Genomic DNA, 121,896 nt, shown 5'->3' with positions numbered 1-121,896 from the left:
GGGACAGCCTGGGGGTGACGGGAAGGGTCAGTGGCTGGGGACAGCCTGGGTGTGACAGGAGGAAACAGCAAGCAGTGGCAGCCTGGGGGTGACAGGAGGGGACAGCAGGCCGTGGCAGCATAGAGGGTGACAGGAGGGGACAGCAGGCTGTGACAGCATGGGGGGTGACAGGAGAGGACAGCAGGCAGTGGCAGCCTGGGGAGTGACAGGAGGGGACAGCAGGCAGTGGCAGCCTGGAGGGTGACAGGAGGGGACAGCTGGCAGTGGCAGCATGGAGGGTGACAGGAGGGGACAGCAGGCTGTGACAGCCTGGGTGGTGACAGGAGAGGACAGCAGGCAGTGGCAGCCTGGAGGGTGACAGGAGGGGACAGCAGGCCATGACAGCCTGCGTGGTGACAGGAGGGGACAGCAGGCAGTGGCAGCATGGAGGATGACAGGAGGGGACAGCAGGCAGTGACAGCCTGAGGGGTGACAGGAGGGGACAGCAAGCCGTGACAGCCTGGGGGGTGTCAGGGCACGGGGCGGTGATGTGCCCAGGGCTGTTGGGAGAGCCACCACAGGCACAGGGGCTGACAGGTGACACTGGGTGGTGAAGGCCCCAGGGGGTGACAGCAGGGACACCGCAGCCCTGGGGGGTGACAGGGCACGGGGTGGTGACAGGCTGGGGGACAGCAGGGACACCGGCGGCCCAGGCGGGGCTGATGAAGGCCCCTCCCCCAGGGGCGCTGAGTGGCCCCCTGAGCCCCTCTGTCACAATGCGGAGCCGCCTGGGTTGCCATAGCGAGCAGCTTGGCCTGGCAGCGCTGGTGCGAGGAGGGAGCGGAGGCCGAGCCAGGGCCTGTCCCCATCGTCCTCCCACCGGGGCTGCGAGGAGGAGCCGGCGGGCTCAGCCCGCGCTGCTGGCCCCAGCCCCTCGGTGGGCCCTGACCTGCTGTGGGGGCCGCAAGGCCAGCTGCTGCGTGAGGTGCCATCGCGGAGCGGGCACCGCCTGGCCCCGGCCATGTCGTGTGTCCACTACAAGTTCTCCTCCAGGCTGAACTCCGATGTGGTCACCTTTCACGGCCCCCACATCTCCCTGCGCGACCTCAGGCGCCAGATCATGGGCCGCGAGAGGCTGAAGGCGACCCACTGCGACCTGCAGGTCACCAACGCCCAGACCATGGAAGGTGCGTGGGGGCGGCGGGCGCGGGGACCGGGGACCGGCCGGCTGGCGATGGCGCAGGCGGCCAGTGAGGCGGTTGGGCCACGGCCGGCAGCGGTGACTTGTGCTGGGGCCTCAGAGCTGCTCTTCCGTGGTTGTGCGCTGGCAGCTGCCGTCAGGGCTGTGTGCGCAGCCAGGCACAGCAGCGTCCGGGGTCCGTGTGCGACACCGCGCGTGGAAGAGGTTTGGTTTCTGGGAACCCTTCTAGCTAAAACGATAAGGGAATGTGGGACAATGCCTTGTCATCACAGACCTGCCAGATTTCTTTGAAAGCCGGCAGAGAAGGCTGAACGTGATAGAAAAGGAGTGGGTGGCTAATTTAAAGGGGAAAAAAAAGTGGGTTTGGTGACTGAAATTTGTCTGAGTTGAAACATGGAATAAGTCCCCCACCCCATCAGAACACTGCGCTCAGGAATTGTTCGTGAACGATTTGTTGTGAATCGTGGAATAGAACCATGGTACACCCCAGACTTGCGAACCCTTATTCCAGGCATGTGTCCTTGTTGGGATTTTCAGGCACCAGGGTTTAAACTGCATAACACGTTTGCAGAACAGGTTTGCAGGTTTGGAGATCCCATGTGTTATGCAAAAACTACCAATCAAGGAAACACATTGCAATATGCAGTTTTGCTTACCCACAAAACAAAATGAATTTTGTGTGAGAAGGAAAAAAAACATGCTACAACCCATCAACACACTCCACCGTTCAATATCCAGCCCCTCAGGGTCCTTTCTGAGCATGTTCAGATGGGAAGATGTACTTTGCGCTAACTACTTCCTCAAAATTATTTACATATGCATAAGGCACTTGCACATGTCACTTTGTTCCTGGGGGCCTTTCTTGGGGTCTTTAGAGATCGTTGGTGGTCAACAACCTGGTGAACTTCAGCTGAACTTTCCTGGGGCACCTGTACTCTACGTGTGGTTATAGAACTTCATTTATTCTCTGTGCTGTATGGTCTTGAAGGCAACGCACCGTTACCCCACTACCCTCATCTATTGGTATAGCCCAGGTGCCTCAGAAAGCTGCCACCCCTTACTGAGCTTATTCAATAGGTCGAGTTAATCACTGCTTTAGCTGCAGCCTCTCCGAGTGATTCTTCATAACTTAATCCTGTCAGCGAGGAGAAGCGTCCAGCTCTGCCACTGAAGGCAGCAGCCTCGAGTCACCAGGCTGCTCCCTACAGGAAGCAATCCCGACTGCCTGGATCTCGCCGCTGAGAGGCTGTATTTAAAAATGAAGTGTTTTCTAGCAAGGGAAACAAGGCTGGAGCACTCATACTCTGGCTGGTGACTCTCCCAGGCAGCTGCATATTCCCATCCCTCAGCAGGACAGGTGTAGCCAGAGCCCTGTCAGAGTCAGCAGAAAAACACGCTGGCCCTATTCCTGCAGGACCTACAGACGCCGGGGCGGCTCCAGGGGGCTCTGTGAGTCGGGGTGCCTGGGGCACCTGCCGGCACCTCTTTCCCTCCTTGGCTCTCAGCTCACTCCCAGGGCTGCCCCGGCCAGGCCTGACTCCAGCTGCCCCGGGGCCTGGCACAGCAGGGGGCTGGAACCTCCCCACAGAACCCCCAGGCAGCCAGCAGGCAGCAGGCAGCAGACACCCCTGTGCCAGCCCAAGGGGCATCCCTCGCCCCACGGCCAGCCACAGATCCCCTCAGCCGGGCCACAGCCCCAGCACAGGCTGTGCCTGCCCAGCCCAACACGGCTGCCAGCAGGGTGAGGGTGGGAAATGGCAGCTCCCAGCATGCCCCGGGAACAACCTAGCCATGGGGCAGCCCCGGGCCTACAGCTCCCAGCATGCTCTGGGAACAACCGGGCCATGGGGCGGCCCCAGGCCTACAGCTCCCAGCATGCTCTGGGAACAACCTGGCCATGGGGTGGCCCTGGGCCTACAGCTCCCAGCATGCCCCGGGAACAACCTGGCCATGGGGCAGCCCCGGGCCTACAGCTCCCAGCATGCCCCGGGAACAACCAGGCCATGGGGTGGCCCTGGGCCTACAGCTCCCAGCATGCCCCGGGAACAACCTGGCCATGGGGCGGCCCTGGGCCTACAGCTCCCAGCATGCCCTGGGAACAACCTGGACATGGGGCAGCCCTGGGCCTACAGCTCCCAGCATGCCCCAGGACCAACCTGGCCATGGGGCGGCCCCAGGCCTACAGCTCCCAGCATGCCCTGGGAACAACTTGGCCATGGGGCAGCCCCGGGCCTACAGCTCCCAGCATGCCCCGGGACCAACCTGGCCATGGGGCAGCCCCGGGCCTACAGCTCCCAGCATGCCCCGGGGCACGCCTTCTCCCAGCAGGCCATGGGACATCGCTGCCCTGCAGTTGGGCCCTGGGGGGTCACCAGCCCCCAGCCCGGGCCCTGTAGGCCCCATGGCCCCTTCCCAGGGCTGCCCAAGCACAGGCCCTGGCCCCGGAGCCCCTGTGGGACAGGGACGAGGGGAAGGGAGGCACCAAGCGGCAGGGAGAGGTGGGTCAAGGCGGAGGGGTGGCCGGAGAGGGACAGGAGGCGGCCAGAGGGGCAGGGGGAGCAGGAGGGGCTGGACAGGGATGGAGAAAGGACAGGGACTGGGCAGAGGGGTGGAGCGGGACAGAGATAGAGGGGCAGGGGGTGCCGCAGAGAATGCAGGATCAGCAGCAGGAGAGAGGGCTAGGGAGTGGAGCGGAGGGGCGGGAAGGGGGACAGAGGCACAGACCAGCACAGGCAGGGCGAGGGGACAGGATGAGCAGGCTGTGGCCTTGGCAGTGGGCGGCAAAGCTGCTTCTGTCGGTCTTTCCTTTCCCCCTGTGCCCTTATCCCCTCCCCACCCTTCCCCTCGGTGAGGCTGTGTCTGTGGTGTGCCTGCTCTGGTGAAAGGAGCTCCTGCACCAGCCTGAGGGCAAAAGAAGAGGGGCAAGGAGCAAGCTGTCCCAGTCCTTAGTTTGCAGGTTTAATGTATCGGCCCTGTTCAGAAAACACAGCGTGTCTGTGTGTCAGTGGTGCCGGCAGATTTTTATTCTTTATAGCAATTTTTTTAAATACCGGGCTTCGTGCAGAAGGTTCACATGGTGCTGTGCTTGTAGTAAACGCAATTGCTTTTATGCATGCTGCATTCTGGAGGTGGCAAGTGCCAGGTTAGAGATGAAGATGGAAATGAAAGCAAGTGACGCACACGCATGGTGATCCTGCCACAAGCATGCTGTGTATTGACCTGGGAGAACGCTGCAGGGACTCTCAGAAGTCAAGGTTTTCAGTGCTGTTTCTGTGTTTGATACCCAAGGGATGGTTTCCCTCTGCATGCGTTTCTGGGCAGGCATGTGCATGGACCATAGGTGTGTCTCTATGGTGCGGTAAGTGGGACTGCTGGTAGCTTTTCATTTCATTCCAACTCAAAAGTAAAGAAAGATTGTACCTGCAAAAGAATTCAAACGGCCGTCTTTGTTTCCCAGAGCGAGCATACAAGCATGGGGGAGCGGTTTACAGGTTCAGAACTTCAGCCAGCTCTGGATGGTAAACCCTCAGGAGAGGAAAGAGAAGCCCCACTTTTTTAACTACAGCTCTGCTTCCCTTAATGTGTCTTCTTGTTAGATTGTGTCGGTAATCAGATTAAAAGCACATGATTAAACTGTGCTTCTTTATGAAGATATTTGAGGGTAATTTACTGTCTTCAATCCTCTTACGAGTGGGGCACTCTGTTGCCCTGTGGGCAGTACAGTGTCGTGACTGGTAATTTTCCTTTTCTTGCCTAGTGTACGGATGCATTTATGAAGGCAAGTGTTGGGTCTTATTGGCGCCGCACAAGAAACCAACGTGTGAAACCCAGACATTCACTGTTAGAAACAGGAAGAAGCTGTGGGCCCTTGCTTCAGATTCTGCAAAAGATGTACCAAGGCTGAGGAAATTGGCAAAAAGGGAAGAAATGCCGTAGCATAACTTTGGGATGGCAGGTGAGGTTTCCATCAGTCTTCCTCAAACGTAGCAGCCTCATTTGGTTTGCGGATGTGGTGTTGAACTCAAACTGCGAGACTAGTTTCCTTTATTGCGGGTGGTACTGTAGCACACGTACCTTTCATGTCCCAAGTGAAGTTGCCAAGGCTCTAGTTAAACTTCTGCAGAACCACCTCAAATTTTCCATAGTGCGTGATTTCCTTCAACAGTCAAGTCCAGGTCTGTGGCATACAATAACCCCTACCCCATTTGGGATCTGGATGTGGTTGATTTTTAATTCAGACTTATCTGCTGTTAGAGATGTTCGGGTTTTGGTCCAAATAGGGAAATGCTGATTGTTTCATTCTTTTGCTTTTTCATAGTGTTGTTCCATGTTTAGTCATTTGTTCCTTACAAAAATAATGTATGGGTGACTATGGAGCTGGAGGTGTTTACGTTCTTGTGGCTGAATGTAGCAGTGGAGCTATCTTGCTGTATTTAAATCAAGAGGAGCATAATGTAACTTCACTTAAAATCTGGTCTTGGTAGGCAGATCCTACCCTGATAAGCATTTAAAACAAAACAAAAAAAAAAAATCAAAAAAAATCAAATCTGTGACAAGGTATAGGTGGAGCACCTGAACGGGTGCAAGGCAGCAATTCTCTTGCTGATATCCACACATTGCAGAACTGTTGCCATCATGACCTTGAAATAGTGAGCCGTTAATGTTAACTACTAGCAGCTTGTGAACCTAACACCTAAAGGTAGAAAATAATTTCCCACTGCCACCTTTTTTTAATTTTCTTTTATGTTTTAAAGTTTCTGATTTGATACTTTCTGATGTATTTGAAACCTGTGTCATATCCTACGAAGTTTGTGACAAGTGTGTGGCAGATGGGACTTTTCTGCTTGGAGAGGTAGTGAGATGGAGAGTGGAGAATGGTTTTATGGCACAAGTGTAGAAGTATAAAAAGAGATTAAGAGGCTTGTGTACCTTGCTGCCAGTTCAGTGGCATGAGAATTCCTGTAATGACAAATTCCTTCTGGCTCTGAAGGAATGAACGTGCCAGCCTGCTGAGTTTCCAACCAGAGCAACACTAGCAACGGATGTTGTTCCCAAATGGTGAGGTGGTTGTAAGCTTCATCAGTAGTAGAAGCTGTGGAGAAAGTCACGAATCATCTGCCGTTCTGCAAGTCAAGTGCTTGGCTCTTTTGTCACTAGTGTTGATTTAAGGGTGCATTGCTTATAAATAGCACTTGACCTTTGTAATTCTTCATACTGCTAAGTTCTGGGTGCCATCAGAGAACCACTGTGCTGTGAAGGCCCTGTAAACATACGGCGATGTTTGTGTTTATCCATTTTGCCTTCCCTTAGATGATGTTATTTTGTCATTTGAAACCTTAGTGGCAGGATTTGGGGCTTTATCCTGATCAGGCATCTAAGGGCCAGCTCTCGGCTGCAGCTGCAGCATAGGTATTCAGGTGGTTTGAGCACCAAATGAAACTTCCACTTGGCTGTCATTTTGGCTTTTCCCTTCCTCTTAATTTTCATATTTTAATTAAGAGTTTTAAGTATTTGGCTTCCTTACAGAAAAAAACCCCAGTGCTATCCTTGTCCTGTTATGATAAGGCCCTAATCTGGAGGGCAGAAAGCTGAGACCACCAGGAAGATGTTGAGAGGAAGGGGAAGAATGTTAGAGCCATGAGTTGGGTGTTCTGAGATCTGAGGAGATGGAAAAGGTGCCTCCCAGGTAGCTAAAGGGAAGTACAGGAGAGCAGCTGGGAGCCAGAAGTGTGGTGTGGGCATATGGAAGTGCTACGCTGTGGTGTGTTAGGCAAATTATTTTTAGGAACCTTCACGTTTGTTGTCATTTCCCAGGCTCCTGAGGTGCAGGAATGCTGGAGGCAAGAAGCTGCCAGCATCAACTACGTGGAGAATGAACACTTCTATCTCCATTTCACTTTCCTCACTTCTGTGTTGCGGTGGCAGGGCAGTACAGACCCTGACCCGGACCCGGACCCTGACCCTGACCCTGCGAGTACGCAGGCAGCTTGTGTGGCCAGTGCCGGTGTGGTTCTGGCACAGAGGATCAAGCTCTTCATGCTTCAGAGCTGTCAGGCTGACACTCTTCAGCACTCAATGAAGCTCTAAATTACAGCTAAAGGAAGACAGAAGTTTTGCTTCAGAGCCTGATAATGTCGTTCTGATCCATCCTTTTGCTTGTTCAGTGGCTACAGAAGGGAACCACTGCCTTGGTAGGAGCATCCATTGAGTTCTTCATGTGTGATATTAGAGGATCATTGTGTCTGTTTATGCATGAGACCATTACAGTAGGTGTTTTGAAGATGTTCACGTGTGGTACATAAAACCTTTGCCAGTAAAACAGTAAATCCACGCAGTGGGGTCTAAAGCACACAGATCCAGTGCGATCCTCCAAAGAGCTTTGAAAGTGTCTCCCCAAGGGTACAGACCTGGCTGTTGGTGATTCTGTTGAACTGCCTTTTATAGCGGGTTGCTTGGAGAAGTTGCTATGTCTGAAGTCATCTTCTGGGGGCCGAATGCTGCAAATGGTAGAATGTTTAAGGAAGCAAATGAATAACCTTCAGACTTGATTTTACTCTTTTAACAGATTGTACACAAATGGGAGGCCTGAGCAGGCTGCATTTAGCAGGGGAACATGACCTGACTGCACAGGAGGCAAGGAACTCTCTTCTCTCGCTGACCATGAGCCCTCAGTTTCAAGGCAGATGTGAAGAGGAATATTTGACCCGTGGGAAATGCAACTTCAGATACGTAACCCAGGTGGGACTGCCATGTGAGCCCTGTGATAGGAGCCGTGTATCCCAACCATGAACGTAGAGGTTGGGCCCAGTTTTTAGCTTGGTTCAGTATGAACTCTGCTGACTGATTCTGTGATCAAGAGCAGGCAAGTCTGCCCCCTGAGAGGATGTTGTCGTGGGTGGAAGGGTTGAAGTGCAGTGACTGAATCAACAAACAGGTGGTTTGAAAAGTCTTTTGGGCGAGGATCTGGTACGCTGGTGTAATGCCTTTTCCCTTTACAAAGGTGTCCAGTAAACACAAGTGTTCCTGCATGTGTCCAGTAGCGCAGAGACCTCTGTACTTTCTTTGGACTGATTGTTGTGTAAGATCTGGGGGTTTGGGGACAGTTCTGAAAATTGTTCAAAAGGTGTCTTGAATGTTGGGTGAAATGGGTCATCACTTCCATAAACCTCTAGCCTGTAAAGAAGAGCCATGGATGTAAGGAGATTTTCTTTTTTTCTCTTTTTATTGTTACTGGGAGGAAAAGCAGTGATTAACTATTGGCCTGTGATACCCCCAGGTGCAGACTGTGCAGTGCATTTGAGGTGGATCACTCCTGTACTGCCAGGACTGAGCCCAGACTCCTCAATGCTTTGCACACTGGCACTGGAAGTCCTTGTGCAGCTGTGGGTACTGGCTTTCTGTGCTGCAGTGTGAAAAACACAAAACACTGGGGTTAAGGTTTGCAGAGAAGTGGGAAAAAGTTGATTATTTTGTGCTAGGAAGGGAATGTCCTGTAGTTTTCAAACTTTGCACCTCTCCACTTGGCATTTAAAACTGCTTTTAACTCTGCTGCTATGTTTCAACGAGAGGGAAGGTGTCTGGTTGTCACAGATGATGCGTCCCATCAAGAAGGATCTTTCCCTTCTGAGTTGAGCTTTCTTTGCTTGACGTGGAAAGTGCCTTAAGCTGAACGATTTCAGATGGCAGTGAAGGAATTACATCGACATGGGGATTTAGAGACAAATCCAAACGTATGTCGTCTTACATTTCAGTATATGATTTTTTAAAATCAGGATTTGCTGGGTTTTGAGCAGCAGACCCATTTTGCATGTGCCTACATAAACCCCATTTTTATGGATAGACGCATGCAGTATGTTTCGTGATGTGATACTTAATTACATATAAGCTGTTCTATGCTGTGCTTTTCTGGGATTGTCGTAGTCCTTTGAAACGCAGCCCTGCGCATCAAAGGGGCAAGCTGTGTCATCTGCTTTCCCCCACAACACAGAGCAATGTAACTGTCATAAATACAGGCTGAGCAAAACTAGTTGAGAGATTTGTGGGCTACTGTTAGCATCACAGTGGGCCAGGAATTAGCCCATGCTTACTAATAAGTTCCTGTATTTTAATTGTCCTATGCCACCTGAGAGGCAGGACAGTGTCAGGACACTTTCCCAGGGAATAAACCTGGACATGTTTGCTTCTCTCCGAGGGTCCCCTATGTACAAAGCATCCTTCAGCACAATCTGGGTGCTTGGTGTTCTCAAAAGGACCCAAAGGGATGAAGTTCACTCCTCCTGCCTGTGTGACAGCAGGAATTATGTCTGCAGCTGTGCTTCTGCGCACTTCGAAACTGCCTCCGTTTCTTTGCTTAGCCAACCAGAGAAAAAAGCCAAAAAACCCTAAGCTGAGTTGGCAACAGTGTCTTGCTGTCCTCTCTGAAGGAAGTAATTTACCATCATCTCGCAGCTTGTCAAACGTGCACCAAGTGTGAAGAAGAACATGACGTGCACTGTCCTAAGCTCTCAGCAGGTCAGGTTTTGCTGTCCTCTGGAAACTGTCTAGCTCCTCAGTTTTTCTCCACAAAGGACACATTGTTTGGAGTAGTGATGAGGTGGCCCCCCAGATGCCCCAGCTTTATTTCTAAGTCCTATTGAAGTATTTTGCCTCCTGAAGAGACTGTGTTCCTCATGAGGAACGGTTACTTCGAAATAAAGTGACCCCCTTTCCGTCTAAAGGGATGGAGCTTGAGACTGTGGAGGTGGAGGTGCTTGGTGAGGGAGGCAGTCAGGCAGGGCCAGTCTGGGGTGCGCAGCTGCGCAGGGCAGTGATGGCACCCGTGTGCCTGGCGAATGCTTCTCTCGCAGTGTCGCAGGGAGAAGGTGTGAGGGTGCTGGGAGAGAGCCGGCGCCCCTGGGAATGACAGCAGCTAAAGGTGAGGGCTGGCTGCGTGGGCAGCAAAGGGTGAGCCAGCCATTCCCTTTGCAAATGCAGTGGAGAGGGAGGGAGCCCCTCCCTCAGCGCAGCAACGTCTGCTGGGGCAGGGCCGGAGGCACCGGCGCCCAGGGCAGGGCTGGCAGGGGGTCTGAGAGAGCCACTCCGCCACCGCCTTGCTTACTGACGCTGTGGGGAAATCGCTTTGGGGGCAGCGATTAAAAAGTGCGTGCAAAGTTTTTAGGTCCAGTTGGAACACTGAGAAGGGGTTCGGGGCCTTTCTCAGAGCGCCGCACGTTGCATAGTCATGTGTCATACACAGGTTTGGTGGCTGGTTTCTCGCTTCTAATGCAAACGCGTACGCATCCTCAGTAGCACTGCTGAAGTGTTTTACGGACTACGCATGCTCCCCAAGTGGGATTTTGGCCTCTTTGGGGCAGAACTATTTCAGTTAGAGGTCCCCATCTCCCACTGCCACCATTATCTTTGTCCTATTTTTAACTCATTTTCTGTTGATGTCAGTGGATCCCAAGACCTGATCAGCTTGTGTTCTCTTGCAGCCAGAACTTTCCTCATTGGAAGTCTTCTTCCTGCGCAACTTAGATAATGGTGCTCTTTCCACTACCTGCTCTTTGTTTCTCACCCCTGCCAAGGCTGCCTCCCTTGATGAGAAGTCCCTTCATTTGTAAATACTTTAGAGAGTGGGTCAGCTCTGTGGAGGTGTCACCTCGACAGAGGGGAAGGTGGAGCGTCAGATCTCTGCATGTGGCAGGGGCTGCATTAACCCTCATCTCCCACTGCGTGAATGACCGCAGGCAGAGGCACTGTGCAAGGAACATCAAGCCTTTAATGAATTAAGAAAGACAGATCTGGTAGAGGGCTGGGGCTGCAGTGGGTGGGTGCAGGTCACACGTCAGAGGGATCTGTGCTCCACACCTTCTCTATCAATATATCAACGGTGACTGGAGCAGCGTGGAGCACCTTGTCTCCCAGTGTTCCTCAGGGTTCTGGCTTGCTTGCTGGGCACGTAGTCGCTATTGGATGGCCTCTGCTTGCTGCTGCCCCCCTGCTCCCCACTACAGCCCACTGCCGTGGCATCCCTGTGTGGCTTCCTCTCCCAGAGGGTTTTGGAGCTTTTTGCCACCGGGCACACCACCATCTTCTTCCTCTTCTTGGGTGGCATGCTGCCCCATGGGGACATCTCTGGCATCCCGAGGGTGTCAGCCAATGTGGGGCGCTTGGCCTGTTTACCAGCAGCCTTGCCTGATCTGGGCACCACCCGGCAGGAGAAGATGCCCGGTGGTGGTGGCAAGCGGGTCAAAATGACCGGGGGCTGCCTCCGCAGCACCTCCTCCACCAGCTGGGCCATGCGGGGTGGATGATGCTGGGGTGCAGTCGGGGGGCTGGCCAGGGGACTATTCAGCAGGATCTGCTGAGGACCCTCTGGGAGACCCTTGTGGGCACCCTCTGAGCATCCCTTCAAGGGGCTCTCCTCTGAAGTGTCCATAGGACCCTCCTGAGAGGGCTCCATGGGGCTCTCTGGCAGCCGGGTGGGGAAGACCACTGCCAGCCCACCCTGCTTGCCTTTGGCGTCCAGCAAGGGGGATGTTGCCACCCTCTGCCAGGAGGGGTTGGTGTCCTCCTGCATTGCGGCCACCACTTGGTCCTTGGGACAGTTGCCCTCCATCATGCACTCTAAGAGGTCAGGGATCCTGTTGAGGGTGGTGGTCAAGACAGGGACATCAGGGACACCACGGTCGGTGTCCTCGCTGCCCCCCAGCCCTGCCACCAGCGATTGCTCCTTGGAGCAGCCACCCTTTGCCATGTACTCTGAGAACTCCGGGAACTTGTTGAGGAGGGTGGTCAAGCAGGAGCCGCTGAGAACTTCAGGGAGCTCCAGGATGCTGTCGAGCCAGGCGAGCGGGTCACTGCTGTCCACGGTGGACGAATGCTTATCCTGAAACTGCAGATTGTCCTCTGCCAGCTCAGGGAAGGCCTCGTTGAAGGCATCTGGCCCCAGCTCGGGCAGGTCCAGGAGATTCTCTGGGCTTGGCGGGGTGGTCACCACTTCTGAAAAAGCAAATGAAGCCAAGCCACCCCCAGGGTGATGCAAGCCTTCCTTGGTGCAGGTCACCCCCTATGGGCTCTGCCACCCTGCAGACCTCACCTTGGTGCTTGATCCTGCTTCTGCCAGAGACCATATCCAGGGCAGGCTGGCAGGGGGGTGGCAGCAGGGACGCCATCCTCACTGGCCACCACGTCATTGTTAAAGGCCTCCAACAGCTTCTGGGCACTGCCAGGATGGGTGCGGAGCACAGGGGAGACCTGCACGCAGTGCTGAGCCGCAGGGTGTTGGGGTGGCAGGGGCCCAGCATGGGCAGGGACGTTCAGCACAGTGCAGCCCGTAGGGTGGAGGGGCTGCCCCTGGCCCACGTCCCATGGGCCCAGCCCCACTGGCTGGTGGGGCACAAGTGTCCCCATCACCACTTGCTGTCCCTGGCCATAGGCAGGGGGACAAGGGGCAGGCAGCAGGGGCAGCTGCACACCGCTGGGGAGCTGCAGCACATGTGGCAGCTGCACGACCTGCCCTGAGTCCCCCAGGGGCCCCTGCACACCCTGCCAGGTTGCCAGGGCGGGCTGGTGGGTGACAATGTGGAGCTGGGAAGGCCGAACGGTGATCAGCAGCCCCGGGACAGAGGGCAGCACACCAGCAGTGACCGGTGGCGGCATGGTCAGGGTGGTGAAGCTCATGCCGGGCACCTCTGGTCCTGTCGGCAGCTGGAGGGGGAACCTCTCTGTGGGCAGAAGCGAAGGGGGGTGATGGGGTGAGATGCTGGCCGGCACAGCTGGTTGGGGGTTACCCGAAGGGCAGGAGCACCATGAGGAGCGTGCTGCTCTATGCCGCAGCAGTTGGCCAGTGTGGCGTTTGTTGGGGCAAACAGTGTTCTGGGGTTCCATCTCCATGGCGATCATTATGCCAGCACCTGCGTCAGCCAGCGTTGTGACAGTTTGACTTTTAATGACAGAACAACTTCCCAACTCAATGGTTTCCCATCCTGCTGATGCTTTCCTGCCCTCAGTGCTGATTTCCCACCCCCACCATAGTTTCCCATCACAACTGTTTTTTGGTTTGGGAGTTGAGTTTCATGTCAAAGGGGAGTTTTCACCTAAATTTCTGTTGATGTCAGTGGATCCCAAGACCTGGTCAGCTTGTATTCTCTTGCAGCCAGAATTTCCCTCATTTGAAGGCTTCTTTCTGCCTTCTTTCAGCCAGGGCAGGGCTGGGAGGGAGTTTGAGAGAGCCACTCCTCTACTGCCTTGCTTAGGGACCCTGTGGGGAAATTGCTTTGGGGTGGGGGCAATTTGAGAAAAGTGGGACCTCAGAGAAGCATAGTATTACAGGAAACTTTTTAGGGTAAGAGACAGCTATCGCTTTCAGGATGGCTGGCATTCACCATCCTAAATGTGTGCTGCCACGGCTCCCTAAGCAGCGCAGCCTGCAACCTCAGCACGTGCTGACAGGAGTAACGGGGGCTGGAGTGGAGTGGAGAGCCCGCAGCCAGGCTCTGTTATGCTCCTGCAGGAAGGGGAACTTGACAGTACCACAGAGCTGATGAGATGTCCACTGCCATGATTTTCCCTTTTATAACAAATTCTACCAGGGACGAGCAATGACGGAAAAGGCAGGAATATGGTTACGCCAGTACTTCACAGTCCCTTGAACTTGTTGTAGTTCCAGCGTACTGGATGGGTTGTGCCCAGATTCTTTCTTTTCCAGTGTGTCTGGTGGAAGAGAGGCAGCTCCTGCAACCCACCAGACTCCTTGGAATTTAACTTCTCATGCTGGCCCTTGGCACTTTGACTCTGGGACTTCCAGTCCCAACTTGATTAGTGTTGCCCAAATAGTTTTCATTGCATCTGTAATGCTTTCTGGCCCTTCTGCCCCGCTGAGGATGCCATCGATGTATCGATACACTGTGAGGCCAGGTGGAATGGTGATCTGTGCTAAGGCTGGGGCCAGAGCATTGTGAGCGATAGTGGGGCAGTGTTTGTATCCTTGCGGAAAACTGTTTGAAAACATACTGAGTCCCGCTCCAGGCAAAGGCAAACCGGGCTTTTTCTTGTGCGTGGAGCAGAATCACGAGGAATACATCTCTAACATGTAAAGCATCTAAAGCTAACCTAACATCTATGCTAACCCTAATGTCCCACAAAAATCACTGCGTTACTGACAATGAAAGGAGAGGAAACAGCACTGTGAGAACGAAAATATCCCACTAAGTCAATTTTTTTGTCTACCTATACAGCAGAAGTGTTCTTTCGTGTTAAAGTCAGAGTATGTTCTGATTTGCACTGCCCCACTAAATAGTTTTATGCTGGAAAGGTTTACTAAGAAATAATTGTTAGTGTTCTTCCTGGTTATGCACCCACATCTTATAATGAAAAAATTAGATGATAACGTCTTTGCTGTGCTACACTGTTCTATAACTGAGAGTTAGGTTGTGTTTCATTTTAAGCATTCTCAAAAAAATACGGATAGTTACAGCTTTTACTAACAGCACTGCGGCAAATGTGAATTCACAGGTGGGCTTTTAAGCCTCACCTCAGCATGTTTGGTGTAGGAACAAACATTACAAGTACTCTAGTATTTTTGCCAATGCTTTCCTGCACAAATTGTATTAAAAGCATAGATTCTTCTGGTCTTCCATGCAGAAAGTATGGTGAGAATAAATCTGATATTAAAATGACTTCTTCAGATGTCAGAGGTTTATTTAGAAATGTCCACTACCTGTATTTTTTCTTATATACTTGCAGCGGGTCGTAACAACCTGCAGAGAAGATATGCAAAGTATGTCATCCCTATTATTTCCATTCCTGGGTTATGATAGAATTTGGCACAGAATATTAGATCAGTTGCAAAAAGTAGTGCTGGGCCACGCATATTCAGATTGATCCATGATCCCAGGTAGCTGTATGGGATTTGGTAATTTTCTTTAGTAAGTAAAGGAAAACTGCATGTATTATAGAAATGAGAATTTGGTGAGACAAAGGGCAGGTCCAGTTCCTTTTCGACTACTACACAGAGATATTCTAACACATCAAATGAAAAGAATTTCTAAAGAACTAGACCTTTCTGAGCTGGAGAAGAGGTAGATGAAATAGAAAAGATAGAACTAAAATCTGCAGCAAAATATTGCCTCTAAAGGAAGATGTGTTGGGGTTTTTTCTTTCACGGAAACAAATGAACAATTACTCTGCGATTCTCCAGACTGGAAATTTGCAAAAAGCTGTGTAGTGTGGTTTTCAGTAGTATAAAAAGCAAAAGCTCTTCAGGGTTTCAAGTACACCTTTGCAACAGCTGTGAAAAAAATGCAAGCATGCAGATTGTTCCATTGTATGAAAACACCTTCATTTACTACTTATTTTTCATACAGGGAATAAACTAGCAGTGACGACTGTTGGAAAGTTTTAGGTGAATAAAAAAATCCTCCAAACCAGGAAAAATACTGTGCTATCAGGTAGCTGCAGCTTTGCTGTGTGAGCTTAATATTCACGTAGAGACTTTTTCTAAATGTGTCACTTAAGGCAGGGATGGCTTCTAATTCTAAAAAGTCATATGCCTAGAGCAGTCGCTCATGTGCCACATACAGGATTTTTATGCTAACACTATTAAAAAATTTCCCTAGAAAATTTTCCACCTCCTTCGAGTAAATACAACCGATGTCCCTAACTGTCTCAGTTTCCTATTCCACCATAGGTTGCTGTATTTCAAAGACAAAGTTAACCAACGGCTGGTTACTAACCGAGGGCTCAAACCAATTTTTGCAGCAGTCAGGTAGAGAGTGGCCATTTGGTCTGGACCCACTGAAGTGCCAATGTAAATACAAACAAAATAAGGTCTATCAAACTTTAGATTCTCTAGCAAAACAACGGAAAGGATATGAAGAACTACGTCTTGTCTACTGTCTGTTTCCCATATGTGTTGTGATCGGCTCCCTGGAAAACAAGAGGCTGGACTGGTCCTGGCTGTGCCCATGAGCTTGCCAGCTGAGTGCTAGGTGGTAGCAAGGAGAGCGCTAGAGAAAAGCACAGACCCATTGACCCAGCACCACCGTTCTCGTGTTCTTCATGCATGTGAGGCCTGTTAGCCATTGTACTTGTATTTATTCTAACACGGGACATCAGTCAACAGTCACAACACCGGTGGATTACCAGCATTTCCGTCATATGCTTCACATATAGTGTTAAAGGAGAAATTTACACAGACGTGGGTACCACTAGGTTTGCTTTAATCGCCCCTCAGAGCTGGGCCACCGCCCCAGCGAGTGGCAGAGAGCAAAGGGATACAGCACAGCTTATACACACTTATCAAATCATTAGTCAACGTCCAAAGTTTTTAGAAGTTTCCTTTGGTCTTGTCCATTCTGCAAATCCATCACCTGACCCTGTCCCTGTTGATTCATCTATTTGCTTCCAGTCTCTGCCTCGGTTCCAAGCTCCTCCTCGGATCATGATCTTCTTTCTGCCTGCTTTAACTCACACACTCCTTCAAGCACACTTAGTCTTTGAACAGCAATTCCTATTCACATATACTGATTTTTTTTTCTTGAAACACCTGCATTTCTGCGAGCACGTGTGTGCACAAGGTGATCATCTGTTGTTTCTCTGTTCTCCCAGTGATTAACTGGACTGGGTGTTAAACCAGCCTTGGATTAGGGCTATACTGGGGACGAGGCCTGGTTCTGCCACTTAGCTGCTTTAGCACTTTAAATTTCTGAATTCAAAACACATTTTCTTTAACAAGCAATACCAGAACAATGGAGAACAATTAACAATGGTTTGGTCACTGCCGTGACAAAATAATGGCAATTATTATTTCTGGTGTAGGTTGCTGTATGTCGTATTTATGAAACTAGGATTTGCCGGAAGAAAAATGTTCTATTTCACACCCACAGATGAGCTCCCTGAGATGAGCATCCACGTTTTAACAAGCCTTTACATCAAAGGCTGTAAACGAGTGTCAGTCTGCACAACCAGCTGGGAATCTTGTGTTGTTCCAGGCACATATTTTTGTCCCATTCAATACCTTGTCTGTGTGATTTGCCTTTAGTCTGTCCTGTGCTTTCCTGCTAAAGATTTATAGGCTTCAGTCTTCTGATACTGCTCCAGCTCCTGCATCTAATGCTCCTTATCTCTGTCTGCTCCATCAAGGTGTCGCTGAAACAAAGAAGTCCAAGAGTACCAGGGAGTTGCCTCCCCTTCAGGAGGAAGGGAAGAAAAACAACTTGCCAGATGAAGTGCTGATCCATTTCACCTATGCAAACAGGAAAGGAGCGAAGAAACAATGAGAATGTACGTGAGATGCAAAGACGCAGGATTTCTGGATAATATTGCTGTATTCTGGTGTGTCGTGTCCGTGTCTCCCCACCCTCCCGCCTTTCCCTTTTTTTTTTTTAAATTCAAATCACTATTCTGTTAACTCTTTTATTTTTAGATCAAGCTTTAACGTTCAGACCTGTCACAGCAGGGTTCCAATACGCCCTTGGTTTTTTGCCCCACAGAAAAAAAATGCACTACCATTCTACAACCACACACTTTTCCCATCTGAGAGGCGAACAAAACATCATGGCTATTGGAAAAGAGTAGCATAAAGATAAAAGAGCCTAGGTGATATCAATTTAAGCTATCTACGTTTAGGTTAAAAGAAAACTTCAGGCTAGGAAGAAAAAAAATATTTCACACTTGCATAATAGAACGAGCTTAACTGGAGAACTCTTTAGGGGGACCAATGAACTGAAAACCATTTAAGGAGTGGTCACAACACTTGCTAAACGGCTCTTTTCCAGAAAAAAAAAAGTTGCTGAGCAAGTTTTTCATCCAATGAGTTTAAAATTCAATGGAAATAAGTATTCAATCTGAGTGAACATTAGTCACTGGGCATGCCTTTTTATTTTCATTACGTCATCACAAGAATACATGCAATAGTTATAAATTTCGTGCATTTGCAAACCTGTTTTGATGCTGCTGAGGACACAGTTAACGTTCTAGATTGGGGTGCAAATTTAGTGATGCTGGGTTTGCGTTTCTGTTGGACACTGTATTCTTCCAGAAGACATTAATTCTTCTCTTCTGTCTCCAGCAATGTGCTGCTGACAGAGTACAGTAACCGACTCAAAAACAGCAGAAGTGTTTCCTCAGCTTGTGTCTTGGATGGATTGTTTTGAATCAGTAAGGAGGAGTTCTACTCTACTACCTGTAAGTAGATGTCCTAGGTTTTCTAGCACAGATCTATACAGTTCTTTAAATATTTCTTTATATATATATATATATGTTTCTTATAAAACTTAAACAAGAAGAATGATTTTTAGGGTGTTTGCTGTATAACTATAGTAATGGTCTTTTTCTAGGGGAGACTCGCTATTCGGTCAGCTCAACCAGTCCTTATTTCAGTCAATTCCAGCCAGCTCAGCGGTCCTTATGCTCACCAAACACAACAAGCAGTAGCAGGACTGCAAGGCTGGAACAGGGGAAGCGCGAGGCTTTCCCTTCAACTGTTGTATCGGACAACTAGTTTGCTAGTTGCTGCAGCTCGGACACTTTTCCCCTGGGTTGCGGGACACTCACCCACACACAGTAGTATACTATTGTTATCGATTTGTTAATAAGTTAAGATTGATTGACTTTATTTGATTGATTATTTGATTTTATAGAATTATTTTATAGAATAGAAATATAGAAGGATAAAAATATATTTTGAGGAAACTTATAATTGCTCAGTAAAAGCTGCTATGAGACCCTCTGTACATCCTGTACCAAGGCCAGAAGAATGGGCTGGAATTATTGTTGAAACTTAGGTAATAATTTAGGGTTTGAAAGGTTTCTTTGTATCTGACCAGTCTTCTGTATGTAGAAAGTGTATTGAGATGTCAGAATATGAGATTAATGGAAATTGGGAGGAGTCGACTGGAACAGCTTGTGGTTACCTGCCAAGAAACCGTGAACTTTAGTGGCAGGTAATTCCAGCAGGGGGAGATCGCGACCACCGACTCACATACCACCTACCCAAATCGTACCCCAGACCCATTTCTAGACCTTTCTAAGCTCTACTGCGCAGAATCGGATATAGGAGGAGAGTATGTTAATGATTTACTGGAAATATTATGATTATGTATGAATACTTAATATGTATGAATAAGTTCTATATATGGTGTCTGATTTTGAGACCTGGCGTGCATTGATCGTGAGAGGACTCGCTCACGCACCCGACCGTCAATAAAGAAGTGTCTGCTTATCTACATCACATTGGTGTCGATAAGTTCTTCATTCCGAGATTTCGGTAACAGTTTTGGCGACCCAGATGGGACCTCGCTGAAGGAGACCGGAGGAGTCGGGGACCTGATCGGTTCCAGCCGGCACCGAGGATTTCTCGGGGATACCCATCGATCCCCGATCCGTAAGGCTCTTCGCGACGTTCCCTGGATTTTTGGTAAGACACTTCTTTTTTTTAATTGTAGTAAGTGGGTTGGAGTCCCACTAAAATAAGTAATTAAGTGCACTAGAGGAAGTGGGTAGGAGTCCCACTATAATAAGTGTATGGTAAGGAGTGGGTTGGAGACCCACCAGTGGGTTTGAGTCTCACTGAGTAAGTCTGCCTGTCAGACGCGGTGAAAGCTGCGCAGGGTTGGACTAAAGGATCCTTGTGGAAGAGGAAGCCTAGGCGCCTGCCCGTAAGACATAAGTGAAAGCTATTGCAGGGTTGGACAAAAGTGGAAACAAGAGAAACTACATGCTATAGTGTTCTCTAAGGTAGTGCCTCTAACAAGAAGTTAGAAGAAGTTTTGGGGGTTTTTTGTTGTTTTTGTGAGTTTGTGTATTAAGAAGAAAATTAAGAGGTATAATATTGTGTTATATGTTTGTTTAAAGTAACTGTGGGAAAGTGTGAGTGTGGTTGTAAGGGTGAGATGTGTAATTGAGAATGAAAGCGAGTGTGGAGTGTGGATCCGCGGATCGGAGTGACAGAGTTGAATAATTGTGTATTGTATTGTGAGTGATTACACAATGGCAACTAAGTTAACTAGGTTGTTTAAAAGTAAAAGCATGGGTAATCTTGCTGTAAATGACAAAATCCCGAAAAATTTTTTGTTGGGATGTTTATTGGCACATTGGGGAAATTTATATGATGATCTGCAAAAGAGCCAGATGATTGAGTATTGTAATAATTTGAGTATTGTAATAATTGGTGGCCTTTGTGTATATTGGATGATCAGGAAGAGTGGCCCACGAATGGGACACTGAATTATAACACTATTCTGCAGTTAATGCTGTATTGTAAAAGAGAAGGGAAATGGAATAAAATGCCAAATGTGGATTTGTTCTTTTCCTTAAGACAAAGAAAGGATTGGCAGGATGAATGTAAGCTAACTATTAGAGATAATTTGGTAATGGCTATAACTTCTGATAATAAGAAAGTGGAAAAAAGTGTTCTTCAAATTGTGAGATTGGGAGTGGATACAGGAGCAACATTTTTTTTATTAAATACCGGTAAAGGAAAAATTGGAACAAAAACAGGCCATTCCTGCAACCCCTGGATTTGAAATTTGGAAATAAGATAATTACACATGAATTTTTGTGTGTACCAGAATGTCTGATACCCTTCTTAGGAAGAGACTTGTTATCCAAATTAAATGCACAACTTGTTTTTGACGAAGGAGAACTTTTCTTGAAAATACCTGAGTCAAAAACGGGAGAAATCTTGATGATACAAGAAAGAGTAAAGGATCAAGAAATTCCACCGGAGGTGGATTTGGCAGTGATCCCTACTGTATGGGAAACAAATATTCCTGGTAAATCGAAACTAGCAGAACCGGTTAAAATAGATTTGAAGGAAGGCGCAGGAACAGTGAGAATTAAACAATATCCAATCAAACCGGAAGTGAGACAGGAATTGAAGAAATTGAGTGATAAATTTTTGGAGTATAACATTTTGGAAGAATGTGAATCTGAGTATAAGACTCCTGTTTTACCAGCCAGAAAACCTTTGGGTGAATATAGACTGGTACAAGACTTGAGAGCAGTAAATCAAATAGTTAAGGACATTTATCCTGTAGTAGCAAACCCTTATACACTGTTAACAGCATTGAGGGAGACTTATCAGTGGTTTACAGTGCTTGATTTAAAAGCTGCTTTCTTTTGTATACCTTTGGAAAAGGGAAGCAGAAAACTGTTTGCTTTTGAATGGGAAAATCCTCAAACTGGGCGAAAGATGCAGTTGACATGGACTAGATTACCCCAAGGATTTAAAAACAGTCCAACTATTTTTGGAAATCAGTTAGCAAAGGAACTTGAAATCTGGAAACAGGAAATATCCATGACCTGGACATTTACTTTTACAATATGTGGATGACATATTGATTGCTACAGAAGAAAGACTTACCTGTATACAGGTGACTATCGACCTCCTGAATTTCCTGGGACTAAATGGATACAAAGTGTCCAGGAAGAAAGCCCAGACAGCCTGCCAGACTGTGATATATCTGGGCTTTGAGATTTCAAAAGGACAACGACAATTAGGAAAAGATCGCAAAGAAGCTATCTGTGGTATACCTGAGCCGAGAAATATTCATGAACTCAGAGCATTTTTGGGAATGACTGGGTGGTGTCGCCTTTGGATCATGAACTATGGGCTAATAGCTAAACCGCTGTACGAGGCCCAAAAGAACCCTCCCTTTGCATGGGGCCCACAACAACAAAAGGCTTTTGTAGAGTTGAAACGTGGCTTAATGTCTGCACCTGCCTTGGGACTGCCGGATCCAACCAAAGATTTCCAGTTGTTTGTTCATGAAAGGCAACACCTTGCACCGGGCGTGTTAACCCAGAGGATAGGAAGCTGGAAACGACCAGTCGGATATTTCTCTAAACAACTGGACACAGTGAGTAGAGGGTGGCCAAACTGCCTTCGAGCAGTGGCAGCAACAGTGATGCTCATACAAGAAGCTCGGAAATGGACTTTGGGAAGAACAATAACAGTCTGTGTCCCACACATGGTGATAACTGTCTTAGAACAGAAGGGGGGACACTGGCTGTCTCCCAGCCAAATGATGAAGTACCAGGTAGTACTGACTGAACAGGATGATGTGATTCTAAAGACAACTAACCTGGTAAATCCTGCAGTGTTTTTAAGTTCCATACAGGAAGAAGGACGACTGGAACATGATTGCTTGGCTGCCATCGAGTATGTTTATTCCAGTCCTGAGGATCTGAAGGATGTACCACTGGAGCAACCAGACTGGGAATTGTATAGTGATGGAAGCAGCTTCATGGAACAAGGAGTCCGATACGCCGGATATGCGGTAACAACAGAGACTACAGTTATAGAAGCAGGAGCATTGGCGAGTACCACATCAGCCCAAAAGGCGGAACTCATCGCTTTAATTCGAGCCTTAGAGATAAGCAAAGACAGGAAAGTAAATATCTGGACTGATTCAAAATATGCCTTTGGGGTAGTGCATGTCCATGGAGCTTTGTGGAAAGAGAGGGGGTTATTGTCCTCTCAAGGATCAAACATTAAGCATCAATCAGAAATTTTATGATTATTGCAAGCAGTTCAAAAGCCAGATCAAGTAGCAATCATGCACTGTAAGGCACACCAGATTTGGAATACAAAAATAATAGCTGGGAATAATTTAGCTGATAGAACAGCAAAAATGGTAGCAAAGAAACAAGCATTGCAAATGGCAATAATTCCTTCTAAAACAGTAACCCTTCCTAGGGAAAACCCGAGATATTCAGAGGAAGATGACAAACTGAGTCCGTTATTAAATGCTAAGAAAAACTTAGCGGGATGGTGGGTAACTCCTAATGGACAGGTAGTAATTCCACCTCTTGTGATGAGAGAGATAATTCAAACGAGACATCAGGAATGTCACTGGGGAGCAGAAGCCTTAGTAACATCTTTACGAAAACAAGTAATATCAGTTAAGATGTTGGGAATAGCTAAAATGGTAACTGCAAAGTGTGAGGTATGTTTGAAAAATAATCCAGTGATTAAGAAAAAGGTTCAAAAGGGTAGACTGAAATCTGGTACAGAACCTGGAGATGATTGGCAAGTAGATTTTTCAGAGTTACCTATAGACAGAATGGGTACCGGTACATCCTGGTAGGGGTTGATACTTTTACAGGATGGCCAGAAGCCCTTCCCTGTCGCACCACACAAGCAAAAAGAGGTTGTGAAGTGGTTATTACAAGAAATAATTCCGAGATTTGGAGTTCCTATTGGAATTTCCTCTGACAGAGGTCCACACTTTGTTGCTGAAGTAGTCCAAAGTGTTAGCAAAGTATTGGGTATTAATTGGGATTTGCATGCGTCTTGGAGAACGCAATTTAGTGGAAAAGTGGAGAGGATGAATCAAACTTTGAAACGACAAATAAGTAAAATTTGTCAAGAAACCAGTCTAAAGTGGCCTCAGGCACTTCCATTGGCATTATTATGAATCAGGGTACAGCCAAAGAGTGGAACCTCAGTCAGTCCTTATGAATTATTATATGGAAAACCATATGAGTCTCCAGAACCAAATCTAAACATACATGTAAAAGGAAAGCAGGATGTATATAACTATTTGCTTTCTCTAAGGAGAACTTTGGCTGCGATTTGGAGTGTAGTAATTTGGAATAGACCTTTACCCCTGGAAAATTCAGTGCATGATTTCCAACCAGGAGACTATGTCTATGTGAAGACCTGGGCCTCCGAACCTTTGCAGGAGCGCTGGAAAGCACCTTTCCAGATACTGTTAACCACTTTTACAGCTATCAAGATAGCAGAATCAGGTGCTTGGAGACATTATACTCGAGTGAAGAAAGCACCTACTCCACGGAAGATTGTCAATCGTGACCCAGAGACTTTAAAATTGACACTGAAACATGTCTAATTTTTATATTGGATTTTATTTTGGTCGGTAGTGTTGGTGGGATCATGGGCCGGCTTGGTGGACAGGAACAAAAGACAAATAGAAACAGAACAAGTGATTGACATTCCCAAACAAATGGCTGAGGAAAATTTGATGGTAGGATTGATTAAAGAATTTGCCAATTTACAAAATGTCACGCAGATCACTGCTTGTTTGCCAATACCGAGGGCAGTAAGTGAATCTATTCCATGGGGAATTTTAACTATGAATCTGACTAATCTGGAACATAAAAATGAAACCACCTACTGTGAACAAAGGCCAGTGACTCAATGGTATGAACAAGTAAAGGTTATTAGAAAACAGTGGAAGTCACCAGGTAAGGAAACAGACTGTAAAAAAAAAAAACAACCAAACTATTGAATTATGATTTTATAACAGGATCCTGACCTAGTGCCATAGCTTGAGTTCTTCTTCCTGGGGGTCCAAATCTCCACTTAGGATGGTGTTCTTATGATGAACAACTTAAAACCAATGTGAGCAGAAGTATCATGGAATGGAAGTGTAACAAAACTGGCCAAGGTACCCAATTAGTAGCACAATGGGACTCTATATGGTCTATGTCCATATTTTCCCATTTTCAGTATATGGCAAGAACTTCTTGGTGTTTTACCTGGGATGGAAAAGTTTTTTCAGTATTACCCTGGGTCAATGATAGGTCAACTTCATCGGGAGAGAAGGAAAATAAAATAGTGCCATGGTGGAAATGTGAAAAAGTGTATGATTGCAGTAATGCAGACTTAGTAATCCAAAGAATTCCTCTGTAGGCTACTGTTTTAACATATGGTTGTTTTTGTCGAGTTCTTAAGAACACTCTCAATTTAACCAGCACTTTTATAGTTAGAAAAGGAACTTTGTTTAGTTGTAGTAAAACTACTATTTGAAGTCCAGGACATTTAGTTCGGGCATTAAGAGATGGAACCTGGACCACTCATCTACCATTAGATGGTAAAGTGAAACAAATTACTTTAGGCGTGCCAACATTGTGTCCGATTTGGAAGAAATCACCATTTAGAGGATCCCTAGAGAATATAGAACTGAAACGAACAAAGAGATCTGAGACAAATGATGATACTTGGAATGAACCATCTACAGGAGTGAAAATTGGCTGGGCAATTGAATCACTTTTAAATCCTATAGCATCATATAGAAACAGAGTATGGCTTTATAAGTTAACTGGTCAAGTGGAAAAATTAGCAAACGTTACCAAAAAGGGGTTTAAGGAATTGAACATACAATTACAGGCGACCTCTAGAATGACTTTACAAAATAGAATGGCACCAGATATGCTCCTACTTAAAGAACATGGAGTATGTGGATATCTCAAAGATAAACTGGAGCACTGTTGTATCCACATTCCAAATGCCACTCAGGATGTGGAACATGATCTAGACCTATTAGGAAAAACTGAAAAAGAAACTGAAACAATTCAAAAGGATATGTCAGAAGATTGGCTTGGAAAAATTTTTAACAAATTAGGATGGAACTTGAGTGTTGACGGCGAGGGAAGTCAAGCGGGCAAACTCAATGTGAGTGATAGAGCAATCTTCGATTTATTACGGCGCGATTATGTCTTATATACAGTTCCAGTTAATTATGCCTACAAGTCATCTGCTGATTGGCTAAGCTCTAAAGGGTTACATTTTCATACGTCCTCCTACTTGCGGTTTCTGCGGTTAGCTAGCTACATATTTTTTTTCTCTCTTGTCTACGCGAATTCCTCAAAGTTATTTACAACATTAGGCACAAGGTCAGTTTTTCTCAGCTTCCTTATCAGCATGCCTCAGCATAGCTGCAAGGCCTGCTTCAGCTAACTTACGCTAACTTTGTTTCACAAAGATCTTTAAGGGAGTCATGGCCGTGATCACACAGCCATTCTGCAACACTTGAGCTCTTGGATACAATCCATAATCAAAACTTTGTTTTTGTTACCGGTTGTCTTTTTGATGATCATGCTAGTATATGCATGTTTGAAGAAGCAGTTTACCAATAGAACTGCAATCAATCGTATGATCATGAGAGAAGTACCAACCAGTCCACCAAGGTATAGCCCACCACCAAAATATGTTGAAACAAATGATATGTAAATAATGTGAAAGTATTGAAATAATGATTTTCAACACTTTCAAAGGGGGGAAATGTTATAGATTTGCTAATAAGTTAAGATTGATTGACTTTATTTGATTGATTATTTGATTTTATAGAATTATTTTATAGCATAGAAATATAGAAGGATAAAAATATATTTTGAGGAAACTTATAATTGCTCAGTAAAAGCTGCTATGAGACCCTCTGTACATCCTGTACCAAGGCCAGAAGAATGGGCTGGAATTATTGTTGAAACTTAGGTAATAATTTAGGGTTTGAAAGGTTTCTTTGTATCTGACCAGTCTTCTGTATGTAGAAAGTGTATTGAGATGTCAGAATATGAGATTAATGGAAATTGGGAGGAGTCGACTGGAACAGCTTGTGGTTACCTGCCAAGAAACCGTGAACTTTAGTAGCAGGGAATTCCGGCAGGGGGAGATCGCAACCACCGACTCACACACCACCTACCCAAATCGTACCCCAGACCCATTTCTAGACCTTTCTAACCTTTACTGCGCAGAATCGGGTACGAGAGGAGAGTATGTTAATGATTTACTGGAAATATTATGATTATGTATGAATACTTAATATGTATGAATAAGTTCTATATATGGTGTCTGATTTTGAGACCTGGCGTGCATTGATCGTGAGAAGACTCACTCACGCACCCGACCGTCAATAAAGAAGTGTCTGCTTATCTACATCACATTGGTGTCGATAAGTTCTTCATTCCGAGATTTCGGTAACACTATGACTCCACCACTTGCTTCGAGAACAACTTCGCAGTCGTTAGCTAGCCAAAACCAGGCTTACGCAGCATTTTGGCTGCGGACAAGTGCAAAAGGCCGCGGTTCCGCATCTCGCCCCAGAAAGCGGGCAGCACAGCTCTTGTGGTGCGCTGCACATGGCTACCAGGGCAAAGTGAGAAGCACCACCAGGAGAAGAAGCACCAGCCGCCCGTTCAGAGCCGCGGCGGGCGGGGGCTGGGCTGCCGTTCCGCGCCGGGCCGGGGCTCGGTGCCGCCGCGGGCTCCCCTCAGCCTGCCGGCCCCGGGGCTCTGCGGGGGCCGCCCGCGGGGTGCGGGCTGTGCCCACAGCGGCTGCCTGGGGGGGCTCGGTCCCGAGGCGAAGCTGCTGGCCGAGAGCAGCTGCCGCTCGGTGTCACAGCCCCCCGGCCCGCCGCTGACCCCGCCCTGCAAGGCGCTGCACTTGCTTACAGACGCCCTGCCGAGAGCAACCGAGCTGCCCCTGCGAGCGGCTGGCACGGCGGAAAGCAAATCCTCGCCGGAGGGTACCCGCTGCCGGGGGGCGGGGGGCGGGCGGCGGGTGGGGGGGAGGGAGGGAGGCAGGTGAAGGAAAGACCCCGCTCCCTTGTCCCACCTCTCAGCCCTGCCGCGTGCTCTGCACCCCTTCACTCCGGTAACGGCTCACTTTCCCGTCGCAGGGAGGGGCTATGAACACAAGAGCTCGTGATGGCTTAGTGGTGCAAGGGGAAACCTAGTGGGGGCTTCTCCTAAGCCACATATTTACACCGCTCGTTTTTCCCTACTCAGAAAGTGCAGTCTTGCAAAGTCTCTTCTCTTTTGTAAAAAAATAATTTAAAGGTGCTGTTACTAACAGCTGCTTCCAAATGCAAACAGAGCAAATGCACCCGTTTCCCACAGCGAAACAGAGCGCATCATACGCAAAGGACTGAAATGCTTTTGCATACGGAGGCAATGAGTGTGAATGCCGGGCTGCGAGTGGGCAAAGGGCAGAGCGCAGGGAACCCCGCAGCCGCAGCGAGCGCTCCCGGGGCCCGGTGGTGTAAACTGGGCTGAGACCCGGCCCAGTGCTCGCCCGGCCGGTGCTCAGCACAGGGCTGGTGGGGACCTGCTGCCACCTCCTGACCAAAGGTGGGTACTGCACCCGCCCGGGACCTAGACCCCTGGGACCAGGACCCCCTGCGGCTCGAGACCGGGACTGGGACCCACGTGACTCGGACCGGGACCCCGCGACTCGGGACCGCGACCGGGACCCCCGCGGCTCGGGATCGGGAACTGGGACCCCCGCGGCTCGGACCGGGTCTGGGGCCAAGACCCCGGGACCGGACCCCTGCGCCTCGGACCAGGAACCGGGACCGGGACCCCCGCGGCTGGGGACCGAGACTGGGACCCGGACCCCCGGGACTGGGACCCCCGCGGCTCGGACCGGGACCGGGACCGGGACCGGGACCGGGATTCTCGCAGCTCAGGACTGGGACTTGGACCACTGGGACCCGTGACCCCCGCGGCTCGGGACCGGGACCCCGGCGGCTCGGGACCGAACCGGGACCCCGGGGACCGGGACCCCCGCGGCTCGGGAGCGGGACCCGCACCCCCGGGACTGGGACCCCCGGCTCGGACGAGACCGGGACTGGGACCGGGATTCTCGCAGCTCAGGACTGGGACTTGGACCACTGGGACCCATGACCCCCGCGGCTCGGGAGTGAACCGGGTCCCGGACCCCCGTGGCTCGGGACCGGGACCCCGGGGACACGGACCCTAGCGGTTCGAGACCGGGACCGGCACCCCCGGGACCTTGACCCCCGCGGCTAGAGACCCACCGGGACCCTCGGGACCGGGACCCCCGCAGCTCAGACCGGGACCAGGTCTGTGACCTCCGGGGCCGGGACCCCCGCAGCTCGGGACCGGGACCGGGATCCCTGGGCCGGGACCCCCGCGGCTTGGATCAGGGACCGAGACTGGGACCCCCGCGGCTCGAACGGGGACCAGGACTGGGACGGCCGGAACAGGGACCCCCCGCGGCTTGGATCAGGGACCAGGACTGGGACCCCCTGCGGCTCAGGACCCTCTGCGTCTCGCAGCGAGACCAAGACCTGGAGCCCTGGGACCGTGACCCCTGCGGCTGACGGCTCGAACCGGGACCGAAACCCCCGTGGCCGGGACCCCTGCGGCTTGTGACCTGGACCGGGACCCCCGGAACCGTGACCCATGCGGCTCGGGACCGGGTCCGGGACCGGCACCCCCACGGCTCAGGCTGGTTCCGAAACCAGGACCACCGGGACCCCCGCGGCTCGGATCGGGACGGGGACCGGGACAGCCGGGTCTGGCGCCCCCCGCGGCTCGGGACCTGGACCGAGATGTCTGGGCCCGGGACCCCCGCGGCTCGGACCGGGACAGGGACCGGGACAGCCGGGACAGGCGCCCCCGTAGCTCAGGCCGGGCCTGAAACCAGGACCGCCGGGACCGGGATGACCGGGACCAGGACCCCCGCGGCTTGGGACAGGGACTGGGACCCCCGCGGCTGGGGACCGGGACAGGGACCGGGATCGCCGGGACCGGCGCCCCCACGGCTCGGGACCGTGACCGGGACGAGGCTCTGAGGTCGGGACCAGGACCGGGACCCCCGCAGCTCGGGACTGGAACTGGGACCGGGACACCCATGGCTCGGGATTTGGACGACCGGGACCGGGACCCCTGCGGCTCGGACCAGGACCGCAACCCCCAGGACCGGGACCCCTGCGGCTCGGGACCGGGAGCGGGACAAGGACCCCCGGGCTCGGACCGGGACTCACCGGACTAGGGCTCGAGACCTAGACTGGGACCGGGAACCCCGGGATGGTGACCCTTGCGGCTCGGACCAGGCCGGGACCCGGAACCACGGGGCTCGGACCGGGCCGGGAACCACGGGGCTCGGACCGGGACCGGGACCCCCGCGGCTTTGATAAATGAATTGTAAAGGCAAACCAGCTTGTTTTGTCATGACTTGTGGAAATGCATCCGTATCCTGTGCTGACGTGCTGTTTTGTTTTGCTGCAAACCACACAAGTCTGCATCTAGAGAGGACAACGTATTAGTCATCACCAGTGTCCTTACACAGCCTCTTTACAGCCTCACTGCCTGGACTGCAGGCGTGCTCTTGCCTTTTCCAGGCATCCAAGTGATGGGTTTTGCCTCAATATTGCCTCCACAATATTTTATTTTTCCTCAGTATTTTCAGATGACTCCTAATACAGTTTCACATATGAAGCACTTTACTCACTTGCGTAGATCATTCGAAACAAAAAAACCCCACCCACCCACCATGAATAGTGTATCTACGTATTTTGCCACAATGCAGGTATGGTTTTCAATTATAATTTCCAATTCAGTACCAGGGTTAGTTTAAATAATTTAATTCTTCTTCTAAATGCTTTACCAAAACACGTAACAAATTCTCCCTCTATGAATGCTCTGCCAGCGCATGCTATAAGCTTGGCAACTTGATCGCTTGCTCAAAGTGATGATATATTGAGCTGCTTTTGCTTCACAAAAGTATTTTGCTGAGTTGTCAACCCATGTTTCGGTCTTAATATTTTAACTTTTCTCACTTGTCCGACCAAAGAATCATATTTATCTTTATGTTGAGTTTCGTAGTGTTGACGCAAATTGTATTCCTTGAACGCAGACACTGAATTCTGGCATATCAGACAAACAGCTCGCTCTTTGTACTCCCTGAAAAAATAATCAGAAGTCCACTTGTCTTGGAACACCCCGCACTCGGAGTCCATTTTTCTTTTTTTTTGACATGATGGTGCGCGCGCTTCCCACTGGTGCTGGCTTGCTCGTCCTGCCCGGGAGCTGGAGGGAGGGAGAGACGGGGGAGCCGCCCCCCTCCTCAGCCCGGCCGCGAAGTCCAGACAGGGTGGCCAGAAGGGACTGAAGGGACTTTGCCGCGCCGGGGCTCTGGCGACTTGCCCGAGTTGGCTGGGCCTCGCAGTGCAGAGGCTGCCGGCTGAGCTTGCCCGGCAGAGGAGATGCCTGCGCCTCTTGCCCGCCGCGCACCGCAGAGGAGGAGGAGGAGGAGGAGGGGGGAGGAGGAGGAGGAGGAGGGGGGGGAAAGGAAAAAGCTCCTTTCTTGAAACTGGAATGGCAGAAGGTGCCATCGTGTTTTAACATATGTGGACAAAATTATTCTTTAGAGAGCCTCAGTTTACTTTTAATGACTCAAGAACCCAAAGCCAGAGTATGCGGTGCATTTGTAGTTTATCAGTTGAGTTTTTACTCCCAGATTCGTTTGGAGCACAAGGCTAAAGTGCATCTGATACCATCAGTACATGCCATTTAGCCCACAGCAATCATCCAGAAAGCATCAAGTAGCCTCTCTTATTTTCTGGCTGTAAAAGTGCTCATCCACAACGCAAAGCCAAACAGCTTAGCCTGAAACAAGAAAAAGCCGAGAGAGGGTTTACACAGCTGTCACCTAAAGGTTCCCAGCTGAGAGGCACGTCTACAGGTGCTTTCGTTTCTCAAGTCTCAACTAAACTCCTGGCTCACTCTGGCGTGATCTGAAGAGCCCGAGACTGAGCGCTCAGCCATGGTGCTGGAGCAACGCCCGCTGGTTTCCCGCTGCTGCCCCGACAGCCACTGCAGCATGAACAAGGCAAGGTGATGCTGAGCGTCTGTGAGGAGCTCTCTCGCTAACATAGTCCCAAGGTCTTCTCAAGGTGGCTGTGCAGACAGAGAGTAATAACGAGGAGCGGCTGGCATACAGTGCCCGTCTGCCTCTGCAGTCAGCTGAATAGTTAATTGCATCCTTGGCGTTGTTTTACACAATTCACTGTTGTGCCTGGAGGCTCCTGCATCTCTGCTGTACATCTCCACTGAGGACCCAGAGATGGAGACCTGAACTTCTGCTTTGCCTAACAGCTAAATTACACTTTGTATAGAAAACTGATCACGTGGTACCTTTGGTGGCAAGTTGTATAGATCTGTGACCCAATGAATTCAGAGTTGCTCTCCCAAAGCTCTGAAGTCTACCAGCCTTACGGTTACAGAGTCCCTACAGGGATGCACACACTCCAGCTGGGTTCTGCGCTCTCTCCTGAACTATGAGCAAGGAGGAGGAGGAACTGAGCGTAGGGCTTCTCATCTCTTCCCCTTTCATGCAGCACAAGGCACTCCAGAAGCAGCCACGGCCTCATCGAGCCTCCTGGCCAAAAGACTTCGATCTTGAGGGCAAAGGCTGAAGAGTGCATGAAAGTGAGAGAGACACAGGGGCAAGCACTTGTCCCACCTTGCAACATCACTTGTTGGCATCTTCTCATCTGATCCCAGGCTGCAAAGGGTCGCAGCTCCACTTGTGAATTACTGGGTACCCTTACAGCGGTATTATCAAGTAAGGAACAACGTTAGAGTAGCAAAAAGACACGGCTCTGCCCTCGGCTGGGGAGGCACACTGGGACAGCCTCCAGCGCCAGACCATTTTTAGCAAAAGCAATCACAAATACAGTTAACTTCTTAGCTGACTTGTCTACAAAGAGGGAAAGGCTCCATACGATAAGCAGCACCCATTATTACTCTGCTGCAGAATTTAGTTCTTCCAGAAGTAATACACTCTGTTTTGCCAGCATCTAACAGCAAACCATATAACACGAAGATGCAGAGTTAAGGTACCTGTAAATGCACTGGTTTTGTTTCCCGGCTTTTGTGCTTCCCAGGGCTGTCCTTTGTTGTGCAGCTCTGATATTTTCCAATTTTTTTATATTTGGATATAGTAATTGCTAACACAGAGTCTAAGGCTAGCAATCATAACATCTATTTACAACACGCACACTGGCTGTGTGCACCTATTCCACCAGCCTCCCGTTTGCTTCAAACATGTCAGTCTCCCTGAGGACACGTTCAATGAGAAACCACCCCCCACCCTGCAAAGCCCTGCTTTACTTGCTGCCGAGCCTCCTGCATCCCCCTGGGCAGATTACTTTTGGAAGGCTGACCAGGGAATATTTACCAGCTATGGAATCAACAAAGTTCAGCCACATGCCAACATTTCATGCTGTTACCTAAACGGTGTCAGAACTCTCAGAACTCCATCAAAACAGAACTGGTTTGCACTTTGGTATTAAAAGTTATGTCCAGGCCTGAACACCTCGTTGAGGGCTGGGCCACACAGCAGGCTCCTCTGGGCAAAGATTTCTTTTCTAAGCAGCCATTACGCAAGTACCAATCTGTGAAAAAAATCCGAAACTCAAAGAGAGAGAACCTTGATTTGACATAGTGCTCTTGCTGCATGTTCCGTAGAAGGGAGGTCACCCACATCTTTAGATCTAATGGAAAGCAGGAAAGAAGCACCAAGTGCAAGGTTCTGCATGTGGGCTGGGGCAACACCAGGCTGGGCAGAGAACGGATGGAGAGCAGCCCTGAGGAGAAGGACTGTGGGGTGTTGGTGGATGAGAAGCTCAACTTGGCCCAGCAACGTGTGCTTGCAGCCCGGGAAGCCCAGGGCCGGGGCGGGTGGAAACTGGGCTGTAAATCCTGGGCCAGAGTTATTTCCTGCAGCTTAAGAAAACTGCGTGGGTCTGGTGATGTCTGGTCGCTGTTTTTAAACCCACCCCACCCCCCCCCCCCCGTCGGTATTTCTAATAACAAAGGGTTAAAAGCCAGCAGGCAGTCCCCGCGGTGGCGCGCAGGCAGCAGGCAGGCAGGTGCCAGCGGAGCCCAGAGCCCCCAGCAGCATCAAGGGCAGCACCCACCGCCGCAGGCAGCGCGGCCGAGCAGAGCGGAGTGTCCGCAGCAGCGCAAGCCCCGCGCACCGCCCCCCTCGCTGCCGCAGCCGCCCCGCAGGAACTGGGACGGGGTGCAAAGGAAGAGCGGCCGCCGGCCTGGGAACTGCTCCGCCGGGCAGCGGCTGTCAGCGAGAACCGCTGGAACAGGAAGCAGCTGTTTCTTCCAGCTGTGACACACTCACCCCTGGTCATCGAGAACACGGAGAGAACACCGATGCGACACCCGTTGCCGTGCCAAAGCTCCATTTCTTGCAACATCGCTACACGTCTGACAAGGGAAGCCAGCTGGCAGCTGCTGCACATCTGTCACCGCCAGAAAGCACCCCCGCTTCCAAGGGGCGTCCACCAGCAGACGGAGATCTAGGAAGAAAAGGGAACGCTGAGTACACAGCAGGGCTCGGGTATGTTTCCCTCGGCAGCGTACAGAGCAACCGCATTTCTGTCGGGCACTACAAAATACGCTTCCAACGGCAGACTAGAACCTGATCACCTGAGGCCGACCCTGCCTGGGCAGGGGTACAACAGGGCACACACGGGAAACCACATCCCACCCTGCTCCCGGTAACAAGACTATCGGTAAAAACATCTTTATTACAGAAGGTGCTACTTATTTAAAATACCTTATTACAAAACATCTTATTACAAAAGTTATTTTTAAAAAAGTAGTATCTTGTTACAAACCATCTTATTACAGAAGTTACTACTGGTTAAGAAAGATCTTATTACAGAAGCTGTAAGGAAAGGTTTCGCCTCAGTTCATCTTACTGCCCGGTGCTCCCTTAGCACATCCCGGCCACAGCTGGGAGCTACACAAGCCGAGGCGGTCCTGACAGCTTCTCTGCTCCCTTCTCGTGCGTTTTGCTCAGGGCTGGCTCGTATGAACACGCATGAAGCCATTACATGGATGGTTTAGGTGCTCTTCCACATGGATCTCCTGAACACAAGTAGAGGATGTGCCCCCTTTATCCTTCAAACAGTATTTTAACATGAACACAAATGTATAGCTAGTAAAAACTTAAGATCTGCTATCAACATAAGTACAATCTTCCTCTAAAAGTTTAAAAAATATTTTCAAGACATAATTAGAACAGAGTACTAGAATAATAAATAACTTATCATTACAGATACCATTAGCATCAAAAGGAAATTATTAAACCAGAAGAATTCCCCAGGAACGTAAAAGATCAGCAGCTGTGACATACATACACTTGCTGGTGAAACAGAGAGCTGGTTCAGGAAGGAAGAAGGTTTCCTGGTTAATCACTTAGAAAATTAGCTCATCTTTCCTTTAGCTGCTCTCCTGAAATCTCAGACCCATTCAGACCCAGAATCTTGCGACTTTCCAATGCTTTTGTTTCATACACGATCCCCAGTAAAGGGCCACGGTACGACTGCAAGCAAAGACAGCGAGAGCACCAACCACCACCTATGCCGAGCATACTGTAGCTCCCAACAACGTTAAATAGATAAATAAATAAGTGAAACAGATTCCTAACAGAGCACTAAAACCCATCTGCTTCCCAGTAAGGATGTCTCAAGAAAGTGTTTAAGGGTTCCTGTAAAGTTCAGACTTTCCAAATCTAAAGAATACAAACAGCTAAGGAATTACTTCATATTAATTACTCTGACCACTCGGTGCTTTATAACTTGACAGGTAGAAAATGTAATGAAAGAGGCCTACTGAACAATACCCTACCAAGTTAAAAAGAAAGCAAAAAATAGAGTGGTGTGGGGCTGGTTTTTTTGCTGGTTTTTTGTTGTTTTGTTTGGGGCTTTTTTGTGTGTGGTCTTTGGTGTTTTGTTGGGGTTTGTTTTTTTTTTTTTTTTTAAACACAGCTGAAATGATCCAAAGTGGCTGTTGTGGGCAAAGCTCCACGGCTGCTGGAGTCTGACAGGGGAATCCAGCTGGCAGCTGCTGCACATTTGTCACCCACTTCTCACTCTCTTATTTCATCCTCCAGAAAGCACCCCCGCTTCCGAGGTACATCCACCGGTAGACGGAGATCTAGGAAGAAAAGGGAACACTGAGTACGTATCAGTGCTTGGATATGTTTCCCTTGGCAGCATACAGAGCAATTGCATTTCTATCAGGTACTATAAAATATGCTTTCAATGTCAGACTATAACCTGATCACCTGAGGCCTACTGTTTAAAGAAACAGGAATTCTTCCAATTTTTCAAAAATTTAAATATAAAACCCCAAAGCAGATTATAAGAAAAGTGCTCCCATTCTTCAGTATGTATTATTTAGAAATGCCTTTGCCACCATGGATACCAAAAGCCAAACATTAATTACTACAAGCCCCTGGCAGTATCTACAGAAAGGCCTGACCTGCTTGTGCCATATCCCTTTGTTTACCCAGAAAAGGCACAACTGCCTCAAAGCACACCACAGCCAGCGCCAGGATCCCAGAAAAAAACTCGTGGCGTCACAGAGAGGACAGACAAGAGGCTCCTTTTTTGACAGTTACCTCGATCCACAGCAACACAGAGATACTTCCCACGTATGGCCAGATCTTGCAGGTCAAGAAAGTGAACAAGTACCCCCGATAAAGTCACAACAGCGCTACCACTGCAAACATCACCCACAAGAAATTTAACCTCTAAACAAACACATTCACATCTTCCAGCCTCTGTTCGTTCTCTGTACTACAAAGTTCCTGCCCAATAGGCACCACTTTTGCACTTTCTGACACCTGCCTCCTGCCAAAGCAGACTCTGTTGGGAACACATCTTGAAAACGCATAGGGATGGAGAAATGAGGGGGCTTGTAACAATGCACCTCTAAATTATGGCAAGTTAAGACACAGGGTATGACACCCACTCATCCCAAAGAGCAGACTGCCAGGACAGGCAATTTGAAATGCCTTCAATGAATATATAATGACGTCAAGGTAATGGCAACTGAGCTGGAGCAAGCAGCTGCCGCTCGGACTCCCGAGAGCAACTTCGCTTTGGGCTTCACACAGATGTTCAAGAGCTCAGGGCCAGGCCTGTCCCCACATTAACTCTTAACACCTTTGTAGGAAGAGATCTCACTGTGACCGGATAGGAAAACTAAATGAACATTAACAGTATTTTTGGCTGGAAGGTGCAGGAAACAGTTCAAGGGAACAGATGACAGCATGGGAGACCTTGCCTGAATGAAGATTTGCCCTTAGCAATTGCACCTAGAAATCTATTTACCTTGGAGGGAATGAGAGAGAACACACAGTGACACAACTGCAGCGGCATGGGAGTGGGTGGTAAATGTCTAGGGCACCTTGCAGCATAAAAAAGAAAAAAAGTCAGAGAAAGTCATCAGATTATTTGCAGGACTAGACGACTCACAGAAAATATATGGTCAGCCATCGAGAAAGAAAGATTTTTTGCTTGATGTCTCAGCATCAGCTTAAATGCTTCAATCCACAAGTAACAAATGCCCCCTGCTCCATTCTGAGATGCCTATTTCCAGAAAGACGGGCTGCAAACAAAAATTCCTCCCATCAGAATCTGGTCCTTCTCCCGTGCTCTTTTAGAAGAGGAAGCACAAGCCACAGATATTAGGTCCAGTACAGCTGTGCTCACTAGCTGAGTGTGCCTGTGGAGCACAATGCAGAGGAGATGGGGAAGGAGACTCAAAGTATTTACAGAGTTCCTCTCAATCCTTTGTGAAGTCCAAAAGGACTCCTGTTGCAAGTGTGTATGCTGCCAACAAAAGCGGACAGATTTATTTCAAAACTCCCATTTTAACAGACAAGCTCAGCTAGAAAGTAGTGGGAAAAGCAGATGCATCATCAGCACCTTCAAATCTATGTCCTAAGAGTGAGCTTGGGGCTGAAAAAAAGCAGTCCCTGAAAGGTGAACTATTCCTTGCACCTCCGTGTGATAAACACGGCAGGAGCTAGAGCACCATACCCATCGCCTCTCAAGAAAAAGAGTGGGAAGGGAACAGATGACACAGCCCGTAATCATTTGCAATGATGTATCTTAGCGCCGAGTTAAGTTCTGCACCCTTTGTAGCAGACTCTGGCTCCCGGGAGGACTCAGAAGTAGTTGAAGAGGAGGGTTCTTCACCCGCTGTGTAGTTAATCTGCATTAATGACATTAACTTACAAAAACCACAGTGGATGCTAAATGTTTGCACAGCTTCAAAAAGGGACTCTAAAAATCAACTGAAGGTTACTGAGGCCTTTTCTGCTTAATGGTACAGAAATGCCAAAGACACCGTTGGAGACAGGACGATGAACTAGAGACACCTTTCATCTAGATTCTGCTGGGCAGAATGTTCTTAAAACTGGTAAACTAGAATTTAGCTGAGAAGGCTGGTTAAATACATTGGTTTTCCATTTGAAGGAAGCAGATAACCCATCTCAGTGATTTATGGTGCTGCAGAGATGGGCTGGCAGCTACGGAGGGAAACCCTGGGGACGGTGTTTTAGGGAAAGGACGCTTGTCTTTTCTTGCTACAGAACAGCTGTGAAATGCAAAGAAGTCCAGTCCACTCTTTGGAGGGAAGCAATGCCTTCTCCACAAAGGCGGGTTTGATTCTTGGTGCGTTTTTACAGATTAACAGCTCGGGTTGGGCTCAGAGCTGCTCCCAGTCACTGAAATGTACCACATTATATTGGCTCTCGCTGTGTGGTATCTAGAACTTGGTGTCACCACGTAACAAAGAAAAGTGATGTTAAAGAAAAGTGACATTAACATAGAAAAAAACAGCCTACTGAAATAGATGGAAGAAGAGCCTTTTTCACAGCAGGGTGCATGTATCAAACTGCAGGCTCAGAAAACTTGCAAAGGAGTGCCCAAAGGAAAACAGGAAAACAGAGAGGACTCCAACACACTCAGAGGGCAAGTTGCCAAGAAACACCTGGAAATCATCGTGATGCATTTTAGCACAGAGAGATTAAAAAAGAAGTTGTTTCCAGAGTCTCACAGAGGACAGGAGGTGCTGACAGACAAAGGTGTAGTCAGAGCAGCACAAGTCAGCTTGCACTTGAGCCTGCCTGCTTCAGGCTTACAGCTGACATGCAGCCGACAGGCTATGCCAGCTTGGAGGCTTCTATCATGCACCCAACTGACTTTGGGCTAGCTTGAGCCTGATCACGTTTGGCTCAGGTGTGCTATCTATCTCTACCCTTAACACGCACACCAAGCCCCAAAGGTACAACAGTGGAATTGCAGACCTGGATGACCGTCACATTTCCCAGAGAGTAGACTATGCCAATCGTTGCTAATTAGCATTAGCATAACAGTGTTTCATCCCTGTGGAACAATCCCATGGGAATGCTTTCCAACATGTTCCTGTACATAACTTTACAACTGGCACGTTAAGCAAATGTTTTGCTTCAGATATGAAAGCTGAGAAGTTTGCTAGTTATCTGTGATACCAGGAAGTAATTGAACAAGAACTCTCGATTATGTGTTTTAAACAAAAGCTTGTCTTTTTTCAAGGTGGCATCCCACCTTTTTTCTCAGCTTCCTGACAGAAAGACTTTATTCCTTACTTAAATGTTTGAAACTGATGGGCATTATGAGCTGAACTATTAACTAGCATCATGATCTGGAATCTAGAAACCACCCTTTGAAGTGAGCAACAGCTCTTCAAACCCCACCATCGGCTCTTTGATGAACAGCTGTGAGGGAAACAGCTTCTTAGAGACTTGCAGGCTGAACCAAATTCCCCTCTAGAATGGATCCCAAGTACTTTTTGTGTCCTCTTACGTCTCTCTAATTCTGTGGACATTTAGGTTTTCCCTTCAGTTACTAGATTTGTGAAGTTTTTAGCCTCAGATACTCTGTGGCTTGTTTTTCTCATGTGCTTCAGGACACTACCAGACTGGTACAATGTGTTCAGTGATCTGAGACAAAGAGTTCAGACTTCTACACTAGCTTCATCAGTTTGGTGGGTTTTGCCCCTGGAACTTCCATAGTTACCTCATTACTCAGTGTTTCCTTCACAGCACTGTCGCCCTCCAGCGAACACGTCTATGGACTTAAATCTCAATATTGTGACATCCAGGTTTCTGGCACAACTCCCAGAACTTCAAGTTTTATTTACTTACATAATTTACACCCTTTCCCACATCAGAGTAATTAGCATACGTGTCTCTATTGAAGTGTGTTGATAAGTACACTAAGAGGTTGTACAAGTTTAGTATTTTAACTGAAGGAACAATGAGGTATCTACATGGCAGACAACAATTCTTCTACTCTCCCCTTTCTGTAATAGTTAGTTTTAGAGTAGCTGTCACCGTAATCTCTGAGAAAACGTAGAATCTTTCTTACCGAGAGAGTTGCCTGTGTCTGAACTGCGTCTTTTCCGGGAGAAAGATTTTACAGATGAATCTGTCTGTTCTACAGATTCGTTCACAGGCTCAGCTCCTGAAGTGAATTGTCTCTCTTCTGTCTCCGATGTCCTGGATTCACTTTTAACACTAGTATTCTCCTTAAAAAAACACAACACAACACCAAAAGAAATAAAACCAAAGATCACTCAATGTTATCTTATAATAAAACTAATATAAAACCAATAAAACAAAATAAAAGCTATTCTTCTCCACTCCAAAAGGGCATCTAACAGGTGGTGAACACTGCCTAGACAGTTGACATAGTAAGTGTTTTTAACTCAGAATTAAGGTTGCTAAATTGAAACAACCTCTTACAAAACATCATATTAAGCAAAATATGAGATCAGAAAACTAGAATACACAAAGTTAGGGTACATGTCCCCACAGTCTGAACTTTTCCCTCAGTTATTAAAATAGCTAGAAGAAATAAGCTAGAAGAAATATAGGTGCACTCATTCTTACCAGCACGTGTAATAATAACGACAGATCTAGCTCAACTTGACAGAGCTGTGTGATGCAGAACCACACGTGAACCACACATTTCTGGTTGGGAATCTCACCCCACCCCATCCAGTCGTTAAGACATTAAGTTACAACGTGTTGCTTGCTTTTTAGAGCCCTCTGCTGCTGCTCTACATGTATTTTGCAGGCAACCATTTGGCAAACTGGTACATTTCCATGAACATGTGGCAAAAACCTGTAGCTTAAAAAAAAAAAAAAAAAAAGACCCGGACAACCAAGTTCTGTTTCATTTTCACTGAGGCAGTACAGGCCCAAAGTTAAGCACCTGGAATCTACCTTTAGACAGAAAAATTTTCACAGTATCACCTGTTCTAGAATAGTCATCTCTTCTGCAAATATCTTATGCATCAATAACCTAAAGATGAATGACTGCTCAGAGCCTGCAATGTTTCCTTCTATTAAGGGGAAAAAAAGCTTTTGAAAACCATTATGTGTGAGTTTACAGAAGACAAGAGGTCACACCTGGTAATAAGATAGTCTTTCCAAAAATCATGCTCACCACCTTGAGTCTGTCATTACTCAATGTTGAGTATATAACAGGCTATGTGTATACGTATCAATAGAAACACACATACACTGCTTGACAAAGTTGTATAATAACATTCAAAAAGGCCTGTGCAAATACAGTAATGGAGTACTCCAGGGAGAACTAGTTCCCTCCCACACACCTCCTGCACTTGCTGGATACCCATTTGACTCGGTTTTTCCTCTTTGAAATGTGCTGTCTGGATGTATTGCTTTAGTACTGTTAACAAGGCCACGTGAAAAACACGTGGCTAGCAGTGCCTTTTGTCTGATGTCTGAACCACAACTCCTTCCCAGGCACAAAAACAAAGAAGGCAGGCAGGCTGTAGGTCACTACCTTCACCAGCTAGAATCCAAGTCTCACGAGTGATGATGACTTCTCTATTCCTGGTGACATTTCCATAATAGCAAGTTCTAGAAAAATCAGTGAGCAGCCTTCATCAAGTAGTGAGAGAAGGGAAGATTTCTCAGGTAAGCATTCTAAACCGGATATTCCACCGGACAACTGCTCTAGAAACAATTCTGCAAACTTCATTATTTAAAAAGAGACTAATGAAAAGCAATACCAGGCAGGGGATGTAGATACCAAATTGCAGTGTTTGATAAAGAAAAAACAAGTAACATGCATATTGGGATAACCATTATCAAGAAACTGTTACTAGCACACGTGGTGAAAGTAGTCTAGACACTCTAACTAGCAGTTCTGCAAAGGACCTGGGGATGCTGCAGTGCCCAGTAAGGCTAACGACACCTTGGGCTACACCGGGATGAGCGTGGCCAGCAAACTGAGGAAATTTCATTCCCCCTCACTGGTGAACCTGTACTTCCAATGCTGTGTCCAATTTTAACCCTTACAGCTGCGTGTGTGGAAACTGAAGAGCAGTCATACTGCACAGCACCCCTTTCAGATTTCTTTTTATCACTGTGTTTATAGAATCTTACACACCAACTCTTCAGTAATCTAATGTAATAGGTAATAATACCATTTTCATCCTAACAGCATCAGCCTAGCCCACACAAGTCTGGTTCCCAAGCTATCCCTTTTTTTTATTGTTCAGTCTTTTAAGCGAACATGTTTCTGACCATGGATTCACCGCACCTGTGGACAGACCCTCCACTCAGGTCTAATACTTCTGCAACTTCAGAGTCCAAAACATTGTTTGGCAGAGAATCAAGCAAAGCTACCAAAGCTGACAGACGTGAAAGTTTTGCCTTTTCACTTCAGTTACTGAAAAACGCCAAAACTGCTGCATCTCACTACTTACACGACTTACGAGACACTGACTGGACTATACCTATACCCAGCTGGAACCATGATGGGAAGCTGAGGTACTAAAATTAGCAACTCGCATGAACAGGGTTTGCTGGATTCACCTTCCCCAAAGAAAGCAAGTGTTTCAGCCTTCACATAGGTATGCTGCCAAGGAGACTGAACGAAATCAGAGGCAAATTCCTCTTGATCAAGCATTACAGAAATGTTCTATTTCCACTTTAAGAAGAAAATAAAACATTTCTTAGGAGTAGGAGTGGAATAAGAGGTGCCCATTGAAGGCCAAAGCCTCTAAAAGTCTAGGACAGAAATTCACTGAGGCTGAGAGGACAACGCTGGATCTGACCTGTTGAATGTACTAACTCTTTTCATGTAAAGAGCTGCTCTTTAATTTGCTGTCTTTTAGGAAATCGGGAAAACAGAATAAAGCAGGTTTCTACTAAACTGTTACTTCTACAAGGAAGACAGTTCAAGGCTCAGTGCTGGTCACAAGAGTAATTAAATGCTGGGAAATACTGTGAACGAAACAGAAAACAAAACAGTACCAGCTTGGTCAAAAGGTCCCGTATGCTAAAACCGACAGTTTCAAGGGCTGACTTCAGTCCACAGAGCAGAAACCCAAGATGAAGTACACAGTATCATCGCAAGTCTTCCGGCTGAAAGTAGCTGGAATGTGTAAGCAGGAATGCCCTGCTCTGTTTGCGCTCCTTGTTCTTGCTCTTCCCTACACATCAGGTTACAGTTGTTGTTTTGAGACTTGACGCTGGGCAAGACAAACCTTTGATCTGACCCAGCAGAGCTGTTCTGATGCTCTTGTATGAACAGTGGAGGAATTTGCTCCCCCTCTGCTTGTGTAGAGAGGAATAGAGCGGTCTTCTGTGCACGCCCACTATTCTGTCATAAGCTTGCTCTAAAACACATGGTACCAACAGCCACTGAAAGCCTGAGTGCTTCCAGATTCCGGGATGAGGAAGAAAACTGTGCTGGAGCCTGATGTGAGGAGTACAGGCACCGAAGCCTCCTCTGGAGAGTTCTGCACCTGCCATGACCCCAGGCTCTGGACAAGTAGGGTGTTAAAGTTAACCTTCCCTCTCCCAACTTTGGGAGGAGGAGACTAGTTGAAGAGTAGTTCTAACAGAAAGAGGGAATCTGTCAAACAAAACGCTGAACAGTCCCTGAATTGCTTTTCAATTGCTCAAAAAATGAGGCCAGTTATTTAACCCGTTACAGTCCAGGACCAACATCAGGATTCTCACAAATATACAAAACCTCCCTCCCAAACAACTACGTGGTTCGTGTGCTTAATTCCCCCAGTTCTTGACAAGGAAGTTCGGGTCACGGACTCCAAAGGCCTTCAACAAGGGACAACCTATCATTCTAAAAATGCAGTTCCAAAATTCTAAAACTGACAACATTTAAAGTGCGGTCAACACTTAATATAATGAGTGGGCACCAATTAAGGAGTGCTGCCAACTCTATGCACTAGCACAGGGATGTGCTCTTCCCTACACGGTACTGAGCAGAACGGTCTAGTCTAGGCTTGAGCTATGCAGAGGCTTGATCAGGATACACACCCCTTTCTAGAAAGATACCCAAGAGGAAGATACTAATCTTTATAACGCTGAAAGCAACAACGGGAGGTTTGCGCCAGCTGATGATTTCCGATCTAGAAACTTCAGTGAAGGCGTCAAGCTACCGACAGAACAATAAGACAGTAGCTTCAATGCACACACAAAAATGAGATTGAGTGCCTACATGCAAGGTAGGTCTCATGCAGCAGAAACAGAAGCAGTCAATCTCCTGAGCTTACCTTGTTTTCAAAACAAAACAAAACAAAAAGCAGAGCACGCATTTGCTGCCTTAACAGAGTAACATCTAGAATGCCCCTCACCCCTCATGAGACTTACAATTTTACATACCGGGAAGACCAGGTACAGGTAGACCGAAGTACAATTACAACTTGTTGTACACCACAAAGTATAAACCAATGAAGATGCTTTATACCAGTCAAATGTCAATAAACTATACTTTCCACAGAAAACAGAACTTACAACTATTTATCAGAAACAATCTAACCGTTTATCTAAATTTAAGCAAAAATCTGCCTCCAGCAGCAATTCTCAAAATACTCTTCTTTGTTGGAGATTAAAGATGGTATGTTACAACCTAAAAAAGCATCCACTTCATCACCACGAATACACCTGCACTACGCATGTTTCCCATGCAAATGAGCACCCTAACTTGGCCAACAGGCTGACGCATGTCATGCTCATTAACATGGGAAACATGGGATACTTTTTCATTCCGTCTTCTTTTTTATATCTTGTTTTACCAAGCAAACCCTTCACTGTACATTAAAAGCTTAATTAAAGAAGCCTTCAGTTCTTAAGCAGGCAAGAATATTGAAAAGCTACCGGTCCAGACCCTAGCATTACTATCAAATATAGTTAGCTCAAGAAAGATGTTGGTTTACCTCCCCTTACCCCTTACCTGCTCTGGACTGAACAATTCTTCCTGAAAAAACATGAGGGAGAACTCAGCTGGGCGGTGATCTGGTTCTTTGCTCCGTTTTTCATCTGCTTCCTGTGTGGTCAGAAGTTCTTGTAGTATTTTAGCAGCAGCAGCAGTTTCTATAGACAGAGTGGGATCGGCAGCACAAAGAATGTCAGAAGGCTGTAATGGAGACAAATTCAGTGCTCCATCTGCTTCCACCAGAAATTATGTGTCTGAAGTTACAGAGTGAGACATTCCAGCTGGCTTTCCTCAGTTGAAGGTGGTGCGTAACTATTAACAGGCGGTGCCTGATTTCCATTAAACTCCAGGATCGAATACTGGCTCTCTACAGGTGCCACTCCCACCTTTTCAGCTTTGCATGATGAATGCACCTCAGCGGCAACCTGAAACGTGGCTTCAAGACTGACTTCTGCCTTCTTGTTTTCTTCAGATATATTACATAGCCAGTCAGACGGCATCAGTTCAGCTTCATAAGATGACTGCATTGGAGGATTCTGGAAAAAACAAAATACAGTGAACTTGTGTATCAAAAAATTACCATGACAGGATGTGTATTGATTCTGTTTATCCATTTATCCAAAAGCTTGAAAGATTGTCCGTTATTCTCAGTTTAATAGCAAGTTTAACCAGAAGAAAAAAGAAAAAAGCTACTGCTTTGTCTTGGTTTTCATTAACCACCTTACTCTTGGCACGCTTCCTTTCTTCTATTCATGGTCTATCCTGGAGAGAAGGTTACTTACTAGGAGCTGGTGTATGCCTGCAGATGCATTGTCTGCACACCCTTTGCACCGCAGGTGTTAAATATACCCAAGCATTCAAATCAGAGACTTCTGGTCTTAGTAGGACCTGTGGGGGTACACTAGAACCACCCTCTTCACGTGCCACATACGTAATAGAAAATGAGAGAGAAAATCCACCCGCCTTCAGTTCCTTCTAAAACTCAAGCATTCCTGTTGTTGTAGTATAAAAAAATCAGTATAAACCACATCATTTTTAAGCAAAAGAAAAAGGTCCACATGCTGTAAATGTGCATATGGACAACACAACTTGAGGAACTCACCGCTTCTTAACCAATAATACCATTTTCCTCCTCAAGTGATTGTCCATAGGCACATCTACACAAGGGGTGCCCCCCAGGAACGCCCCAGTCCCAGGATGAGTGGGAGTTCAAATACCGGTGAAAGCAAATACTGCAAAACTGCCCTGCCTGTCACAGCCTCACATCTGGACTCTCCGGTCATGACAATGTCCCACAGAGGCACAACCCAAAGTCTGCATCGATCTGCATAAAAACCCGACAGAATTTCAGGTCAGAAACACTTCTTGTAGAACCTACAGAGACTGCCTTTGCCATCACAGATCACGTCTGAACACTACTAAAATTTTTCACTGTAATAACATCACAGGACGACAGGACACAATCAGCAATCCAGTGATGATTTTTTTAGTAGCATTCCTATATATCGAATAACCTTTAAAACAGAATGAAGACAATGAAAGAGTTTTTCCAAAGCAGCAAGTCCTACCCAAGTGAAATGATAGATGACATTTTAACAGCCAGTGTCTGTACTGCTACTTCTTCTGGAGGTGACTCAGTCAAAGGACACTAGAAGGGTCATTTCTTCTGACAAATACAAGTCATACAATGATGTTGAACAGAAACTCAGGTCTATTTAAAATACAGCCTTCTTTTGGAAGAGATCCAGTATGAAGGACTAGTCCTTAGTGCCTGACTATCCTTAGACCTTTTAGCTGAGGTCATGGTTAATGAAAAGCTACTTCCAGAGACGAGTAAATTAGAGAACAGGAAGCTACAGGATCACCTACTAGGAAAGCCATATCAGACCAAATGCCAGTGAAGGACTTGGTCTCTCCCTGATGGAGATACCACAAAGAGATGAGATCCTGTCTCCTGGGTGTGTGAAGGCAAGTCCTAGTGTGGATTCGTGTACATGTGCCAGTTTGCAGATAGCCACAAACTGTGGAGGGTGGGGGGAAACGGAGGGGGAAATAAAACCTGGAATTTGAGAAATTTAGGTTAAGTTAAGCAAAATCTTTTCATTAAAGGCTAAGCCACCTTTATGTTTTTATGAGATAGGTTCAAACATTATTCCTCTCATTTGATTTTTTTTCAGTTCTATTTTTTTAAAATGTTAATAAGGTGTTTCATTTCTGTTGCATTGCTTGTTTAGTGTCATAAGTAGTCAGGATTCTAAGTAAGATCTGGATTACCAAACCATCCAGGAATAAGATCATCCCTGCCAAAAACCAACCAACCAACCCACCCATACTGAAGCTTTTTCTGCCTCTTCTTAGGGGACCTCAGCTTGAAGCTGTTATAGCACATATTGTCCTCTTGGATGCACTACAGGATCTCGTGTGTATTTCCAACAGGAGAAAGGGGCCACACAAAGGTACAATTTAAATCCTTTTAGTTCACCTGGAGAAGGATGGGGGGAGGCAGCAATGAAACAAGGAAAACCGATAAAAGATTGAGAAGTCAGGGCCTGAAAGACTAATAGCTTGCTGGTCATTCAAGCTCAAGAGGAAAAATGGTCTAACTTAGCAGAAGTGGTGAAACAGAAGACGGGCATTTCACTTACAAGATTAGCGTGGCATGTGCAGGAATTAAAGCACAACCACACCTTTTCAGGGACCGCTAGGACTACACAAATCTGGCTTGAGTGCTTGGGCAATCGGAATTAGTTCAGACTTGACTTCTTTTTGAAATAACATGGCTGATTATCATTCCTTATTACAAATAAAAGCAAACTACTTAGGACTGCTTTTAAGGTCAGAAAGTTCTTCTTTTTTCTTGCACGTTTATTTCTTCCATTTCCCGTTACCTCTTGCTTCAGTTCCACAAGGAAATACCGACAGCTTAATAACCATGGTAATAGCAATAATCAAACGGCAGGGCTGCTATTAAAAAAAAACAAAACGAGGTGGGGGCAGGAAAAAAAAAATAAAAAAATCGCTGAAATCCCGTATGTAGCCTCAGTTCACATCTATGATAAAGCAGCGGGGAAGTATTGAGCTAATGGTTGTGAGCTGCCAGCACTGCTGTTGCAGAAGATAGCAGGAGGTCTCTCAAAAGACTCATTCCTACCCAAGGATACTGATTCATCACACTAATCCAAACCCCACTTAAGAGAACCCAAATGAAAAATGGGTAAGAAGTTGTACCTGAGCTCCCTGGTTTGTAACCAACCGTGATGAGAGTGTAATACAAACCTCTGAAACCCCGATTTCAGAAACCTGGTGAGATACACCATCATCAGCCACCATGTCTGGGTATAACCACCTATGTCCCCTTGCCATTCCACGCAGTAATTCTCTGTAGCTTTTCCTGGAGAGCAAACTGCAGCCAACCAACCAGTTAGTTACCGGCCTGGTCTGCCCATGTTCCAGTCAGGGTCACCTAACACTTTCAGCAGCTCAGGTGCGTACTGTACAAGCCCAGCAGCTGGCCTCCAAGACCCAGAAACTCCACCTGTCTTAATCTCTCCTAAACTTAAAAGTGATGCTCTCTGCAAGACCCAGTAAGAACAGCACAAGGTTAGGCTTCCTTGTCCAAGAGTGCCCGCTTTTCCTTCTGAGACCACAAAGCACCGGCTGGATCCAACAGAAACGGGGCTGGTAACCAGCTTGCTGACTACTAGTGTGCCAATACGGTTCGCTGTCTTCGGGACTGGTCCAGCAGTTTCGTATAGGCTTTGCCACTCCTACCTAGCAGCACACAGCGTGACCAAACAGCCTAAAACGCCCCGCAAACCACACTTCAACAGCATCGCACTGAATTCCTGCAACTGGTAGAAGGTATTGAGTGGAACGATAGGAAATATACCATGCAATAGTTCTATTTTTTGTGAAGAACAATAAAAATGCTTAGTCAGCCAGGGCTGATAAATTTTACCGCTTTTGAGGATTTGTGCAAGTGGTTACTGATGGATGATCAATACACCAGCCGGGCAGGATGCTCAATACTGCAGCTTGCCACATCCCCCAGCAGAAGTTTGGGGAAGTATATGCCCCAGAACACACAAAAGGCAAACTGATTATTCCCCACAGCTCAGCAAGAACCGCAGGCAAACTGCTGTCTTCTGTACCACCTGCACAGCCTGTCACCACGTTCCAGGAGAAATGACCTAGGCTATGCTAAGACTCGGAAATCTCAAGAAGTCCCGTTGATCCACGCGGTACAATAGCTGTGTTACCCTGCTCAGAGACAGCCGGTTACTGACCTGGTGGAACTGATACAGGGCACTGCTTGCCTTTGGCCTTCTGTCTGCCCAGATGCTCGGCAGCTTTTTGCTGGGGGTTTCCAGGAAACAAAGCAACCACTAGCAAGTGGCCGAAAGCTCTTCTGACTCCACACGCCGCCCATGGACTTGCTTCTCCAAACAACTGATTTTTACTAGACCCTTTGGACACTGTATATTATCCTTCAATCTAGCCACAACACCACCTCTGACAACTCCTTTGGAATGATTTACTATCCCATGGATCTCGGCCTTCCGAGATAAGCTATTTAATTGTGACTGCCCATCGCTCAGATGGATCCTCATGTCCTGGATGAAAAAAGCAGCTCACAATGAAAGTGAGAGGACAAAGATGCAGTGTGCGAAAAATAAATACTACAATATCGACGGCATGACTGGCTGTTGGCTATTTATAGCCTTACACTAACGTGTTACCCTGGCCATAACCTGCCCATCTTGGATTAGCTTATTTTTTAAAAGAAGTCACGAATAAAAGAGAAAGGTTGATATTTGCAAGACAGGAAACTGGATGATCAAGCTTGGGTAGGTCAACCCTTTTTCAACACGCATAAGCATAACTTGCTTCGCTTGTCCTCTGTGAGGGGGAAAAAAGTATATGCGTTATGCTGTAATAGAAAAGGAAGCTCTTGCATTTTTACTTCAGATCTTCTGATATCTGATAAGCCAGGCCCTCCAAATAAGGTGCAGTTTCCACTAAAATTACATAAAGCGTTTACAGGAAGTACTGGAGTTATCTTTAATAAGAGATCTCCGAGGTGGGGCCCAGTCCACAAAGTCACCTTAGTTTTCCTCGTTCATCAAATCAAACTCAGGACTGCAGGAAGCTGTCCGGGACAAAGAAGTGGAGCTGCTTCTCAGTATTTTCATAATATTAAAGAATCTCTTTTTGTCCAGGCAAGAACATTCTTCAAATACAAATGCAGGCTCATTAACTAAAAGTGATTCTGGTGAAGTCAAGCAAAAACACTCCACTGATGAGGACACCCACTATGCTGCTACCCTGAAACCTAACTTGAATTACAAAACTACCCGTTTAACATTCAGTGGTTCTTTGAAATAGGTATTTGTAAACCACATCACTTTCACTTCACCAAGCAGATCAGTTTTCAAATTTATATCCTTAATTTCACAAGTGTATAAACCTGCAGTTCATTCATACAGTCTCCTTCTCTTTCACCTCCTTTCAGTAGGCTACGCTCACCTGGAGAAAGCTGTCGTGGGTGCACGCTGAAGCAGTAGGACCAGCACAGCCAGCCAGAGGATCTGTGTGGGCTGCTGCTGAACAGCTCTGTGGTGTGGCTGCAAGAATTCAAACACAGCTATCAGACTGCCAGAACTTGTGTCTGGTGTGCAGTTCTATTGCTTACTTTGATTAAACATTTCAATAATCACACAGTAAACGACATTCCAGAAATTTATTGTTACCTCCCAAGTCATTTTAAGACCAATTTCTTAACCTTAAAAATATTTAAGATATGTATAGATGTATTAAAAATATATATTGTAAAATTGGTAACACACACACATACATGCAGAAACCTCATAATCAGAGTCTTTTGTGTCTTAGTATCACCTCTCTGATTTGGCTGCTTGAGTTTCTTGTCACAATACACCACAGAAAGCGTATTCACATAGCTGAGCCTAGGTGTTCATACACACTTGTGACCATGTGAATTTTAAGACTTACAAAGAAAATGAATTATCTTAACCAAGAGTGTATCATTCCGAAGAATATCATGACTACTCCTAAACTACCACTCACCAGAAAGGTCTTCATAGGTAAATGAACCCTACAGCCACAGATGCATTCAAAAGGCGCGACTGGACTTGCACTGTCAGGTGGCACTAATATTTCTCACATGGTCTCCATGACTGATTTTTCATTATTAGACACCCTCGGATAATAAAGCTTCAACGCATTTCTTTGACGCGATTCTACTACTGTCAAAGGTTTTGCAGATAGTTGAAAGTAAACAGAACTAAATCCTTAAACTAATTATGGTCTAAGGCTAGTGGGGAAAAAAAGACTTAGATGAGCGTATTTTATGTTACTGACTTTTCAATAAGAATCATAATGAAAAACCAGGGAAATCTTTTTGTCACGGAAGTTAACAAACAAGTTTGAAGACACACAAAAAGAAATCTTTTGACAAAGTTCTACTTTGATTTCATTTAATGGGACTTCAAAAGTGAAATGAAGAGAGTCAAGAATAAGATTGAACATACATTCTTTAGTTCTCTCACTTACTAAATACATATCTTAAGGTTAACTATCACTTTCCAAACAAACTAATCTTGCTGCTGTGCTTTCATGATGAAGGAAACCAGACTTTTTCATGTGGACATTTGAAGAAACACGCTTTCAGCATTCTGTATGTTATAATATATAGAAGAAAGGATAGCGGAGAGATTAAGAGATACACAGGCACAGAAGTAAAACCGCTGAGACAGTCCTAGAGTGACAGTGAAAATTAAAAGATTTATCATACTCCAGTGAAATGTCACTTACACTCTCAGAAACGCTAATTAATTCACTGGAGGTTTCAAACGCCTCAGATTCCCTAAGTTTCTGTATTTTAGTTTTGATTACACCTTGCAAAATTTGGTATGTTTTCACTGCGTTCTCACACCCACCTCCCACCCCAGAAGGTTCTACCTGAGCAACATAGCCAAGTTATCCTTTAAACTTAAAGCAACGAGCGTCATCCAGTGAGAGAGATCTCCATATTCATGTCTAAATCTACGCTGGTCTCCCTCAGCTCCCCTACAGGCAGTACTTCAAAACAGGCACTTCCAGGACACCAGGAATCTTACCCCAAGACAAACTCTAAACCGAGCTACGTGAAATCGCACCCAAGACGCCCCTTTCCTTCCCTTGACTACGGGAGAGGGCTGGGGCCTTAGCTGAGACAGAGACAACTACAATTCATCATGATGAGTTTCAGCCTATGCTCTGTAACCAATAGAAACGCAAAGCGGGGACCACCTCCCACCTCCCACCTTAATTAAGCAAGTATTCTGGATGAGGCTTGGAGCTACCTGGTCTAATAGAAGGTGTCCCTGCCCATGGCAGGGGGGTGGGAACTTGCTGATCTTTAAGGTCCCTTCCAACCCAAACCATTCTATGACTCTCAGGACACCTGCTCCTGGGAGAAGACTTGATAGTTAGCAGCTGGTAAGGCAGGCTCCACACTCTGGCCACCACAGAAATCTTTGCATAAGGAGCACGTGGCAGAAGTTGCCTGTCTCTTAAACATTTAAGTGTGTCTACAAGAAATGCCCAGCTCCTCAGAACCCTTCCTTGACAAAAATGACGTTACAGAAACTGTTGATTATTGTCCGAAATGTTCTCAGCAGAGGTCTCAGAAGACATGCACAAAAGATGTAATGATTTCACTGCGTAGGATTTCTAAACAGGGATAGATAGCTGTCTTTGTGAAGGTGCGGCTGCCAAAGGAGGAGCAGGCAGAAGGAAAGAATAACAACTGAGCTTTAGTTTGTTCAAGGAAAGAGTCACTGTTCTGAATTTCAGAAGTTTTAGGGAAACTAAAAAAAACACCACAAACCCACAACGAATACACCACCACTCCCCAGAAAATACCCTATCATGTGATTTTTCCCATTCAAGGTAAGGGCAAGGAAAAGAACAGTAATTTGCTTCAACTCCTCTTCTGAAGAATAAAAACACTGAAGTGAGACTGATTTACTTTGCAATTGAGTGATTAAGTGAGACTGACAATTGTGGCAGAAATAATTTAGAAAAAAGAAAGGAGCCAAGACTTTTGTACTTTCTAGTTTTCAGTGCATAAAAAAATACAACATAAAGAAGCTAAGCAAGAAAAAAAATTTAGATACAAAAATAGTATGAGCAGAATGAAATATTCTACACCAGGAGTCCTCAAACTACGGCCCACGGGCCGGATATGGCCCCCCAGGGTCCTCAATCCAGCCCCCCCTATTTACAGAACACCCCCACCACCCCCACCCGTGCCGGGGGTTGGAGGGGGAAACCAAGCAGATGCAGATGACTTCCTGCCATCTAATCCGCGCGCCGGCCCCCCTGTTTACAAAGTTTGAGGACCCCTGTTCTGCACAATACTTTTGACTGATCTTTGAGTTTAAAACCTTAACCTGGAAAAACATGAGACCAAGGCCTAGGATACTACTTCTTAACAAGGTCTCAGTGCTTTAATATCATTGTCCAAGTTTTGCTTAATTAAAAAAACAAAAATGAAAGTTAGCCTCACACCGACTAGTATTGGACAAATATTCTTCTCCTCGCCCTTTCACCTCAACAGAAAAGCTATCCAGAAAATCACCAGGGGACACACAAAATCTGGAGGAAGGGCACGAATACCAAACAGAAACTCCTTTTGCTTTAGGTCCATCTTCCTTTTAGACTTGACACTTTCTAATTCTCACTTGAGATATACACATGGCAGAGTATTGTAGAAAAATATTGGAAAGTCTCACTTTAAAATCTATTTTTGAAAAGCAAATGCAGAAATTTTTTTTCATACCTGTTGGATAGCAGGCTTGTGAGTACGGCACTGAAGATGCAGAGCTGCTGCAATTTGCAATGGATGCGGCAACGCTTTGAGTCCCTTGCTGAAGTGGCGGAAGAGAAGCCACAGGCTGGAGGGTGTACGTGGCTCCTGTTGGAAGTGTCTGGAGTACAGGAAAGGCAGCCCCTTTATCTGGAAAAGCTGGGGAAGCCCCTTGCCCTGGCAGCAACCCAAGTGGTCCCTGCTGGATCCAAGTGGAAGGGACTGGAGTCGGATCTAATCTTTGTGCTGGTGAAGTGCTGGGGGCTTGGCACGAGGTTGCCATGTAGGAGTAAGGAGGGAAAACACCTTGACCGTAAAGTTGATGAAACTGTCCTACAGTCAGCAGTCCTGCAGTGGGTACAAAATAAAGCGAAACAAGTGTTAAGGAAAGGAGTTTTCACAGGCAAAGAAAGGCAATATGAGGAGCCAAGGCTCTACAACATGATTTGGGAAGACTACCTTTGCTCCAGCGTACTTAATCCAGAAAGGAGACTGTACTCTTAGACCCGAGCATGCACTAACTGCTGTGTGGCACACGAGTGAAGCGCCAACACAGAGGTGTCTGCGTAGCATTCAATCTCCTTAAACTGGCAGTAACGAGTTACCCATATTTAGAAATGTGCTATAAATCAAAATGTGTAGTAACTTACTAAACCAAACAAAAGCAATTTTGAAAGTACGGTGTGTTAAATCAGACAACACATTCTAAAAAAGGGACATCATAAAGCAAGATTTGACCAAACTCCACTACTGACAGCTCACAAACAGCTAAGGGAAGGGCAATGTCAAAATCCTCCAATGGACTTTGCAAGTACTTTATGACAAGTCATTTATTTGGTCAAGAAAAAAATTTCAAAGCCAATTTTTTCTCAGCTCAACTAGTTCAGTGCAGACTAAAATATCCCAGTCTTTGCCATTTTGTTATTTCTTAGACAGTCCTTTTATTCTTCTCTATTATTTTATAGTTTCCTCTCTCAGACAGTTACTGTTTCATGAAATGGTATTTGCTTTTATACCATGACAGCTCAATTTCTGTTTTGGTGACTTTGTGGAAACACTGACAGTAACACCACAAACGCCTGTGCTCATTGATTTCTGCAAGAACTACTGCATTTGTGACTCCCCTGCAGGATTGCATTCAGCCATGAGAATTACAAGTTTCAGGATGGTTCACGTCAATAGGGTTTATCTAGAAGCCAGGCTTTCTCAGACCTGTAGTTTCCAATTCTCAGCCAAAAGGACTTTTTTTAAAAATAGCCTCACATTTACCTCTTGCACTCCTCTGATGAAATCAGTAACATACAGTCATTATTCTGCAAGTTCACATTTAACCATTAAGAATCACTAAATAAATACCAGCTGACCCTGAAGATTTGCTAAGACTTAATGTATAGGACCGTTTATTTCCTGTTCAGTACTTTCACCATTTATAAACAGAGAAGGAACAGGGGTATGAAAATTCTTTTCTTTATATTTTACCTTTGGATAGGGACATGAAGATTATCTAGTTCTAACACGTAAACAAGACACCACGGGATGCCAAGTTACCAACCTCCAGTTGCTGTCCAGGAATTGTTCCTGAATGTTTAACAGAGCGTTACACCCTGCAAGACACTGGGAACAGACGTGCCCCTAAACAGTCAGTACAGAGCGCACAGTGCATTGTCAGCCTGTCAGAACTTGACTGCATAGAAACCCCAATGTTTTCCTTGTTCTGTCTTTCTAGAAAATGAGACTCCTAGAGCAAAAACTCTGAAACTGCAGCCATAAAAACAGAGGACAAAAAATGAAAGTCATCTCTTTCTCATAATTTCCTTTACCAATGGTCTGCGTTACATCAGACAAACCACGTCACTGAAGTCTGCAATGACTCATCTTAGCCTTAACAAGGTTAACATCAAATCATTAGTTTAAATGTTTCCTAGCCTCCCTACTGAAATAAGTTCCATCCCTTCTCAGATGCTTCATTTTGTCTTCTTGGTATTGCACGTGCAGTTCCACACACATCACGGAAAACACCACTTGAATTAGATGACAGTTCCTACCCTGACACAGTAACCAAGAGTATGGGGATACCCTACTCTGCTCTAAAGGCCAGCCGGTGCTGCAGACAGCAGTACCGTCAACTGCTTCTCCCCTTCTCCTGGTCGCACAGTCCTGCCGCTTCTCCTACACCGCGCCTTACAGCTCTGCACCCATGGGGTGCATCACTCGGGTCCAAGAGCCAGCCAGGCTATTAAAGTCTTCTCCGATCACTGCGCTGAACCAACACGTTGCTGTATCAGCTGCAAGGAAGATGACAGTTAACACGCCACCAAGGGAATGGGAAGCCGGAGTGCTCTTCTGGCAGCAGCCCAAGAGCACTGCAAAGCAAGATATTCACATCTTCCTTACACAGCACCAACTACAAAGCTTTAGGGCCGATACAAAATTTGTGGAATAATCCTGAGGGCTCACACTTGTCTTGGGAAAACTCAGATCCTCTCAAAGAGGGTTAGAAAGAAAGAAAACACGTTCTAGGGCTTTTCAGCAGTATTATTTTCTAATTAGCTCTCACCTACTCATTCAATCAGTTTTTAAAACTACGTAGCTTGTGAATTCTTTTTCAGGAGACAACTGACAAAAATCTTACTACCAGGTCTTGTCTCCTTTGCACAAAACTAACAGGATGCTCTAGTTATCACTTCACACAACTCACTGCTTCACACACATGTAATGACAGCATATTAAGCATCCCTACTGATGGGCATCCTTACTGACGGGCAAGAAGCAGTAACGTTCATCTGGTAGAGCTGTGCCAGCTCCACAGAGATCGAGCAAGGGTGTTCTTAGTGTAGCACGCAATGGAGACTGTACTGTAGTCTACAGGCAGCCTGAAATACATGTGAACCATGCTACTCATGCTTACTGGCAGCAGATCTACCTGCATAAACAACAACAGCTTCCCTACACCAGCTGAACTGAGATGCCACCGGCAAGGACAGGTAACCCTTCTCCCTCAGGAGAGCGTTGATTTTCAAATCCCATGCTACCCAGCGCTTCTCAAAAACCCACCAAGGCCCCACATGGCCCACTCTGACTCACCAGGCCTGCTGAGCGTCGAGGGCGGAGGCAGCGGCTGCCCGTTCAGTGGCGTGCCAGGCAAGCGCTGGAAGCGGTTGGGTGGGCGGCTGGTCACATCCAGGCCCGCTGCCATCTTCGCCTTGTTGCCCTTCGTCAGGCGCTTCAGGTGGACAAGGAGGTCGGGGCGGTCGCGGCGAAAGTGGGGGCTGCGGAAGTGATGCAGGGGCCCAGTGCAGTTGCCACCGTTGCCTTGTCCACCCTCTGGGCCCGGCCCAGGCCCGGGCCCCACCACACTGCTCCCCGGCAACATCCCCACCTTGCGGAAGCCATAGAGACTGAGCTGCCGGATGAAGCTGCTGAAGTTCGTGGTCTTGAAGAAACCGGCGGCTGCCGCTGCCCCACGGCCACCCGGCTGCGCGGCGACGGCCGGCCCGGCGCCCAGCAGCTCGCACTCACAGAGCGGCTGGTTGATGACCAGCCCCTGGCCGGAGGCACCCCAGCGAACGGAGCGGCAGCGCGGGCTGTTGACCAGCCGCCGCAGCCTGGCGGGGAAGGTGTCGGCACTGACGGGGACGGGCTGCTGCGACGCGTCCGTGTCGGTAGGTGGCACCAACCGCCGCGCGCTCAACCGCCGCCCGCGCGGCCTCCGCTTCCGTGCCCCGCCTGCGAGGCGCTGCCCGCCGCGCGCGGCCCCCGGCCCTCAGCCCCGCCGCGGCGCTGGTCCGCGCAGCGCCCCGGTCCCTCGGCACGGCACGGCCGCAGCCCGGCCCCCCCTCAGCCCGGCCCCCCCCTCAGCCCCCCCTCAGCCCCGCCATCCCCTCAGCTCCCCCTCAGCCCCGCCATCCCCCTCAGCTCCCCCTCAGCCCCGCCATCCCCCTCAGCTCCCCCTCAGCCCCGCCATCCCCTCAGCTCCCCCTCAGCCCCGCCATCCCCTCAGCTCCCCCTCAGCCCCGCCATCCCCCTCAGCTCCCCCTCAGCCCCGCCATCCCGCTCAAGCTCCCCCTCAGCCCCGCCATCCCCCTCAGCTCCGCCATCCCCCTCAGCTCCCCCCGTCCATTCAGCTCCCCATGTCCCCTCAGCCGGGCCATGTCCCTCAGCCCCGCCATCCCCCTCCGCCCCGCCGGTCCCCTCGGCCACCCCCTCCGCCCCGCCGGTCCCCTCACCCCGCCGGCCCCTCAGCTCCGCTGCCACCAGCATCTGCCGTAGCTTCCGTGAGCGACCGGGCGGCTGAGGCCCGGGGCCGAAAGCTGCCGCTCGGGGCGGCCCCGCTGCCAGCCCACAGCCGTCCCGGGGGCAGCCTGGACGTCCTTGAACCACGGCGCGGGTGGGCGCCGGGCCGTGGAAAGCGGCTGCAGGCGGGGCAGAGCGGGGAACACGCGCTCCGCGGCCCCGCACCCCGCCATGGCTGCCCGGCGCCCCGGGACCGCGCGCGGGAAAGGGGGCGGGGCCGCAGGGCCACGTGACACAACATCGAATCCCAGGGAGGGGCGGGGCGGGGGCGGGTTCTGCTGAGCAGCCGGACCTGCCCGGGCGCCGCGGCCGCCGCGGGGTGCGGGCGGCGGGGACGGAGAGGGGCGCGGGCGGCGGGGGCTCGGGAGCTGCTCCATGTGCCGGGGGCACCCCGGGCTGGTGCGTACCCCTCCGGGAGGAATGCAGCCGGCAGAGCAAAAGTGTCGGCTTAAAAACCACTGGCAGATCACAAAAGGAAAAGCGAATTTATAAGGAGTGCAGAGGAACACGGAACAAATCGGGAATTGTGTCACATTTGCCCCAAAACCCCCCAGACCTGTGCAGTTCTGATCCCCACGCCAGAACAGATCAAGTGGAGTTAAAATGGGGCAGAGAAAATCAGCAGCGAGGGTAAGAACTAGCTTCAGCGGAAGGAAATACTGAAGAAGGAATCTTCAGAGGGGCAGTTATATAAAAATATAGGTAGTAAAGTTGTAGTTAGTGTAAAGGAGGCAAGCACGACTCATGGAGGATTTCAAACAGGAGAAATCAAATCAGGTACTTAATCACAGGGAAACCGGGGAACTAATTGCCACAGGATGTTTTGGGTACCATAATGTTACTTGGCTAAGGGAGGGTGTGGAGGGGTGCGTGTGTGTGAAGAAAAGAGAGAGGAAAAAAGAACAAGATTAGCTACATTCACAAAGACTAGAACTCTTAAAGCGGCACCTTTGTCACTGCGAGTGCTTGCACTGTGTGCTGGCACAGCTCTGAGGCGGTGCCTGAGCTGCACTGGTGCAGATCTGCCCTCTCCTCAGCCTTGTGCTGCCAGCTGTGACTGCAGGCAGACTGCAGGAACCAGCAGAACCATCCTTACCGCTGCAGAACAGGAATCTGCTATGAACCAACAGGCAAAGAAGAGCAGGGAGCCAGGGAAGGAAGAGTGCGGTGATCTCTCTCTCTGCTTGCATCTTGCCCACAGGTCACCAGCAGTGGCAGAAGAAAATGACATTCCTCTGTCTTGGCTGCCCTCAAAGCAAGACAGTAGTGAGAAGACTGAGCACCTGTGTGTTTTGTGACCTCAAAATACATTATCTTGGAGTTGTCGTAAGATTTCTTAGCAAGAAGGTACAAAACCAAACCTCTTCTTTAACTAAAGTCGTCCTTATTGCTTTGGTTTACAGCACAGCCCCTAACCACCAAGGCAAGTAAAAGCGCAGTAAGTTCCAGAAAGGGAACAAAATTGAATAAAATGATGGGAAACTGTTCCTATTTTTAAACTGAAAGCAAAATCCCTCTGCTCTTCTGCATAGCTGAAGTGAGGAAAATTATGTTTGGGTGGGGTTGCTTAACAGAGTTTCACACTTCAAATTAAACCAGAAGCAGAAATTTTGTCAATGTTGTCATCAAAGCTGAAATCCAGCACCACAGAAGGATGCTGCTTTACCCAAGGAATTAATGGCCTACGATTCTAGTAAGCTCATGCTGTCATCTTCCCAAGACGCTTTGCAATTTTTTTCCCCTCGGTAATAACTTATTAAGAATTATGTTGCTCAGTGTAAACAGCTAAAACTTAAGTAAAGCAAATCTGAAAAATCCAGAAAAATGTCCATTTCACAATAAATTCTTCTTGGCATTCCTGAGGTTGTCTTTTGCATTACTTCGGTGAAATGAATTTGGGTTTCTCTCTCCTTGTGCAGCAAGAGTGCCAGAAGACCATGACTACCTGATGGTGGGACAGGTGAGGTTTTTAGTGTATCATCCGTAACTCAGGGCAGAGCCAGCAATACGTAGTCCATAACTGAAATGCAGAGCATGATTCCCTAAAACTAACACAAAGAAACAGCGGTCCCTTTCGTACCACTGGCCATTCTTGACTTCAGCCACAAGAGTGGATTCATTTGCCACTTCTTGGTCAGTGGGTTAAATTTGGTCCTGAGGACTTTAAATTGTTACTTTAATCGTCAAAGATTGTTATTAGCCAAAGGTGATGGGAGCTGCAAGAATGAATAGCTTATTACTAATTTGTGTCATTGACATATGAACTCAGTGCTTTCCTTCTTTTTCACCCATGTGAACTCAAATTGCTGTTAGCCCGCACGCCCCTATTTGCCATGTACCATGGCAGTTACTCTCTGGTGTCTGCCTCTCTCACAGCTGTGCCTTTCTCTGCAGCTAGCTTTCTTTCTCCTTCCCTGCTGCGGGACACCAGAGATCTGTCCATTGTACAGACGAGAAGGTGGGCCTTTGCCAGAAATTCATAATCCTCTTCTGCCAGTACTTAACCTCCATTCCAACCTTTTGTAATAACCTCCTAGTTTTCTACATTTCTCTTGCTTATACATATATATAGTACAAAAAAACCCTACCAACTTAACAATGTAAATTATACATTTTGCAAACTGATTCTGCAGAGCTGAACAAAAATGTTATTGTTAGCTTGTCTGCTGTATGTCAGGGCAAGGACTGTATGTCAGTGGGAAGAAAAATCCTTTGTGACCAAAATGTAAACCAAAGACCTATCTTCCACAAAGTTCAGAAGTCTGTGGCTATCCAACTGCACAGCAGTTCTGTCATCAGAGCAGCTTACCTAAACTCACCACCTGTTAAAGGGGGATGATGAACTTCTTGCTTCCTTTAATTGCACCCTCTATAAAACCGGTTTCATTTCACTCCCTGCTGTTCCCTGGTGTGGGGTCAGCAGGATGCAGACAGCACCCTTCTGTGCTGTGAATTGGGGTCTGATGGGTGAGCAGTCTGCGGGGGTGGGGGTGGGGGCAGGAAGGGTACTGAGGTGACACCCCCCAAGCCCAGGGCACACTCGCTCCAAGGACAGGCAGCCCCCCTAAGTCAGCATTTGAGAACCAGAAGATGCTGGTGAGGGCTCCCAGCATAGGGCTCTACTCCATTGTCTGTGGAGGAAAGAGGGTTGATGACTTTGATGTTTATCAAGACGAGTGCTCTATAAATTCATGCTCCCAAAAATTCATGCACTACTATCATGATTTTGGGGTGCAGAGCGCAGGAATTTAGTTGGTGGTCCTAATCCACCAAGCTAATGCAGCTTCATAAGATACTATCTGTCAGCTGAGCTACGGTAGCAACGGGTGTGCTCTGGTCAGCCTGAGTTGCAAAGCAGTTTGGCTAGATAAGCATCTTCTGATACAAAAAGTTTTAAGGGTAGGACAAGCCTTACATGGCTGTCTCTTGTAATTATCCATTCACACAGATCATCTTTTTTGAAATAATTTGGAAAAATTTTGAAGTGTTCCCAAGATGTAGGACAAGTGGCTGGATCGTAAGAGCATAGATATTTCAGATCCAGGTGGGTAAGTATCTGAACTACCTCAGGCAAGATAAACCCAAAGTTTTGTTCCTCACAAATCAATCACAGAAATGAAAACTTACCGTTATTGTAATATGACTATATGTAAAATGGCAAACAAAATATGACAATAGGGAAGTCAGTGGCTTTGTTACATGCTCATATAATCTGGTCCTTAAAAGCTATCTCCTGGCTACATCATTGTTGCAGTGAAATTCATTGCTCTCTTTACACATCTTTGAAACTCTCATGTATCAATGGCTATGAGATCAGAGTATGATCATCTTCAAGGAAGAGTTGGTAGCTCACTCTTCGCCAAGGTTGTAGAATGACCAAATCAGGACTTCTACATACATATTGTCAGGAATTTTGTCTGATTTTGTATTTCGGGGGCTGGGGGGTCGTGGTTGGTTTGGTGGTTGGTTTTTTTAAAGAGGTCATCCCTAGAGGATTCTTAGCTCTTCCTAAAGTTAATTTCCTCTGAAATCAATCCAAGTTAAGGCGTTCACCATCACGCAGAATGTGTTCTTAATTTCCTGTATTCAGTTAATGCTGTGATCATGCTCAGGAAGGTCCTCCACTGAAGTCAGGGCAGGTACAACAAAATGAGAATTCTGGATTTGGCTTCATTGTCCAAATTCACAGTGTCTGGGAGATGAATAAGCCAGGCTGATACTTACAATGATGCATAGCCATTCTCAGACAGTTTAGCATGATACGTTATTCCAAAAATCTTTTAAACATGCCAGCATTTGGACATTCATAAGGTTTTTAACGAAGAACTCTCCAAATGCATTTAAAACCATTTTAAGCCTTGTATCACTAACAAGACCGGAAGAATTAAGTTGCTGTGACTTTGCATTAGTGGCCATGACAGCATACATTCAGTTCTGACATTTACTGTTATTCCCATGACACCCATAAATATTGCAGACAGCTAGCTGGCTGATCACACATTGCTTGGCTTAGCTGCTTCTATAATTTAGGGGGGATTAAGTTAGCATTTGAAAAATAGAAATTTTTTTACATTTCATATTTATTACTTTGCAATTTTCAAAAGGAAAATCACCCCACACACACCATGTTCTGATCCATCCAGTGAAAAGTTCCTCAAGGACCAATAATTCCTATTGTTGTTAGTCAGTTCTCTAATATTACAGATTAATGTGGAATATCTTTTTCTGACTCCTGTTTGTGGCCTTGCCCATGTGATTTCCTTCACAATATTTTGGGATGTGTCATTTAATCATTCAAGGTCATCACAGATATTTTGCCTCCTGCAGCGGTGAATCCCACAGTTTACTTACACATGTTAAATATATTTCCCAATAACTGTAAAACACGCTGCATCTTTCCTTTTCTTTCTCTCCATTGACACTGCTAAATATTACAGTAAAAGGACCTCTAAAGCTTATTTTTCCTGCTACCATTTCAGCTAGTCCCTTTGTCTTAAAATCTTTGCTTTAGCAAATAATTTCAAATACAACAGTAGCATTGAAGAATATAAAGATGTCATATGTTTGATTTTCCTCTGCTCATTTAAAAAATACGTTATCTGTATTGTTAACTTCTGGTGGAGGCTGGGCAGAAATCGATATTGCTATTTATGTTTGCTCCTATGGAGAGGTTCTGCCTACTTAGAGCACAGTAATTGTGCTCAGTAATTGAAGTATGGGATTATTTTAGGCTAATGTGTGTTTACTTACTCCAAGTTAAATTTCATCACTGCTACTTCTACTTCCCTCTGAAATATTTCTTAATCCTCCATAATTTTTCACCATCTCTGCTGAAGCACTCTTCTCCAACAGTATTACTGACTGCCCTGTTTCTGTCTTCTTCCTTCCGCACATCAAATGTCTGGGACTTTTTGGTTTTGTATTAGAAATTTAATTTGTATCTAATGCAGATTTGGACCATTATATAGATACTGAGCCAGACTCGTGTGGCTTTTGTGATGAGCAGTCTTGTCTCACCAACCTGCAGGTTCTAGGAGTTGACAAGCATATTAATAGGGGCTTGACTGCTGGTTTTCCAGAAGGCTTTTGGCAAGGTCCTTCACCAAAGGCTCTTAAGGAAATTCAGACATTATAAGGAGGAAGGCAGTTGCATGGTTAAATAACTGGGTAAAAGACAGGGAACAGAAGATAAGGGTAAACGTTCAGTAAATGGTCAGAAGGCTGTTTTTCGCCTTCACGAGCAACTTAGGAGTAGGTATCAATGACAGATGAGGTATCGATCTTTACAAATAATATGAAGTTATTCAGGATGGAGCAACTGTCAAGGACTGCAGAAGCTGCTAACAAAACTGAGAAACTGTTTAGATGTATTTTGCACCCAGTTATTAAATGTGTTGCTTTATTTGCCTCATCTCATAAAGACAGAGTGGGAAAAAGCTCATAGGAGAACAGCAAAGATCAGGGGTATGGAGTATCTTCCATGTGAAGGAAGACTGTGCAGACCAGGACTCTTCAGCCCAGAAAAGCTCCAATATGTGACAGAGGCATATAAAAGCATAAATAGCCAGAGAAGTTTATTGTTTATTTTCTTTCCCTGTGGGACAATTAGGGTTCAGCCAATGAAGCTCGCAGGAGGCAAGTTCACACTGAACAAAACCGGGTGAATCTTTATACAATATGTAGTTAAACTGGTGGAAAGCCTTGCTGTAGGATGCTATGAATGATGGCCATTTACACGATCTCAAGAGGACACTGTGTAAAAGCATGGACAGGAAATCCTGTTGAGCTATTAAATGCAAAGATTTTCCTGAATCCCTCTGGAGAGGTCCATAAGCTGCACATTCTTGGCAAGAGTGCATACCAGGAGGTGTCACTGGAGGCTTTGCATCCCCAGGCACCTGCTGGTGGCCACGACTGGCAACAGGACACAGGGTTAGACACCGTGCAGCCATTTCTTATGGTCTGCTCCCCTCAGGACACTTGGAACAGCTTCTCTTCTTAAGCGACAGCAGATGTTGTGCCTAACTGATGATATCCCAGTCAGCAAAGTTACAAAAAGACCCGTCAGCTGTATATTGAGGCCAAGAAAGTTCAGGCTGAGACACAGGTTTTAAACACGTAAGGTCATTTCTGTTTGGAAGCCTTAGTCCAGCCGCAGCACGCTCCTGCTCACTGAAAGCTTTGGAAGCAGCTAAGATTTCCCTGTGGCTGCTGAGCTCAGCAGAACAGGAATGGTTTGCTCCTGCGGACTGTCCTTTCTTTTGCTAGCTGCATGCTTCCCAAATCCCTCCCTGCTAATGAGGGCCACAGAGAGGCCACCAGGACCCTTCTAGTTGTGAAGGAGAAGTTGAGTAATTGCTAGCTGCATGTGCCCCTCTCTCCGTACCCTTCCCAGCAGGTGCGCTGGCTCTTCCCTTGCTACGCAGCCCCTCCTCGCTACCCCAGTTGCTGCATTGCTGCCCCTACCAGATCTTGGGAGCTCTCCTGATGTTGTAAACTGAAGGAGGGTGGCTATCCTCATTTCCCACTCTTGCCATTAATCCTACTCCTCTGTCCTTGTCAAGATACTATTTCCACCTTCGCCCTGCTGATCTCCCACCTTCCAGGGCCGATGTCGCCCATGCAGCCGCCCCTGCCAGGCACCACTGCCTGCACCTGCCTGTGGCTCCTGCTGCTCTCCGCAGACCTCACCTTGCCCCCTGCGGAACAGTGGGGCTTGCTGGGCGGCTTTGCCTCTTTGCTCTGTTTTCTTCTGCCTGAGCTCTAACCGTGGAATTGTTCCTTGCTTTGTGCTTAGGGTTAAGAAGCTGAACTAGTTCCCCAGGTGTTCCTTATTGAAAATGTCCCAAACCCAAAAGTAGTTAAGTATTTATATGCCCCTTGTTACTCCTGAAAGCGAAAGGAAAACACACTTTCCCTACCATTGTCCCTGTTTGACATTTGCCATAGCAAAATTTACAGAGGAGTTTGGTGTATGGCCCATTTGTGCATCATATTTTTAATTTGGAAACACAAGAAACCCAAAGCCTCATTGCCATGAAAAAGTAATGCTCAAATCTGTAAGAATATAAACTATACTTTATAAAACAAGCTCTGCTTTTCTCTCACAGCTCCCATCTCAGGTTGCTTTCACTTGGTCCTTAGTGATAAAATGGCACCATAAACTTGTTTTATGTCCTGCTCTGTAGTAAAGCACAGTGTAGTAGGTGGCAGACACAAGAAATTTATATTCTTAGTCACTTCACTGTGAAAGGTATTGATCACAAATGAGCGGTAGCCTCAACACGTCAAATTTATAAACAGCAGAGAAAATGGAGACGGACCAAAGTAAAGGTATGAAGAAAAGTTCAGTCTTTACCAGCCCCTGATGACTGATGGTGTGATTTGCCTCTGAGTGGTGGAAGGGAGTCAGAGAGGGTCTTAGACTTTCTCTTGTGCTATCCTCCTGCAGATGGCTGGGCTCGGGGCTGGTGGGTGTGCACGTGTTCTTCGCAGAACTCTGCAAGGGAATGCTGAGATGTGGTGCTAGAAGACATGAAGCTCGGTGCACGGCAAATGCTGTGTCTGCAGCTCACTGCTTGCAAGTCCCGATGCAGACGGAAGTGGAAGGGTGAATGATGCATCTGATACTGCAACTGTGACTAGCTGTGGCTTTGGAAAGAGCAGAAAACTAGTCATGCAGTAAATGTGCCTGAAGCTTTGATCTCCCTATAAAAATATCACTTTTCTCCACTATTGAAAGAGACGTACCACATATGCATTAAGCCAAATGGAAGAGAGCATTAGTTTTTGGACTGTCACTGTCTTTAAGCACCAGCAAGAAAAGAGGAGTTTGTTTTCCTGCTTCAGATACTACAGATTCTGTGGGACGTTGACATTTTCTTACAAGCCGTCTGTGAACTTACTCAAGAGAAGGGCAAGCTAATGAGGCAAACATTGTTTGCCTTAAGTGTCTGTTTCTCCTGTGTGTCCGGGGGCTGTGACACAGTCCTGCAGACTAAAATGCAACCCCCAACAAACACTAACGATAAAAAAGGAAAGCAAACAGAAAAATACCTTACCGTCTCAGAGATTTGCTTTTCCTTGCTCTTTCTTCTTACTTCCTCGGTGTTTTCCACATGAAATCCCGTGGCTTGACTGTCACATCACGGGCAAACAAGCAGGGCCGGTCTTTCACGTTCCTGCACTCAGCATGGTCCCCAAAGCTATTTTGATGAGAGTTGTGGGTGGGCGAGAGGGGTGGGCTGAGCTTGGGTGGCCGCTCTGGCTTCCAGATGAAGGTGGATCTCCCTGGTACAAGAGGCAGTCGGTGGCTGCAGAGCCTGGACAACTGACAGACCATCCTAAGCCCCTAACCAGAGAGCTCCAGCCATGGGAGGGATAATAACAGACACCCAGTTGCCTCCCTCTGGAAAACTAAAGGAAGAGGAAAGGCTAGCGCAAAGTTTCTGGAGGTCATAATCTGGGGCATCCTGCTGTCAGTGGGAAGAATTAGTGGCTGCAGAAAAAAAGGATCAATGCAGAGGTCAAGAGTAACGTGGAGAGCTACACACACAGAGGGGAGAGGAGGGAGGGCAGACAGCCTGGAACGTGCCTGGGTCATAGATGAGCATGAACCAGGTTTTGGTTCGGCCTTGTGGACATCAAGGAAATGATGTGTCCCTGTTGTATCCTGCACAGCGTGTTGTCGGTTTTGTGCATTGCCTGTGCTGCACCTCTCTGGCCCTGGCTGAGTTAGTGCACAGGCAGAGACCCCCTCTCCTGTCTGGCACGCCACATCCAGCACAGCCCGGACACAGCCTGCCTGCTTCTGGTTCTGCAGAAGCTCGTCTCTTGCCTGTGTTGAGACCCTCTTCGGAAAGCTGGCCACCAGAAAAGGCAGTTCTTCAGTACTGAGAATCCTTCCCCTACAGGTCAAAGAACTGTAATTTTGGATTCTCTGCTGTCCTGGGTCTAGCTGGGATGCAGTTTATTTTCTTCACAGCAGCCCACACAGCACTGTGTATTAGATTTCTGACCAAAACAGTGTTGATAACACACCAGATTTTTACCTAGGGCTGAACAGCGTCAACAACTTATCTTTCTGACTTTGCCACAACCCACACAAGTAAGTTCAGGGTGGGCAAGAAGTCAGGAGGGTACACAGCTGCAAGAGAAAAGGTGGAGCGAGAAGCAGGGCAAAAAATCCTGAGATACCTGCAGTGCAAAAACCTGAGATACCTCACCCTTTTTAAACACATGAAATACTTCTATGCCTGTGCACACACTCATGTAATTAATCAGAATTTGTGCACGTGACCTTATCGTTAACTTGGCCAGCATGCTCAAGGCACTCTAAACAAAAAAGAAGTGTTTGTCAACACAAAGCGCATCAGGTAGTGTGGTCACACGAAAGAACAAGAATCTTCATATGCATCAGATTTGCCAAAAAACCCAAAATACAACAAAAATCCAAACTTGCTTCCAGCTCTCAGGGCAATTTTTATCAGTAAGTTGTATTTGTAACATTCCTTATATGCATACCTTCCTTCATCCTCAGATGTTTCACTGGAAGTGCTATCATCCGGTACTTGACCATGATTGCCACTGGAAGAGCTCATCTGCTCATGAGCCCTCTGCTTTGAAGGCTGTCTTTTACTTTTGTTTGCAACTTTGGCATTCAGGGCAATTTTACTGCATTAAACAGAAAGAAAGAAAAAAATCAAGTGAGTAGGTTTGCAAAAAATATTTCTGTGAAACAGACATACTTAAGATGATGTCCAGAAACAACTGAGACGACAAATATCTATGATAAAATCACAGACCTGACTGCAATGATCATGAAAGATACCCAAGTATTTAAAATCCTTGCCCTAGGAGTCAGGGGGACACATGGAATCTGAGCTAGATCCAGGTTAAGCTGGACTATATCCAAATAGCCACAGTACAGAAAGCATCTAGAGCAGAGAGGTTCTTCATCTTTGAAGAACAGACAGGAAAAAACTCCTGCTTAGGTTTACATTAAAATATGTGTGCCTTCTTTAGACTTTTGAGATTGGTTTGATACTATCATCTTTTCCTGACAAAGGGCATATTAACTTAATGAAAACACCAACTGCACAGAGATCACTAAAATCACCTAAAAAAGGGAGTAGTAGCAAACCGCAAGTTCCTACTTTTCTTTTCTAGGTGGCCATTTCCTACAAAAATAACTGCTTTTTCTAGTCTTCAGTTCTGGTTTTGAAGATGCATTTTGCCTCAGTATTGACAAGGAAATCACAGGAATTTGGGTGGGGGTTTACTTTTTTTTTCCCCTTTTCTTTTTTTAGAGCAGGCAATAAATTTGAACCTCCATCATGCACTTCATGTTTTCTAAAAAGAAATTTTCTTCATTTTTTGAGAAGCAGTGGACTACTCACTATGGCTTTCACCACTGAGGAAACTACTTCAACTACTACAGTATTAGAAAACCTAAGACACTTACATAGTACTACAAATAAGAATTAGAGATTATTTCCTTAGCTTACCATTTCATTGGCATTTTAATCAATTTTGAGCTCTCCCCAGATGAAAAACTTTTTGTCTTTTTCTTCTATCGTGTTTTCATTCTCCATTTTCAAACAGTCATTCTTCCTTACAGTAATCTTTTGTTTCATTTGCCGATTAGTGATGTTATTTAATTTATCCACACATTCCTGTTTTGCCACGGCCTGCACTTTTGAACATCTTTGTTTGCTTTTTTCGTTCTCAACCTATAAAAACAAAGTTAAGCTTCATGTATTTCTAGAAGACAGAAACTCCACATCCAAGATTGATTAATTCAGGGTTTACCCCTGAAATAATCTAAAATGAAATATTTTTTTTAATTCATAGAGAAGCATTTTCACAAAATTACACTACAAAATGTATTACGCCATTGAAAGTACTTTGAATTCACTCATGATGCAAGACATAACAAAAATACAGCCCTTAGAAAGAAAACAGTATCTTAAAACATGAACAACAAAAAAAGTGAAAGCATTACTGATGGACAAAGAGTTAGGAGGACTGCACAATGTTAGTTGTAACACCACCAGAAAAAAATCAAGTGGAACTGTGCTGGGCTACTGCTCCCTGAACAAGGGGAGGAAAGAAAAAAAGATCCCAAACCCACAAACACAACTGGTTTCACAGGAAAGAGGAATTTTAGTGAAAGGCAATGAAGACACACCATGCAGATATCACAGCACATGAATTTATTAGTCAAGACCCTGTTCAGAAGCTATTTTCATTCTTTGATTCAGAATCAGAACCGATAGAATTGTATGGATTTCTTTTTAAGGGAATGAAGTGATAACTACTTGCACTGGAACCAAGTGCCACCTGCTGTTAAACTGGAACAATAATGCATTCCGTTTTCCAAAAATGGGGAAAAAGACAACTCTCCACTGCCCTCTTTATTCACCAGTCACCTATTTCCATTAGAACAAAACCCAGTTTGTAGGAAGCATCTTCCCTTCATGAGGAATAGCTCAAGTGAAGAGGAAATATTCTGCCTGGCTCCAGAAGGCTGCGGGTCTCCCTAGGCTCTTTTACACACGCTCCATCATTGCTATTGCTTCAGCAGCGGTTTTACCTCCCAACAGAGACCTCCTTAAAAACATGTTCTGACTTTCCTGAACAGTGGATTGTATCTCACAGTTTCATTGATTTGGACATCAGAATCCTGCAGTTTCCGTTGAAGCTAACGAAGACTGTGTGCTTTCAAACCCAAGCACGTTCAGCGCCTCCATCATAACTCTGAATTAGAGCTATTGCCTAAACAACTACATGTTGCACACGCTGCCCGTGCCAACCCTGGCTAGCCCAGCCCTGTTTTACCGATTCATCCAGGCACTTGCATCAGTGCGTCTGACTTGGTGAATTTACACATGAGAAACCAGGCATTTCTGACCAACACCCATGCTCTTTAACTGCACTGGTTATTTTTAAATTAATGACACATTACTAATAGTCAAAATCACATACACCGCAGATTTTCCCTGAATTTCTTCATAGAATCACCTGTGATTGCTGTTGTCAAATAACATGACTGCTTCTTTCTTTACCTGCAGAAAGCTTGGCACAACACGTACAATACTGCACAACATACAGCTCCATCTGACAGTCAGACCAGAATGACCTTCCTGCAGTGCAGGCGGGCTGCATATCTCCAGTAGCACCCACAGCCCCAGCCTGCACTGCTTTAGAGACAGCAAAGATCCGTGCTGATGAGAAACACTCTCATGCACATGGCATTTCACCTTGTCCACGGATTTGAAACACGGGTTGCTTTGCAAAATTTAATTGTATGGTTTCGTTCCAAGGCAAAACAGACTGTCCAACAACTTTTGACTTACACTAAAAACCATAAATATCCACCTTCCATATGAACAGATACATGCCAGGATATGTACTGCTGATGAATTTTTTTGCATGTTGCTGGGGAGCAATACCTGCACGTGTTCATCTTTTTGTCCATCTCTACTGGGATTCCTTCTAGCTGGGTACGTTGCATCTCAGGGTTGTATGGAGGGGATTACCTCCAAGCAGCGGGACAGATCACCAGCCACCCCTGTCGCTCCTAAACTGCCTCTGCTGAGCATCTCAGTGCGTCCCAGAGTGGTGGCTTGTTCAAGAAGAGGTGGCCTGTGATGGCTCCTCTCCAGTACACATGCCCACAGGACCACTGAGCAAAGGACTATCCCACACCATCCTTCCCCACTTTGAGAAAGAAAGCACGTACGCATCTATGGCTAATCTCCCTTCTGAAGCAGTACAGCTCAGCTGAGACCTCAGACTGCTTTTCTGCAGCATCTGGGATTCTTACCAACACTGTCTCCATGGACTCTACCCGGACTCAGTTTTGTGCAGAGGAGGTATTTACTGCCACATGCACAAGAGCAACGGCAAGGGCAGGCAGCGCAGCGATCTCCTGTTACTGAACGTGCTGCTCTGGGACTCCCAAACAGGCAGTCAGTTAGATCCCTGGCAAAGTTCTCCAGCAAAGCCACCCGTGATTTGTATCCACCTCAGCTGTACAAACACGGTGTAAACAGAAGCAGAGCGGCTCTTTACCTCCAGCACTGTATGTCCCTTTCCTTCCCATGTCACCACCACCTGTAAAAGCGCTCACGGAAATGAGCAAACCCCACGCGCCAGAAAGAGGCAGGGCTTTCAAAGGAAAGGAGGGTATTCAATGGGAAGCTGCAGATGTGCCCTGCCTGGAGAAGGTACCACTGGCAACCCCTCCTCTGTGAGAGCTGGGGAGATGCAGAGGGGGCAGGAAGGCAGGCGTCCGGGAGTAACTAGAAGCCCTGGTTTGCTACTGCTGCAGTATCCCTGGCTGGGGGGACAATAGAGCTCTCCATGAAATGACAATCAACCAAAAAAAATCAGAGGGGCACAGCAGGGAGCACAAGCTGCTGGGCGTCAGCAAAGGGCTGTGCTCAGCTTTTCTGCGGCAGGTTGTCATAGGCAAGGTGAACACGAAGCACAGGGAGGATCTGCAGTTCTACCTGCCTTGCAGGGGCTTGGCCTGAGCTCCCCCTTTGCAAACCAAGTCACCCTCCCACCACACGGCACAATCTCTGCTTAATGTATGTCCCAGCAACTGGGGTACCCCATGCAGAGAAATCTGAGAGGTCCCCCCTGGTCACAGCTCTAGTCATCAGTGGTTCCAACAACTTCTGATGCTCAGGGTGTCCCCTGTGCCAGTGGTCCTCCCTCCAGGCGCCCCTCCTCCTCTCCATTTGCCCTGGAGTAGACGAACTCAACATCACACCCATTCTGGGGAGATTTAAGCCCCAAAGAACTCAGAACTGGCTGAAGCCAGCACAAAAGCCTATCTTCTCTCTCGAGAGTTGCAATGTCCTTACACCCTCCCTGTCCTTCCCGTCTAGATCAGAAACCAAACAGGGGAAGCGGTGCATGCAGATACACAGAGAATACTGAATGGGACACACTGGCTCCTCTTCTAACTCCTTTATTGTCTCAAAGGTGTTTTCATTCTGTTTGAGGAAAAAGAGAGAAATATGTATAGTCCCCAGGTTTATCCCTAGTAAGCACTTTCACATGTTCATTTAGTAAAGCAGATTAGATTGATTCCTCAGATATTTTTTTTTTTGGGGGGGGGGGGGGGGGATTATAATGAACTCATTCAGTTTTTAAATCAGGCTTAGGAGCCATGACTCACTGGCTGCGAATACATGTACACACATGCGTGTACAGGACAGCACAGAATACTCTATTTACTCATATGGGTCTGAAAAGACATTTTTTTTTTCTATCATTTTTTGTTCTGTGCATCATTTATGGCTGGACTGCATGGACAAGATGGTTTTCTTAATTCTGTGAAAACACTTGCATCTATTGACGCCTGCACCTCTAAACATAGTGATATGGTCATACAGCCAAATTTGCAAAGCGCATTACTGTTCTTACACCATTCTGGGCATAGCAGACACACCCACAGAAACACCCCTAATGGTCATGCCTATTTACACATTTATTTCTGCTATTTCATCATCTGTAAAGAACAAGTGCTCCTTTCCTCGACCTGTCTCAGAAGAAATCTGAATATTTAAGGAATTAAAAACAGATGAGTCGGCCAAAGGAAAATTTAAACATACTTACTTTAACAATGCCAAGGTGTTATTACTAAAATGCAAGCACTTTGGCAGCAGGTATCTTATGAGTGCTGTGCAAAGTGACAGAGAAAAGCCTCAAGAAAAATCTACTAGAGTTTGGGTTAATACACTAAATCCCAGCACAATGGTTCAAGGGTAAGGGCACTTTAAAACAGAATGTGTCCTGAATCATGTTAGGAAGAAGACAAAGAACATATCCTGCTGGGAAGATCATTAATGATTAGGAAAACTTGACCAGGCTACTATAAATTTGTCCCAGGTTAGAAAAAGCCAAGAATCTTTTAAAGGGCACTACAAAAAAATAACATTTAAGACAAAAGGCAGCGTAGTAACAAATGGAATTAAAAGGAGTCCTAGAAAGTAAATCTTTCAGTAATAAGCAAACAAAGCTAATAACAATCTAGGGCATAGAAAAGATTAGTTCAGCAGCAGGATGCACAGCAGATAGCAGAGCAAATTAGTTCTGTTTTACCAAAACGTAAATGGAGGGGGGGGGGGGAAATTCAGAACTTAAGTGTTTCTCTTTATTTTTCCTGCATCTAATTTTTAACTGTTAAGAGAAATAACACAAAAGCTTTATTTTTGCTAATGCCAGGCAACGGGAATCTGGAATTTAAATTAATCCTTCACACACTGCCATTTGGGGATCATTTCTACCAGATCCAACAAGGATACAAGGGATAGGACAAGAGGAAATGGCCCCAGGTTGCCCCAGGGGGGGTTTAGATTGGACATTAGGAAAAAATTCTTCACTGAAAGGGTTGTCAAGGACTGGAACCAGCTGCCCAGGCAAGTTTCAGGGTGGCCTCACCATCCCTGGAGGCATTTCAAAGATATGTAGATGTGGTGCTCAGGGACACAGTTTAGTGGTGGACTTGGCAGTGTTAGGTTAATGCTTGGACTCAATGATCTTAAAGGACTTTTCCAACCTAAATGATTCTATGATTCTACACTGTTCAAAATTACCTACGGTCTTCCGTCAAAAAACAGGGTTTATACTGCTGTTTCAATTGTACTGGTTATCAGGTAATCCAGCCTCGTAGCACTCTTTAATTTAAAGTTTACAAGCACCAAGATATCCCCCAGTGACTGCACTTTAGCTAGTTTGATATTAAGCTATACATTTTTCTTAACGTGATTAGCAGCATATCTCAAGCTATGTTTGAACATATTCTTAGGTGAATGGGAGATACTATCAGCTTTTCATTAGACAGAACATATGAGTATTTTAAAAAGCCAAACTCCAACAGAATACACAGCACAAGCATGTGTTTCTGCCAAGGTATTTTCTATTAAGCAAATCAAATGCACATGTTCATTCTCTCCCTCTTCTGTCCATACTTAAAATCCAGGCAAATCTGCAGAAGAACAGCGCAAAGAGCAAGGTGTTCGAACTTAGAAGTCCCACAACTTCTCTCGCACATGCTCTTCTGCTACCTGTAGCTACGTGCTTACCTTTGCACTCACATTTGTTACACAACACACTTTGGTGCCCGGGAATTTGATTGATTTAGATTCGCCCTGACAGAAGCAAACCTTTTTTTTTAACCGTTTGACCTTGTTTCACTTCTAACTGGAAGATCAGTCCTGCCAGGAAGGAGAGGTGAAACCTCACGACAGCTAGAAGGTGAATAATCTCTCTTCAAACTTTAAAACTCTGTGTATGAAGTTTCCTTTACAATTTGTACTCCACCTGGCTATTAAAAATGTATGAAAAGCACAGCAAGAAATCAAGCCGACCGTTAGTACAGAAGGTGCCAGCAGTTCCTCCTCGTTTCGCGAAAATCCAGCCCTCACCCTGAGGCTGCGGGACCAAATCCTGCGCAGCTGGAAGCGGCAGCGAGCCCTGGCCCCGGGGAAGGGCAGCTCAGCACCCTGCAAAGACGAGGCGCATCGCTCCGCTCCCCGCCACCCCGGGATGCCACACAGCCCCGACGCCGGGCAGCGGCGGCAGCACGGGCTCGCTGACGGTAACGGCGACCCTCCTGCCTCCCCCGAACGCGTAACGAGAGGCGAAAGCACCGTCCGGGCCGGCGGCCAAAGCACCTGGAGTCGCATCTCCCACCCCGGCAGGCCCGTCACCCGCCGGGCCGCCACCCCCCGAGCACCCAGACGGGGGGTGAGCCCCGGGAAGGGCCGCTGTCGCACCGGGACGTCGTGCAGCCCCTCCGAGCACCGAGGCCGGCCGGGGCTGGCAGCGACCGTCTCCTCGGGACCTGATGCTGCCGTCGAACGGCCGGATCCCATCGCCCGCCGTGCAACGGATCGAGCACCCGCACGGCCGAGGGACCAGCTACGCGTTCTGCGGGGATGGGAGCTGGGGGGCAAACCCACAAAGCTAGCACAGCTCTTTGCAACAGGAAAATACTTTATACACCTGGAAAAACCGTTTACGATGACCTTTAGTCACACTTAATCCTCACTGGGTCTTACGAGCCTCGTCCCCATTTAAAGGCACAGCGGTCTTTAGTTTCACTGAAGTGTTCATGCACAGTTCAAGTAATTTCTGTTTGGTCCCATTAACCAACTGGTTCTCCTTGAGCTTACCTTATGCCCCAGCTTGACCCATGGCGTCTGTTCCCTCTCCCGAGGCCGTGTGCTGCCAAGCGCCTGCAACACGCTCTGTCCTCCGGACCCTCTGCTGTGCTTCGCTGCAGGCCCTCACATCTTTTCTCTACGTTGCCACTTAAGGCGCAGAGCTGCCTTCTGCTGACCACCTACGTGCAAGCCGTCGGTCCGCAACGCTTCCCGGGGCGCCGGGGGCTGCCTGCGGCGCGGCGCGGTGCGGGGCCGGGGGCGGCTCTGCGGGGGCTGCCTGCGGCTGAGGCGGAGCCGCGAGTGCGGAGCCGCAGCGCAGCCCCCGGGTTCGCCCCCTGCGGAGGGCTGCCCGCTCCCCGGTGCTCGCCGCCTCGCTCCGGCCTCTCCCGGAAAAGGGGTCCGGTCTCCGGCTGGCAAACGCCTGCCCCGAGCCGGGCACGGCCAGCGCCGCCGTCGCAGGAGCGTGTCGGGGCGAGGGGCGGCGGCGAAACGTCTCGAACCTCGGCAGCGACAGCCCCGACCGCGCGGAGACCCGGCAGCGAGCCCGGGCCCCCCGCGGGAGGCGGCTCCGGCTGACCGGCACCTTCACGCCGCACTCGCGGCCTCTGCCGCGGTCGTGCCCGTCCTCCGCAACCGCTCGGGGGGCGCCCGTCACCCGCAGCTCCCCCGGCTCGCCCGCGCCGCTCCCGCAGCCGGCCCCGGGCAGGGCGGGGGGGGGACGGCGGAGCCCTCCCCGGCTGCCGTGCGGGGTCTGCGGCCCGGGCACAGCGGCCCCGCCGGCGCACCCCGCAGCGAGCGCACCGCGGCGCAGGGGCGGGGGGCGGCCACCGGCTTCCAGCCGCCGGCTGGCCCCGACGGAGGGGCGGGCGGGGTCGCTCCAGCCCGCGGCACCGCCTGCCGGACCGCCCGCCGGCCGGGAGGGGTGTCCCCCCGCCCCGGGTGTCCCCCCGCCCCCCGAGCCGCCCCCCTCTCGCAGCCCGGGCTGCTGCCGAGCTCCGCTGCTGAGAGCCGGGGTGAGATCGCTGCCCCCTGGGCCCCGGTGCCCACCCGGGGCTGGAAAAGCGCAGCCCCCTGCGGCGTGCTTACAGGCACCAGGGGCTGGGGGCTGCCTCTGCCTGCCTGTGCGGGTGTGTACACCGCATAACCCAGCGCTGACCCTACCTGCATGCACACGTGTGTGTGGTGGGCATGCCCGCTCGCCACGCGTGTGCCCACTGGAACACACTTTCTTGGCCGCAGCCGGGGCGCGGGGCTGCAGCAGCCTCCCCTCTCTCCTGGGCTGATACCTCTGGGAGGACAGATTTGCCTCCAACAACGAACATTAAAGGTAATGCTGCGGAGAGGCAAAACAGTTCACTGACTTACACCCAAGCTGGTATTTCTACTGCAAATGCCTACTCTGTTTAAATCATTTCATTACATCATACCGACGTGCGGAATTAGACTCTATAACTCGAAAGTTATAAAGTAGGTATGTTTATTGCGCACAGATGCACGGGGGATCGCTCCTCCACAAGCGTGCATGCCTGAAGTGACGAACCATCTCACAGTTCGTTACCTAAACCCGCTTACTCTCGCTTAGTATGTTAATTAGCTTATCAGTCCGTTGCCTGGAATGTGGTGGTCTTGCAGGTTTGTAGGTGATTCAGTGAACCTTTTTTACCTTCTTGTTTCTGCGCAGACTCTGTTCCTCGATAGACTAATGAGCATGATTCAAATTCCTTGTTTAGGTAGCGTTATATACACAACAGAAACTTAGGACCAGATGGCCCTTATAACAAATCCAAGGACCTTGTGTCTAGTACATCCGTGGTGCTGACACTTAAGGGTCTTGGTGTATTCATCATGTTGACAATAAGGGTCCTTGAACACCTCCCAGCTTTGAATAATTATATATAAGCACATCATTTTCTAAAAAAGTAGTATACCATTCATCACTCATTGTACGTAGCTCATTATTCAATCCCCCCTGTTCTAAAAACTATCATTATGCTCTCTGATCATTATGCTTTCTGATCATTCTTCGGCAGCACCAAACAGAACACTGAAGTAATAAGGAGCATGTAATTGCCAATCTATTCCCAATACTGTACTCACTTGTTGTACTATTTTGGCACAAAAGTGTGAGTCTCTATTGGAAGAGATTGTTGCCGGAACCCCAAAGCGGGGGATAATTTCATTTAACAATCCCTTCGTTACCTCTCTTGCTTTATTTGTTCAACAAGGAAAGGTTTTTGGCCAGCCTGAAAACATATCAGACATAACTAATAAATATTGGTACCCCCCTTTTCTTGGGAGTTCGGAAAATCATCTTGCCACTGTTGTCCTGGATAATTTCCTCTACTAATGTTCCCTAGTTTTATTTTATTTGCTGTATTGGGATTATTGTGTAAACACATTTCACATTGTTGAGTCACCTGTTTTATTACAGTATACAAGTTTCCCCCAATCAATTTCTGATTTAGACTTTCATATAAAGTATCAGCTCCCCAATGCGTCCTATTAATAATAGGGCTGTGGTCAATATTAAATTGGATGGTACCACTATACGACCATCCCTTAAATAAGTCCACTTATTTATTTTTATTTTATCATTCATGTCCTGAATTACCTTTAAGTTTTCTTTAGAATAGTTTGGCTCCTGATGTGTACTTACAGTTTGGATTTTATCATCTGGTATTAAGGATAATTCCTCCTTTCCTACCTCCTCTGTTACTTGTCTGGCCTCATGGTTGGCCAGGCGGTTTCCAATTTCCAAATCAGTGCCTCAATGGGCCATCTTATGTTCTTCCTTCCTGGATGACCCTCTTATACCAGCGAGGGCCATTCCTCACATCAAGGTCTGGCATGGCACATGTTCCCACCACTCGGCACCTACTGGCTTGCAGCCAACAGCAGAATTCAAGATTCTTCTTGGTGGCAAACACAGAGGCCAACCCAGTCTTGCCCTTGACTACGGTAGGAGGCACTTGACCAACCTTATTCCTTATACTTTGTTGTCAATGCAGAGTTTCATCTGCGCATCCCATAACAAGTCGCTGCCATGGCAAAACACACAGATTTACATTGGTAGTAGAACCACTACACAGTGCGTTTTATTTCAGTTTTTGTGCCAATATCCCCCACAGCCCTGCTGACCACGGGATATTGTTTTTATCTGAACTGGGCAAGCCTCCCCCTTATCATTTTTACTGTAACAGGTAAAGCATTTTTCACCTTTCCTGGAATTTATTTTCAGATACAGCTGGTTAAAAATTTCTTTTACTTCAGGGAGGTCCTCTTTTCCTCTTTTCTGTTGAATTGAAGATAAACTCAATATTTCAATTACTTGATCATTTTTAACTTTTAGTTTCATTTCTCCTTCTTTAAACGCCTAGATGTTCTAATAAATCTCATCCCAGCAAAGATTTTGGTGAATTTGGCATTATTTGTTTTCTTAGTTTGTACTTTAAAGGTTTCAGGATGTTTTCCTGGTGGCCAGCAGCTCCCACAACTGTAACAAATTATTTTTTTTTACTGAAGTTTAACAAATAAGTTGGTTTTTTATTCACTAAAATTCCACCTCATACCCATTCCCTGCCCTAGAGGGGCCGTTACCGGTCCCGTTGTACTGCAAATGCTGCAGCAATTGGGGTGACATTGTCAGGTCCTTCTGCTCAATTGTCAGCAACAGCAACCCCCTCCTCCTCACCATCAGAAGGATTCGGGGCAGGAGATGCTCTTCCTGCTCTGCAGGTTACACAGGCCTGCCTCTGCAATAGCACTTCTGTTTCAACTCTTTCTTACCCTGAATGCAAATCTGCTACTTGTTGCTCTGTGTTCTTACATATCACGCCTTCGCAGGCAAACAGCAAACACCCTGCCATGCGTCCCAGCATGATTCAGTCGCACCTTCGAGGGGGTACGGGGGTTTGTACAAACTCACCCCAATACTTCAACACTTTCACAAGGTCTTTGATTCTCCACCACCCCCACCCCCCCGCCTCAGGTTTTACATACATTAGTACAAGTTTTTATCTTACAACGTGTTTCATTCTGGTTGCTCCACAGAAGGAACCACAACCTGGGCTTTTTAATACAAAAATTTCAACCAGAACATCTTTCTAGTTTAGGTCTCAGGTGTTTTTCCTTATCCTTTTCTAGAGCCATAATCAAAGATCAGGTGATGTTAATCCCGCACTCTTTCTAGTGCTAGTACCATAGGATCCCGAGGGGGTACTAATCCACAGTCCTTTTGCCACTCGGGTTTGTCCCGGAGGACGAAGAACATGTCTGCATATGATACTTCGTCCCATTTTCCCTCTCTCCTCAGAAACAACATTAATTGCAGGAGAGTGTTGTAATCTAACGTTCCTCCCTCCTGAGGCCATTTCGCGTCACTCTCCAATTTATACAAAGGCCACCACTGATTACAATATTTAATCAACTTCCTTCTATTTTCGGTACCACCCTGTCCTACAATATCCCTCCAATGTTTTAATATACAACCAAAGGGCGATTTTTCACAGGGCTTACTTCTTCCATTTCCCATTTTGCAATTTTAATTACTTTGTTTTTCTCCGGCCGCCTTAGCCACCCAAGGTCGGAAACGTGGATAGAGCTCCTTACTTGTTTTGCACTCAAACACGTGTCTCAACCACTCTTGCACTCACACTCAGTCAAAATAACTAAGCTATACACGGAAAATCAAAATGTGCATCTCAATCACACCATTCACACTCTCCCGGCAGCCCTCAGTCACACAAGCAGTATGTTATACGGTACCGTGCACTTATGTACAACTTTTAGGAACACTGACAGTTCCCAAAGTATGCATTTCAATGAACAATTGCCAAAAAACAAACAACAAGCAAAAAACCAAATTTTCCCTGGTCTTATGCAGAGTTTAAAGTTTTCCGCTATTTGCCTAGAATTACCAGAATATTATTATTTTTCAACATACATTTCATAACTCCAAGTTTTGAACATATACAATCACAATCGATGTCCATTGTCCCCATTTCACACTATTTCTCCATATCAATACCTCAAAGCATTATTTTCCTGAAGCCAAATCACGACCAAACACACGCAAAAACTACGCTGACCTTAACGCCGAGCGGCTCTGCCTTCCGGTAGGCAAGCTGTAGCGCTCAGGGCCGTGCCCCCCCGACCCCAGACAGTGCGGTGCCCCCCGAAAGCCGGGCCGCAGGCAGGAGCCGCCCCGGGGCCAGCAGCCGTCGGCAGGCGGGCAGGAGCCTCCCTGCCTGCAGAGAAGGGCTGGGGCTCGGCCCGCTCAGCGCCTCGGGGGGCAGCCAGGGCAGGGGGAGCTGAGCCCCACCGGCGTGTAGATACGGAGCCTGCTGGCAAGGGCCTGCGAGCTGCTGGAAGAAAACAGGCTGCTGAAGGGGTAAGGCTCAAGGACACCAGGGTACAATCACTGTGGTAGGGGGAGATCCCGACCTCCTACTCAAATGGGCCCCCTGAAGAGAGTGAATCTCCCCGCTCGGGGAGCACGGGGAGTAAATTTAAAATGAACTCTACCTTTAAATTGAAGCAAGAATGCAACTAACCAATATTTAGCTCGTAGGTGTAGACTTTGGGCAGAACTAACCAACTTCACTGTGTAAACATGTATTGTGAGTAAAACTTACGTGTGCAAGTCAGGAGGAGCGACCCCCCTTGCACCCGGCACCGCAATAAACACCCCGCTTTATAACTTACCCTGGGTTACGGAGTTTAATTCCGCACGTCAGACGGAATAAGCAGCCTTTTTACTAAGCAGTTAGTTCTTCACCTACCATTTCCCCAGCTATTCCCTCACCTGAATACGCTCAAACATCGACCTGTAATAAAACTTCTGCAGAGCCTTTGTGCCTGCGCTGCAGCCTCAGGATTTCAGGCAGGGAGAGCAGTTTGCTGCTGCTCCTCTCCTGCCCCTCCAGATGCCTTTGCTCCTGTGCTCACTGCCTGCTGCCCGGGGGGGATGGGGGCGGGGGCGGGGGGGGGTGGTGATGGCTCACTCCCACCCATTGCCCTGCAGGACAGAGAAATCCACCGCATTACAGACAGGGTTGGCCCAGCAAGTCTCTCCCTCCTCTTTCATGAAGTCAAGGGTATCGTATAGGACGTTTTCACTGTATTAACATTTCTCTTAATACAGGAGATAGGACTTCAGTAAGTTCCATGCTACTGCCAATAGTGTTGCACTGCAATTAATTTGAGAGAAATCTCAAATAATATCCTGCAGTAGGAGAGAAATTATTTTAAAATTTGTTTTGATTATGCTCAACTTATTTGTTCAAGATTTTGTCAGCAAGCAAGCATTGCTGTTTTTCAGTCTTTGACAAAGTGGAGCTCTCCCATTACCATTCCTCTGTCAGAACTCCAAGCAAGGATTACAAAGTTCGGGAGAGAAAAAATCCTTTAATAGACTGAACTGACAGGATTTTTTTGTGTATATGTTTTCTCTTAAAATATAGATATACAGTGAATGCCTGATGAAAAGGTATATAATAAAAGGATTACCAAAGTTAGCATGACATTCAAAAAACAATCAAACTCTTTTCTCTTTCTCTAAGCATTAGTTCATATAGTAGCAGTACTTTGAATAAAAATGAATCTTGACAATAGTCATACTATAAACAGTGGAAATGTTTATTATTTTTCTTGTGCTCACTGGAATCCGTATATAATACAAAACACTAACAGTCAGACCACAGAGGATGCCATTATGATTTGACATAATGAGTAACTGCTTTATCTGTCTTTGTCCAGGCGTTACTGTACAATACAAAATTTGCATGTGAGTCCAAAGAACAGCAGACGTTGATGTTGGGATGCTGCATATTCAGTTGTTCCACTTCAATAATGAGCTAAGTGGATGCCAGGAAGAATTTCTCCGGATAAAACCTTAAATTTACCAGAGGAAGGACCTAATTTGGCAGACTTTTAGTTACCATGCCTTATCCTTTGGTTTTTCCTGTGTTCCCAAAGCCTTGCTGATGTTACAGTTTTTTTGTACTTGAACATGATTGTGAGCAAGAGTTGGCCATCAGGCCACAAATCAATAGGCAGTACTAATCAGAGCAAGAGTCAAGTTGAAGTTGGTTCAGTCAGATTAAGCTTGCTTTTTGCTTAGCATGGTAAATGTTGATCTGCATCGATCATCAAGTTGTGTTCAGCAATCCTCTCAATTCATCAGGACCGCTACATTCAAACAGACTTTGTGCAGAAATCTTCAAACAAACCCAAAACCCCCAATCCAAACAAAACAAAACTTTCATCAATTCCAACTCCCTAACGTTTGGAGATTGTGTTAAGATATTTTTAGATCTGTGGGTGAAAAATTGGCACAGTGGCGCAGAACATCATCACAGATGAATTATCTTATATGTCTGATTTATTATTTTTTTTTGTCTGCTTGCAATTTCAGATTTTCCGGAAAGGAAATTGGTTCAGTATGTCTTCCAAACATTCTTGCTACTTGACACAGTGCTTTGCAAAGAATGATGAAAACACAGTCTATGCCATAGGAGGCAGATGATTAAAAAGAAAAGAAGCTTTGATCTGTTACTTCTGTGTCGTTCAAGAGTAATACCACTGTAAATACTACTAAGATGTTACAAGAGTGTATATGAAATCAGAATATGTTACAAATATCAGAGGTAGAGACATCAAAGAGCAATGAGAAAAAGGGAAAGAGATAAATGTAAAAAGAACTTTTGAGATAGACTAATGTTAGCACAAAGCAGATTAGTAGTTCTTAAGGTGGTGGGAGAAAAGATTCTGTTTAGTAGTATAGCATGTTCCAAAATAGAAATATTTTTGTGGCTACAATTTAAACTTGGTAAAATAGATTAATTAGAGCTATTTGTTCATCTATGTAAGTGCTTTGTGAGCCATGTAATTTTAAAAAAAGCTTGATATTAAATATATCTTGAACCTATGAGTTAGTAAGATCTATCCGATAAGTCACGTATACCTAATTGCATACGCGTAGTTTAAACCAAGCCTCATCATTGCTGTTGGGGCAATGCACAGGACCTTAATGAGCTGTAGGTGAAACCCCAGGATGAGTTGTGGAGTTTGTGTTTGCTTTACAGAGTCCATGCTGACTACCCAAACATCCCAGCTATTTCTGCAAAGCGGTGTTGGGGTATGCTTCCAACAGAAACCAGCCTAATGGGTATTTTCTAGGGTAACAGAGAGAGCGGCGTGTACTAATCAGCTGCCACTTTCTGAAACTCATTATAGTTCAACAGCTACATTGGTAACTGATTCCAAATCTTTAGCTGCTGCTTCTGAAATGCTGAACTGCATTTCAGTCTTTTTCATCTTGTTAGCAGCTCCATCTTCATCATGGCACAGGCCAACAAATGCCCAGATACAAAGTTAAATTTCCACTAGTAGATATGGGAAGCATCCTTTCTTTTTCTTTTTTAAATCTGCAGATCCATTTTTCCAGAAAATACAGTTCTTGATTTTTTATTCCTAATCCTATTAATCAAGTGAAATATTTTTCCCACTCCTTATTCCAACAATTTAAGGAAGTGATCATGAATAATTTTTGCTGGCAACACACATTCCTTGAAAACAGAAGTTACTGTCCATATGCCTTTGCAGTAAAATATGTCTACCTTACAGAAAATAGGAAATTAATCTTTTTCATCTTCTCACATTGAGCAAATCTCACATAACAAAATATTTAAAGAGGTACATTGGAAAAGGATCTTGTTGAAGTAATCCCTTCCAGGAGGAAGTGATCATTACCTTGAGGCCACCCCCTTTATAGAAATACCTATATAGATTTCCAGATATATATATATGTGGAATATATACATATATATTACACACACACACACGCATGCATGCACATTTCCACAAAGAAATCTACAGGTACAAATGGCTTATATCACAAGCACATATAGGCACAAAAGTTCAAGGGGACAAGGCACTCCCCCAGATTATAATAGCAATGATGGTAGCGAACCTCATTCTAAATATGTTATACTTCCTGCATACTCTAACTTTTTGTAAAACTCCGTCCTCGTACACGCTTAGGCAATGTTGGCTGCTCTAAGCGACATAGTTTAACATTAGCAAACGTATGCAGGCAGAGTATGAAATTATTGAAGGGGATTCAAGGAAAGAATGGGCTATACTATACAGAAAATGTGGAGAAGTAGGGGAGACATGCAGAATTATTCACAAGGTGAAAAGGGGAAGCTATTTCAGGCACTGTGTTTCAGAGACAATTCAGAGAAATATTTTAACAGTCTGATTTGATAAATAACATCAAGCATACACACATAAAAAGCACACTAAAAAAACATACTCAAACATACTCCTGGAAGAAGATGTATTTTGGACTTTCATACCTCAAACAGCCACACATACGTTAGTAATTACATATGCATTCTCAAGTTCATATGCGTTCTGCTGTGTTTTGGAGGTTTATCTGATGAGCTCACTGTGAAAAGAAGGTTTCATATAGGCACTGGGATCTGATAACATCACTAACAACAAAAAGCAATTCTTACAAATCAGTTCCAGTACTTCTGAGCTCCAAACATTAACTAAAGACTGTTTAAAGAGGCTCCTGAGAAGCAGAAATGCTTTCCAGCTGTAAAATCTAATATAGAAGATACAGCTCAATGCCCCAGGCTGTCAGCTGGGAAAGCTCAGGTCAGAATTTAGGGAAGCCTAACCATAACCTTCAGATAATCGATAAAAGTCACAGCTTCAAGAAATGAACAGGATCATCTCATCAATGCAAACAGGGCAGGCAATGCTTCAACAGTAGCTGAACACTTGTCTCCTAAGGCAAGACAGGGCACGGAAGGAAAGGCCAAGGAAGTCCCTAGACACAGGAGGGAGTGCGGTTTGTTGTGATTATTTTGTTCTATGCGTTGGAACGTACCATCTTCTTCTAATCGCATACATTTAGCTTGATTCTTCATACAGTTGTTTATGACACACACTCATCTCAGGAATGGGAATGGAAAAAGAAACACCGGATATTGGTACTGCAAATTTGCGTAAGAAAAAATACTCAGGTGTAATGCATTTAGGATATGGGTGAAAGAGAAATTATTGTCAAGATGTGCAGTGACATAACATCTAGATTAATTTTGTCTAAGAAATTAATAAACTAATCTGTTTCGGTTATTCAGCAAGAAAGATGACTTTTCCCCAAGACAACCTGGGTTCATAAAGAATTAATGTCTGTGACTCTTTCTGTGAAAACAATAACCATGAATAGTTTTACACAATTTTTATAAAAGACGATTCAGCACAAACAGTGGAGTAATTATTGCCTTCCTCTATCTGTCTTTTAAAAAATAAATATAGTCAATCTTAACCTGTAATAGGTCGAGCACATTTGCAGAGTGGGACTGAGAAACAGCCAGTTTGGAACATTCTGCTATAACTGCAAAATTAAAAAACAAATGCACCGGTTTTTCTTTAAAAAGCACAGGAAAGAAACTAGGGCTTACAGCACTGCAGTTACATTTTCCATACAGGATTTCTAATACCCACAAAGCTCTTACCAGCTACTATTATTTCTAACAAACACCAAAGCAACGTGTAGCCTTTTTCACTTAGTGATAATGGATTAAGTCTAATTCCTACACAACAGCAAAGATAATTGGGAAAATCACCACATACAGTTCACCAGCTCAAAGAATGATGAAGATAAGGTGAAACTAAGAGACTCTGATCACAGTATCAAAAAACCTCAAACGAATTGCTAAGAGACAAGCAAAGGTGCAGAGTGAAACAAAGACATGATTAAAGGGTGTATTAACAATGGACAAGAAAAAATGGCCTATTAACTAACCATTTACCTACCTAACATTTACCTAGGAGACTGAATACCTATTTCATGAGAAACATTTAACCTATGCATTAATGCCTGCTTCAGTTCTGTGGCAACATGACGACGCCTAAGGAAAAAAAGGTATTTCGAAAAGCTGTCGGTTTCCACTTCTAGGACATGGGGATGTAGATCAGAGCAGAGCAGGTACGTTGTTCCTGCTACCCTTCTGCTTGAAAAATCACTAGAAGTTGAAACCAGCTTTTCTAGAACACTGACAGAGAAGAAAGGTTTGATCAATAAATTTCTTAAGGCTGGACAAGATACATGAAAGCTTATGGGCATGTTTTGTGAAAGAACACTGAGAATAGAATGCTGAAGCTTGAGCAAGTTTTGGAGCAGCTTCTGTTCATCTGTGTAGGACTGCAGAAAACCCACTCCTCTCTCAGACTCTTTCTGAAAAATTCTTATTAAGTAGGAATTTTAACTGCAACTAACATTCTTGATCTGTTCCTGTATAGCAATGTGAAAGTTTATATATTAAGTTCTGATTTGGATAGCTACTTAGGAAAAATAGCATATTTCCATATTGCAATGTTTAACTTTGTTTTTTCTCCATCTACTCATAAATATTATTTACTACTGGTATTATAATTGCTTTATTGTAACTAAACCAACCAAACAGCAAATAAAGTTTTCTATTTCACTTGTTAAACTCCTGAATTCATGAAGCTGCGGTCTGATTTCCTCCAAAGACAAACAGGCTTGAAACAGTAATTCATGTCCTGTAGTAACTCTGCTTTATGCTTTTCATATGCTGCCTGCAGGCACAGCGAATAGGAATAAAAATGGGAACACAACACCAACAAATCTTGTTCTGTTCTCTGTATCTATGCTTTTAGCTCCCACACTCTGATTATTTGTTACAGCTCCTACAGCTCTGGGAAATGACAGACTCACAAATATGCTGAAAACAGCAGCCCTCCTCCCTTCAGGGTCTCGTTCTCAGGGCGAACGGAAGAATTGCAGAACCAGCGTGCCGTTCCCTTCCCACCTCAGAGACTGAGATCAGTGGCCCATGGAAAATTTCATACCAAGGAGGTCACAGGCAGGAGTTACTAGGAAGTCGAATGACAACAGTGGATGAAGATACATAATTTTGTCAACTAACTTTCGACATTCTATTAGTATATTGTATCACTGTCCTCTATATCACTTTGTTTCTTACAGCAAAGAAGGAAAGATCCTTCCTATAAAAGCAAAGTGATTCTATATCCTGCATTGCCTTTTCCCCTCTTACTAACCAGCGGGCACAAAAGTTCTCCAAGTTCCTTTCTGCAAATGAGGGAAATGTTCCATCACCTCCCATACCAACTGGAAACTGGATGGGCATCGAGAATGCAGAAAACAGCTAGCGTTCTGCATATACTTAATACTGAACCTATCGTTATCTTCTCAAAATGGAAGTTTCCAAGGAAACAAGAAGAAAAGAGGATATGAGAAATGTAAATGTGAAAGAGCAAAAAAGAAAAAAAGTGGTATTATTTTTTTAATTTACATATACATGTACACTTATTAAATTGCAATTATGATCCATAGGCTTATCATTTCATTCATTTATTGACAGTAATAGCTACTTGGATTACCAAGATCAAGCTTCAGTCGTGCTAACAACTGCATATTCACAAAGGAATTCCTGTTCCACAAGATGTATTCTCTAAATAAATAAATTTAAATAAATCTCCTTCTACGACAAGATGAGCCACCCAGTGGACAAGGGAAATGCTGTGGGTGGTGTCTACCTGGACACTGACACCGTCTCCCACAGCATCTCCTGGAGAACCTGGCTGCTCCTGGCCGGGCCGGGCGCTCTGCGCGGGGTTAGGAGCTGCCTGGAGCGAGCCCAGAGCGCGGTGGGGAATGGAGCTACATCCCGCTGGCGCCGGGCACAGGGGGTGTCCCCAGGGCTTGGTGGCGGGGCCAGTCCTGTTCAACATCTTCACCGACGGCGCAGACGAGGGGATGGAGCGCACCCTCCGTCAGCTGGCAGAGGACACCAAGCTGGGCGGGAGCGTCAATCTGCCGGGGGGGGCAGGGGGCTCTGCAGGGGGCTGGGCAGGCCAGGCCGAGGGGCTGAGGCCACTTGGATGGGGCTCAACAGGGCTCTGTGCCGGGCCCTGCCCTGGGTCACACCAGCCCCAGGCAGCTGCAGGCGGGGGGCAGGGGCTGGGTGGCTGCTGGTGGGAAAGGGCCTGGAGGGGTGGTCAGTGGCCGGCTGGGCACGAGCCCCCAGTGTGCCCAGGTGGCCAAGACGGCCAGCAGCAGCCTGGCCTGTATCAGAAACAGTGTGGCCAGCAGGACCAGGGCAGTGACCATCCTCCTATACCCGGCACTGGTGGGACCGCACCTGGAATGCCACGTTCAGCTTGCGGCCCCTCACTGCAAGAAAGACACCGAGGGGCTGGAGCGTGTCCAGAGACGAGTAGGGGGCTGGGGAAGGGGCTGGGGCACAAGGCTGATGGGGAGCATCTGAGGGCACTGGGGGGTGTTGAGTCTGGGGGGGTGCTCAGGGGGGACCTTCTCACTCCCTACAGCTGCCTGACAGAGGCTGTAGGCAGGGGGGGTTGCTCTTTTCTCCCAGGTAACAAGCAACAGGACAAGAGCAAATGGCCTCAAGCTGCACTAGGGGAGGTTTAGATTGGATATTAGGAGACATTTCTTCACTGAAAGGGTGCCCAAGCATTGGAACGGGCTGCCCAGGGAGGTGGTAGAATCACCATCCCTGGAGGCGTTTTGAAAACACATAGATGCTGCGCTTAAGCGACATGGTTAGTGGTGGGCTTGGCGTGCTGGGTTAATGGCTGGGCTTGATGATCTCAAAGGTCTTTTCCAACCTACATGATTCCATGATTCTAAACAGACAATATAGACAATAAGAAGCATCAGCCCCATGTTGACCTAACTGAAAAAGATAATGATAATAAAATCAAATAAATTGTTAAAATCATAGACAAAATCTGTATCAGTCAGGAACAGGACAACAGATCTCCTTAGACTGTAGTTAACTGGCATAAAGACTGTGAGACAACCGCACGAACTGCAGGGTCCCTGCTTGAAAACGGCTTCCCCAGAAATTTACAGTGTACCTATAGCTTTATTGTTTATTGTGATAACATAGTGTATTTTCACAGAGGTGTCTGGTTTTGCACTTTCTTAAGAAAGTCTCCAAACTATTTTGACTAATTTTGTTTTTCTAATCACCCTTTGTTACGGCCTGTAAACAGATCCCTAGCTCCAAACATAATTTAAATATATTGGGCTGCAAGTTCAAAATAATAATAATAAAAATACCACCAAAAACCCAAAACCGTAAGGAAGGAAAATTGAATTTCAGATAGTCTTTACTTACTACTAGACAAGGACTGTTCATCCAGCTTTGAGCAGAATAGTGGAGTAGATGGCCTACTGCAGTTCCTTCAAACCTGAATTACCCTATAGTCTTACAAGATTCTTGGTTTTGGGTATGTTTTCAGAAGTCCCTTATGATTTAATTTACATGGAATATCTTATTACTGGCTTCCTTCAGACTGAGTGGAAAGTCAATGGCTTTGTGACCTGTAAAATCACTCTCAATGTATTGTTGGAAATGATTTTAATCAGTTCTCTGGGATGTACATCTTATTTTTCTTGGATGAAAGCCCATGATTAGGAAACAAAAAAAAAAAAGACATGGACCTGGAGGAATAAAGACTCAAAGTCTAAAACTCATAACAGAAGAATAAGAATTCTTAGCCTGTACAAACTGCTCTTCATGTGTGGCTCTCAAAGTACACGGCAATGAGAATTCTTTAACCACTGTGCATGAAGCCAAAAAAACCCCACAACAAAACAGGTTTATTAATGTGCAGACTTCCCTCAAACACTGCATTTTGATGCAGTTTACACTGTATACAAAAAAGTTATTTAAGCTATTATTAGCAGCAGAACATATATTAGTGCAATTGTATATGACTTTACCTTATCAGGAAATGCATAACTAAAAGCAGCAAAAGCTATAGTTCAGATGGCTACTTAATTACTTGCTATGAATAGATCAATAAACAGCTTTGATTCTGATTTGTTTGAATATGTTAATTGAGCAATTTATCCCTGAGCAGGAATGATTTTGCAAAATGCCATGATCCCCAAGAGACAAAAAGGTGCAAACAGTTGAGTTGCTGCACTATTTTCTGAATTTTCTGTTCTCTCTGATGCAATTTTATACAAAAGGGCTAGTCTATTCTAAGGGGTTGATTGAACTTCTGAAAGTTGTAACAGAAATGGTTCAACCTAGAAAAGCACCGGTGGTCAAGGCCACAAATGTTATCCTGACCCCAGGAAATCTATAGAGGTTTTACCATTGGCTTCAATACAACCAGGATTCCGCTTCCTGAGGAATACAAAAATGTAGTTGTTTTTTTTTTTATTTGCTTGTGTGGGCACCATAATGGAAAAATTTATATAGAAAGCTCTGTGGTGGAAGAAGCCATATGAGCACTTGGAGCGGTGCTGTGAGATGAATAAGGTGTCATATTTAGCAAATAAGGCAATCCTCCGGGGTGGGGAAAAAAACAAAACAAAACAAAACAAAACAGAAAGGTATGTAAAATTAGTTCCTTAGCTTAGAAGCTACAGACTGAAACCAAGAATACATAGCTTAGAAAGAAAATGTATTGGCCTCTTCCCTATGAACACAGAAGTCATTGCTGTACTATATGTACAAACTATTACAGGTGTTATGCGAACACTGCGGTGCAATTTTTTGTTACTGTCTAGCTTAAAATGCTTTGTTGTTTCTTTCTCTCACTTAAAGAAAAAAAAAAAGAAAAAACAAACAAAACCCCCCCACAAACAACCCATCTCAGAATATCTCCAGAAACCTACTTTCCAGCCCAAAAAGCTGGCTTAGAAGGAGTTTCTAAGACAATTTATCTTTCCATATAAAAGGTGAAAATGTGGAAAGGTATCTGCAAAATACACCCAACCATTTCTAAGAAGCTTAAAAATGCAAATAGCTGGAACTGACTATTCCTTAAAGAAATCTTCATTAAGTTATTATTTTGTGTGCTGCTTAATTGGTCCTTTAAATCTAGAAGCTAGGGCAAACACCTGCAATTACAGTATATATTTCTTTTATTATAATATAAATACATCCTAACAAGTACAATTTGGTCCTGAAATAATAGTCTTATACATTTAGAGGAGAATCTAGAATCTAACCCTGTACTCCGTGCAAACGACGAGCTTTCTGTGAAAATTATCTCCAGCTCTGTCCCCAGGTGAATTCAACTTCTAAACACCTGCCAAAGATACATCCATATACTACTTTTTTGAAACATATGCAAGAGGGGAGCTTGTATCCATCAGCAGAATCTAATCACAATACTTCCAGTTTATTAACATGATTCAGGATCCTATATGTTAAGGCCCAAAGAAGAAGAAATCATTTTCCACTTGCAGAGTCTTTGTGCTACACTAAATTAAGCAAAATAATAGCAACAGAGACAAACCATGCATTAGAAATAGTCCACAAACAGCAGGGAGGAGAGAGAGGAGTAACAAGCATTACAGTATCTATTAACTAACGGAATGCTTATGGAAATAGGGATAACATGCACATGCATGCCAAATGAATCCTTATCTATAGCACCGTAAGAAAATATACCAAAATAAATCCATGGGGGAAAGCAGTTTAAAATGTAAGACTGTAAGCATACAGCCATTAGTTTCATCTGAAATGCATTTTAATCGCTCCCATCACAATGAACTCATTTCACATCCATGAAAATGTGTTCTATGTTTCCACTTATAACCCAGTCTTTGATCAGTACCATTAAGGATTTATATAACATCAAATGCTATCATACACAATTAGAGCATAGAAGAAGTACTGGGTGCGTATTAAAAGAGCTTCTAAAACTGAATTCCATCTTTGGCATCCCTCTTGGCCTGTGTCCCTGCTGGTCCTCTCTGTGGCTCTGTGCCTTTCCTGTGCCACGCTGCAAGGGATGGCTTTTCCAGCTGAACCGAGGGATGCACCAGCCTGCTCCTGGCTACACATGTGCGTTGTCTTAATGCTTGTGAACATGTGCTTCAAAGCAGCTTCAGAAGAATAAAGTCCTGTTTCTACTTGTAACCTTTCTGATTTGTGTCCTTGAAAGTGTTTACGGAGCCAAGAAACCCCTGGCATTTTAGGGATGATACTATAAAACAATGAAACTATGAAACAGTCTCATTGTTATTGAACTCATGGTGAGAACAAGGAATGGAATGGAATGGGAGTAGACTAGTTGTGTTGCAAGGTACCTACAGCAGCCATCTCATTGAACTGTCTGATGACTTCAGGGATGAGTAAAAGCAAAGCATGGTGTTATATAATGGTATTATATATTAATGGGCATTATCCAAATGCTTCTTAATCACTGAAAGGAATGGGGTAATGTCCACTTGGCCAGGAAGCCTGTTCAAGGGTTTAACCACCCTCTTTGTGTTGTCAACGTAGCTTTGAGCCATTCCCAGGCATCCTGGCACCGGGCACGAGGGGGAACAGCTCAGCACCTCCTTCTCCATGTCCCTTCCTCAGGCAGCCGTAGAGATCACCCGTGTCACCCCACAGCTGCCTTCTCTCCAAACTAGACAAACGCAGAGTCCTCAGCCACGCCACAAAGGACATGGGACATGCCTTCTAGCCCTTCACCAGCTTTGGTGCCCTACTTTGGGCACAATCAAGGACCTTAACAGCCTTCCTAAATGGGGGGGGGGGGGGGGGGGGGGAGGGGGCTGCACACAATGCTCAAGGTGAGGCCGCCCCAGCACTAAACGCAGTGGGATGATCACCCTTTGGACGGGCCGGTGATGCTGTGCTTGGGCACCCCAGGGTGGGGTTTGCCCCCATGGCTGCCAGGGCACACTGCTGACTGCTGCTGAGCCTCCTGTCAGCCAGCACCCCCAGAGCCCTTCCTGCAGGGCTGCTCTCCTGCCACTCCTCTCCCAAGCTGTACTTGTGGCCGGCTTTACTCCCTCCCAGGTGCGGGATCCGGCATTTGGTCTTGTTATATTTCATGCCACTGATGATTGCCCATTGCCCCCGTCTATCCAGAGCGCTCTGCAAATCCTGCATCCACGTCACTGATACAACTATTGAAGAGAACTGGCCCTAGAACTGAGCCCCGAGAAACACCGCTGGGGACTGGTCACCAGTCAGGTATTGCCCCGTGCACTACTAACTCCTTGAGCCATTCATCCAGCCTTTCACCCCATGCACTGTGTACCTTGTTGTTGAGGGGTTTTGTGCCTTTTTTTCTCTTTCTTTTTCCTTTTTTCTTTTCCTTCTCCTCTTCCTCCTCCTCTCCTCCCCTCCATTCCCTTTCCCTTTCCTTGTCTTCTCCTGTCTTTTTATTGTGCTTCTTAACTAGTGGACAAGTCTATTGAAGAAGTACAACGAAACTTTGGCCCATTGAATTAATTGGGGAATATTTGTGTGTTCACTGGTTTCTTTCTGCATGTAATTTTAATGTGTGCATGTTTGGAATTGTTCAGATAGTATAGAAGAAATAAATATAAGTTGTCGTGCAATTTTCAGAGCTGCATTTGGAAGTCTGCAAGCAGATGGATTTCTGTAGCTACACAGTATGCAATGAAGTCAGTAGTCTTCATAAAGTTTCAGTGTTTGGTTAATGGATTTCATCTTCTGTAGCGGATATTTGAAGTTAAACAATGAGGATAATTTGTCATAGTGTGGGAAATTCTAAAACTGAATATTGAAGTGTAAATAAATACATGTCTGTTGGGCAAGAAAAACTTCAGAGACCTCTTGGATGTCATTAGTTCAATTTGATCCATAGATAATTTAATGTTCTTGTGTTTACAGAGAACTCTAGAAATCAGAAGGTTGCCTGATTATAAAAGATGGTATCATTTGTTTCTCTTGCTCAAGGAAGTCAACTTTCTATTTGTTAAATATGGGGAAAGCTAATGAAATAAATAGGAAACTTGTTAATATTTAGATAGCTTCCATTACAGTCAGTACTTCCACTTGAGACTTATATGTTTTATTCCAAATGTCATCTTTTTATATTATGATGGAGAAATCCTTTAAAGCGCTATGTAAAACATAGTCAAACAGCTAAACGTCCAGCAAAGCTGCATGAAATGCAAGTGTACTTGCCTAGAGAAAAGATGATGTATGTGTAAAGAGTAGTCATGGAGGGAGGCCGAAGTGCAGGCCCAGACCGAATACGCTGGAGCATTTGGGGAAGCTTTTGCAGTAATCCACTTGATCACATGTGGGACCTTGCCTGATCCAGCATAGTATTCTCTATAATCCCTATACGTACATGCATGTAAACACAGACACACAGAGGTATTCACAACTTGAACTGTATTTGTAACCAACCTGAAATACTGCAGCAAAAGTTCATTCTGGTGAACCATTAATATAGTATTTTCCAGCTTTGGGCTCTAACCATAGTTACAATGTTAACACAACAAACTAAACGTTTTGCTATCTGCTGTCCTAGCTTTTTGCTATCTTTTTTGCTACCCTCATGAACATGTCAGAACCCAGAGCTCCTATACGGGGACAGTAAGAGGACCCTGCCTAGTGTAAAGCTGTGCAGCTACTGCGCATGCTTGCAGCCGTGAGCCCTGGGTGCCCGTTGATGGTAATGCTTCCTTGGATGGAAACATTTAGCACACTGGCACAAAGGGCAGGGAACCTTCGGCGCCCAGGTGCTGGATCATTGCCGCAAGGTTCTGACTTTTGCTGGAGAGGCATTCCCTGATGAGCAGCAATAAAAAGAAGCGGACGATGTGGATGAGATCTTCACAGGGCTCATGGCATCTCCCTCCTGCAGCTTCCAGCGGAGCTCTCGGTTAGTCCTGCTCAGCTGCTACATCTCCTCCATTTCTTTCTCAATGTATTCTTGAAGATACACATTCTCCTCTGACAATGGCCTGGAGAGAGAAGGACAACATGGTGGCATTAACGCAGCCAGCACTACACAAGAGGCATGGCCAGGCAGGACCCCGAGCACCTCAGTCCCATCCCATCCACCTGCCCTCAGGGCTGCAACTGAGCTGCCCAAGCTGGGGCACAGATGTCCCCGGTTCTCTTCACTGCTGGGCTAAAGAGGGATCTCCACAAGTCACAGCTGCCCCCCATGCCTGACTGCGCCTCTGGCTGTGCCTGTGTCTTTGCTCTACACCCCTCCGAGGCAGCCCAGCTGCCAAAGCTTAGATGGGCTTTTGACCCAGCAAGGGCCTGGGTCAGTGGGCACTTGTGCCCCCTGCACGTGCCGCTCCTTGGCCAGTCCTTCTGTTTCTGCACCAAGAAGACAAGGGGCTTCAGAGATCCAACCAACATGGTCTGCCACAGCAATGGCACCTCTGCAGGTGACAACTAAGCAGCACAAAGTGCAGGTGGGCTCCTTAAATCCTGCTTTCTCCCCAGCTTCAATGCCTGGCTCCAGCCACCTTTGCCCTGTGGCATTTCACAACCCAGAGGTGCTTGCAATGCTGCCTCATTTTTTTCTCCAAAGCAGCACAGCAGCTAGAGCAGTCCCCAGAGGGGGACAGTCCTGAGTTTGAGGCCCTCTTCTGTCTGACTCAGGATGAAAAGCCAAAGTCCCAACTCTGTGGACAGCTGTAACTCTCACCCTTGTTTCTCAACCCTGCCACCAAAGCTGTGCCGTGAGCCGAAGAGCATTTGTGGAGTGGCAGAGCAAGAGCAAAGAGGTGAGAGAGAGCAGCTGCATCCCTGACTTTTCCAACTAGCTGCTCCTGCACAGAAAGGGAAAGGAGTATGTGCTCTCCGTGCGTTTTTAGCTGATGTCCTGATGTGGGATGCAGCTCAGCTTCGAGGCCTTCCCTCTCCTCTGTCATTGAGGCTGTTACAGATTTGCTAATAAGTTAATATTGATTGACTTTATTGGATTGATTCTTTGATTTTATAAAATCATTTTATAAAATAGAAATATAGAAGGATGTAGGACAAGGTTTCAAGGGCAAGAGTCCAAGTACTGATAGCCTGATGAACAGAGACTTGTTAGAACTTGTAGGGCACAAGCCCTGGGAGCAAAGGAACAAGCTAACTGCAGACCCCTGAGCCGCTACAGTTGAGGAGGCAACCAGACGGACAGAGAAACAAGTAGCCAGATAAGGGAACAGATGGCGCCGATATGTAATTAAGAAAGCCGTGTAGAAAGAAACTCCCTAACTTTGGAATAGAAATTATTGCTATGTCAAGATAAACTAATAAGTTCCTATTGTTCTAACGGCGTGCCTTAAATATCAACCAATCAGTGTTTTTTACGCTTAAGATTTAACCAATCAGTGTGTAATATGTAGAAGGTAGAAACGTATATAATTGTAAGAAAATCACTAATAAATGGACATTTGCTTGCATCAAGCTGCCTCCCGTCTCTTCATTCGCCGCAGAAGGATAAGAAATATATTTTAATGAAACTTACAGTTATATAGTAAAAGCTGCTATGAGATCCTCTGTACATCCCGTACCAAGGCCAGAAGAAGGGGCTAGAATCATTGTTAAAACTTAGGTAATAACTTTAGGGTTTGAAAGGCTTCTTTGTATTTGACCAGTCTTCTGTATGTAGAAAGTGTATTGAAATGTCAGAATATGAGATTAATGGAAACTGGGAAGAGTCGACTGGAACAGCTTGTGGTTGCCTGCCAAGAAATCGTGAACTTTAGTAGCAGGGAATTCCGGCAGGGGGAGATCGCGACCACCGACTCACATACCACCTACCCAAATCGTACCCCAGACCCATTTCTAGACCTTTCTAAGCTCTACTGCGCAGAATCGGATATAGGAGGAGAGTATGTTAATGATTTACGGGAAATATCATGGTTATGCATGAATACTTAATGAATATGTATGAATAAGTTCTATATATGGTGTCTGATTTTGAGACCTGGTGTGCGTTGATCGTGAGAAGACTCACTCATGCACCTGACCGTCAATAAAGAAGCGTCTGCTTATCTACATCACATTGGTGTCGATAAGTTCTTCATTCCGAGATTTCGGTAACAGTTTTGGCGACCCAGATGGGACCTCGCTGAAGGAGACCGGAGGAGTCGGGGACCTGATCGGTTCCAGCCGGCACCGAGGATTTCTCGGGGATACCCATCGATCCCCGATCCGTAAGGCTCTTCGCGACGTTCCCTGGATTTTTGGTAAGACACTTCTTTTTCTAACTGCAGTAAGTGGGTTAGAGTCCCACTAAAGTAAGTGCACTGGAGGAAGTGGGTTGGAGTCCCATTAGAGTAAGTGTATGGTAAGGAGTGGGATGGAGTCCCACCAGTGGGTTTGAGTCCCACTGAGTAAGTCTGCCTGTCAGACGCAGTGAAAGCTGCGCAGGGTAGGACTAAGAGTCTGCCCGTAAGACATAAGTGAAAGCTATTGCAGGGTTGGACAAAAGTGGAAACAAAAGAAACTATATGCTATAGTGTTCTCTAAGGTAGTGCCTCTAACAAGAAGTTAGGAGGGGGTTTTCTTTGGATACGGAATTGTTTATTGTGTCTGTGTATTGAGAAGAAAATTAAGAAGTGTATAATATTTTGTTTTATGTCTTTGTTTAAAGTAATTGTGGAAAAGTGTGAGTGTGGCTGTAAGGGTGAGACATGCAATTGAGCGCGAAAGCGAGTGTGGAATGTGGATCCGCGGATCGGAGTGACAGAGTTGAATAATTGTGTAATGTACTGTGAGTGATTACACCATGGCAACTAAGTTAACTAGGTTGTTTAAAAGTAAAAGCATGGGTAATCTTGCTGTAAATGACAAAATCCCGAAAAATTCTTTGTTGGGATGTTTATTGGCACATTGGGGAAATTTATATGATGATCTGCAAAAGAGCCAGATGATTGAGTACTGTAATAATTTGAGTATTGTAATAATTGGTGGCCTTTGTGTATATTGGATGATCAGGAAGAGTGGCCCACGAATGGGACACTGAATTATAACACTATTCTGCAGTTAATGCTGTATTGTAAAAGAGAAGGGAAATGGAATAAAATGCCAAATGTGGATTTGTTCTTTTCCTTAAGACAAAGAAAGGATTGGCAGGATGAATGTAAGCTAACTATTAGAGATAATTTGGTAATGGCTATAACTTCTGATAATAAGAAAGTGGAAAAAAGTGTTGTTCAACTTGTGAGATTGGGAGTGGATACAAGAGAGACATTTTTTTTATTAAATACCTGTAAAGGAAAAATTGGAACAAAACCAGGCCATTCCTGCAACCCCTGGATTTGAAATTTGGAAATAAGATAATTACACATGAATTCTTGTATGTACCAGAATGTCCGATACCCTTGTTAGGAAGAGACTTGTTATCCAAATTAAATGCACAACTTGTTTTTGACGAAGGAGAACTTTTCTTGAAAATACCTGAGTCAAAAACGGGAGAAATCTTGATGATACAAGAAAGAGTAAAGGATCAAGAAATTCCACCCGAGGTGGATTTGGCAGTGATCCCTACTGTATGGGAAACAAATATTCCTGGTAAATCGAAACTAGCAGAACCTGTTAAAATAGATTTGAAGGAAGGCGCAGGAACAGTGAGAATTAAACAATATCCAATCAAATCAGAAGTGAGACAGGAATTGAAGAAATTGATTGGTAAATTTTTGGAGTATAAAATTTTGGAAGAATGTGAATCTGAGTATAAGACTCCTATTTTACCAGTCAGAAAACCCTCGGGTGAATATAGGCTGGTGCAAGACTTGAGAGCAGCAAATCAAATAGTTAAGGACATTTATCCTGTAGTAGCAAACCCTTATACACTGTTAACAGCATTGAGGGAGACTTATCAGTGGTTTACAGTGCTTGATTTAAAAGCTGCTTTCTTTTGTATACCTTTGGAAAAGGGAAGCAGAAAACTGTTTGCTTTTGAATGGGAAAATCCTCAAACCGGGCGAAGGATGCAGTTGACATGGACTAGATTACCCCAAGGATTTAAAAACAGTCCAACTATTTTTGGAAATCAGTTAGCAAAGGAACTTGAAATCTGGAAACAGGATAAATCAAGACCTGGACATTTACTTTTACAATATGTGGATGACATACTGATTGCTACAGAAGAAAGATTTACTTGTATACAGGTGACTATCGACCTCTTGAATTTCCTGGGACTAAATGGGTACAAGGTATCCAGGAAGAAAGCCCAGACAGCCTGCCAGACTGTGATATATCTGGGCTTTGAGATTTCAAAAGGACAACGACAATTAGGAAAAGATCGCAAAGAAGCTATCTGTGGTATACCTGAGCCGAGAAACATTCATGAACTCAGAGCGTTTTTGGGAATGAGCGGGTGGTGTCATTATGAACTATGGGCTAATAGCTAAACCGCTGTATGAGGCCCAAAAGAATTCTCCCTTTGTATGGGGCCCACAACAGCAAAAGGCTTTTGTAGAGTTAAAACGTGCCTTAATGTCTGCACCTGCCTTGGGACTGCCGGATCCAACCAAAGATTTCCAGTTGTTTGTTCATGAAAGGCAACACCTTGCACCGGGCGTGTTAACCCAGAGGATAGGAAGCTGGAAACGACCAGTCGGATATTTCTCTAAACAACTGGACACAGTGAGTAAAGGGTGGCCAAACTGCCTTCGAGCAGTGGCAGCAACAGTGATGCTCATACAAGAAGCTCGGAAATTGACTTTGGGAAGAACAATAACAGTCTATGTCCCACACATGGTGATAACTGTCCTAGAACAGAAGGGGGGACACTGGCTGTCTCCCAGCCAAATGATGAAGTACCAGGTAGTACTGACTGAACAGGATGATGTGATTCTAAAGACAACTAACCTGGTAAATCCTGCAGTGTTTTTAAGTTCCATACAGGAAGAAGGACAACTGGAGCATGATTGCTTGGCTGCCATCGAGTATGTTTATTCCAGTCGTGAAGATCTGAAGGATGTACCACTGGAGCGACCAGACTGGGAACTGTATAGTGATGGAAGCAGCTTCATGGAACAAGGAGTCCAATACGCCGGATATGCGGTAACAACAGAGACTACAGTTATAGAAGCAGGAGCATTGGCGAGTACCACATCAGCCCAAAAGGCGGAACTCATCGCTTTAATTCGAGCCTTAGAGATAAGCAAAGACAGGAAAGTAAATATCTGGACTGATTCAAAATATGCCTTTGGGGTAGTGCATGTCCATGGAGCTTTGTGGAAAGAGAGGGGGTTATTGTCCTTTCAAGGATCAAACATTAAGCATCAAAAGGAAATTATACAATTATTGCAAGCAGTTCAAAAACCAGATCAAGTAGCAATCATGCACTGTAAGGCACATCAAATTAGGAATACAGAAATAATAGCTGGAAATAATTTGGCTGATAAAATGGCAAGAAAGGTAGCAAAGAAACAAGCATTACAGATGGCAATAATTCTTTCTAAAACAGTAACCCTTCCCAGGGAAAAACCAAATATTCAGAAGAAGATGACAAATTGGGTCAGTTATTAAATGCTAAGAAAAACCTAGCTGGGTGGTGGATAATTCCTAATGGACAAGTAGTAATTTCACCTCTTCTGATGAGAGAGATAATTCAAACAAGACGTCAGGAATGTCACTGGGGGGCAGAAGCCTTAGTAACATCTTTACGAAAACAAGTAGTATCAGTTAAAATGTTGGGAATAGCTAAAATGGTAACTGCAAAATGTGAACTATGTTTGAAAAATAATCCAGTGATTAAGAAAAAGGTTCAAATGGGTAGATTGAAATCTGGTACAGAACCTGGAGATTATTGGCAAGTAGATTTTTCAGAGCTACCCAGACAAATTGGGTACCGGTACATCCTGGTAGGGGTTGATACTTTTACAGGATGGCCTGAAGCCCTTCCCTGTCGCACCACACAAGCAAAAGAAGTAGTGAAGTGGTTATTACAAGAAATAATTCTGATATTTGGAGTTCCTATTGGAATTTCCTCTGACAGAGGTCCACACTTTGTTGCTGAAGTAGTCCAATGTGTTAGCAAAGCATTGGGTATTAATTGGGATTTACATGCATCTTGGAGAACGCAATTTAGTGGAAAAGTGGAGAGGATGAATCAAACTTTGAAACCACAAATAAGTAAAATTTGTCAAGAAACCAGTCTAAAGTGGCCTCAGGCACTTTCATTGGCATTATTACGAATCAGGGTACAGCCAAAGAGTGGAACCTCAGTCAGTCCTTATGAATTATTATATGGAAAAACATATGAGTCTCCAGAACCAAATATAAACATACATGTAAAAGGAAAACAAGATGTGTATAACTATTTGCTTTCTCTAAGGAAAACTTCAGCTGCAATTCGGAGTGCAGTAAGTTGGAATAGACCTTTATTCCAGGAAAATTCAGTGCATGATTTCCAACCAGGAGACTATGTCTATGTGAAGACCTGGGCCTTCGAACCTTTGCAGGAGTGCTGGAGAGGACCTTTCCAGATACAGTTAACCACTTTTACAGCTATCAAGATAGCAGAATCAGATGCTTGGAGACATTATACTCGAGTGAAGAAAGCACCTACTCCATGGAAGATTGTCAATTGCGACCCAGAGACTTTAAAATTTACACTGAAACATGTCTAAGTTTTATATTGGATTTTATTTTGGTCGGTAGTGTTGGTGGGATCATGGGCTGACTTGGTGGACAGGAACAAAAGACAAGTAGAAACAGAACAAGTGATTGACATTCCCAAACAAATGGCTGAGGAAAATTTGATGGTAGGATTGATTAAAGGATTTGCCAATTTACAAAATGTCACGCAGATCACCGCTTGTTTGCCAATATCGAGGGCAGTAGGTGAACCTATTCCATGGGGAATTTTAACTATGAATCTGACCAATCTGGAACATAAAAATGAAACCACCTATTGTGAACAAAGGCCAGTGACTCAATGGTATGAACACGTAAAGGTTATTAGAAAACAGTGGAAGTCACCAGGTAAGGAAACAGATTGTAAAAAAATACTGAATTATAATTTTATAACAGGATCCTGACCTAGTGCCATAGCTCGAGTTTTTCTTCCTGGGGGTCCAAATCTCCAGTTAGGATGGTGTTCTTATGATGAACAACTTAAAGCCAATGTAAGCAAAAATATCATGGAATGGAAGTGTAACAAAACTGGCCAAGGTACACAATTAGTAGCACAATGGGACTCTATATGGTCTATGTCCATATTTTCCCAATTTCAGTACATGGCCAGAACTTTTTGGTGTTTCACCTGGGATGGAAAAGTTTTTGCAGTGTTACCCTTAGTTAATGATAAAACAACTTTATTGAGAGAAAAGGAAAATAAGATAGTACCATGGTGGAAATGTGAAAAAGTGTATGACTGCAGCAATGCAGACTTAACAATTCAAAGAATTCCTCCTTTGGCTGCTGCTTTGAAATATGGTTGTTTCTGTCGAGATCTTAAGAATACTCTCAATTTAACTGGTACTTTTACACTCAGGAAAGGAACTCTGTTTAGTTGCAGAAAATCTACTATTCAAAGTCCAGGACATTTAATTGGGGCATTAAGTGATTGAACCTGGACAACTCATTTACCATTAGATGGTAAGATGAAACAAATTACTTTAGGCATGCCAACATTGTGTCCAATTTGGAAGAAATCACCATTTAGAGGACCCCTAGAGAATTTAAAATTGAAACGAACAAAGAGATCTGAGACAAATGATGATATTTGGAATGAACCATCTACAGGAGTGAAAATTGGCTGGGCACTTGAATCACTTTTAAATCCTATAGCTTCATACAGAAACAGAGCATGGCTCTATCAGTTAACTGGTCGAGTGGAAAAATTAGCAAACGTTACCAAAAAGGGGGTTAAGGAATTGAATATTCAATTATAGGCGGCCTCCAGAATGACTTTATAAAATAGAATGGCACCAGATATGCTCCTACTTAAAGAACATGGAGTATGTGGATATCTCAAGGATAAGCTGGACCACTGTTGTATCCACATTTCAAACGTCACACAAGATGTGGAACATGATTTGGATTTATTAGATAAAATTGAAAAAGAAACAGAATCAATTCAAGAAGATATGTCAGAAGACTGGTTAGGGAAAATTTTTAACAAACTGGGATGGAATTTGAGCTCTTGGATACAATCCATAATCAAAACTTTGTTTCTGTTACTAATTGTCTTTCTGATGATCATGCTAGTATATGCATGTTTGAAGAAACAGTTTACCAATAGAATTTCAGTCATTCGTATGAGAGAAGTACCAACTATTCCATCAAGACATAGTCCAACACCAAAATATGTTGAAACAAATGATATGTAAATAATGTGAAAGTATTGAAAAATTATTTTCAACACTTTCAAAGGGGGGAAATGTTACAGATTTGCTAATAAGTTAAGATTGATTGACTTTATTGGATTGATATTTTGATTTTATAAAATCATTTTATAAAATAGAAATATAGAAGAATAGGAAATATATTTTAATGAAACTTACAGTTATATAGTAAAAGCTGCTATGAGATCCTCTGTACATCCCGTACCAAGGCTAGAAGAAGGGGCTAGAATCATTGTTAAAACTTAGGTAATAACTTTAGGGTTTGAAAGGCTTCTTTGTATTTGACCAGTCTTCTGTATGTAGAAAGTGTATTGAAATGTCAGAATATGAGATTAATGGAAACTGGGGAGAGTCGACTGGAACAGCTTGTGGTTACCTGCCAAGAAACCGTGAACTTTAGTAGCAGGGAATTCCGGCAGGGGGAGATCGCAACCACCGACTCACATACCACCTACCCAAATCGTACCCCAGACCCATTTCTAGACCCATTTCTAAGCTCTACTGCGCAGAATCGGATATAGGAGGAGAATATGTTAATGATTTACGGGAAATATCATGGTTATGCATGAATACTTAATGAATATGTATGAATAAGTTCTATATATGGTGTCCGATTTTGAAACTTGGTGTGAGTTATCGTGAGAAGACTCGCTCACGCACCTGGCCGTTAATAAAGAAGTGTCTGCTTATCTATATCACATTGGTGTCGATAAGTTCTTCATTCCGAGATTTCGGTAACAAGGCTATGGGTCCTTCTGCAGCTCCTCCTTCCTTGGTCCTAACGAACCCTCTGCTCCTGACTGGAGCACCAGAGAAACGTCACCAGTGAGGACCAGGGAGATGTTTTCCCCAGAATGCCCTAAAACCTGATGGTGTTTTGGGAAGAAGGGCATGGAAATCTCCTATGGGCACCACAACCTCCGTGAGTCGGTCTTATCTAACCAAGTGACTGCTTTAAAAAGAAGTGGGGTGGTGCAGGCAGACTGTGGGGACAGATCGAGATGTGTTTTGGCATGTGCTGGCACCACCACCCGCTGGAGGATGCATGCAGGAACATCTGGCTTCTGCAGCCCCATTACACTTGGGCAGGAGCCAGGTCCTGATGTGATCAGCCTGGGGCAGCTCTGGGCATGTACCTAACCTGTTTTAGAGGAAATGTAGGGTTTTACAGAAATAAAGAGGGAGGCGCCTATCCTCCCCCACTAAGTATTTCCAGGGTTCAGCAGCAGCTGGGTATGGATTTTGGATGCACACATGAAATTCTGGACAATTCCTTTTCTGGCTATAGGCTGACGCCCAAGGAAGATGTCACAGACTGCTGGTCCACTCTCTTTGTGTCATCAAAAGTCTCTGAAATGGTGGGGCTGGGCTGGCATTTCTGATTTTGTTTAAAAATCATTTTATAAGAATGTCTGCTTTTTTAGCCTCAGTTCCTATGGAAATGGAACTCAGGTGATCAAGAGTATGCCTGTTCTGCACTCCCTGAAAGTTTTCAGCCATGAAGCAGTGGCTAGCAGAGTAGAAGGACTGAAAGACACAAGCTGGCAGAAGTTTTCAGAAAGCTGCTTACCTGGTAGAGGATGAATATCCTATTCACAGTCCCATTGGGGAGCCAGCTGTGGCACGAACTCATGGTCTAAGAGGCACGAGAAATTCCACATGGGAGCTCACCCTAAAGAAATAACTCCATAGAAAAAGCCTCATCACACAGGCAATTACTTCTTCTTCTTCTGCAGTGTCTGACAAGACAGGCCATAAAAGTTATACACAAAGCCCTACTAGATCCTTTTCCAGCTGGCATTCACTGAGGGGAGAACAAAAGACAAAAAAGCACACATGCCTTCCCTGCCTTTGTGTAGCTGTTAGTGTGTGACTGGCTGGTAAAGCTCATCTGGGTATTAGGAACAGGCTTGTCGCAGGGGCACGCAGGTCTGCAAGGGCACACCGACGTGATAAGAAGCAGGGGAAGGTGCTTGAGTCATGCCCTCAACTCACGTTAAAGCCTTAACGGCTCAGGTCAGCAGGTGCCTGGGCTATGCTGACAGAGACCAGACACCCTCCTGGTCCTCCTAATTTCTAGGGTGCTGGAAACTACCATTCCTCAAACATCCTTAGGCCAAAGGACTAAAAACACGATGACAGATTTGGAGGGAGAATCTCAGATGCTGGGAAATCAGATGATTTATTCCAGCGCTTGGGGAAGTCCAAGCAGAGGCTCTGTGGAGCTCCTGTGTCCAAAGCTGGTGCATGACCCACCTGCAAGGCTCATCTCCCTTCCCCTGCACCTGCCCTTGGCTGTGATTGCAGATATCTCTGTGGTGCATCCCTCAGCCCCCCGCTGCCTCTGGGACCCCCCTCCTGACCGTGCTGCAAAGGCTCCCTTTGCTCTGGCTCCCAGCCCTGCTGCTGCCCTCCCTCCTCCTGCTGCTGCTGGTCTGCCACAGCCGCCTGGGCACCCAAATTGCAAATCCGAATCAGCAGGAAAAGCCCTAACCTGCACCATTCCCCAGCAAGGACAGCTCCCTAAGCTTGTTCATGCCTCTTCCCAGGCAGTGCCAGTACAACAGAAATAAGCAGTCGAGGTGGCTACTGCTGCCAGGAAACTGCATGTTGTAACGACTCTGACTTTAAAACCCTGCCTGACACTGTCCCTAGAGCTGTCCCCAAACTGTAACAGTTGAAAATAACTGTCCTCCAAGCTGACTTTCTAGGCTAACACCAAATTCAGAATTTCTCCCAAAAGATGTTCTTTAAAACCAGTGCTTGCATAGTTACAAGCAAGAAGCAAAGTGCCGCAGCTGGACGCTGGCAGGACGCAGCCAGGAACAGGTAGCTGTGACGCAGAGATGCCAGGCACTGAACCAGGCACCCTGGCTGCTGTCACAGGTGTGGAGAGAGACTGCCCCTTCCAGGGCACAATTCATCCAGCCCAAAAGCAGGTGTCTCAAACTGGTCTGGTGAACGAGGCCTTACAAATTCCTGGTTTTCCCTCCCCAAGCACAGAAAGGCTGTAGACACCTACCTCAGACAGTGACAAGTGTGTTACAGGCATTTACACTCAGGTGACAGGAAACATAATCCTCACCCCAATCTACATCTTAGTACAAACAATGCTGCCTTTTGAAAATATCTACACGCAGGAGACAATAAGCCATTAATCCCGGAGACACCAGAAAGACAAAAACTAAAATTAAATCAGAGATGAGATGCTGAAACTTTAAAAAGACAGCTAAACATTAAATTGCATTTTAGGCCAATGGCATAATCCCTGGCAACATCAGCTAGGCAGCGGGTGTGCTGGGACAAGTTCAGCTCCAGCATCTCCCCTGGTACCCCTGCTGCCTGGCTCCAGCTGTGGTCCTTTGCCTGACAGCAGATTATAAACTCTCCGGGACAGGGACCATCCTACCCTTCTCTACTTATTACCGCCTAACACAAGGAACCTTGTCACCTTTCTCAAGTTGTGACAAGGGCGCTAACAGACAGTGCAGATGAAAAAAACCCCACCAATGAATAACCCCGCCTGGGTGACAGGGGCATCGTTAGGATGTCTCTCCTGAACTTGCCCCATTTCCCATCCTTGTTACCCACTGACTAACGGGTCTCAGGGCACTGACACTGAGATCAGAAGCCACTGGCAACTTGGCCCTCAGCAGCATGCCAAAATCACAGACATACGCAGACAGACATGCGGCCTTCCTTATGGAAATAGGCAAATCCCGATATTAAAAGGATTTTTTAACAAAACAAGCAGATCAGGACACCAATACACTTTCAGGAGGAAATAAGCTTTTCCCCTTCTGAAATAAGTGTCAGCCTCGGGCAATTAAGATCTGCAGTCTCCTTTCAAGCTCACATAGGTTGCAAATATCAGCACAAACCTTATGATGACAGTATTTAGCTCAATCCTGGCTCTGAGTTCTTCATTCTGCTGTTGCAGCATGGTGATTTCTTCTACCAGTTTTCTAATTTTTTTGGCCTGCAGCAAAGGAAGGTTGGTTAAGTCTGAAGGAAGCCCAACACTTGATCCAAGACAATTTGTTCTTTATCTGATTTGTCCCTAGACCAACTTCTAAAATTTGAGAATATATGGAGACAGTCATCTTGACTGCAGCTGACGCTTAGAGGTCTGACTCACACCACATCATGCTGGTGAAGTAAGTGGGGTCATCAGCAGAGCCTTGAGTAGGGGCAGAGCTGAACTATCCCTTACTTCTAATGGAGGAGCAGGAGGGTCTTGGTCTTGTCCAGCGCAAATAAAACATCTTCCTCGGTGGTGCCCCCACAACTTTTATCCCCCAGGAGCCAGCAGGACCAGCCGTTGTTCTTGGACAGGGAGCTAGTGGCACTTGGGGACCATGGGGATGCCCAGTATGGAAAGGGCACTGTGGTGTGAGTGGTCAGTCTAGCAACGAAGGAGGAGTGCAAGGCGGTATGATGTGCATCATCCAGCTCAACTAACCTCACCAGACACAAATCCTCTAGGACTGTGATTCCCCAGTTACGGGGAGCAAAGCGTTACCCAACAGGGTGGATTACACCCAGCAGCAGCCTTAGCCTGGTGCTGCACTCACATGAGGTGGTCTGCGCTTTGGAGACACTCCTCTCCACTGCTGACAGTGTTGGCTTAAATGACAGGCTTAAACTAGACATTTAACTATAAGCTACAATTAAGTGAAGTGAATCCTATCCCAACTGTAGGTAGCTTTTACTCAGGGCAGGTCAAGGACAGAGTTTGAGGATGTCGATAGCAGCGTATTAAAACATCAGTAAGATGTTTATAGGCAGGTACCACAGCCTCAGATGCCCTGTTTTTCCCAATTTTGAATTTGGCATACTTAATCACCTTAGTTCTTAGTTTTCCAGCAGTTTGAATTTTGCTGAATTCAACACTTGGAAGAAAACAAGATACCACAGGGTACCCTTATCTCTGTGTGAGCTTTGGTTTTGAATTTCCCAATCTTCTATAAAGAACCAAAATATTGTGCATTGGAGTTAGCAATAACTCACATCTTACAGCAGAGGCATCAGTTTTATGCAGTGGCTTCCAGTCCATGCATGTAACCATAAGGGATACTCCTGATTCTCAGACATTCTGGCCTAACCCCCTATACTATGCTGGAGCAGGACAAGGACTCTGGCCCTGTTTTGAAATGCTCTGAGAGAGGAATCACTGTCATGGGCACCTGCTTCCCTAATAGTTTTAGCAAGTAGTAGCTATGACAGCAAGAAGCATGGGAGAAGACCTGTGCATCTCCTTCCCTCTCTGCTGCAACCCTCACCCTATACCACTCCTCTCCTGCCACCTGCATTTCCAGCCGCCCTTTCAGCAGACAAGGAGCCAAGCCTGACCCTGTGTTTGAAATGCCCTCCTCCTCCCTCATGAGGCACTCCATCTTTCAGAGCATGTGGAGATGCCCTGTAGATGTTCTGGCACTTATGACGGTAGATCTTTCAACAGAAAGCTGTTGTGCCTTTGGACCACAGTAAATTCAGTGTTTGACTGCCATAAAGGGCAGGAGCAGGACTGTGTGCTCGTATGTGGCTGATTAGCAAAAGCAGCTAAATGACCAGGAACTATTTAGGCTGTTGTTTGGGTGGGGTTTTTTCCAGTCTAACACTACCATGCGCGTTTCCAGAAGCTGGCTTAGCTCCAGGAGCGGCATGCTGGAAGGAGCACAGTTAACAAGCCTCAGTTGTAAACAGGCACTTTTCTCTACTCAAGCATCTGTTCAGCAAAATAATCACCAGAGTTCTCAGATTTCCCCGTAAATGGAAACAAATCTTGCTGAATGCTGTGCTGAACCAGCTGTGGTGTTGCCTCATCCTGCCCCCACACTATGCATGTGCTGTCACTGTAGGTTATGCCTTACAAAATGAATCCCCTTTCCAACAAAAAGTGTAATTGGTGGTGAACTGGGGAGTTCTTTGATATGGACCCCCACACGCAAAGAATGAGAAAACAGCATAGGCTGCAGCAAAGCATTACTTTAGGGTTAGAGAGATCTTTCCTAGCACAAGCCTTGCTAGGGACTGCTTGCTGAACATTGCTAACTCATACTTGCAGCCGGGAGCGCCCTAAATGCCTGCACAAGCAGCAGCAAGACACACATGGCTCAGCCTTCCTCCAGTTGCCCTCTCCAGCCCTGAATGGCTACCTGACTCCCGCAGGGACGTACGGTGCAGGCTGGTGTACAAGATGAAGGCCTGGGCTACCACAAAGTTCCCCTTCCTCCATTCTTCCTACACCACTTGCGTCACTGTCTAACATCATAGGCTGAGCAGGTATTGCATGGAGAAGCAACACGGATCAATGGATGTGTGGGAGAAAGCAAGGGTGTCATGGGTGGGTGAAGGGATGGGAAAAGATCCCAATTTCTGAGTGAAAATCTGAGACGTGGTATAGTAGAAGCAACTCTGTAGGCTGACAGTGGAACACCACGCTATGTGGGCATTTATGAACTTCTTTGTGTCTCGCCCCAGCCTCTTGTGTTTTCTCACCTCTTTTAAGTTCACCTGCTGTAACCAAACTTTTACTTTATTACTTCTGTGATGCCTCCTCTGGAGGGAAAATGACAACTCACATTGGTTTCTAGCTCCATGATCATCTTTTCCTGCCAGTCAATCTGCTGGTTCTTCATTTCCAGAACACATTTTAAGTTCTTCAAATCATTTTCTATGTGCAGATATGGAGCTCGTACAATCGAGCAAATATACCAGCAATTAGGGTATCTGTAAGCCATAAACGCATCTTCAGCCGTAAGGTACATTTTCCTCAATGCACCCAGTGGTTTAGGAGTCCCAGTGAAGTGAACACCACCTGGACGTGGGCCTCCACAGCCCATCTGAACCCTGATATTCTCTCCTAGACCACCCCTCTGGCTGGACAGCCTCATGGCTAGAAAGATGGGATGCCAGGTTGTCCAGCAACTTCATTCCTGCTCGTAGCGTGGGAAGAGCATGAGGTTCTTTATGCTTGTGCAGGTATTTTGGCTTGGGACAAGTACCAACATAAAGCTAAGGAAAGCAGACGAGGGGGCCGGAGGTGAAAATGAGTGTTGTGCCTTGCCTGCACCCCTGCACCACAGCGCCTGTTAACAGAGATCAGATCTGCTGGGAAGAAGTTCCTCCTCTGCTCAAGAACTTCAGATGTAGGGGATATTTGGGTTCAACTCACGGGCCAAGGATGCTCTCTGAATTAGACTGATGAAATAGTGTTGCTGAGTTAAACGCTTTGGACTCTGCCAGTGTAACTCACTCCAGTGAACTGCCTGGTGGTACTTGCCATTAACATCACCGTGGCACAGCAGAATTTGTCCTTTCACGTAAATTAAATGCCGTGGCAGAGGGTGAAAGGGACTGTTGCTACTTGTTTCCCATGGCCAGGCCTGTTTCAGAGATTTGCACTCCTTTCCTAAGGAGTTCTCTCACCTAAAAACTCACTGAGCCCCTTGCTTACCCCACTGTTCTCATTCTGTCCCCTTGATCATGTTGAGACAACTGCCCATGGGATTGTGCTGTGAACCAGATGAAATGCCCTGAGTTAAAAGAAAACTTTTTGGGGGTCATTTCAGGGCTGTTTCATTTCAGATAGACAACAGCAGCGTGTGTTTACTTACACACTGTAAAAAACAGCACATCCCCAGCAGACAACAATTGAATATATACTTCATACGACAGGGCTGTTCCCTGCAAGTTCAGGAAAAAATGAAAGAACGCAGGGATACCAAAGAACTTGGTTCAGAAGGTACAAAAAAAAAAAAAAAAAAGAAATCTAAATGTGAAAAAAAATTAAGAAAAAAGAGAGGAAGAAAGGAAAGAAGAATAGACAGCAATAAGGTCATACTAGATGGAGTTAACAAAATGTTTTGGAAACAGAGCTACAAATGCTGGATGAAAGAATAAAGAAAAATAAAATCAGAAAATGATGGCCCTAGACTAAGATTTCTGACTCCTCCTCAAAGTTCAAGATCTGGGGCAGGATCCTATTGCTATCCACTGAATCGTGTGATGTGAGTCATACTTAGTGATGGATCTTGGTGACTGTAGAGTTACAGTTGCCATTTACCTGCAGTTGTTCCTTTTTTTTTCCTTCAGAGCCTCTTCAGATCGCTCTGCTTTGGCCTTAGGAGGTTGGTTCTGAAGGGTGAGGGTGTCTGTCTGGTCCTGGAGGGGAGACACACCAATGAACACACCAGCCATGCTATCGCCCCTCTTACACTCATACAAGTCAATCTGTGCTGAGAAACCACCAGGGGAGCTGAACAAGGCTTAGAAATCCCTGCAAGGTGGTGTGTTGTTACAGAAGGCCACTGGAACACCCAGTGTTTTGATAATCCAGTGCCTCAGGGAATCTCAAATCCCTGTAATGCCTGCAGCTGGCCGGCACTGTGTCCTGGTTTCAGCTGGGACAGAGTTAATTTTCTTGGTGGCTGGCGCAGGCTTGTGTTCTGGATGTGGTGTGAGAACCATGTTGACAACACGCTGATGGTTTCAGGTGTTCCTAGGTAATGTTTATACCAAGTCAAGGACCTGTCAGTTTTTCAGGCCCTGTCAGCAAGAAGGCTGGAGGGGCACAAGAAATTGGGAGGGCACACAGCCAGGACAGGTGACCTGAACTGGCCAAAGGAATATTCCATACCATCGAACGTCATGCTGAGTATATAAGCTGGGGGAAGAAGGGGAAGACGTTTGGCATTATGGCATTTGTCCTCCCGAGTAACCATTAGTAACCATTATGCATGACAGAGCCCTGCTTTCGTGGAGATGGCTGAACGCCTGCCTGCCGATGGGAAGTAGTGAACGGATTCCCTGTTTTGCTTTGCTTGCGTGTGCGGCTTCTACTTTACGTATTTAACTGTCTTTATCTCAACCCACCAGTTTTCTCACTTTTACTCTTCCGGCTCTCTCCCCCATCCCACTGGGGGGTACTGAACAAACGGTTGTGTGGGCCTTAGCTGCTGGCTGGGGTTAAACCATGACACGCTGGCTGGCACTAGTTCATGAAATGTCTTTGATGCTAAATCACCCCAGCACCTTCGGCTGGATGAGAAACAACCATGCCCTTCCTTAAGAAGCTGGCATTTGTAACAGAGGCATGAAAGAGATTATTTGCGTGGTCCCTAGAGTCTGAATGAGGTGGCAGATATCCCATCCCTGCCTCCTTCACCTTTCTAGGCTTCTAACATGGTAACAAGCAACAATGAGTTAGCGGTGTGGACTTCAAATGACTGTCGGTTCATCTCGGAGTTACACACAGAAACAACGCATTATTTTAAGCAGTCCTATTTCTGTTACGATCAAAGGCATTCCTGTTAACTCTCTCTATACAACACCTGTAAACACGCAGTTGCTGTGGAACTGATATTCTTATCTTTCATGTATGTCATTTCTTGGCTGTAACATTACATCAGTGCTTACTGCAAAACTGCTGACATGCCCTGAGCTGTCACAGCAGCATGAGGAAGGCAGTGACAGTTGCTGCGTGCAACAGTATGTGCTAGTCAGGGCTTTTAAAAACTGTAATTAATGTCTGCCTATGAAATCAAACAAAGCTTGCATTATTTGCTGCAGCACCTTTACTTGTTCACACGAGATTTTCAAACTTGGTGTGAACCCCAGGCGCATGCTTCTGCTCTCCACTTCTTGGGAATTCTTCATCTAGAGAGTGCAAACAGCATGGAGTTACCAGCAGGACTGAAAAAGCCAAGATGAGCTTGGTGTTAAATAGCGGAATGGGGGACACGATGTGGCGGGCTGACCCTGGCTGCCACAGCCTGACTGCACAGCAGGGCCAGCCCTGGGACATCCCTCATCAGTGACTGCATTGCTCTCCAGCGGGAGTGGAGATGTCTCTACAACGTGGGACCAGCTCCCCCACACTCAGGCAGCAGGGAAGAGTTTAAAGCACAGGCACAGGGCCAGGCAGGGAGAGGTCACCATTCCTGAGCCTTGGGGTCCCTGCCGGAAGGTACCGTGCAGACAAGGTGACGCTCACAGCCACCGCAGGTGCCAGAGCCCTCCCCACCACGCAGGGAAGAGCTCAACTGTGCTCCTTGGGCTGGGCCAGCAACCAGCAGGGTCAAAAGGACATTTCCTTGCTTTATCCAGCTGCCTTTTCATCCCTTTAGGTTTGCCCTCTCTTCTCTTTCAGACAGTATCTTGCTGAACCAGCCAAGGGGAAAGGCAAAAGACCGAGGGGGCACCTTTGCTGCTGGATCCCAGTTTGGACAGGCAGAGGACAAGGGGTACTATAGCTGGTAAGAAGCAACAGCCTGGTGTGCTGGCAGCTGGTGAGGGGGCTGGGGCTGCCCCGGCAGCTGCTCCACCACATCGTTACAGGAGTGGGAAACAATGAAACTGCTGACCTGGAGTGACAGCGGCAGTTTTTCAAAATTCTCTTCTAATTGTGCCTTTTCCAGATGGTGAGCAGCATTCAGTTCTGGGGAAGATGCACAGACATGACACTGCTAGGTGAAGCCCAGCAAACCACGGTCCGGGAGTGCAGACACTGTGAGCCAAGCGCAATTCACGATGCAGTTCTAGGGCATGGAGGCCGAGTTGGGAACTGATAGTAACTGATAAGGCTCTGCGAACTTAGGTGAATTCCTTAGAGGATCAGGATTTCCTCATCTTTCACTGGTTGCAGGTATCTCTATATCTATGTGACCAGATTCTGATTTTTCAGAACTGCACAGAATTCCTGGCTCCCAGGGTTCTGATCTGAAAAGGGTCACTTTGACCCAGCTCAGGGTGAGCATCCCCAAATCAAAGATTTTTAAATTTTTGAATTAGATATATTTAAAAGCTTGGGTTGCAAGTTCTTTGGGGAGAGTGAGATGGGGGCCAGCAACTCAGGATGCAAAAATGCAGATGACAGTGCTTCTCCAGGAGCTGTGGCAGATGACCTGGGAGATTCATTCTGTTAGTGAGACAGACAGAGTCTGAAGGCAGAAAAGTCCTCCATTTATATTACACGATCAAAGGTTTCACTGCTAGGACAACTCACCCTGGACTCAGTAACAACCAAAAGTTTAATAACCAAAGTGGAATAAAGTTTGATCTCCAAACCAGTGACATCAAACTGTCACTCAGCACAGCAGTAGCACCTAGCTTTTTAGGATACAGACACTCTATTTTTGGTGTCTTTACCCTCAGTCCCATGGGGTTCCGCCTTCTGACCATTGCTCACTAGCCGCAATAACAGCAGCAATAACACTCATGCTCTAGCGCTCTCTTTACAGCGCACTAGCCCGCAGCTGCTGCAGTGCCTTCTCCATGCACAGGAGGGCATTTCATAGCCACGCCTGGACCAGGGAGCACAAACCGGCCACCAGACCCTTGCTAACCCACAGCCAAGTTTTATCATCAGAGAACACCAACACAAATGGAAAGGCAAGGATATCCTCAAGCAGGGAAGAGGAGCCTTTTATTATTTGCAAAACTGTGTATGTTGATTTAGAAGTGGTATGCTAGATACCATCTCTGCCTACAGGAGAGGGGAATAAACTGTTCTTAGTTCACGTTATGCTCCGGACTGTGTCTCTAATTAACGCAGTGCAAAGCTAAGCAGTATAGCTTGATTTAGGGAATGTTGTGGGAAAACCTAATAAAGCTATTTAAAAATTAGACCCTTAAACTTATGTGTAAAGCAAAAGAGAGAGACCGTACAGGTAACTGTTAAACGACAGCTAAAGCATGTACAAAGACATGTATTTAGATACTGAACTGGTAGGGAGGAAACAGCTCTGTCTGCAGCGTCAAATCCCACGGAAAAACGTTACACAAAATAAAGACAGCAGTGCTGAGGGGCAGATTTGCGCTAGCTTTGGTCTATCAGCATGGCCAGACTTTAGCTACTGAAAACAATGAGTCTTGGTTTTAGAAGCAGTGTAGTAGGCATTTAAGCACCTAAATTCAGAGACGTTCAGTGAGCTCCAGCCTCCTGAGCACCCAAGGATAAGACTCTTGAGAAAAGTCTGTGTGTGAAATGAGGTGGAGTTTGGACTCCAGGTTTAGTGTTCCATGGAGAAAGCCTTATCTTTGGCCCAAAGATCTCTCAGGTAGTCTCAGTTCCAAGTCAGATGCTGTACATGCTGCACGTACCTCTCCTCCATCCCTAGCATGAACCTGGTGTGAACCTGGTGGTCCACCCCCCATGAAAGCACTAGACCAACACAGATTTTCTGTATCATCTATTCTGGAAGAAGACAATCCAAGCTCACACAATCTAGAGCACGAATTCCTGCTCTGGAACAGCTCTGTAGCCATTGGGTTGTCTTTGGCTTACTTTGAATCTTGCAGGCTCTCTCCTCCAGCAGTTCCTCCATAATGGTTCTGTGGTTAGTTTCCAACCGTAACATTGCAGCTCTACGTGCAGCTATGATCTTCTGCATCTGTTCCAATGACAATGAATGGAGACATGGATGCACAATTAGACATCTTGTGGCACACTGACAGGCCGCTTACTTAAGAGCTCCAGTGAGCTGGAAACAGTAAAGGGATCTACTGAGTGTGACACCGACACTTCCAGCACCTGAGCCGTTTCTATTTATTATGGAACAGGCATGCTGAAGCCTTGAGTGGTAGTCTGTAGTCACCGCTGGTAGCGGTTTTGTTCTTTTAACTTAATGGCAATAAAAGAGGCACATAAGAAAGCAAAAAGCCAAAAAGCCCTTAAGCAAAGAAACCATTTATGATATGTTCATAAATATCAACAATTCATTAATCTAAATTATATTAATGACCTGACTCCCTCTGATGGTCACATAAACAAGCAGAGTTCTGAGCCATCCTTGGTTTTGTTTGCACGGCACTTTGCTGCAATGATCTTTATTGTAAGGTCTTGGATTAACTTCCACGAAAAGTGCCTATGAATTATTCATAGTTGTAAAATATTTATTTCTAGAGAAAAATTGGAATTGTTATCCGTGGGTAGGTAAACCAAGTTGCAATGTATCACACTTTTACTTGAAAAAGAGTATCCTACACAGTCATCAATACCCAAATTCCTGAGTCCTCTGGAATCATGCATTTTTAGTCCACACCCAGTAAGCCGATGAAAGATAGGACAGCACTTTTTTGAGTGTAGACACCAGAGTTTTCAGGTTGGTGTGAAAGTACGAAAGATAATAGTGAAGCCACAAAACCTTTTTCCAATCTCACATTGGAGGCTGAGAGAGGTCCTGCCGCCACAAACTGCCCAACAAACTGAACCACACAGCACACGGCACATGGCACACACCCATCATGGGAGCAGGGGATGCTGTTGGAAGAGGGCTGTGGGCAGCCTGTGTTCCTGTGCCCCTGCTAGGTTTGGGACTCCTTCAGTACATTGTTTGCTACTAGACTTGGCTAAAGGCAAAGCAAGATCCCTCATGATGGTGCTTTGACATGTTTCGTTAAAGAAAATCCAGTCAGAAATGGTTAATCTGGTTAAGTCAGTGGTCCAGAGCAGTTTCCAAGTGCAATTCATAAGTTTGCTTTTCTGGGTTTTATAATCACAGCGATCTTCTTCCCTACATTCAACACATTATCTGTGATATCTGGCAATGCAGAGGATCAAACTATTTTACTTTTACAAGGAAACAGTTGTTTGTTGCAAATTGACTTGACTTTAAACAGCTTTTATTTCTCACTCTTATGTTAAATAATGGTAGAAAGTTACTGCAGCTGAGCATGTCTCGACTGGAATAAAGGTTATTTCACTGTATTTAACTGTCAAACATATGTGTTAGATGACCCACCAGAACCAAAATTTCCAGCTGTACTGGAGAAAGCGTGCTCTTAGAATGAAAGGCAGGCATTTAACATGAAATGTAAAATTATCCAAACTGTTTTTCATAATGATGCGGGAGACAACCCAGTGGTGAAGAACCCTTTGCAAAACAATGGGGACTCAGCCTGCTGCTGTACTGCATGAAAGAGCAGGGAAAGGAGGGGCTGACTCAACGGGCTACCAATGGGATAGGGACTATCACCTGACTTTTCCCAGAGCATGATCTCCTTGTCCATGATGTCTGTGTGCTGAAACCTCATGAGCATTGCCGTGTTCTTTACCTCACCCTTGCTTAAGTCTTTATTCAGACACTAATTGCTTCTCAGCTGAGCAGCACCCCAAAGGAATGATTATGCTCAACTCCAACACCTTCAGAAGGTGAAGGGGTTTCCTTTTACTGCCACCATCTTTGGCAGGTTATTTAACTATAAAGCCAATTCCATATGTTCCAATTCCATATGGTCTGCAGGGATTTTTCTGTCTTCTGTGTGTTTCATACCCACATCCTAAATGACTCTTTCTAACATTCCAGTGTGACCTCTCGGTCTGCAGTTTTTCACAGGAGATAGTATACTTGGCACTGGGAAGCAGATCGCTTGGGTATTCATTCCAGCTTCACCCCTGACTTACCCTATAGGCTTGTTCAACTCACTTATTCTGTGTCATGGTCATTTCTGGCTGTAAGAAGAACCTCAGGTGGGATTTTGAAGGCTTGACAAAGTAAAATCAAGAGGAGGCTCTAGTGACAGAAGTTCAGTACGCTGGCACGCCAAACAGCTTGAGGTGAGCAGCTCAAGTGAGAAATGCTGGCAAGCCAGGATCACAGCCTTCACTTGGCAATTTGGCCCTTCACTGCAAGGAGATACGAGGGAGATTGGGATGCACTGGCACACGTGACCGCTTTGTAAGGAGTTTGGCTCTCATGCTCTGCTCTGCTGGAAGAGCTGCCTCACCCCCTCGGAGACAGCCGAGCAGCTATCTGATATTAAACTAAATGGTGACTACAGTAAAACAGTGTGCTTTCTGAATGCTTTCAAAAGCATTAGAGAGATTGGAAAATTCTGGTTTAGAACACAGAACCCTATTTGACGCACCCTCTAACACATCTTTGAAAATCATTGCACTAACAGAAAACAGTAGGTTGTCTGGGACAAACAGCCCAGTTACATGAAGCCTTTCTGCTGCACATTACAAACTGCAAATCAGTAACAACTACAAGGCACAGCAATTAAAATAGGTAGAGTCCAGCAAGAGCTCTTCAATGCCCTGCCACTGAAGAGCCAAACCAAACTGCACGGTGGCACGCAGGGCAGCAGGCACTCTGGGGCACAGGCTGGGATGCCGTGTGTCTGTCCAACACAGCTGCCTGACCCACATGCCAGCGAGGACCACGCTGCACCCAGCCCCAGGGTACCATTGGTGTTACACAGTACATCTGACACTGGGCAGCTGTACACGAATGACATCAAACTGCCACCATCTCAGTTCGTATTTGCACTCCCATCCCAGGAGTGTTTGTGCAGAGGAGGTATTTACTGCCGCATGCACAAGAGCAACGGCAAGGGCAGGCAGCGCAGCGATCTCCTGTTACTGAACGTGCTGCTCTGGGACTCCCAAACAGGCAGTCAGTTAGATCCCTGGCAAAGTTCTCCAGCAAAACCGCCCATGATTTTTATCCACCTCAGCTGTACAAACACGGTGTAAACAGAAGCAGAGCGGCTCTTTACCTCCAGCACTGTATGTCCCTTTCCTTCCCATGTCACCACCACCTGTAAAAGTGCTCACGGAAATGAGCAAACCCCACGCGCCAGAAAGAGGCAGGGCTTTCAAAGGAAAGGAGGGTATTCAATGGGAAGCTGCAGATGTGCCCTGCCTGGAGAAGGTACCACTGGCAACCCCTCCTCTGTGAGAGCTGGGGAGATGCAGAGGGGACAGGAAGGCAGGCGTCCGGGAGTAACTAGAAGCCCTGGTTTGCTATTGCTGCAGTATCCCTGGCTGGGGGGACAATAGAGCTCTCCATGAAATGACAATCAACCAAAAAAAATCAGAGGGGCACAGCAGGGAGCACAAGCTGCTGGGCGTCAGCAAAGGGCTGTGCTCAGCTTTTCTGCAATAGGTGAGAGCGTAAGGGCACTTTAAATCGGAATGTGTCCTGAATCATGTTAGGAAGAAGACAAAGAACATATCCTGCTGGGAAGATCATTAATGATTAGGAAAACTATATGATTAGGCTACTATATTAGGCTATTATATTAATGATTAGGCTACTATAAATTTGCCTCAGGTTAGAAAAGGCCAAGAATCTTTAAAGGACACTACAAAAAACCTACATTTAAGAGAAAAGGCAGTGTAGTAGCAAATGGAATTAAAAGGAGTCCTAGAAAGTAAATCTTTCAGTAATAAGCAAGCAAGGCTAAAAACAATCTAGGGCATAGAAAAGATTAGTTCAGCCGCAGGATACACAGCAGATAGGAGAGCAAATTAGTTCTGTCTTTCCAAAGTGTAAACGGAGGAAAAAAAAAAAAATTCAGAGCTTAACGTTTCTCTTTATTTTTCCTGCATCTAATTTTTAACTGTTAAGAGAAACAACACAAAAGCTTTATTTTTGCTAATGCGAGGAAAATGGAATCTGGAAGTTAAATTAATCCTTTACACACTGCCATTTGGGGATTATTTCTACCAGATCCAAGGGAGACACTTTCTAGAAAGTTTTGCTGTGAATGGTGTGATTAACTGAGCTGAGTTGAGATCCTTGGGTGCCTAAGGAGGCCCAGGCGATACTGGAATCATTCTTATTGTGTTAGGGGAAGAAGCCAGGCACGCAAGGCTGGGCTCCTCCAAACAGCCAGCTCTGTACTCTGCTGAGTGATGCACAGGGTGCTGTGTGCCAGGATTGCAGAGTCCCCAGCCCTGACCAGCTGCATTAGGCTCAGAATAAAACGCAGTGGATTGTTTTGTTGCTGCTTGCTAGAGTTTTTATTACTATTATTAAGTAATAAAAAGTGGTGCTTTTTTTTTAAAAAAAAAGATGTGGATGAATATAGCCTGGTATGTGAAAAAAGACCCTAGCCCTTCACACAGATTCCCAAACCAGCTGTCTTACAGGCACAAGGTTTCCCCTTTTTGGGGAATATCACCGCATCTGCCCATGCCATCTGTTTTAACTCACTGGAGCAATTTTAAGAAGTGTTCTTGACAGACTGCCAGGACCGTGGCCCTTGAAGGCGTCTGCACGGGGAGATATTGGAGATGGGGCTTGCAGAAGGAAAGCACCCACCCAGATCACCAGCTCCTACTACTTGAAACAAAAGCCATCTAAAGCAAGAGAGCTCTGTACAAAATCATCACCAGCACCTATGGACCAGCAGAACTCGGTGGGGTTGTTACTGTTCTACTTACACGAAGAAAATGAAAAGCCAGTAAAAAAAAATGACAACTAGGAGAAAGAATTTGTTAAAATGTTGATCCTCCATAAGAAGTATTACAGAATCCTTTTCTTACATTATGTTTTATCTGAGATAAGGTCTGTGCTACCCTTGAGGACACTTGGTGGCGAGACTCTCTCCAAGAGTGGGGAATCACCACAGTGCCAGCTTAAAAATGCTATCCCGTAACTCCAACTTCAGCACGGACACCACCCCACCAGGACAGCGGGCCTCCTGGCTGTCTCCCACCATGCTGGGGCCGTGGTTTCCAGAGCAGCCTCTGGGGCTACCTTGAGCAGCTGCTGCTGGCACGGCTCAGGTGGCTTCCCTGTCACTTGCCTGCCCTGCCAAGACTTCTTGCATTGTGTTGTATTTTGGTTAAAGCTTTCCAACTGCTCTTCGGGACCTCATATTTATGTTTCCCGGGAGGCCAGATGTGCAAGGCTTGGCCTCAGTGCCAAGGTTCTCAAGTAGTCCCTCTTTCTCAGAGGGTTCTTCTAGGAGAGCAGCAGCACATGAGTCCTGATCTTCCTCTTCTGCAAAAAAGGCAAGGTGTAGTTTTGGCGTATCATCATAGCAGCCTTATGGTCTCCTAGATGCATGGTGAACTTACAAATTCCAGACATTTTGTGTTACTGCAACCTGCTTTGTCAGCGTAACAGGTTTGGACTGGCCATGTTCCTGCTACCAATGTAAACATGACATTAGTACAAAATGAAAAAGCCCCTCCTTGTTATCACCAGTGTGCCTCTGCAGACAACCAGCACTTCAGTGTCAGTGCAGCCGGGGAAGTGGGAATGCCAGCACTGAGGGAAACCAAATGTTACAGCAGAACAAAACTGGCTCTGATGTGAGAATGTAAAGCTATCGGGGCCAATGCCGAGATTCACACAGATCCAATGTCAAAACAT

The 121,896-nt window shown here is 46.1% G+C and overlaps 1 protein-coding gene and 1 long non-coding RNA gene across 3 annotated transcripts; one reads left to right on the top strand and one right to left on the bottom strand.

Annotated features, from left to right (window-relative positions):
* Nucleotides 1-3,591: 3,591 nt before the first annotated feature.
* LOC129785208 (uncharacterized) lies at nt 3,592-17,463 on the top strand. Of its 2 annotated transcripts, none has more exons than XR_008748886.1 (4): nt 3,592-3,678; nt 4,938-5,135; nt 7,746-7,918; nt 17,306-17,463. It is a non-coding gene; the product is annotated as an uncharacterized LOC129785208 (long non-coding RNA). The 2 variants fall into 2 exon arrangements; XR_008748885.1 differs by having other exon boundaries at nt 7,746-7,931; nt 17,323-17,463.
* Nucleotides 17,464-34,609: 17,146 nt separating this feature from the next.
* Nucleotides 34,610-68,033, bottom strand: LOC129785150 (heat shock factor protein 5-like). The gene is made up of 8 exons (XM_055814152.1): nt 67,979-68,033; nt 57,889-58,074; nt 56,747-57,424; nt 53,636-54,010; nt 50,317-50,414; nt 44,809-45,326; nt 39,940-40,099; nt 34,610-35,674 (listed from the first exon to the last, which is right to left on the bottom strand). Exons 1-6 carry the CDS (start codon nt 68,031-68,033, stop codon nt 45,051-45,053), a joined length of 1,668 nt encoding a protein of 555 aa, XP_055670127.1. The 3' UTR covers nt 34,610-35,674; nt 39,940-40,099; nt 44,809-45,050.
* Nucleotides 68,034-121,896: the final 53,863 nt, after the last annotated feature.

This window comes from Falco peregrinus, chromosome 9, assembly GCF_023634155.1.
Source record: "Falco peregrinus isolate bFalPer1 chromosome 9, bFalPer1.pri, whole genome shotgun sequence".
In the NCBI taxonomy this organism is placed as follows: domain Eukaryota; kingdom Metazoa; phylum Chordata; class Aves; order Falconiformes; family Falconidae; genus Falco; species Falco peregrinus.
Note: the sequence above shows the minus strand (reverse complement) of the source record. Positions and strands in the feature narration are given on the sequence as shown.

Coding starts and splice junctions, on each gene's coding strand:
- LOC129785150 (XM_055814152.1), bottom strand. CDS start 68,033: ATGGTCAAGTACCGGATGATAGCACTTCCAGTGAAACATCTGAGGATG. Junction 58,075..67,978: donor ACATCTGAGGATGAAGGAAG/GTATGCATATAA, acceptor CCCCGCCTGCAG/CCGCTTTCCACGGCCCGGCG. Junction 54,011..56,746: donor CTCGACGCTCAGCAGGCCTG/GTGAGTCAGAGT, acceptor TACCCACTGCAG/GACTGCTGACTGTAGGACAG.